At 39.2% G+C, this 144,179-nt stretch overlaps 4 protein-coding genes and 2 long non-coding RNA genes across 6 annotated transcripts; 5 read left to right on the forward strand and 1 right to left on the reverse strand.

The window, feature by feature from the left end:
• The first annotated feature begins 23,789 nt into the window (after positions 1 to 23,789).
• Positions 23,790 to 37,042, forward strand: LOC106905082 (uncharacterized). The gene is made up of 14 exons (XM_014969682.2): positions 23,790 to 23,893; positions 26,619 to 26,954; positions 27,924 to 28,238; positions 30,626 to 30,907; positions 30,992 to 31,148; positions 32,934 to 33,103; positions 33,223 to 33,495; positions 33,628 to 33,927; positions 34,027 to 34,302; positions 34,385 to 34,544; positions 35,223 to 35,383; positions 35,506 to 35,581; positions 36,534 to 36,558; positions 36,650 to 37,042. Exons 1-14 carry the CDS (start codon positions 23,827 to 23,829, stop codon positions 36,797 to 36,799), a joined length of 2,748 nt encoding a protein of 915 aa, XP_014825168.2. The 5' UTR covers positions 23,790 to 23,826; the 3' UTR covers positions 36,800 to 37,042.
• On the reverse strand, positions 37,039 to 42,548 carry rrp8 (ribosomal RNA processing 8). Its single transcript, XM_014969683.2, has 7 exons — positions 42,142 to 42,548; positions 41,767 to 42,019; positions 39,916 to 40,771; positions 39,308 to 39,437; positions 39,127 to 39,233; positions 37,797 to 37,893; positions 37,039 to 37,439 (listed from the first exon to the last, which is right to left on the reverse strand). The coding sequence occupies exons 1-7, from the start codon at positions 42,244 to 42,246 to the stop codon at positions 37,326 to 37,328; spliced, it is 1,662 nt and encodes a 553-aa protein (XP_014825169.2). The 5' UTR covers positions 42,247 to 42,548; the 3' UTR covers positions 37,039 to 37,325.
• A 644-nt stretch (positions 42,549 to 43,192) lies between these two features.
• Positions 43,193 to 57,732, forward strand: LOC106905085 (scaffold protein ILK). Its single transcript, XM_014969684.2, has 13 exons — positions 43,193 to 43,303; positions 45,675 to 45,919; positions 51,606 to 51,771; positions 52,631 to 52,726; positions 52,800 to 52,896; positions 53,003 to 53,086; positions 53,322 to 53,407; positions 53,514 to 53,623; positions 53,782 to 53,909; positions 54,733 to 54,854; positions 55,506 to 55,605; positions 56,110 to 56,240; positions 56,328 to 57,732. Exons 2-13 carry the CDS (start codon positions 45,831 to 45,833, stop codon positions 56,475 to 56,477), a joined length of 1,359 nt encoding a protein of 452 aa, XP_014825170.1. The 5' UTR covers positions 43,193 to 43,303; positions 45,675 to 45,830; the 3' UTR covers positions 56,478 to 57,732.
• Positions 57,733 to 58,249: 517 nt separating this feature from the next.
• apbb1 (amyloid beta precursor protein binding family B member 1) lies at positions 58,250 to 72,886 on the forward strand. Its single transcript, XM_088012087.1, has 14 exons — positions 58,250 to 58,664; positions 61,567 to 62,198; positions 63,441 to 63,646; positions 63,731 to 63,790; positions 65,235 to 65,314; positions 65,403 to 65,469; positions 65,952 to 66,098; positions 66,490 to 66,617; positions 67,537 to 67,651; positions 67,739 to 67,823; positions 67,907 to 67,987; positions 68,073 to 68,188; positions 69,071 to 69,247; positions 69,813 to 72,886. The coding sequence occupies exons 2-14, from the start codon at positions 61,589 to 61,591 to the stop codon at positions 69,966 to 69,968; spliced, it is 2,028 nt and encodes a 675-aa protein (XP_087868213.1). The 5' UTR covers positions 58,250 to 58,664; positions 61,567 to 61,588; the 3' UTR covers positions 69,969 to 72,886.
• A 16,892-nt stretch (positions 72,887 to 89,778) lies between these two features.
• On the forward strand, positions 89,779 to 91,412 carry LOC148155913 (uncharacterized). The gene is made up of 2 exons (XR_015764980.1): positions 89,779 to 90,474; positions 91,114 to 91,412. It is a non-coding gene; the product is annotated as an uncharacterized LOC148155913 (long non-coding RNA).
• Positions 91,413 to 126,063: 34,651 nt separating this feature from the next.
• On the forward strand, positions 126,064 to 126,659 carry LOC106905604 (uncharacterized). Its single transcript, XR_001415160.2, has 2 exons — positions 126,064 to 126,125; positions 126,238 to 126,659. It is a non-coding gene; the product is annotated as an uncharacterized LOC106905604 (long non-coding RNA).
• The last annotated feature ends 17,520 nt before the right edge of the window (positions 126,660 to 144,179 follow it).

Consider the following 144,179-nt stretch of genomic DNA (forward strand, 5'->3'; position numbering starts at 1 on the left):
GTGGCACGGGGGCAAAGCATGACCCACATATTGAAGCCTTAGTCCTTGTGGTGGTGGCCGCAGGTTTGATTCCCGGCCTGGCAGCATCTGCCACATGTCTTCCTCCTCTCTCATTACCCTGTTTCCTGTCAAACTACTTTCAGATAAAGGCCACTAGAGCCAACAAAACCTAAGATAAAAAAGCACTGTCTCTTACTGTAATAAAGGAAGCTGGATTGGAAGGAGAACGTAAAATAAGAAGATGCACAAGGAACAGAGACAATGTGGCTGGAGTTGATGTTTTAAAAAGCTCCATGCAAAAAAAAAAAAAAAAAAAATCAAGGTATAACATCAAACATTCAGTTCTTTGTTAGGACGGGTTCACTTCTTGATGTTCAGTTTTATGTTTTGTTTATCTCTGGAAAACAAAGTAGTTAAAATATGTGTTTTTTGGCTGAGAAGGTGATGTCTCTGACCCAGACGTTGGCCCTACAAAATATGACTTCTGCTTGGTTTTTATTACAGTTTTTTTTTTTTTTAATGAAACTCACCTCTGAACAATAGCTTTAAAATGAACCCTACACTTGGTGAGCCTTAAAGTCATCCATAAAACACTCTAACATCAGGGTTTTTTCAAGCACCTAGTTATTACCTCGGCAGCCTTTTGTCCGGCAACAAAAGATGGAAGGAAAAAAAAAAAACTTCAGGTCTCTATTGAAGTTTTTCTTCAAGTGTGTGGTTGCACAAAGAGGTTTGCATTGTAATGTTAAACAGTGGAGTCCGTGTGTGTAACCAGCATGGCAGACACAATGGAAGCTGTTTGTTTACTTTCTGCTAAAGCTAAGAAGGCAAAAAAAAAAAAAAAAACCTCTGAAGAACCTCGTAGGGAAACCAGATTTAGCAGCACTGCTGCATCACCTTCACGCTGCACATCTGACGCGTCTGCAGCAGAAACAGACAAGAGATCGCAGCACTGTGACAAAAAACCCCTTTGTGTGCAGGCAGGGTCTCCTGTGAGACCCCACAGCAAAGACAATGAAGGTTTTCATGGATGAGGCACATTGTTGCTCCAGATACAACCGGAGGCCATTCACTCAGCGGATCCTGTGGGCTGCTTCCCAGCCCACTCTGCAGCCATGGAAAAAATAAAAATAAAAAAAAATGTTGGGTGCATTTCTCTCTGCTGACTCAAAAACTTTTCCACAGACAAAAGTCCTGAGAGCAGCAAGTTACTTTTTTTCCATATAATGTGAAATTAAAAAAGGATGATTTTTTTTTTCTTCTTTTTTTTTTTTTTTTTTACAAAACAAAGGAAAATATCCATGTCCGACCATCAGTAACACCCAGTTCTGTAGTATTCATCTTTAATAAAGTGAAAAGTGTAACCAGGTAGACACCCCCCTGCCCCCCTCTCCTCCCACGGATCAGCTGCTAATTGGGCTGGCGGCGCGCGACCGGCTCTGATCGGTATGGGTGGGCGGTCACCTTACCGAGCGGTGACGACTCGGACCCCCACATCCTTCTGCATTGTTCTGCAGAGCTGGAGCAGATATAATCTTCAGTGAAATTTAATCCCTGCAAAAAAAAAAAAAAAAGAAAAAAACAATGCTGCGTTCCCTGGGAAATTTGTCTGCGAGGGACACGTAGGAAAAGGAAACAAGAAGACGCTCGTGAATAGAGCCGTAAATTGACCGGCGTGATTCTTTTGTCGAAACGTTGAAAGATTTGTGGCGCGAAAGAAGTTCAGCCACGCCGGTTCTGGGTTTGGTGAACATTATTCAAACAAAACAAAAACACAACCGAAGCTGCTGGTAATAAAAATGGTACCAACTTATAAATTTCACTGACTAGTGACCATGTGACATGTCGAATATAAAATAAAATTTTTAAAAAGAAAAGCTTTCCTTTGTTGATATAAAAAAGTTTTGGCGCGCGCGTGTGTCTGTGTGTGTGTGTTTGGCCGTATAAAAATTGGTTTATCTCTGCAACCGGATGTTACTACTGGCGCAAACCACGAAGAAGAAGATGACAGGAAGTAGTTGGAAGATTATGGTGTCATTATCAACAAATGTCTAATTGCTTGAACAGATCTATTTGTTTATGATTTATGATTCATTTGTGTTTCTTGTTAAATGGAAGTGGCAATTGCGAAATTGTATTTTTTTTTTTTTTTTTTTTTGTAGATTTTGTCAGTCATTAGATGACCATCTGGTGGACTTCTCTTGTTTCTTAAGTTCATTTCACCTCTCATCCAATCAGCTTAAAGTAGAGGATAGATTGGATAGATTCGGCTACTCATGGACTAATAAAGAGAAATCAGTAACTGTTCGAATGTTGCTTTTAGTCTGTTTAATTAACTCTGCTGCTCAGACAGATGGAAACTAGCTTCATCTAAATCTGATTCAAAACTTCTTTTATTAATGTTTTTTGCACTTTGTCCTTTTTTTAAATCTTCTAATAAATTATAAAACTACAACATTTTCCACAGTATTGTGAATTATAAACCTCTTACATATTGCTTCGAATACACTCCTCTGAGAAAAGGAATACTCATAACAGACGCCATGGTAACAGTATATGAAAGAGGAAAATATTTACATGGTTTTTAGATAAAATTATGAATTTAAAATCTCCACATTCTCCTTTTTCTACAACAGACACTACAAAAGTCTTTCACTGGCATTAGGGAGGCTAAACTTTCTATCATACTGAATTTTGTACTAAAGTCTACAGTTCTTATATTCAGAATTTGACTCTGTTGCCTCCCAGAGACAAAGACATTGTTGTCTGGTGACATTGATCGCCTAAGATGGTGTCACTTTGATGTGACAGTATAATATGAGGCAGATAATCTGTAAAAAAGATCAATCATCTCTGGTCCAACAGCAGCATGCTGTTAACATGCTAGCTGTTACTAGTAACATGCTAGTAACATGCTAGGCATAATTAGTAACATGCTAGTAACATGGTAGGTGTTACTAGTAACATGCTAGGTGTTACTAGTAATATCCCAATGACATGCTAACGTGCTAGCTGTTACAAGTAACATGCTTGTAACATACTAACTCATGCTAACTGGCTGTTATGATACAGCTAGCTAACAACATGAATGCTAAAGCTAGTTAACATGGCCACCGATGAAGGCAGATAGTTTGAATGTAACAATTAGTTGTTTCTCTGCAACTAACACACAGAGCAGTTAATGCCTTAACGTGATTGACCCTCCTTCTGGCTCTGATTGGTTGTTTCTGACTGGACCGATGTTTTTCTACAGATAGCAATTCTAGGACTTGGTGGAGGTGGAGGATCTCCATCTTTTCACAGATTATCTGTCCCATATTACACTGTCAGAACATAATGAATGTTTTGACAAATATATTTTTGCAAAATGTGCATGCTGCAGCTTTAAAGAAAATGTTATCTTTTCTGGAGCATGACCTATCCCACAGTAACTCAGACGGCCCGGCTCCCTTTGACTTTTTGCTTGCATGTCCCTTTCCGGTGTAAGTTCCCACCTGCTTGTTATTTATTCTCTGCTTCCTCTGTTGTTTATTTTTAGTTTTGACGCTCTATTTCCTTCACCTGCCCGTCTCTTGTCAGTCTGCGGCTCCTGCAGTGCCCGATAAGCAGCTTCTGATCCGCCCGACCAGACGGTGGGCCGGTCCCAGAGCGTGCTCCTGGTGAGCAGCTGGACAGGGTCGCGTGGATGCAGTCTGACAGCCGCAGACGGCCCCGCTGGTGCGTTTCTATATGGTACAGGGAGAGGGCCCCGGGGGGCCATCATGTGATTCCTGTCTGCTGGTCTCGGTGTCAGAGCTCCACAGCAAGCAGACCACCACCAGAGAGGCCTGTCCCAGTTAGTTCCAAGTCCCTGGAGCAGAGGAGTGGCCATTATAAGTTTGCATTAAACCCATGCCAGCTCAGCTTTTTGAGAAGCAGTCAGCATGTTTGAGTATTATAATGTTTAATCATCTGTTTAAGTGGGATTTGTGTGAGGTGTCTTTATGTTTCAGCTCATATTTCCTGAGTCTTCCACCCAACAGAGAGACTTCTCCTGACCGGGACAGATGAGCTTGTCACAGTCAGCTGTTGAGCCGGATGATGGATCATCAAGCCGGGCTCACAATCAAGACATGTGGCCCTTTGTTACGGTATCAACGAGGCTATTATGTCTCAGATTTATAGCTCTGGTTCGGGTATAGAAAGCAGACAGAAGCCTGCACCATTAGGAGATCAGTCTGGCTCATTAGGAGAAGTTTGGTTTGTTTTTATCAAAGGTGCGTTATGTACGATGGCGTGTTAGGGCCCCTGTAGATAGGAAAAAAAGGAGTACATTCCGCCAAAAAACTAATCTTTGAAATTTTCTAAAGAAAAAGTAAAAAAAAAAGTAGACATTTGAAATGGAGAAAATTTACAGAGGTCGAACATTTCCAATGTTTGAAACTCAGACAATTTTTTTCTAGAAAATTTTCAGAGTTTCAGAGTTTGCTTTTTTTTTCCAGCACATTTTCAGCAAAATGATTTGACATGATGGTTAATGCAGCACATTAATCATTATATCAACTCATAATGATGCACTGCAACATAATAGAGTGCAATTTCATATGAAGACACACCAGTTTCTTTATTGATTTATTTATTGAAATTATTTTTCAGTAATTAATGCTACCCTCGCATTAATCCATAAATGAAATTTGAAAGAAATGTTTACGCAGTGCACACACATGAAGTTGAAGGAAGCATTGTATTATTCCATAAATCTATAAGCTTTAAAACAGAGTCTGTTCAGACCATCAGCCAGCATGAATTAACTTTATGGTCACTGCATAAGACTGAAGTTAGCTATATCGCTATGTGTAACATAGTGATACCCATTTAAAAAAACAAAAGCAAAGTGTCCTATTTTCTCATTTCTTTCCTTTAAGTCTTCTCTTTCCGACTGCTTGACTTACTAATCATCCGCCTCCATGTTTAAAATCAAGGCGCTTTTGACTTAATTAAACACAACCGTCATCAGCCACAAAGGCTCAGAGGACAAACCCATAAACAGACAAAAGGAGGAGAGGAACTCCATTGTTCCACCTCATAACCCGCTTGTGTTGCCAGAGTGGAGAGTGAAGTGGAGCACAACTCGGTTCAAATCAAATAAATTACTTCGAACAGGAAGGCTGGCGGGGGGGTGGGGGGGGAAGGCCCATTTAGGAGCTTCTAAAGTTGAACAGCGTGAAGTCTTAATTACTGAGACCCAACACTGGCCTTCTCGGCCCGACTCAGCTCGGCGCTCACGCTGCGATGGTCAGGAGTTGGAGGCTGTCACCCCCCACAGAGGGCTTCAAAGGAAACAGAGAAGAATATTTTCATATCCGCCAGCGTGAGGGAAGAAAATTAATGTTGGTTAAACTCCACATCACTCCATGATCGCTTAATGAAAATGATTACGTCTCACCATGTTCTTGGTTTGGTATCAGGGTGCAGGATTCTCATCTTTTTCTCCATCCTGTCAGATTAAACCTCCAGGTTCACGACTTACTGGCACTAATGATCCAGGCTGAAGCTCCTGCTGTGCTGTCACGTGTTGCTGCTTGCTGTTCAGGTAAACAGTAATTATTAGTCTTCAGTAATAATTTCTGAGAAGTGATTATTATGAGATTAAAAGTAGAGACGCACCTAAGGCTTCGCTGAGGACCTGATGAGTTCACCACAAGCAACAGCTTTCGACTTTAATTAGTCCCAGATTTGTACTTAAAGTTCAGTTATTTAAGTATTTTAGATGCGTCAGCCTGTATGCAGATGATACAATGGTTTATATTTATAGCAAAATAGTTTCAGTTTAGGAGCTATTCTTCCACTGTTTCCAGGTTTACGGAGCGCATCAAGGCTCCGTTTTAAGCCCCTTACTGTCCTCATTGTTCTCTGACATGTTCCCATCTCAGCTTTCTTGGACGATTAAAAAGAAACATTTAATCCTGGAAAAAAAAACAGAAATTCTGATGTTCTTCTGAAATATTGTTTCTCACAGTAAAAACTCTTTGTGATTTTTGTCAGTGTATTTAAATTTGAAGTCTTTTGCAGGAATATTCAGTGGAATGGTAAAACCCAGATCCGATGGATTCAGTGTTGTTTTCGTTAAAAATGATGCTAAAATATTATTTTGTTGGTGCTCCTTTTGTTGATGGCGATAATGAGACATTTACGACAAAATCGCGGCTCTTTGGTGAATAAAATGCGACAAGACGCCTGTGAGTTTTCGTCGACGAGTCAAAACTGTCAGACATCCAAATGTAAGAGACTAACGCGTGTTGTGCTTGTAATCTGTCGGTCAAAAGCTGAAACGTATCCGACTCATGTTTGGTCTAACCCACAACCTGAATGACTTTAATAATTGATGCACCATTGTAGACCAAACCCAGAAAGGATCTACTACTCTTTTGAAAGAAGAACTAAATCTCACCATGCTGATAGTGATGCAGCAAAGGATTGTGGGAAGTTTAACTGAAGCAGTGGTGAAGTCATCTTGTTTTTTTTTTCAAGGTGTACAGAAGGTAGCAAAATATATATAAAATCTTTAGATTGGTCATAACAGCAATATTAATATCGGATATCGATACTGGCCCAAATTTTCACATCGGTGCATCCGATATGGGCCGAAATATGGGCTTTATATAGAAAGAGATAACATGAGTATTGATCATCTTGAATCTTTTTTAGTTTTACACTTTATGAGTTCTGGCTCACATTTATTACTAAATTCTGCAATAACCGATTTCATAAAGCTGTATTACCTTTATACTTATGAGCCACTTCATCACTTTGAATAAAATCAGTCTGTTTTTGATTAATGTTCATTTTTTCTATTCGGTTTATCTGCTCTTGCTCTCGGTGCGGTCCATGATTTTACCAGGATTAAAATCCTCTGCACAACTGGAGCTCCTTTCCTTCCTAATTAGCCAAATATCCGGGCATCTCCTGCAGTGATGTTAGAACAAATGTCACGGGGCATCATTCCTTCGGTCGATGTCCGTGTTTGTTCTGGTGTAAAAAAAAGAAAGAAAAAAGAAAAAAAAAAAGCACAATGATCTCCTCAGGCTGCTGCCTCCAGAGGCCGCGCTCCGGCCTGTCAGCCGCCCTGAGGATCAGCAGCCCGGTAGCCGTGAAGATACACTTTCATTTCAGCCAGCTCGTAATCCCTCAGTGCAATAAAACCGTCTGGCCTCTGAGTCTGGCTCCAGTCAGACCAAGAAGTTTACTCACAAAAATGTTCCACCCCCCCCCCCCCCGCCCCCTGCAGCATTATTAGTAAGTGGAATGTAAATCTTGAACAATTTTCCTCCACTTTTTTTCCCCTCTATAATTGTCACCGAAGCACCCCTGGAAAGAAAAAAAAAAAAGTTGGTCATTTTACATGTGGAGAGAATAGCGACTAAGGAAGAGCATCTCCCTGTAAAGCAGGACACCAGCAGGGTCAGAGGTCACGGCGGTGCGGTCAGCAGTGTTTTGGTTGGCAAAGCAGCTGCGGCTTCATGCAGGAAGGCTCTATCTCACAGCTGCCTCTGGTTACGGTTTCAAAACAAACAAGTGGCTTCTGCAATTCCCCCCAATTAGTTTTGTCGTTTTATGAACTCGCATTTTGTGTGCATGTGTGTGTCTGTGTGTGAGGGTGTGTGCACGCGCGCGCGTGTGTGTGTGTGTGTGTGTGAGACTGAAAAAGAAACCTGAATCTTTGTTTTCTTGGATTTGTTAATGTGTCGCTATTTGCAGATAAGCAGGAAGCGCAGGCAGGCGCACCGCGGTGGATCGATAGTCGACGGGGATCTGCGGTCGACTCTGTTCTTTTCTTTTTTTTCAGGTACTGAGTGATAAAGTAGCCTGGGAACCAAGCGATTTTGAGGCCGCTTCTTCCGTTTGATTTGGCAGAATGCGCCGGCCCTCTTCCTACTCAAACAGATTTCCCCTCTGCTCATTCCCACAGCGGGCCAAACACAACCGATTCGACTCAACGAAGCCGTGGACCAGAGGGTGGCTCGAGGTTCGTCCTTCATCTGCGTGTCGCTAATGACATTTGCTTGTTGAAGTTTTGTCGATCTGCTGATCCAATCTACAGTAAAAGTAATCTCAGGGCACAACACAGCCAAGAGAAACAAATTCAATAAATGTCAATTTACAAACGTCTTCATACAGATTGAGAGGTACTTAAAACCTGACCGAGGTGGAAGATTGGTTCACGCAGATAAAAAAAAAAAAAAAAAAAGGTTTCTTCATCCAACATTTGATGTGCATTTATGGAATAAGTGTTCCAAAATGTATCCAAGCAGAAATATTAGAAGTTTTCCAAAGAAAATTAAAATATTAATCCAATCTCCTAAACCAAAGGCACAGTGACTCAGACTACAGCCAATTGGAAATATCTAGGAGGCTTTAAATATTTTATTCAAGTACTTAAGAGGTTGCTGTGCAACTTTGTGACCCAAAATTAGCTCAAAGGAGTCAGACAGATATGAAACAAAGAAACGTTATCTCCCTGATGGAGAAATAAGCTGAAAACGGCTGGAAAGACAAAAAAATTAATCAATATAAAAACAACAAAACTCCACAAAGTTAGGTACGTGAAAGAAATCTACAACTACAAACTCACATATTAAATGGAAATAAAATCAAGGAAAAGAGACAACAAATATAACCAACAATCTGCTGATGATCAAGGCAGATGCGGCAAATGATACAGCACCTCTTCCAGATCAGATTATGAACAAATTAACATGAATCTGCTGGATCTTAACAGAAAACGAAAAATGAATCACGAATAAGATAAACACAAAATAAACCCACACTGAACCAACAGATCATATGTTTTAAAACGTTTTTTCCAATCAAGTGATTGGTTGTTGGATCATCAAGAAGTCTATAAAAGTCAGAGTTCTGTTGATTGTTTGCTGGTCTGGAGCAAACATGTTAAGATAATGAATCTGGGAGGGGTTTTTGAGTCCAGCTGATATCGATCATTCTGAGTGAGAAACATTCATATTTAGCACAGAAGCTAATCTTCCCAAGAGACGGCCTGGAAAATTTACTCCAAAATCAGACTGCGTAATGCTGACAAGAGCTGCCAAAAATGCATGAATACAAAAAAACCCCAAGAGTTCAATCCCAGCCTCTGCAGCCCCGGGCAGATTGAAGTCATTGAGTCAACCATAGACTCAACGACTGTTTGACAAAGTACTTTGAAGTTAAATGTGAGACTGCAGTCTGACGGCTAAAGCTAGGCCAAAACTGAAAACTTTTCCCAAACAGCAACGAATCTATAACCGATCAGTTTAAGAGAAAAGACTCAGAGAAATTCATCCCAACTTCAGAAATGCTTAAAACAGAAAAACTAGCCAATTAGTAAAACTGTTATCACCGTAGAAATTTGCCCACATTTTCATGACCCAAATTCTAGAAAGTTCATGTCTTTCAATTTTGGCTAGATTCATCATTAAAACAATCTGGTCACTTCCTGGATTAGTTGCTCAAAGATCTGTGTTTGAATTCCAACCTGTTGGATCGGTTGTGGCACAGAGACCCATAGAGTACCAAGCTTACACATCATTTGTTTTTGATCTGAGGCTTAAATCTGGGGCTTAAGATCCAAAGTAATCCTGCAAAAGTAAAGTGATTCCACCTTATCTGGTGAAGTAACCAGATAAGGCAAATCTTATCTGATTTGCTAAATGGTGCTACTATCAAAGCAGGTATTGGGAATGTTGTTGATTCACCTTCTCATAAGGTAGTAGTGGTCCAACCCACCCCACAATGTTTAAAACCAAACACAAATTGATTCAGACACGCAATAGGAACTTTTTCACTAACATTTCAAAAAAGGAGCACCTATTGCATGAGGGGCTGAACCATAGAAAAGGGCTGAAACTAATGGTTATATGAACTCAAAATGGCTGAGAAAGAAAGAAGTCAAGATGCTAAAATACCCAAAGGACCTTGATATGGTTAAATATGCTGAGGTTGAACCTTAAGGGTGCATTTATACCAACCCTGTTTAGTTCATTTAATCAAACTCTAGACAGTCAGGATCATTTGTGGAAGTGTGAATGTGTCATCAAACTCTGATACTCTGGTCAACCTACAAATCCAGCCCTGGGTTCGGTTGGAGTGAACTCTGGCGAGGCTCAGATGCATGTTTAAACACCAAGTGGAACAGAGAATGCTACAAAAGCAGGAAGCAAACGATAGTACAAGGCATTCTGGGTAAATACAACCAAAACAAACATGCTAGGCTATTGCTTATTGGAGAAATTATCGTTTACCAAAGAGAAATCCAACAGCTGCTAAAATCTACCACTCTATTTTTAATAACATTTTGTGAAGAAGGAAGTTAAAGTTTAAAAAAAATAAAAATACAAAAAAAACCTCCTCTTTTGAAATCTGGCTGCAAATATGAATGACAAACCTGAAGTCATATTTAAAGCTGCACAGCGGTGACATATTGTTGCTGACATTTAATACAGAAAATATGAAACCTACAGTTGACCTCTGTTTCCTTATCTCAGATCAGTTTCATGCAGCGCTGCCTGAAACTTGACCATCAGATATTAAACTTACTTCCTGGATCACATATTCTCTGAGCTCCAAATAATCTCCTCAGGGTTCATAACAATCAGATGTCATAATAATAAATAAAAGGAAAGGATTGTGTGACAGAAACACTGAACATTTAATGAATTAAATCACACTCCTATCAATCAAACCCCTCCTCCTCTCCCCACCCTCTACCCTCTCCCAGCAGCTCATCTGCTTCAATCTAACTAATTTCATGATCATAAACTTCCTGGCAGCCTCCGACTGTGGAGCAGAACTCAGCCAAGACCAGATTCTACATCGAGGCTTTGCCACTGCAGTAAACATATATGGCAGCTCTGATTTCTCATCATAAACATTTACCTGTTAGATCATTAACATCAGATGGTTTGGGCCACGAGCTTCAGATTTGGGAGCAGGAGCAGCAAAACGACACATTGGTTTAAAAAAAAAAAAATAGAATGAAAAATGCCGTTCACACCCACTGGCAGCCGCTCACAGCAGAATAATCACTCAGCATCAAGGAGCAAATGCTGAGTCAGTGAAGGTATGATGAAGGTCAGTCTGCGTGTGTGTGCGCGTGCGTGTGCATGTGTGTGTCTGTGTGTGTGTCGGTGCCAGATTCAGAGAAAGAGTGCTGGTCACCAAGGGACAATTAAGCCTCTTCCTTCCTTGTTCTGGTCTGGAACAATGTGTGCTGATGAGGCTGCTCCGACACTTTCTGTCCATCATCATTTCCTGGTGTGGGAAAAGTTATTTAGTGTTCAGCCGGAGCTGCAGGAGCTGCAGGACGTCGTGCTGCAGGAATGCACTGGCTGAACGGTCACTGCGTTCACAACGGCTGCTGTGGGGATTCCTGTGGCTCGTTTATCCTCCTTAGTTCTCAAGACAAACTTCCATGCTGCATGCTGCATTCATACAGCTGGAACGCTGTAGAAAGATTCTCCTCACAACACGATTGCACATCATCTCTCTCTTGGTGACGTGATGGATGGTGGCACAGAGAGTTCTGTGTTCAAATTCTGCGTGGACTTTTCCTGCATGGAGTTTGTTTGTTCTCCCTGTACGTGCATGGGCTTTCTCCGGGTACCCCGACTTCCTTCTACAGTCCAAAATAATGACTTATATTGGTCGGTCTCTTTAAAGTGTGTGTGTGTGCATGGTGTGCTGTGGTGGTGCAGGGGTTAAGCACAACCCACATATGGAGGCCTTAGTCCTCGACGTAGCTGTTGCAGGTTTGATTCCCGGCCTTGGCGACCTTTGCTACATGTCTTCTGCCTTCTCTCATTATCCACTTTCCTGTCAATTAACTATCAAATAAAGGCCACTAGAGCCAAAAAAAACATCAAAAAGTGTGTGGGTGTGTGTTTGCTACCTCTTATGAACTGGTGACCCTGGGCCTGTCACAATAACTTGCTGTCCCAGAAGTGATTGTGATAAATTATATTGCTTTTTGAGATCATTTTCAAGTAACATAATGGTGATGACATCATTATCCAAGATCAATAAACTTGAAATTCAAATTAATATTTAACACTGGAACTGAAAGACATTTTAAATATTCAAAAATAAAAACAAGAATTAAAATGAATTATAAAGTCTCTGTAAACAAATATGTTTTTTTTATATTTGTTAGAGAACAAACTGTAACATAAAAGCTAGAAGCAGGTCAGTGGTAAAGTTGGAGAGAGGTTTAAAGCAAAGTTAGGTTTTAATATTGAACCTCGTTATCTCTGAAGCTTTGATCAATCAGGTAAAGATGAAAGTACGGCACAACTACCAACCTAGTGAGCCGAAGCTGTCCACTTATAAACTGACCGACCGGGCAGTGGGGACGGTACTCAGACAAGCAACAGAGAGACACATTTAGCTGAGAAGGAGCTTGAATGTTGATATTTAGAAACATTTTCGGTCCGATCGAAGTGAGCTTGAAATATTTCTTAAAGAATAAAAGGTAAAATAGTTTCTAAATCTGAAACCTGATGAAAGATATTCCAGAGAATCTTGACTTAAGAAAGTTGAATTGAAAAGCAAAACCTTTCAGATTTTCATTTGCAATAAAACTTTTTCGTTCTTCAACTTTTCAACTTTTTGTTGGTTGTCACATAAAACAACTTCAGGAAAGTTTCACTTTATTTTGGTAAACTAACACAAAGACAAAAAGAAAATGCCACTTTACAAACCCATAAATTACCAAAAAGTTAATAGGCTGAAGCTAAGTTCATGAACTCAGCAGTGTACATTAATAAAATATCTTCTGTCCAAACATACATACACAAAGTTAAACACATAAAACCCAAACTAAACCCACTGGCTCTTCCTCTGATCTCTTTTTGTTCCCACCAGTTATCAAGTCTCCCTATAGGTGGCAGTCATGACTTTTTTTTTTCCTTTTTTTTATTTTATAATGCAGACGTTTTTGAACCAGGTTCGTTGCAGACTTTCCCACCTGGTTCAACTGTTTGCCTTCTGCGTGTGCAACCTGAAACTCGTAGGAGGAATGTGGGACCGGGTCTGGTATGGAGTAGAAAAACAGGTGCTGCTGTCAGAGCGGCTTCATCACTTCATCTAAACATTGTCGTCTCAAAGCCAGGTGGCGTGAACGTCAGCTGAGCTGAACGGCAACATTCAAGGCGTGATTCGGGTCCATCGATTTGTCTCCTATCCTTCCTCCTCTGCCGTCCCCTGACGGGCCGGTTGGTGCCGGTGTCCGCCCCCCCCCCCCCTCCCCTACGGTCTAAGGTTGCATGTGAATTTTCTGTGGTGTCAGCTGGGTTTTAAATGCAGCGTGTGCTGGAGTGGAGGTGAACTCTCGTTATCCCCACGCGGCTTTAATTAAGAGCTCGGTGTCAACAAACGCGACATCTTTGTCTGGTTTGCGGCCTCCAAGCAGGAGGAGGCATCCTCCACCCGCAACAGGCAGTTTGTCATCTTCCACGGTAGAAAGCGAGGGCTTGTCATGGACACATCTGAAGCAAATAAATACAGAAATGAATAAATCAGCAGGAGACGGGGGTGCGTAATTGAAACTGATGCGTGGCTCTTAAGTCGTAAGCCACCGCTTATTACACAATATTTGGTTTCCAAGGAGATGGAGTTTGTGATCTGTTAAAGGGTTTGTGGGGAACAGATCTCCAGGATTTGCAGGAAAGTTTTCTTCTTTCTTATTTGTTTGTTTCTATTGCTATTGATGAAGGAATCTTGTCCTAAAGGAGTCCCCGTTTATTAAAAAACGGTGCATATGCCAAACATAACTTAAAAGAAATTTGACTTCTAACTTTGATGGCTTGAAATTGGGCCTCTGTCTCTTTAAGAAGCTCCTGCACTTTCCGACTCTTTCAACACAACAATGTTTCTCCTTATGCTGTTTACAACTGTTCTTAGGAACGTTGGGCCGAGAAGTGGTTCATATTATGAGCTCAGCAGACCTGCAGTTCCTTCAGGTATTTTGTGGAGATTTGTGGAAGAAGGCGCACCTTTGTGAGGGCAAGCGTTTAGGCACCCCCCAAATGGTTACAATGGGAGATTCAAACCTTCCTCAAACATTCATAAGAGAATCAACACTCCATGTTTTTTTTTTTTTTTTTGATGAAGGAATAACATTATAACATCTTAAAAACTCTAATAATGCCTAAATAGCAACCCCAAATCCCAGAGAGGCTAAAAATTAAAGTTAATGGATAACCAAAAGGAAGAAACTGAAGGATCACTTCCATCATTCATAAACCGCAAGAATCATATCCCAGACTCCAACATCTCTGCCTGGTTTTCTAACCAGACAAACAAGATTTAAAGAGTGGCAGCAAAAGCAAATGAAATGGATTAGTAGTCCTTTCCAACAACTCATGATGTCAATCAACTTTATTTATAGCATCAGATAGATTTGGTTACAGTGAGGTGAGTCAGCTTTCTTGCCAAACAGAAAACTTAACATAAACACACAAATAGAAATATGACTAAAAGTGACTTTTAAGGGGCAGTATTAAGCAAAGTTGACTTTTTTGAGCTTTACATCATGTTATAATGTTTTTTCCCTCATCAAAAACATACCTGGAGTTTTGCCTTGATTATTTCATGCATGTTTGAAAAATGCTTTAGTCTCCTGTGGAAGTGATTCAGCTGGGTGGACCAAGCTCAGCGCTGCAGTTTCCCAGTTTCCTCCTCACAGAGCAGCCCTATCCCACAATTTCAACACTTAGCTCCTTCAGACTAGCCAGTAGCAATTAGCAAACACCTGCTGGAACTGAGCATCTGCCGAGCTCATTATAGGAGCCATTTCTTAATGCAACACTGACAAGTAGCTCAGCGTTGCATTTCTCAGCTGAGCTCCTCTATCAACCCTCTGTTAAAGGGTTAATAGAGGAGCCATATTGTGATCACTTCCAGAAGGCGGAGTTTCAGGAAGAGCAGGAGTTTTTAAAGAGACAGAGGCCCAAATTCAAGACGTTAAATTACAAAGTCAAATTTATGTGATGTCTACAGCATTTTTATAACAACTGAACATAGTTACTTGATTGTGCTGTAGAATGGCGCTGTGTGCCTGGAAAACGCATAATACTACCCTTTTAAAATCTTAAACATAGAAACAATAAAATAAAAAGACAGATTTAAATACAGAACATGTATTGTGAAGTATCTCTACTGCCCAGATACTGAGCAGCAAGAGGCTTCAGTCAGAGGCCTCAACACATTTTTTTGCAAAACTGACTGGAGCTCCTTCTTGCCCACATCGTAACTATTCACAACAGCTCTTTGTTAAAATGAAGATATGAGTTATGTCAACATTTAATTTCCCTTTGGGATAAATGAAGTACTTTTGAATTGAATTAAATTTGGACAAAATTACAGGGTTGGGCCGCACTTGGCCACCTCTTGGTGGCGCCAGTGACTGATCAATTCATTATTCTGCCAGTGAATCTAAATAATAAAAAAAGCAGAAGCAGCTGCTGTGTTTTTCTTCAGTGTGCTTTGATTTTTATTGACGCTGTTCTCCACAAGGACAAGACAGAAATGCCATGAGGTGGGATGGTTTCAGTGGTTTACTACGGCGGTGGAGGAGGCCCTATGAGATGGGTGGAGCAGGTCATCATGAGACAAAGGCACTTACAGATAAAAACAAAACCATATTTACTGTTTGTTTTTTTTCTTTTTCACACATCTGTTTCTGAAGTGCAGATACAAACAGCCAAACCTCAGCACAGCCCTGTAAGGAAGATTGTGGAGCTCTAAATTTAGTCTAACTGAAGCTCCACAATATGGCTTCACAGCTCCACCCTTAAAGGTGGGACTTTAAACTGCAGTAAATACTCACAACACCTTCTTCTCTTCTGTTTTTTTTTTTTTTATGGGGGGGGATTTAAAGCTGTTTTTGTGCTCCAAACATCTCAAAACGTCAGGTCAAACCGTTGGGAGTTTGGAGCTCCAGTATGAAATGCGTCGCTCTGGGAACATCTGGCCCTCTGTAATTCAAACGTTTCCTCCACAGCTAATCATCACCTTTCAAAGCTGTAAACAGTTGCTTACTTACACATCCACCGGAGCAACATTTGCATCCATCTGCGGACACGTTTCCAATATTCTCCTCTCCTGCTGCTCCGTTCTGGCCTTGCTCAATTCCTGGGGGAGCCTTCTGACTCCTTAGCTGCTAAATCCTGCAGTGCTCTCGCTAACTGTGTCTGTCTGGTGTTTCTGTGCTGAGCCACTAATTTGTGCAGGATTCATTATTCGAAAAAGAGGGAGGAAAAAAAACCCCAGCTCTCTTGTTGCTAAAAAACGTGGGAACGTGGAAAATTCTTTAACAAAACCACAGTGAGGTATGTTTTTCATATAACAGTTTAATATTTTTGATTCACCTATCAGATCAGATGTGATAATGTCAAAAAAAAAAAAAAAAGACAATCAGATAGAAACTATGAGTAACAAAAGAGATGAAGTGGAATGGTGGAATGAGGTGGCATTTCCAGGCAGAATAAAACTCAGATTGTTGTGGTTAGGTGGTATTTTTGCAGCAACTCAGTACTCTAGACGTCTCTAACACTTTAATTTCCACCTCCTTCCACATCTGATAAACTTGTTGTTTGTTGCACCAAAGCACATTTCTTCTAATTTTAGTCACTGAATGATTTACATGAACATTTTTGCATTTTGTGAACAACTAGAAGGGGAAAAAATAGATTATTTTTAACAATAAAAAAAGCCTTGGCAGTCCACCCTGCACAACCCTGTCACATAGCCATGTTCGGATGTGGTTAATGAGGTGTGTCCCTCTGGTTCTCCAGCAACGACAGCCTCGTGGTCTGGGTTATTCAGAACAGGGTTGGTGTGCAGAATTCAAACGCAGCTCCTTTAACAAGTTTCATTGTGAACACAAACGCTAAAAACATTGCTCCTTCCATTTCTAAAGGATTCTTTTGTATTTTTCACATAATCTGATGATATTCAATGTGTTCATAACACAATCAAGTAACTATGTTTCCTTCAGCTGTTATAAAAGTGCTGCATATGTCAAATATGAATTGAAAGACATCTTGACTTTCCATTTTGATGCCTGGAAATTGGTCATCTGTCTCTTTGAGAAGCTCTTACTCTTTCCAACACTTCTTCATCACAACAAAGCATTCTTAGAGGCAATGGACTGAGTGGTAGCTTGTCTGATGAGCTCACCAGGCTCTCAGTTCCAACAGGTGTTTGCTAATTGCTGCTACCGCTAGTCTGGTGGAGCTGATTGGAGAAGTTGCGGGGGAGGACTCCTCTGTGAGCTGGAAGCTCGGCTGTAGGAGGAGCTTTGTGGGAATAGGCGGAGCTTTGTGAGCTTTGTGAAAGCAGACTTTTAGGTTGCCATGAGAATCAAGAATTCCTCATGAATGAATCAAAGTAACACTCCACATATGTTTTTGAAAAAAGTCAATTTCACATAATACCCCTCCTTTAAGATCAACACAAAGCTGTGGGTAAATGCGACCTGTGTGGAAAAGGACTAAAACAGCATGCAAAATGCTAGGGTTGATGGAAAATTAACACCTTGAACACATGAGAGTTGATGAAATTATGGTTGGAGCTCAAACCTTTGGGATGCCAAAGGTTTGAGGCTGGAGCAGAAGTTTCACTTTAGTATATTACTTTGTCTTGTTATAAAACTAAGAGGTGCCTTTTGCAAGGCACCGCGTATTGATTTCCCTCAACCATAAAACCCATTGATTCTTCCAGAGCGCATCAGTAAGTCTGTCTGTCCTCTGCCTGGCGTTGTGGAGGTTTCCTCAGCACAGACTCTCAGCCTGCTGGCTGCTCCGTAGGACGACTGGTGCCAGGACCGGTCTGCAGGCCCAGGCGTGACCAGTGGGTTATCAAACAACCTGCAGCAGATAAACCAGAATCATCTGCTGCCAATCTCACTTGATGGTATGCCAGGGACCTCCCTCTTTCGTCCATGGAATAAAATTTTGCACAAAAAAAAGAAATGAGCTGACCGTACCAGCCACAATTTGGGTTTTGTTTTCTTTTTTCCTCTCCTGATTTTTGTGTCAAAACGCAGAGATACGCTTCCCTGAAATGCATCTGCAGAACAAGAATCATCATTTATCATGAGCGCTCTTTCTCCCTCTCACTCCATCAAATGCTTACTGTATTTGATGGAGTGAGACCAGAAATGCGTCTTCGCTCCACTTGAGTGTGTTTAAGTAATTTCCATCAACTAAATAACCATTAAGCACTCAGCGGTCTGGCCTCAACTGTTGAAGCACATAAATGGCCCATGAACTGAACATTAGACTCCTCTTCCTCTGAACTTCCGGATCACTGTTTGAGTAATTTCCACCACCTTAATGACCATTAGGCACTCAGTGACCAGTCCATTTTATAACCTCCTCTGCCCGAGGAATCCCTTGGGGGCATTAAAAACAAAAAAGAAGAGGAAATTGGTGGAAGAAGTTACAATGTTTCTGTCTTTGCAAACCGTTTCATTGTGCGAAAGTTTTTATATCATCTCTGCACCAGTATCAGTTTGCATAATAAGCTGTGGGTACTTCCTGTCAGTTGTAAGAAAGTATACCAACTTTTCAAAATGAGTCACCTTATGCTGCAGACAGATAAAAACTTCCTCATAGAGCACAGTGATTCATAAGGAATCACAGCACATTTCTCTGAGTACTTCAGTCTCCAGTAGCAACATGGCTTTAAAAGGTTAGACTACAAGTCATAAATATTTATACGAATATCCAGGCATCTATATCATTTTATAGATGGTAAATGCACTACTGACCATTATGTGGCCCTAAAAATGAGACGAGGACGTTGACTGAGTCCTGAGTGTTCTTTGTTCATTATGTCTGAACTGCTGCAGGAGAATGCACCGTGCACTGAAAGGTGTTGATTGTTTTCTCTCTTTTTTTTGTACTAGCTGGTTCTGTGGTCTCTGCACAGGGTTGTACCTGAAAGCGCAATCAACCGAGCGATCTGGCAAACTGTCAAAAGCGTCCGTCACAAACAAGAGGTTACTGACGAGCGGATGGGAGCAGTGCTGCAGGAGACTGAAACAGAGTCGAAATCATAAGTTTGATGCTCTTACTGTAGCTGTTTAGTTTTTGGATCTGGAGACGTGTTGTGTTCCTTGCACAGGTGTCACTCAGACACAAAGACACGTTTTAAAAGCGGACAATGGGCTGTGAGAGGCACACAGACTTAGAGAATTTTGAATATCTTGGGTTAGGAGCTCTTGTTTAAGCAATTGAAATGTAAGAACTGTGAGCTGGGCCTTTGTGCTCAGCAGATCTTTTTTTTTTTTTTTTTTTTTAACTTGAAGCTCTTGATTGGATGTCATTTTTGTCCAATCTATTTTGAATGAATCAGGAATATTAACCATAGCTAAGGCAAATTAGACTTGCGGTGCTTTAGATGTTATTCTGAGTCTCCTGGCTGAGTCGTTGGGACACTGGAGTAATTTTAGATTGGCCACATCTGGGAAGGTTCACTATATTCTAGGTTTCTTTAATTTGTAGTTCACTGAAGTCCCAAAGCCTAAACATGCTTTCAAAGTTTATCGATACCAATGACTTAGAGTCTCACCTTTCTTGAATTTACTTAAATCATTTCCTAATATGTATTATTTTAATTTTTTAGTCTCCTTCATGTTGTCAGACAGGTTTTGTCTCTGCGAGTTCTTGATTCTTGAGTAGTGAAATTTAATGAAAGTTTTCAAAATATGTTCTAATCATGTAAGATGTAAGGCCTGGACTTCAATGTATTAGTATTGATTAATTGGATTTTAATGCATTTTTTAACCCTTGGATTTGCGTTTCCAGTAGGCCCTTTTATCTGATGCACAACCAACATTCAAAAACAGTGATGAACGACAAAGCCACTTCTCTTGGCCCAACCGGAAACACTTGGGTATAACAGCACTTTGCACCAATCTGATGGTTGAATAACCTAAGTCTTAGATTAAAAACAATAAAATAGTTCTGTTGTTGAGTTTATATGTCTATTCAATAATTTATTATTTATAATGGGTCTTAAATAAGAAATATTGTTTATTTTGTTGATGATTTTCAATTAAAATGTGATTAGTTACAATTATTTGCCTGAAACTATCTCAAACATTTGAATTTGTTGTGATCACGGTGTCGATTAATATACGTGTGTTCCCAGCAACTTATTTCATATCAAAATTTGCACACAGAGTCCATTGAAAGTTGCCTATTTTTACTCACCTGCAGCTGGAAACCAGAATGAATCTGCTGGAAAAGGTTGGGCTGTATTTTGTTCACACTCTCTGTAGAAGAAGGCCCACAGTTTGCACTTATTTTTTGATTTCTGCTCCTTTTGTTTGGTGCACGGATGCCAGTAGAGTCACAGGCCAGCCTTGGTATGTAACTCGGATTGAGGGTGTCAAATCAATCAGGCTGAGTCAGAGTGGTATCTCTTCAGCTTTTGGAGTGCGAGCATGTGTGTGTGTCTCTGTGTGTAGGAGAATTAGACTTTTTAAGCGATAGCTCTGCTCTAAATGAGCAACAGCTGGCAGAGACGGTGCCGACGATCAGAGATTTTACTCCTCCGCTGAGAGATAAGGTTGCAGATGCTAACGAGGTTAAAGAGCAGGGCCCTTACAGGAACGAGTACACGAGTTATTACTGGCTGATCGCTGACCAGGTTTTTTTTTTTTTTTCCCCCAGATATTTCCAGATGTGCATCTACAGAGAAAAATGATAAAAGAGAGAGAAAGCATTGCAAAAGCAGAGCCTGTAACACATCTGTAAAATCTGTAAATACCTTGTCAGGGAAATGTTAACATTTCATTGTCATGTAAAACGAATCAGCTCAAAGTCTGCAAGTGATACACCCGGAGAAGATTGAAAATTTCCAGACACTCCAAAGTTTCCAGCCTCCACCCACCCACTGGGACTGGCCACATCAGGTAATTTGATTAGCAGGAAGTATTAAGTGTGTGTTCGGGTCCGCGGGATGCGAAGAGACAGACATTCGTGTCAAGAACTTGCCCTCAGAGTTCAGCGATGCGTGTGATTTTTTTTTTTGTTTTTGCTCTGAGTTTTACCTTCCAGAGGTTCAATCCCGAACAGTCAGTGAATAAATTGCAGCAAAAGGAATACAAAGTAATAACAGAGTTAATGTTGCATGCAAATTCGCTTAATGCCCGTTAGATTCAGAATGCCTTCAAAATGTATTTATACTCCTTCAACTTTTCCCAGTTGTGTCAAATCCTAACCACGGACTTCAAAGTATTTATGTGCCACATAATTACAAACTGAACAAGGATGATTCTTTTTTTTTAGTGTTTATTACCAATGACAATGTAAAAATGTTGTTTGTATTTGTCTTCATCTTGTCTGAGTCAATATTTAATAGGTCTATGTTTCACCGCAGTCGTGTTTGCAAGTCCCTTGAGGTCTGGCACATCTGGAGACTGAAATCTGATGACTTGTTTTTGCTAAATAACCTGATACTCGGTCACAATGGATGGAGTCTGGACTTTGACTGGTCCATTCCGACATATGAACATCATGCTTTGATTGGTTTGATCCTTTCGAGTTTAGTTCTGTCTGTTCTTCTTAGACTGAATTTAACTCCATCCATCTGACTATCAGCTTTGAACAGCTTCTGTCTCCCTGTTAAAAAAAACATCCCCACAGCATGATGCAGCCACCACCATGTTTCCAACCAGGAGAACGGTCAGCATGAACAAAACTTTGGCTTTGGGTTAATTTAACCAGAGCCTTTCACCACATCTGCTGTTGTGTCTTGCACATGTTTTTTTTTTAAACATTTTCTTCTTGAGATAGATCTCTGCATCTTCTCCAGAGTTATCTGGGGTCTCTTGGCTGCTTCTCTGATTAATGCTTGATTGACCGTGACTTTGCATTTTTGTCACAGTCTTTTGATTTACAGACGACTGAATAAACAGCTAAATTGTTTTCTAAACTAACCGTGCCTAAAATGTCTCCGCAACTTTATAACTGATGTGGTGTATCTTTCGGTCTTCATGTTGTTTGTTCAATAAGGTTCTCTGAAAACAAATGGATAAAATCTGGACGAAACAACCATCTAACCATTTTTAAGTCATATTCATGAGGCTTTAAGTTTCAGGTACAATAAAAAGGCTCATGTGAAGGCTTGCATGTTGATGTCTCTTTTTGAAAGACAAAACAATCATATGGAAATTACAAGTTGAATTTGAAGCTGAGTTTAAAATGTTGTGACGTCCTGAACCTTCAGAGACACATAAAGAAGGTTACAAAGTGGGCCTTCTATCACCTGAAGAACATTTCTAGGATTAAAGGACTAACGCCGCAGTAAGAGCTAAAGACACTCAATCATGTTTATCATGCATTGATTGGTTGCTGTTCTCGTTCTGACTAAAACCAGGAAGATAGAGCACATCACACCAGTTCTAAAGTCCTTCCGCTGGCTCCCTGTAGCTCAGAGAATAGACTTTAAAATACTATTGTTAGTTCATAAATCACTAAATAACTTAGCACCACAATACATTAACAACTCGTTGTCATTGTATCAACCTTCCAGACCTCTCAGGTCATCTGGTTCTGGCTCTGCTCTGCATCACCAGAACCAGAACCAAACATGGAGAAGCTGCATTCAGCTTCTATGCATCACAGATCTGGAACAAACGTCCAGAAAACTGCAAAACTGCTGAAACACTGAGTTCCTTTAAATCAAGGCTTAAAACCCACTTATTTGAAGTTGGCTTTGATTCTTAGTAACTGGAACATTGATCAATATATTTGCTTGCATTTGGCAAAATGTAATATTTATTGCTCGACTCATAATTGGTTACTGTATTGTGTTTTTATGATGTAAAGCACTTTTAACTGCCTTGTTGCAGAAACGCACTACACTAATAAAGCCGACTTAATGCAATGCACTCTGAAGTCATGGAAACTCATCTCATTGCAAACGTGTGTGCACTGCAAGTGTGTAAGTCGTAGTATCTCCTTTTTTGTAAAACCCAGTTTCAGATGCTGCAAGTTCTCTCGCTGTGCCTGCTGGTTTCAGAAGAGATCATTCAAAAAACCGTTACAAACCGCACAATAAAAAAATGTGATGGCAGCATTTTTTATATATATATATACTGGGCCATCACATTCACCGTAGTGGTTTGAATGACTCAACACTAAAGCTGAAAAGATGGCACACGGTCTAAAACCTTGCACTGCACAACGCATTGCTGCCTCGCTCATTCATATTGCATGCTCTCCATAAAACGGCAACAACTCAAGCAAATAATCTGTCTGAAAGAGAAGTGGCATCCAGAGTGAATTAAGGAAACATTATGTCAGAAAACAATGACCCGGAGTGAGTGATTTCCCCCCAGTGCTCGGGCAGAAGCAGAAGCAGTCAGACTGGTCGTCTCTGATGTTACCCCACAGGGACAGGATGGTATGAATGATACATGGCTTTACCCCCTTCCCTTCCCAGCAGACGCATCCTGCAAGTAGACGTGCTAAAAACAAAAAAAACACACACTGGGCATCTGAGGCGTAAGAAATGAGACATGCAAAGCTTTGCTGAAGCATTGTTTAAGAAAGGAAAATGACAAAAAAAGGAGAAGTTGCTCTACATACAGCTGTTTGTGTGTATATATCTGTGCACACACACAGGATGTGGTTGGGTAAATGAATCACGCACACGCTTAGGTATCAGCTGTAAAGGGTGTGCACCTACACCATGAACCACAGAAACACACACTTTAAATACCCCTGTTCCTCCTACACAGTTGATGCATCTAACTCTGGGTTCTTAAATGACACCATCATGGGATGCTCATTGCTGTTGATTCTGGCTCTCATCCAAAATGTTGCACATTCCTTGGAAATTCAGGGTAAGTCTACAGGGTTACAGCCCATCTGTGGCTGTCGGCTGTTTATGGGTTTATTTTACTGGACCTTCAGGTCTTATTTAACTGGTGGGATTTATATTCTAGGGCTGCTTTGGCTTTTCCAAAATGATCAGTTAAATTATAAATGCATGCAGCCTATAAAAATCAAATGATGCATGGAACTATTTCTGCCATATTTTCCTGATGGCATGCCTGCATTGTCACTCTGCCAGTGAGGAGGGAGGGGAGTTTATTGTTATTGATCAGCTGTTTCACCTAAAAACCTCAGTAATTTCTTTACAGCCTATTAAAACTAATATACGAGGGGTATTAAGGTGCGTTTTTCTCGGCGTAAGGGGAAAACCCTCTACGACCCGAGACCCTGGGCATTTTTTAAATTTTTTTATTTTTGCTTCTGCAAAGTCACAAAGTTTCTGAGATGAAAGTTTAATCATGAGGAAGAGCTCTGTATGACTACGCTGAAAGACTTTATTTGTTTACCACATTCCCAGCCTGCAGGACGAAGACTTGCTGTGAATTGTCGCTGTTGAATTTGTGAGAAAAAGAAAGAACCCCCCGGGCTTTAAGAAATATGATGCACTAAATGAATGCATGTTTTTTTTCTCTTTTTCTCAGTTATTACCTTGTTTGTGTCCTCAAGGCGCAGCTTTTCCATTCTTGGCTGACATTTATTTTGGCAATAACCTGCAAGGGCAAATGGACCCAGAAGGCGTTACTGAAGTGATGGAGCGTATTTATTTATTTTTCCCCGTCTCAAAGGCTTTGGAAGCCCTCCACATTGTTTCCATTTGCTGTGATATACAGTGAGCCCAGTTGCATTTCAGTTGCAAAAGAGCTGGATGCGTTCTTTGGGTTTGCCATGACACTGTGCAGCACCAAGCTGTCATCATTGTCCTCATTGTGAATATAAACCCAGAGAAGAAGCTCTTGGCTTCCGCTGATGGATCAAATAAATGGTGTCCTTAAGCGCACCTTTGATGAAGTCGGCAGAGGAAGTGGAGAAGTGAACTGAGATAGCTATGCAGGAAACACTCTAAGTATCTTTTAAGGGGTCTTTGAAACGTCCCCTAAATTGTGGCTGATTTGTGCAGGAAAAACCATGTTGTCTGTTGTCTGGATACAGACCCATCATAACTTCTGAATTGTTTTCATTAACTTAATGGACTCCTTGGTTACATACGCACCGCAAAGACCAGGCAGCATTCATCAAACACGGAGCGCAACAAAGTCTATTTCTTGTCTGCAACCTCTTTGAGTGTTGACAGATTCAAGTTGAACTTCTACAGACTCTCAGCCAGCTGGAGAAAGAACTGCCATCCAACTTAGAGCAGATATTTATAGTACTTTGATCATCTTCACATGCTGGATGCATTTCTGTTGGGGTATTGACACGACACTCATCACTGGTCTGCAGGAGAAGAAGGAAACATGTTGGTGTTTTTTCCATTGACAGTCAGGTTTTGGTGTTTGTAAGCAGAAAAACTTTTATTTCTTTATTTAATTTTCCAGTCACGGACTGAGGATTTTAAAAGTCCACACCAAACCTTTGGTATAGCATGAAGATCTTTTTAGGCCTTTGGATGGAGGATTTATGGTCATGATATATCCACATATCAAAAAAAAATGGAATTAAATTATATTTATTATATCCCGAGAATATGGGTGAAGCTGAGTTTTCCTTCATGTAGCTGAACAACCTTTTTGGTTGAGGAGCAGCCTAAGAGATCAGTTTGACTCTCAAATCAGTCATAAGGTTTGGTCACTGCTTTTCAGTCTCCATGGTAACCACCTGTTGCACTGGCTGATGGATGGTGGTAGTTTCAACAGCATTCACCACCACTTCAGGATGTATTGTATTCTGTGAGGACTGTCTGCAGAGCGTACCAGTTGCCTACATTTCTTGTGACAAATTCCTACATTTGCCACAATCCAATTTTGATGAGCTGGTTGGGCGCCTAACTCCATTTCCAGGGCAGCGGCTGCACACCTGTTAGTGCAGCACAAGGTGACACTCTAGCTGATGGGCACCCTTGCAACTGGTTGTGCCAACTTTCGACCTTATCAGCTCGGTGTCGCCTACAAAACAGTTTGATGTTGACAGTGTTCAGTGTGCCGGGTGACACAGAATAAGTACATGTGGCTGTAAAAATGTACCCTTGCATGTAGGTGTGCATTGGGTCCACCCAAGAACCTAAGAGTAGTGAAACATGACCACATGGCATGACTACTGCACTGCAGGATCACAGAACGTACAATCCATCTTGAAGTGTAGCTTGTTGCAGTTTACAATTTTCAAACCAGATGTCACTTTTTTGCCAAACTTTAAAAAAGCATCTGAATGTTTTCATTGGGAATTTGAATTCCCATAGTATTTGGCAGCTACCAACATTAAGCTAACATGATGTATGACGAAAATATTTCTTTGTTAATAACAAAATCGCTACCTGTTGCCATTGTAACAGGGCACGTTTCTATTGACATGCAATTTGGAACATTTTAATCACGATAAAACAACAAAAGACTTCGTTGATATGAGCAGTTTGACTCACATATCACAGTTTCATTGCTGAGAAACAAACCGACATCTGAAAGGTCTTACATGGGGCAAAGTGAACATCAGTTCATCAGAACAGTTCTGCTTTTCTAGGTGGGTTCATGTGAACTTCTGACCTCTTCTTATGAATGATCATGTTGTGTTGTGTCTCAGGTTCAGGCGAAGAATCGGCTACTGTGATTGCTCACAATGTCACTGGAGTCCTGGGGGAGGACGTCTACCTGAAATGTGAATATCTGGGTGCAGGTGAGATCCAGAAGGCCGAGTGGAAACGCAAGTTCAACTCTCAGGATAAATTCAAGAAACTGGTCGGAATTTCTGGACAAAATGGGAAGCTGTTTAGCCGAGATGGCTTCTCAGAACCAGCCTCTCTCAACAACCTCACAGTCAGGATGAGGGTCTCCAGTGTGGAAGCAGAAGGAGAGTACATGTGTGATTTTGAGGAAGAGGCAGAGAATTCATTTTCCATCATCTATGTAACTGTGCTTGGTAAGTGGAAGAAAATCCCTAATGAGAAACTTTAAGAAGCATCTTCTACAGTTGCAGTATGTAACTTTTATAAAATATATTTTTACATGTTTCTTAAAATTATTATTATTATTATTATTATTATTATTATTATTATGTCCTGACAGTAGAATATAAGACAGATAATCTGTGAAAATAAAATCAAGCTTCTCTGCCTTTTCTCTATGGTTCTGCTGTCACACACCTCTCTGTCAGAAACAGCCAATAAGAGTTAGGATAAGGGTCTTAGCATTGTCAACTTTGTTATGTTGTGTTGCTAGTTGGCGTGTGCACGTTTGCGTGTACAGGCTCAAAATTTCACGTGCAAATTTCGCCATTTGCTTGACTGGAGTGACAGTGATTGTTGCCACAAGCTCCATGGGAACCCAGTCCATAAGTTTTTATCTGTGTACATTTAGCAGCATGTACACAAGCTTGATTGACAGCGCTAAGACTTCCCTTCTGGCTTTGACTGGTTGCTTTTGACCAGGAGTGGTGTGGTTTTTTTTGTTTTGTTTCTTTATAATTTTTTTCAGTCCTAGGGAGCCGATGTTTTTGAGCAGGACTGTGCATTTATTTTATTTTTTTCTTTGTTTTGTTTTTTAATAATTTTTCGACTCCAGTGACTTTTATTTGAAAAGGTAATTTGAAAGTAAGTGACAGAGAGAAGAGGGGAAAGACACGAGGCATGGGAAGGATGGCTCCTTCTAGGTCTGTAGCCTCTGTATACCGGGCGCGCGCTCGGTATACAGCTTCATGTGATGAATTTGGGAGCGGTGGATATATTACGGCTGGTAGTAGGTGGAGAAGCTTCATCTTTTTCTCTTTCAGATTATTTGTTTCATACTATACTGTTATGACAGGACATCAGTTTTAACTAATATGTAAGAAAAAAAGTGTCAAAGTTACGTTCTGTAGCTTTAAAGCTAAACCTGCTCTAAATATCCGCAGCTAAACCTGAGGTACAGATAGCGGTGAGCTCGGAGACCATAAATGACACTCACTACCAGTCGGTGTTGTGCTCTGCTGTTGGCGGGAGGCCAACGCCCCGCATCAGCTGGCTGGTCGGTGGCCGTCCTCCTTCAGACTTCCCCTTCCCCTTCACCGTGAACGAGAGCGAAGCGGCTCACTTGAACGGCACCTCCACTCTGCGCAGCATCCTCCGCTACCCCACCCACCTCCAGGACGAGCAGAGTGTGACCTGTGTGGTCAAACACGAGACCCTCCCAAACCCCGAACGCAGCACGGCGAGGGTGGAAACATACGGTAAGCCGCGCGCCTTGTCAGCGACATTTGCCTCTTCGCAGCTCGGTTGCCGCGAGGCGTTGCATCAGAAGTTTGCAATCAAGCATCATGACTCAGCAGCTTACAACACTTTAACTTTCTCCTGCTGTTCCCTTTCACTCTGCTCCGCATACACACTGACAGACCATAAATCACGCAGCGCACTGCGGCGCATTCATGTGGGATTGCAGTATTTCACTGAATTTGAGCAAAGGGAACAGGATAAAACGCAGAAAAAGGGTTTTAAAAACAATGATATAGTGCAGTGCAGAGCTTTGGTGACCGATTTAAAGCCCAACCTGTAGGGGTGCCTGGAAATCAGAAGCGTTCAAGAACACCTGTTGAGCGATGTAGAAATATGTTTTGCTTATTTATTACAATAGCTGGAATAAATTTGATCTATTAGATCCAGTAAATATGTTTACGGTCATGGTCTGTGGGGGTCTGAGGTAATGGGTAAAGAATGGGTCAGGATTTTACTCCACAATCCTCTCAAGGTTGCTGCTATCCCAGTTGCTGATGCACCTTTTCCTAAATCACGTTTTCCTTCCACTCAACTTTATATGAACATGCCAGTGAACAATCAGCTTCTTTATCAATCATCTTTCTGGTATAGCCTCCTTATGAAGGGTTTTAGAACAAATCTAGAAACATCAATATTAATGATGTTTGATTTTTTTTTTTTTTTGGTGAAAATAATTTTTAATGATGTGAGAAAAATAGTTCTAAAAATAGAAGTGGTACTTTTAGTGTTAATCTGTTGGAAATTTAGTGCAATTATTGCATGAAAAAAACTAAACATTAAGTCATAAATGAAATAGTGAAGGTGCAACAAAAAAAGCTACATCAGGGAGTCTACTTCAGGGAGCCCATCATTATGTTCATGTTTATATTTATTGTGAGGGCCTGCTTGAAAGGTGCAATATGTGGCATTAGGCGACCAGTGATTTTCACCAAAGCAGCCCTCACCGAAATAGGAAGTGAGACCTTCTTGCAGCCATTACAAAGAGATCAGAGGAAGAAAACATGGAAGTTACGCCTGATTAAAGGCATGCTCTGTTGTGCACAGCTGTAATGCTAACCCTCAAAAATGTCAAATATTTGAGTCCTCAAAGCTGGTGGTAATCTCACAAACAGTTGCGCTTCACACACACATGCGCGCGCACACACACACACACACACACACACACACACACACACACACACACACACACACACACACACACACACCACACACACACACACACACAAGGAAGTTCTGTGCATCTGTACCACTGTAATTTTACATCACATTGAAACGATAAACAGCTGCCCTGCCCATTTTTCCCTACTACAGCTGAAAACTATGGCTTAACCAACTGCAACCTTGTTTAATATGAAAACACAGTGCTGTGTAAAACTATTAATTTCCCTTAAAAGGTTTTATAACTTCTCAAATTGCAACTCAAAATATCTGGCAATAATTTACAAAGTCAAATTTCTTTTAACTCATGTTTTATATATATATATATATATATAATTTTTTTTTTTTTTCTAACAACTGAAGGTACTATGTGCCTTGAAATCAAGTACTACTGCCCCTCTAGCAGAGGGGATTTCACCATGTTTAGCCCCACCCATGCTCCCATGTGATGGTGTGTTCAGGGTGATATACAGTATTTGTTTTCCTCGGCACATTGGGTTTTGCATAGAGGCTTTTCAGTCCACGCTTTAAACCATGCAGAACGTCCAAATTGCAGCAGCGACTGTTTATGTGGCGCGCCTTACGGTAAGCACTGCCCCGGCCATGCAGCTCATTTGTCTACCATAAATTTACACTTGTGCTGAGGTCATTTTCTGACTGCTGTGGTTAAATTACACGTAGCTTGGTGGAGGTGTTAACGGATGGAACGTTTTTCGATCTGAAGTGAGTTAACTCCCAAACACCTGAGCTATTATGAAGTGTTTTCTCACCTTTGCTGCTCATTAGGGATGTCGGTGTGTTGTGTGAAGCGACTTTTAATACATTTGATGACAGACTCCAGCCCTGTTGATTTCCTGGTATTAAAACCTGTGGTTCTGCTTGGCTTTGGTTGGACAGCAGCTGCTTCAGACATCTGCGCTCAGCTGCAGCTTTAAGACAGCAGATGGGACAGGTGATAAGCCCATAAGTCTGTGCTCTAAAACACAAACAGAACCCCCTCGGTCCCGCTCCATTTTCGGCCCATGTTTGCTTAACTCACTGCTCATCCGGGCCCCCAACTTCATATTCAACAAAACACACCACAGAGCCTTTCTGACTTTTTAATTTGCAGGAGAAAACATTAACGGTTGGAGAAAAAATAACTCATCGGTCCTTTCTTTTTTTCCTTTGTCTTCTTGCTTCTCAGCGATGCCAAACGTAACGATTAAAGCAGATATGGTACAAGAAGGAGGAAACGATTTCTGGGTGGTCTCTTGCATTTCTTCCGGAGGGAGACCCTACGCTGACATTTCCCTGGCTTTGGACGGAAACGAAGAGGTGAGAAGAGAGAACGGCGAGAATTCAGAGGGGAGAAGTGTCTCCGTCTGGCTCCCTGTGGCGGAGTACGAGGGCCGAAACGTCACCTGTGTGTTTAAACACCCAAAGTTCTCACACCCTGAGGCGAGAGGCATCACCCTGCCCACTTTGTGTAAGTATTGAGTCTCAGAATCAGAAAAGCCTTGTTTCTAATGTGGTGAAGCAGAAATGAAAAACGCTTTTGTTTTATCTGCAGACTTGTCTGGAGTTCAGCTTCGCTCAGATTTGAGAAGCGGCAGCGGTGATGACTTGAAAGCGGCTGAATATTTAGAGCTTCACGAGGGAGACAGCGACGTTGTTATCAGCCTGGAGGTCACAGGGAATGTGCCACGCTACAGTGTTATCTGTAAAAAGTAAGAGGTATTCGGTGATACGGAGGTGCTTCATAAATTTCATGATACAACGTAAGCTTCAGGTTAAACTGTGGCAATATAATGATCTGACAGTTTGTTAATTAGACGCAAGCAAATAGAGGTCAGTGTATGAGAGTTCTTTTTGAGTGTTTGAGTGGTTTTTTTTAGCATTTGCCTTTATTTACAATCCCTGAATTTCTATTGATGCATCATAGAGTATCTTTTAAAAAAAAATCAAAACTCTAGAAAGGTGTTTTTTTTTTTTTTTTTTTTTCTGTAAGCTATTATATCTGTAACAGCTATTCTTTTCAATGTGGTGATTAAATATTGGATTTCGGGTAAAAGTCACATAACTCATTAATATTTTCCATATACAAACATAAGAACTAAACAACATAGACATCCTGGAGAGGATGTGGTGAAACATTTGGTGGCATGAAACCACAAGTGACAGACGGTAGGAACCAGATTCTGGTGTTTTTAAAACTCATTTCATTGTTTACTCAATTTCTCACGACATCCTAAAATATAACCAAGGAGGAAAAAAAAAAAAGAATTTACAACAACTATAGTGCATAATTAAAGACACACAACCGACCAAACACAAAATGAACAAATACAGCAAAGAAAATGCAAACAAAATTAGCATATTTATATGTCACGAACAGTGTGCTCAGCCCAATTTATTTATTTAGTTCCATTCATGTCAGTCCATTTTACAAGGCAAACAGGTTTAATTTAGATCCAGTTATTTATCTATTATCCCCCCTCCATGATCTTGCAAGGTTGTGGAGGGGATAGGGGTTGGTGCCTATCTCCAGTAGAGATTGGGTGAAAGGTGAGCTACTCCATGAACAGATCACCAGTCCATCACAGGGCAACACAGAAACACACAAGACAAAAATCATGCACACATTCATACTAAAGGGCAATTTAGAGACACTAATGTGGGAAATGGGAGTACCCAGAGAGAACCTACGCATGCACAGTGAGAACATGCAAACTCCACGCAAAAGTGCTACCCACTGCAAATCCCTTCATATCAATTCAATTCCTTCCAATGCAATCTATTATTCAACAGGATTTCTTTGGGTTGTAGTGAAAAAGTATCTTGTGTGATGTTCTCATGTCAATGTGGACCAAAATTTATTAGGAATATTTTGGAGACCACCGTTTGCATGCTTACCCATATTGGACAATGGACAGAAAAAGCATTTCCTGGTCCAATGAATCTCAATGTCGACTACAACAGTCAGATATCTGACACAAACAAGAAAACAAGCACCCACCCTGATTTGGATTTTATCCGTCGTACCTTGGGCCACTTACAACCAACTGAGCATTGTTTGTATTTGTATTGCCATTGAACAAAGCCATTCTTTGGGGCCAACTTTGGGTGACTACTTTCACAGGACAATGTAACCATGCCATGCATAGGCTTGCTGTACACCAACAGCCTCTGAAGTCACCAGATCTGGCCAAGAACAATTGAGGGAGCTCTGAAGACACAATGTGGACCAACCTGGAGCAAGCAAGGTGTACCTAATAGCAGGTAGTGAATATGGAAGAGAACTGAAAGGCTCTGGGCTCAGGAGAATGAAAGCTAAACACTGAAACACATGACCTGGAGTACTCTCAATGGTAAATTGAAAAACAGAGAATAGCAACAACAGCTCTGCCAATGAACCTGACGTGATCAAACAAAGAAGTCCTGACCCAGGGTTACTTTCTTGGTTATTGACACCTTGGTTTTATTGTTTTTGTCTTTGTGTATTTGCCCTGCAGAGATGATGGGCCCTTGCCTGAAGACGTGGAGCTAGTTGGTAAAAATCTCACAATTCAAGGTCTGGTGAAGCATCAGCATGCTGGTCTGTATGAATGCAACTGCTCCTACCTCCACCTTAAAGCAGCGTTGCAGTTTAACCTCACAGTTAGAGCTCAACCTCCACTGCTGGGTGGGTAAAACAAAAAAAGAAGATTCATTTGACTTCAAATGATTTTCTTCATTATACTTTCATGGTATTGCTCAAGAAATTTTGATGTGGAACCTTTCTCGCCACATTCTTTCTTTCAGTTTCTCCCACAATCAGAGTCGATTCACATAGTGGAGGTGGATTCAGGATGATTGAGTGCGCAGCAGCCGATGCCGTTCCTGCAGCCAACGTTTCTTGGATTCTACCAGAGGCTGATTCTAAAGACTTTTGGTCCAATTCCACTTTTTATAATGGGACCCACTCTGTTTTACTCCTCCCTGCATGCTTGCATCAGGAGCTCACAGCGTTGTGTGTGATAAATCACCCTGCATTTAAGGAAGCACAGAACAGAAGTGTTACACTCCCACTTTGCGGTATGTTCTACAAATCAGTCAATATATAACTTAGCACATATTTGGCTACGTCGCCACACCATAGATTCTATCAATTACTCAGAGGAAACACCTCATTTCCTGTTTTTAACTTCAATTTTTTTTCCCACACAGCTCCACCAAACATCACCGTCAGCTTCAGCTCTGAGTGGGAAAGAGGTCAGAAGTACTCAAAGATGAACTGCTCTGTTGTCAGTGTTGCCTCTGCTGCAGCTGTAGCCTGGCACACCGGACACAAAAACGACAACATCAGTTATTCAACAGAAACTGAATTTCAGACTGAGGGTCTGGTATCGACCTGGAGCTCTGTGTTTTTCCTGACCTCTCTTTATGCCGGTCAGAATTTTACTTGCACCGTGAAACATGCAAGTTTGGAGAGTCCAGAAGAAAGAACAATACGCATTCCCCTGCAAAGTATGTCAACATTTTCCTCAGATGATTTTCTTCCCTTGACAAATATAGCCCCAAAACTACTGCTCACCTCCTTCCTGCCACCGCTCTTTTCTTTTTCAGAACCCCCTCGGCTCAGTGCGTCTGTGGTGAGACAGCAAGACTCTCTTCACTGGCTGGCAGTGTGCGAGTGCAAAGGGGATTGCTTTGACTCAAACCTTGAATGGGCCCTTCCTAAAAAAGCCGCAGGTGAAACAATCCGGCACACAAGACACAAAGGATACATAAAGCTGACTTATCAGTTTCCTCTGGTCCTTCATGAGGGCCACAATCTGACCTGTGTGTACCGATCCGACAATGGGATCACACAAAGTGCGACTATTCACATCCCGAAATACTGTGAGTGCGACTGAGAGTCATAACAACACAAATGCACAGGTTTTTTTTTAAGATGCTTGATGTTCAACTCATGTTTCTGCAGATATCTCTGTAAAAGTCCTGAACAACACAAGCACCCTGCAGAGCCGCCACTTCGATCAGCCTGTTGTGTACAGAGTGTCCGTCTACAGGAATCGACCCAACCAGAAAGTGCTGCTTGGAGTTGAAGGAAACGTGCCGGATTACAGCCTTGATTGTCGAAGGTGGTGTATCCCTTTGCTTCAGTGGATCTTAAACGTACTCAGAAGTACCACCTCAGTAAATACTACTATCTAAATCAGAATAGAATCTTTACTGTCATTGCAACAATTAACCATTGTACAAAAAAAAAATGTGGGTGCAATTCTCAAGATAAAAACAATGACTTAAAAAAGACTTATATTGTAGCTATCAATTGATAAAAATTTAACTTAAAAATAAAATAGAAATAAACACAGACAAGGTCAAATTGATATCTTGGTAGCCTTCACCATGGTGATGACTGAGGAAAAGGTTGAACACAAAGGTATGATTACCCATCAATGTTGTAAGACACACTGACATACAAAAATACCTCTACCTTCACCTAACTATGCATTTACCACTGGAGCATGCATACAATCTGGTGCCCCGATAAGCTTGTTGCTATGGAGTCTTTTGCTAACTAGCTACATAGCATTTCAACATAATACAAAGGTACACAAATGTTTACTCTCTCTTGTTGTAGGCTTGATGTCAAAGTAAAAAAAAAAGAACAGATAAAAAAGGCTGAGTTTTTATTCCCCATAGGTAACAAAGATAGCTGCTTCTCTGCTAGCTCTTTTTTTAGCCATTGAAAATGATTCAATAAGAGGTGTTTAGCAAATGTTTCAGCCTAAATTTTAGTTTCGTTTGTGTTTTAGGAGTGATGGCTCAATTGTTCAACTGGATGGGGCTGCAATGATCCTTCAGTCTGACCCTTCAGGGCAGAATAAAGGCCTGTACACCTGCTTTGCTTCTTTTTATCATCACACAGCGTTTGTCAGCTTTCAAGTGGAAGTCCTGAGAGAGAGCGAACAGTTCAGTAAGTGTCGGTGCTCCCTAACACATTTAGTCAAGAACCCCTGATGCTATCTGGATGCTGGCATGTGTTAAGTGTTTTGAGCCCTTGTTGAGATGTCTGATAGTCATAGTTCTGTGTTGCAGTGCTGGTAGTCCTGATCTGCATCTCTTCAGCCTCAGCAATCCTTATCGTTATCACCGTCATCCTCTGTGTATGCTGGTGAGTACCGCAGGCGGTGACGCGCAAATGAGGGCAGCGCTGCCAACATATAGTACAATGTGAGACAAACAGGATGTGCGGATCGTTAACCCAACTCACCAGCCAACCACTCCAGTGTAGTTATTCACAAACAGGAAAGCTGTGGCTGAAACAGACAGGTGCCTCTGCCACCGCAGTCTCCGCTTGCTCGAGACAGGTAGAAATTGTTTGGCACAGTACAAAAACAGATTTATTTTCTAGTTTCCTGCTCTGGGTTTTAGGAAGCTTAAAGTCTTTTTACTTCTGGTCCATTACCAGAAGTTAATGCAATTTAAGCTGTTGTACATCAGTCTTAACATTATTTTTTTCATGCTACTGCTGGGAAAAGTTGGGTCACGACTTTAACAACTTTGGAGGGATATCTCATAGTCGTGAAAGCTGTTTGTGGCTTCTACCTGCAGAGGTTTCTATACTTTCTAACAATTAGAGATTTGTGAGACTCGGATTTATAAAATAAAGCCACATACAAGAGATTTTCAACTTTTTTCAATAAGCTTGTGACTTCTGCTCCAACATTTGGATTGGAGCTGTCTCATTATCCGTGGGATGATGCCGGCAGCCTAATTTTGGAAGGTCAGTCACCCGGTGAACAAGAAGAAAACATGACTCCCCAAGAGAAAAGTTATTTTGAGTTTACCTCAGGCCTCCTGACCTTCCACACCGACTCAGGAGAACATGACAGCGCAGGTCCTTCTTCAGGCTATAATTAAAGACAAAGGAAGCTGCTTCTCAGAGATCAGTGACTAAGACTTTGGTCAATTTTCCATATGCTAAAATTCATGTTGCATGCACTGCCATCAAGTTACATCTGAAGTAATTCTGATTTTGAGCTCACAATTATACCACACCGCCATCTAGTGGCATAAAAGCATAAAACAAACTTTTTATAAGTTACCTTTTTCTGTTTTTACAGTAAAAGAAAGAAGATGCCATACAAGGTACATTTCAGCATTCTATTATTTGTTTTTAACGTTTTCTAGAACTTTTAGCTTATAAATTCTGTTTTTGTTTTTAACCTTCGTAACGAAGGAACGGGAGTCCGTCTCAGCCTTGACGAGTCTCATGCACGAACCCGGTTCACCCGAGGTCAGGAAGCCGCTGGCAGGGATGGACGGCAGTAAGGAGTATGCTCAGCTGACCAGCTTCGCCATAGTCTTTGACGCCAAGAGTACAGTGTGAGGGGAAGTCAGAGCATTTTTACATCTCATTTAGCTTAAACTGTGCATTTTACGTCCAACTGCAGCACTGTTTTTTGTGGAAATGTAGCATTTTATATGAAACTGAATATGCACTGAAATGTGTAGCATTAATGGCTTAAAAAGCAATATTAGCACTTTTTCTTAAGCCTTACTTGAACTTTGCATTTAATTTTACGTATTTTGTATTTTTTTTATATGACAATAAAAAAATCATTTCAATTTATTCCTGTAGTTTTTTATTTTTAATCTATATTCATGCACACTTGTTCACATGGGTTTTTGGGTTTCTTCACCATTACAAAGACCTGATCAAATTAAATGAAAGCAAATTCTACCAATACATTAGTAAAAAAAACTACATATGAAGAGCTTTGGGTCATTTCCTGTTACTGTATCAAAACTGCAACCAACTGTCCGCCCACTGCCAAGTACAGGAAACCAAGAGGTGCAGTCAAACGACCTGCTGATTTCCATAAGCATTTTACACATCAACTTTTCCATTGCCATCATCTTTTCTTGTATAGACAAGGCTTTAACTGTAGTCCAAATTTCTTCACGTTTTGGGGAACATTTCCTGTCTTCACAAACTCGAAGGAGAAGAAATGACTGTTTTCTGTATCCTGAAAGAAAAAAGACAAAACAATTATTTCCACAGCTTCACCTAAACTCGAGATGCTAACATGCTCAAAATCTTGATCTGAATGACTTGCAGGTTATCTAAGCACACTGTGTTCAAACATGTTTGTTGCCAACGATAAACCAGTTCACAGAATGTTTTCAACTCATGGTTTTCTGCCCACTGTGCCACAAACTAGAAATTATAAAAGAAAAAAAAATTCTGCAGACAGCCACCAGCGCTCACACTGTGTGCCTGAGTAAATGATAAAGTCTTGGCACATAAGTCTGAGCTCAATGATTTTTTTTTCTTTTTTCTAAATCACAGGAAAATATCACATTTGAGATGTTTGAGGCCTCACCTTGGATATCATCTTAAAACCCAGGCCTGCTAGAGCAGAGATGAAGTTCTGCACGTTGTCAAATCGGCTCGCTACTTCTGCAACTTTCAGGACGCCCCTGTAATGATTGGACATAAAAAAAAAATTAAACAACCCAACATAGATTCATGCGAAACTGTTAACCTTATTAATAGCTTGCAGGTGAAAGGTACGACCACAAACATCTGTGTCGCCTTCAGATTTTTTTTTCTGATATTACTCTGATTAATCATAAAAAAAAATTAACCACTTAAATTTTTTATTATAGAATATTAGAAATACATTAGGGGATACAACTAATAAGTAAGAAATTAAATGTTTTACTAACTAAAATGCAATAGGACAGCATTCCTTTAGTGAACGCTTGATCGTTGGTAGCAAAGGAGGCACCTGCAGCAAAAAAAATCTTTCTAACATCAACCTGTGGAAAGCTGAGGCCTTACAGCTTGACCTAACATCAATACACTGTTGGGCTGATCTGTTGATGGTTTTTTTTATGAATAACTGGATAGCAAAACGTGCTAAATAGGAGTTGTTTTTTTTTTCCTTTTTACCAAATTTGAAGCTGGAATTCAGCCATTGGAGCATGTCTGGGCAGAACACACAGCTCTGGAAAAACATACTAACAGACCACTTTAAACTGTCAGTTTCTCTGATTTTACTTTTTATAGGTATATGCTTGAGTAAAATGAATCACAATGCAAAGAAAATAAGTTCATATTCATAAGAAACAACAATACTAATGTTTTAACTCAGGAAGAGTTGAGAAATCAATATTTGGTGGAATAAAATGGAGGTTTTCAATGGAGTTCAGTGCAGTGGGCTCTTCATTTTTTTCCAGAACTCTATTTACAGACAAGTGAAGGTTTTCTTTTTTAGTACAGTTTTTGCTTCTTTACTGTTTTGACTGTGCTGTTCTTTCAGGAAACTGCCTTTTATTTTTGAGTTTGCACACTACAGGTAACGATTAATCGATTACTGGATTCCTTGATGGTTGTTTCAATGATCGATTAATCATCTCAGCCTTATTGAATTTTCCTGAATGTGAGGTAAATGCAGTGAACAGTGGGTGAAAATTCCAAATGTTTAGATATGCAAAGCTGGTATGATATGCAAAACCGCATTGTAAAGCTGCGGCTTGCAGCTTTACAATGAGGTTCTATGTAGCATCGACTCAAAAGTCACACTTTTTTTTTTCTTTTCCTGAATAATAAAAACTTAAAAACTCTTCAATTAGAAATGATGGAGAAGTCCAAGTGGTTTACTGCAAGGCTAAAGCTGACATGTATGCAATCAACTTTCCCTCGTTTACCTCATTTTCAAGACGCGGTTGGCTTCTGCCAGGAATTCGACCAGGTTGGTCCCCATGAGGGACAGACAGAACACGGCGATGTCCACAGAGTTGTCACCGAGGGGCACCTACACGGGCAAGCTGCATGTTTAATCACGCGGAAAACACAGAGAAGCGCGCACACCGCCGGCGGCCGACTCACTTTGGCCATGTCACAGACGGTGACGAGGTCACAGGTGGCAGCCAGGTCGAAGCTGTGCACTTTGTTCTTCACGCTGCGCGCGATCTTACAGTCACCGCATCCGAAGTCTGCCACTACCAGGGAAGGTGACCTGCAGCAAATTATAACCAAAAGAAAATAAATAAATAAAATCTGCTTTCTTTCAACAAGAATCATCTTTCTGAAACAGCTTTCTCCTCAGCTCGCAAGCTGTTGATGAAGGCTGTTTCCTCCCAGCGGAAAAATAAAACATCAATTTCACAGAGCAGAGTTATCTGCTGCAGCGCTACGTCTGGCTACGTAAGTTACTTATTTACAGTAAATATTCTTAAAAGAACACAATATATATATACACATACATATAAGTAAATGCTCCAATCTGTATTATGATCCGATTAAATGGGGAGGATTAGATTTTTCCTTTTACTTAAACACAGTGACTCTTTACGTTGGGATGGTAGGTCACAATTTGGTTATTAAGTCATATTTTTCCATGGACAAAGTGGTACGATAAAATCAAAGCAATAGATGGATGGATGGATGAATGTAAGAGTGAATGGGTGGTAAATGGATGGATGAATTGCTCTGACCTCTTGTGGATGTAAGCGATGATGGCGTCCAGCGGGTTGGCGGGCCACCTCTGGACCTGGGCCGTGTATCCTCTGTGATACACCCAGAATGCCTCTGGGTCCTGCTGGAACATGCGCCTGGCCTCGCCGCTCGCCGTGCTGTACAGACGCTCGTTGATGTAGCGGAAGCGTGCCGCCTCCAGGCGCTGCTCCATGCGGGACCTGAGGGAATCGGAGCGGCTCTGCTCCACCGCCTCCGCCTCCGGGACCGCCGCCTCCGGGACCGCCGCCTCCGGGACCGCCGCCTCCATTTCCGTCCTCTCCGCTGGACTCTCGGTGCCGACCCTTTCCTGGCGGAGGAGGATCTTCTGCAGCTTCTGTCTTTTCAGATTCCACTCCTTGCTCAGCTCAGGTTTCTGTCGGTTGGTGCTCGCCACCTGAACTTCACCTGCTCCATGTTTTAATCCCTCAGCAGAGCCTTCAGATGCACTTTTTAACTTCTCCACCTCCAGCTGGTTTTCCCCTCTTGCTGCGCTGCATCCATCTGCCTCTCGCTCCGTGTTCTTCTTTTTCACTTTCTCCTTCCTTTGTTTCCGGATTGCCGTCTGACTGATGTCTTCCCCATTGACGTTGTGTGGATCTTTTTTGACGTCTTCTGCTGGTTCCCGGTTATCGGCGGTTGGAGCTCCGTTTGCATCATCCTCAGGTTTGTTCTGGCGGAACTTGTTCTTGTATCTCTTCTTATTCTTCATCTTGTTTCTCCACTGCTGCCTGCTCATCCTCTCTGGGCCTTGCTGTTTGTTTACACTCTCTTGAGAAGGTTCTGGAACTTTTTCAACTTCTGTCTCCCCTGAAGGCATCTTGGGTGCTTTTGAGACTAGTTCAGAAAAAAACAAACAAAACAATTTAATCACTTCTTCACTCAAGAATGGTACAGAATGTGGAAATTTAAACATTTTATAGATGCTCAAGTAAAAGTTTGGGTGGAAAGGATTATTAATATGTTGTGTGACTGTTTTTCTATTTAACAGCTTTACAAAGATGTGTAGAGCTGTCCACATTTTTTGGCACACCCTGGTAAAGAGCCTTAATGCAAACTGCTCTTTTATTTCAGCAGAAAACTTGGAAACCAAAACCTATCAAAACTTCATCTTTTGATTTAAAAAAAACTTTACACCAGTGTCAATCGTCAGACATTTATTGACAAAAAAATGTCAGAACATTACTAAGAGATCAGTTGTTGTTGTTGTTGTTAAATTATCTAAAAATCTAAAGTTCAGCAGTTATTTGTGATTTTGGACAATTCATACGCTTTGACGTAAAGTTTAAATGAGGGACAGAATTTTGCTCCCCAATGACAGCTTTTAAAACAATCTCAGATGAATAAGCCTTCATGAATATTTATGACTGTTGTCATAAAGAGTCATTCGGTAAGTTATGACACTTTTAATACAAAGTTGACATTATTCAAAATGTCTTTGTTATGACAACTTGACATTAACCAGGAAATCATTACTGTTTAAACTTTACCTTTAATAACATAAAGTTACCTAATTTTTAAAGTGCAATCAATAATACCTTTATAACAAATTTATGTCAGTAATGATTTCTTGGTTAATGTCAAGTTGTCATAACAAAGACATTTTGAATCATGTCAACTTTGTATTAAAAGTGTCATAATTTACCGAATGACGCTTTATGACAACAGTCATAAATATTCATGAAGGCTTATTCATGTTCATGACAGGTGTTTATGACAGTGTCATGTCAGTCTTATTCAACCCCCTTCAAATAAAGTGTTACCAAAGATTAATTTTTCACTCATCCCAACAAATGTGGACATTGTCCGAGGACATCCTAAGAGTTACTAACCAGGTTTGTTTTCCCTCTTCTTCTTCAGTTGAGGTTTCTCCTCTTTGATAGTTTGACAGTCGTCTCCACCCCCCTGCGTCTCCTCTGATTGCTCTCTATGTTTCCTCCTTTTCTTCCTCTTCTTCTGTTTACTGGTTGATGGAGGGACTTCTGTCTCACTGCCGCTGTCCTGCTCATGGTCACCGCTCCTCCAGTCTGGTGTCGACCCCAGGGTCTCCAGGGTCCGCAGCAGGCTCTTCTTCCCAACACTGGACTAACAGAGACAGCGAGAATAATTATGTGTCTTTTTTATTTTATTTTATTTTTTTTTTAGAGACGGGAGTTTATTACAATTAAAAAAACGAGAAAGAAATAGAGAAAAAAAATAATATTTACCTTTAAATGTGTACTGATGTTAGCCTTTTGGGACTTTTTAAAGATAGCTTTGCTCAGGATTCGTCCCTCTTGTTCGTCACTCCAGTCCTCATCCTCATTAAACATTTTTTTCTCGATTCCTGTCAGGAAAAAAAAAAACTACAAGTATCCCTCGCGAATGCCAGCTTTTCTATCACTCTTTCGGATCAGGGAGTGTTTGCTACAAAAACAAAACAAACAAAAAAAGTAATTGGGTTCAGGCTAAAAAAAATATGCGTGAGAACGAAGAAAGTTTATTTTCATGAAGCTGCAGTGAAGTTTCTTGTCAAGAAGAGAATACCACGTTGGTTTATTTCATGCGCGTCGAGGAAGCAAAACAGAACTACGGACGCGGGCGGATGACGTAGTGAAAAGACTAGTGATGTTTGGGATATGAAGTTTTTCCTGTTGTCTCACATCGCTCACTTCAATAACTACTGGTAATTTCTTACTAATATTAATATATAATTCTAATATACTACTAACTAGTTTTTATCTTTATACTATTATATTTATATGATTATACAATATAGCTATGCATATAAAATTATGAAATATAAATAAATACAAACATTAAATATAAAACATATGTAAAAATAATAATAAAAATTTTATAATAACATTGTAATGTAATGCTATAATTATACAAAGTATAATAATTAAAAATAATGCGCTCTATTGGTATATAAGTTCACACGTAAGATAACCTCCCACCCCCCTCATTTTTGGAAATATGGTTATATTGACAAATAAATTAGTGTGGTCTCAAATTTGCTCATATTTGTTGTTTGGGACATTCATCAGCTTTTGTCAGTTTATTATTATTATTATTATTATTATTATTATTATTATTATTATTATGCTCTTCTTTGTTACGTTTTGCGTCATACAGTTTGAAGAACAAAAGATACAACAAAGAGAAAAACAGAAGAAAATAAACACGACCTGAGGCGGTGATTTTTAACTTGTTGCAACTCTCTCTTTCGCCCAAAGAGGGCACAACACCCTCTGTCAGTTCAATAAACGTTTTAGGGGGGCGCTGAGGGTGTGGACCTATCTCATTTTACCCAGAGATAACCACAGGCTGTATTAGTAATAACTTCTTTTCTGACTGCATTACAACCCAATTAGCTGCAATTGTCAGGTAGGTCTATCTTATTATATCAGTTTAAAAGTACTTCAGCAATAAAAAAGTCTCAAAAGACTTTTGAGACATCAGTCAATTCAGCGTCACGTTAGAGAGAAACAGCCCAAGGCGTCGGACTAGTTGGTTAGCTTGCTAGCAAAAACCTGCTTTCGTCTCATTTTCTCAAGCTTCCTGATTATATAACAAAGCCGTGGCACTGTTTCTGTTCAATATGGAGCAATAGAATAGTTCCGTCGTGTTTTACAGAGATCAACCGACTAGCCTTTAGCTTTTTCCCATGGGTGTTAGCTTGATAGCAGAGCGGCTAGTGCAGATACTTTTAAGTTGGAAACGGTGACAGCATATTGCTTGAGTGTTATTTACAGATTTACCAACTAATTCACACACAAATTCAGTCCCAAATGATAGTCTTAGAATGCTTTTTAAACGATATAGAGCAGCATTACCTGTCAGGAGGGTTTGTATTAACACAGCAGCTAAACATAGCTTGTTACCTGTTACATTATTACTCCGTGATTAAAATGATTCAACATTTTCATCCGTATCAGTGGTCACTTCCTACTTGATTGTAACCCTGTCCACACTTTCTATTTGTATTTCTACTCCTACATATTTTTTTTTACTATAATCACAAGAATAAATTAAAAGTTAAGACAGAAAAAGTTCCTTCACCGTAGTTTTCTGATAGTATCCTTAATGTTTAGAAATGTATTCACTTTTACAACTTTCACTGAAAACAACACGAGAAATCAGCATACATGTGTTCACCTTAATGTCCAATACGTGCTGCCATAGTTCCAACCAGCTCTACATGGAGAAGTGCCTCTATATGGATTTTTATTGACTTCAACCTGTTTTTGTGTGTGTTTTTATTCATGTATGGGTGTCCACCTTAAAAGAAACAACTGTAGTGTTATTCTACTAAAAGCAACAGCAAAGTTTTTTTTTCTTTAGTCCTATGCTAAATTAAATTTAGCAACTGTCAGGCATTTTCTGGTGGTTATATTTGGATAAAAAAAATAGCTGATTCCAGTTTTTAACTATTTTGGTTTGTTTCTAGAGAAGCAAATAAAAATGCTACAGCTTCTTTGGAACAGTCTGCCAGAATAGGCCCTGTATTGCACTAGGAAAATAGGGTGGTGAGATTGCGGTAATCTATATTGAGATGATTATTCCAGTTTGAACAGACTCACCCTTTTTTCACTTTGCTGTTTCATGTTTATCAACCCCTCCTGTGAGCTTTTACATCTAGGATGCTTTTATCTGAAATGGCGTTGTGGGTAAATATGGATGGTGAGAGAGCATCTGATCCAAATAGCTGCACAGAGAACAAAAGCAATGCACTTGGAAAATCACAGTGTTCCTAATATTGAAGTTCAAGGATTCATTTGCAGGTTTTATACTTTGCTAACTAAGGATCATCTGGTTACTTGACTAATCTGTCAAGATTTTTTTTAGTCAGTTACTTTAACTTATCTCTGCTTCATTTGAGGATCTTTAAATCTTCACAGTTTTATGCCGTCTTCTCAGATCTGCAACCTGTACAGTCATTTTCACCTGATGCCACCACATTTTCACAAACATTTCTAAAATAAATGTGAAAGTGGAAAACACTTACTATTTTTTTGACCCTGTGCTATTCAAGATCTAAAATGTCAAAGTGAAGGCTAAAATAAATTGATTGTTTGACAAACTACAGTTTAAAGCTTCTTTTACCTTTTTTCTGTTTGTGAAAAAACAAACAAAACAAGTGATTTCAGTTTTTTTGTGTCCAACTGTATGTCCCCTTAGAATGGGTAAACATGGAAACTACGAAAAGACCGAAGCCAAATTGACTTATTTCACACTAAACAGTGTGTTTAGTGTGTTTTTCTTTTTTGGGTTTTCAAAAAAGAAAATGCTTCACATATGTGATATTTTGTTTTAAAAGGATAACAATCTACTCAAACTACTCAAACAATCCGGTTTGAGTAGTCTGGTAATTTAGATTTTTGAAAATACCTTTGTAAAGTGGCACACCATGTCTCTGCAAAATTCACTGAAACTACGACACAAACAGAGATCATGAATACCAATTTTCATTGATGTATTTTAGATATTAACTCATTCACATATTTCTAATGCATTTATGTCACAAATAAAATTTTCTGTTGACATTTTTTATTGTCAGCTATGTCGACGAATCGTTGCACTCCTGTATTGTAACAATGGATGGTTAAACATTGCTCTGTACCAAAAAAGCTGGTTAATATTACTCTGCATTCGTGTTTTCTTTCTTTTACAATTTTGAAGTTAAGTGCATCAAAATGAAACGCTACACACAGAATTCACCAAATCACTTTTACCCTTCTTGTCTCTCTTTTTCTAGAGTTCCCTAAGTGCTGCCCACCATTTCTGAAAGAGTCCCAGATGAGGGACTAATGCTTGCCGGCACTCGCCTGAACTCCTCAGGTCGCCTAGCTTTGTAATCTCAGTTTTTCTACCTGAAAGGAAGCAGAAGAAGAAGAAGAGTCCACCAAGCAGAATGGATGATATCTTTACACAGTGCCGGGAAGGCAACGCAGTAGCAGTTCGCTTGTGGCTGGACAACACAGAGAACGACCTCAATCAGGGGTGAGTTAGTATAAAATGAAACACTAAAAATGAAATATATCAAATTCACTTAAGATTCTTAACTTTTTCTACAATTTATTGCTTAGATTAAATATGCAGAATATTTCTAACATTAAATTAGATGCTAATGGTCTAAATATCTTCTTTTTCTTTTTGTTTTTTGGATGAGTCATGTCACAACAGATGTATGTAATCTAGATCAGAATCTGAAAGAAGCATTCAGAGTTTTCCACATTCTTGAGGTGGATCTGTGATGCTGGCTCACAGCCCGCCTTTCCAGTCCCAACGGAGACTCTGGCCTTAAACTCAACTCATTTCCTTACTGCTCCGTGTTTATGCCCAAACACACCAAAATAACTCACAAGCTTGGTTTTAGACAGGAAGCAAGCCGTTTTACAGTAAGCATTTATATATAGAGAGTTGAGCTGAATTCACATTGATGGGTTCAGCAGAATACAGGAAACAATTCTTGGTCATGACAATCATTCATATCTTTAGAAAAATAAAAACTAAATGAAAGAAATGAAAGAAACTGTAATATGAGTAATATGGATATGTTCTTTCCTTTATCAAGTATTAATTATTTAAATGTGCTCAGTATGAACTCTATTGTTCCTCGTGTTTCTTTCTGGTTTAATCCACCAACTATTATTAAAATCATCAATTATTCTGATGATTAATTGATTAATCATATAAAAATTGGAACATACTAAAGAGTCTTTATTTAACCATTTAAGCCTATTTTTAATGTGAAATCTTAAAAATCATTTAAATGTTGCAAATAAACAAATTTATTATCTTTTCTAAATAAAAAAAGACATTCTATAACCTGAAATGTAATAACGTTTCTATTTCTAGTGGAGGCTTCATAATTCGTAGCAAAGGAAACGTAGCAAAGCAACCTCACCTGATGAATTTTTGCAAAAATATATATGTTCTCTCTTTCTTCTTTCTTGTTATTTGCCTTTCTGTCTCTTTTAAAGCAGTCTGAGTGAAGTGAGCCTGTGTCAACATGCCTTCCTATTTGTGACCGGCCCATTAGCTAATTACATGTCAAGTTCCCTTTTCCGACCACCATGCCTTCTTCATTTGAGGAAACAAATTTTATGCTTTTCAGAAGTTTAACTTTATTTTGACATCCCTGTTTCCGTTTTTAGTAAAAACTGACTGTAAGCAGTTCCATCCGGACTGTAGCTGTAACACCGTGTTTCCTCCAAGATGACGGTGTGTTTAATCTGATGCAGATCCCAGGCAAAGAGTCGTCGTGGAATGCTGAATCTCCTTACAAGGAGTAAAATACGGGCCTCGAGGAAACCGTTTACCTCCTCCTCCTCCCAGTGGGGGGTTGGAGGAGATTGTTGTGGTTGACAGGCCTGGGAGAAAAGACTATTTTTCTGTTTGTGTATGAAGCCAAATCCTGAACATTTTTTTAAAAGTTCCGGTATTTCTCTCCCACAGATCAAAGATGGTTTCCCAGAAAACTGGACACTATCCATCTTTGAAATTGCATTAAAATCACTTTGAATTCTAGGAATACTTTGGTAGAGAGTTGCAGCATCTTGTAAACCTCTGTACATTTTGGAAGCAGTAACAAGCCACATGCACAGCTATACTGACAGAGTAAATCTGTCTGGTTTTAGTCGGGAGAGAAAAACATTGAGAAAAAAAATGCAAGAAGACTGTAGGTATTTGTGTTCCTTTTTCTTTGGGTGACAGAAATAGTGCAGAAGAGCATGACGGAAAAGGGAAGACATAGGGGAATAAATTATAAAAAATCATTTTTGACCGATCCAGCAGTGTCTGGGTTTAATCTGTCAAACAGAAGAGCAGCAAATGGAAACTGTAGACTGTTTTTCTATCAGGTATGTTTTATAGGATAATATAATGATAACATGCTTCTAGATTAACTTTGTCCACTTTAGTTGTACATTCACATCTTAAGATAAGAAAAAAGGCTGTTTTAAACCAAAGTCATTAAACATATTCTAAGCAGGATCAAAACTTGGTAAGGAGCTGCCTGCAACTAACGATTATTTTAGTTGATTATTCTATCAATCAGATTTTTAAGAAAGCCGCATTCTGCAGATTTTTCATCTAACTATTTCCACCTTTTTTATGCAATGTTAGTTACATTGTTGATGCAAATAAACTGTTATTTTCAGAAAATATTTCAGTTCAATATGTTGTTTTTTTCTCATATGTTATAAAACATACAACTATGATTAAGTCATAGCCAAACTGTTTACAACGAAAATATAAAATCAGATCATATCAAAATACTTGTTAGTGATTGTGGCTTTTGATATATTGATAGAATTTTTATTTGTCTTTAGCTGAGGCCTGTCATGCGATCTGGCAGCGGTGACGGTGCTGAGACAGACAGAGTGCAGACAGGGGCTCTTCCTCTGGCTCTTCAGTCTGCCAGGCTGAGCCGTGTTAGCAGGTGGAAATGCTTGAAATAAATGGCTGCAGTTAGGACGCGGTGGGGGCCGAGGCGGGGGAGACCCTGGCACTCCACTGCTTCTGGATTTAGCAGATAAAGTCAGCTTTATGGGTAAATCCGTTCTATATGGGAAACCCGAGGGCTGAGCTGGACTTAGATGTGACCATAAAAGTCACAACTTTCTAAGCTGTTGTCTATATTTGCTTTGGCTGGGTGAGATTTTAGAAAGCTTTGTGAAAGTCAGTCTGTTCTTGAACTTATTTCAAAATGCGAGGACCAAACAGCAATAAAATATTAGAACCCAAACAATAACAATAGTTTCTCATTTTACCCCATGTAGAAATCCACTTATGTTACCAGATAGGTGATTTACTGCCAGTCGTCTCCTTCTGTTCCCAGTTCAATTGATTTGTTCTGTATCTAATCGTTATTTTTATACCACCCTATTAAACATTGTGATTGCAAATGAGAACATTGAGCAAATGTTGGAAAGACATTAATGGATTATTTTAATTAAAAACTGACAGCCTGAGTTTTATCGACCGTTAATCTTCTGAGTCTTTTATTCACTTCTAGAGTCTTTAGATAACATGCCACTGTTTTCAGAAGCTTCAGGTATATTTTTAGAAAATAAAACCTGATAAGTAAATAATATATATATTAAAAAAAACATTTCTAAATGCTTCTATGCAGATTTGAATCTTTTGAAAATGTTTGAGTTGTGTTCAATTTCTGCTCCTTGTATTTGTAATGTTGCCTTATAACAGCCTTGTAGCCAATTAACTAAATCAATGGTCACAGTTTGACTGATTTAAAATGCCATTGCCCTCATATTATTGTTGATTGGTCCTCCTTTAGTTTGTTTGAGATGACTGGCTTCTTTTTTTTGTTTTGAATGGAAATATTTCCAGAGCCATTTTATCTCTTTTCTTTAAGCAAATGAAAAAGTGTAGCAGTGTTCTTTCAGTCAGCTGACTGACAGAGTGCATGATTACACCCCATTTTTTTATTATTTATTCACCAGTGAACCATAAAACAACCTCAGTTTAAATTGCTGCCATCTAGTAGTGTAGGATTTGTAACTAGTCTCAATTAATCACATTTTAATCAAACAATATATCGACAAAATAAGCAGCATTTTCAGTTCAAAAACCCTTTTTATTGCTGAATTATTGAATAGACAGACATATGAGCTCAACAATGACACTTTTAACGCAATAAAATTGGTGCGATTAATTGATTGAAATTAACGCATTAAAGTCCTGGCCCTGATCTCATTACATTGTGTAGCGTGTTTTGTACAAACCGCTTTAGAAAAACACAACCATTAACTTCACCACTCTACCTCCTGACCCCTGGTAGACCGGGTCGTGGGGCAGAAACCTAATAAAACCTTAGACCTCAGTCTGTGGGGAGTATTTTTCACGAGCAAAATCTAATGAGTCTTCTGGATTTGGCCATTTGATCTGAGAGGAAATTGCCCTCTGAGTGGACCTGGTGTAATTGCAGTGAGTTGCACAGATAGCGGTCTGTTGGGGGACTGAGGGTCTCTGTGGGTCTCTTGAGGCTCGGCTCTGCAGGATGTTTGAATTCAACTAGAACTGATGCTTGGGGTGGGGGGCGAAAGATTCACATTCCTACAGCTCTCACATCCTTTTATTATGCTGACTGCCTACTTAAGGCTTTAAGATATGTGCATACATTTATGAACAGGAGCATTGTACTGTGTTTTTGGTTCCCAAGCTGCAGCAGGAAAGTATGCTGAGAGTCAAAGTTTTGATCTGTGCTCTTTAGTAAAAAAAAAAAAAAAAGTCAGTGGATGTGGGAGAGAGGGTAAATTAACGTAGGGAGGACACTTCATAAGAAAGGAGGACGTGACAGAGAGACCAGAGGAAATAAGGAATTACAAACTTCCACTTGGCAGCTTGAGCTGCTTTTAGCATCACTGATGCAGGAAGTCTAATCAGGTCTTAAAATGTCTCATTTAAGATAACATATAACTTTATAAACATTTAGAGTAGCTTTTTCTGATTGATACTCAATCACCGTGTCTCCTACTCTCTGTCTTTATCTGTTTGTCACTGGGGCGACTGTATCATATCAAGGCCTTTGTCCTTGGTGCTTTGTAGCCTGTTTCTGTGTGACAAGCAGGAATGATGAGTTCCACAGTTCTTATCCATGTTTTCTTCTGTCTTATATCAGCTGGGATACTTTTATAGAGATAAAGTATGAAAAAATTACAAAAATAACATAAGTTGTGAAGGTTCTATGTTGTATTATTTCTATCAACAAAAGGCTTTACCAAAAAAACAAGTTCTAGAGCTTAGTCAGGGTGTCTGCAAATCTTCAAGTCTTAAATTCATGACAAAATGATCTAAGTTGGTTTAAATATGTTAATCACAGCTCTTTTAAATTTTGTTGTAGCAGAGCAACTTAGTCTTGTATATCCTACTCTACATTCTGTGGATTGAGGCAGTTAAGGCTAGTGCTAACAAGCTGCTCATATACCCTTGCTAGCTAGCTAGCTTTTTTGCATCTATGATAGGTAAGTGCAGATTTATCACCCGTTCGTTTTCACTATTGGCTCACTTGCCAACCTGCACGATGCTACGTTCATTTTGCTCAGAGGTTTTGAGGATTTTAAACGTGGTAAAAACCTATTGATTAATTTTATGTTATGTATACAGCTGAGAAGGTTTTGAGAAGGAGTAGAACATGGAACCAAATGAGGATAGAAAACCAAAGATGGAGATATGATGACAAATAGGGAAAAAATGAAAATGAACTCGAACATCTTCAGCTAAAGTAAGAATGTAACAAGATTTTTGGGTTGATCTCACAAGGACTACCACATATTCCTCAATAGTTTTCCATACTTAATATAAGAAAAACATTCAGTTACAGTATTTCTGTTGTGATACAGATCTTAGATTTAAAGAGCTTTTAAGACCATTATGATTTAAATCTGAGTTGGTGAAACCTGTATAAGCCATACTGCTATGCCTTGTAAAGCTGTGTGTTTTAAGTCTATACCAGCCTATATCAGACATCAAGAGACTGAAATGTTTGCACATTCAAGATGGAGCTCCTCTCTTGACTCTTGTATTGACCCAGTTTACACTTGGCTCAATAATGGCTCCCTTTTTCCCCACGCTTCCATTAGGACCAGATTTGTGGAGTTCACCACTAACAGCTATCCCCTCTGTGGAGTTATTTCAGCCGTTTGTCCGTCTGTCGTTGCAGAGACGACCATGGTTTCAGTCCCCTCCACTGGGCATGCAGGGAAGGACGCTCAAACGTGGTGGATATGCTCATCATGAGAGGAGCGCGCATCAACGTCATGAACCGTGGAGACGACACACCCCTGCACCTGGCCGCCAGTCATGGACATCGGGACATCGTGGGGAAGGTGGGGGTTCATGTAAACACAAAGAGATACTGTTATGATTACATATCTGGTCAAACATTTCTGAAAATGGTCAAATTCTCTTTAGCACCGAGATTTAAAAGGCTTAGTGAACACAATTAGTCATACCCTGAAGTCTGGCTGAATTTGATGTAAAAACTAGACGCATAATGCTTGTTAGTCAAGCATTATGACTAACAAGAGTTTCTCAAAAACAAACCTGAGATGAAGCACTGTCTGAGCAAGTCTTGCTCCTTCAACCCAGGATATTGTGAAATCCTAAATGATGTAATCTGAACAAGTCATAAATTCAGTGGCGCTTGTCTCTTCTTGTGCCACATCCATCAACAGCTGAAACCACAGCAGTGTAGTTGAAGAACTTATTACCACATTGTGTAGATAGAACAAGCATGTTTTATTTACACAAACTATAAGGCCATAGTTTTCATCTGGTTCTAGAGGACACTGGTAAACTACTGCTAAGGTGGCACAGTTGGTAAAATAATCCAGATTATAATGCACTTTAGTGAAAAATCTTCACATTTAGTTTAGGAACTTTTATTAAAACTTCTCTATGGCCTGACAATATAATATGAGACAGATAATTTGTGAATATCTTTTTGGTTTATGATACAAGTGGCATCATTCAAGGCGTCTCCTTTTAAAATAGCTGCTTAGCATCCCAAGAGTTTAATATTAGATGTGTTTCAATACTGTTGGTATGTGTCCATGGGCAAAATAAACCAACCTTCCCTGTCTTTTTCTTTTCCTTGGCACCCTACAGGTTCATGTTTGTATAAAGCCCAAACATGATCTGAGTTGCCTGCCTTCAGATATAATCTGTTGTTTCTTCTTCTTTTAGCTGATCCAGTGCAAAGCAGACACCAATGCAGTCAACGAGCATGGCAACACGCCACTGCATTATGCCTGCTTCTGGGGACAAAACCAAGTGGCTGATGTAGGTGCTCCCCCTAGTGGTGCTGAATCAAAATGGCTTTAAAATGATTCCATAATTTTTTTTTTTTCCTCAGGATCTTGTGAATAGCGGCGCTCTGGTGAGCATCTGTAACAAATATGGAGAAACGCCTATGGATAAAGCGAAACCTGAGCTGCGGGAACTCCTCAGAGGTGATGACACTTGTTGGATTGTCACAAGTTTTAAAAAGATACTTTTTTTTCTCTTTTTTTTAGATTTCTTGGTTTAACTTGACATTTCTGGTTCTGCTCCTTCCAGAAAAGGCAGAGAAAATGGGGCAGAGCCTAGCTAAAATACCCTTCAAGGACTCGTTCTGGAAAGGCACCACCCGAACCCGACCGCGTGAGTCCCAAGAACACACAACCCAGTTATTAGCTGACCAGCTTCCTCCGCCGTGTAAATTGGCAAAAGTGCTGAATGAAGGCAGACGTGTTCCACTTCAGCCTCCATCTTCCTTTTTTTTTTTTTTAGTTCCCTGTGGCTTTTTTTTCCCTTCCTTCATTTTAACTCTAGTGATTTTTTTTGTCTTTGCTTTCACTTCTGTAAACATTTTTTTTTCCTCATCTTGTGTTTTTAGGCAACGGTACTTTAAACAAGCTGGCGGGGATCGACCACAGACAGCTTTCCCTCACTGAAAAAAGAAATGAAAACCATTCTGGAGAGGTGTTTCACATCATTGTGTATTTTACTCCCGCTTTATTTACGTCTCACTCCGCCAATAACGACATTTAAACCCACATGTTTCTCTCTGTTTGTTTCTCGTGCCTAGCTGTGGCAGGGGCGTTGGCAAGGTAACGAAATCGCTGTTAAGGTGCTAAAAATTCGCGACTGGACTCCGAGGAAGAGCAGAGACTTTAATGAGGAATATCCCAAACTCAGGTTTCTATTGAGTTAAAAAATGTTCGACTTCTGTCATTTCTTCTCTGTGCTCACTCATGTGTCCGTTTTCATTTTCGAAGAAATATTGATGTGAAAATGTTTGTCCGTTCATCCCATGTCTGTCTCCTTTCACCCCGACCCACCCTGGCTTCACCCAGGATTTTTTCCCACCCAAACGTCCTGCCTATGTTGGGAGCATGTCCGTCTCCTCCCGCCCCTCACCCCATCATCATTACACACTGGATGCCTTGTGGCTCCCTCTACAAAGTCCTCCATGAAGGCACCAGTGAGTATTTCCACTCTGATTGGGTTACATATATTTAGTCACTCTACAGTGGCTCGCATTTCCACTATGAACTTTATTTACAACCACTCACTTGAACACACGTTGAAGGGACAGAGCGGTATAAAGTTGTGCATCTTTTGGAAGTAGTCGGAAAAAGATCCATATTAATGTCAGGTTTTATCAACAAGGCAGTTCAAAGTGCTTTATACCATAAAAACACAATACAGTCACCTTTTATGAAACATTACATTTTGTCAAATGCTATCATCAAAATCATCAAGCAAATATGTTGATCAATATTCCAGTTATTATGACTCAAAAGGCAACTTTAAACAGGTGCGTTTTTAGTGGTGGTTTAGTTTAGAAGAACTACTTTTCTGTTTGAAAAGTAGTTTTCTGTTAATCAATGCCGCTAAACACATAGATTTTTCTCTTGATCTTGCTGTGACTTTAGTCCTTTAATCCTGGAAATGTTCTCTAGGTGATAGAAGGCCGACTTTGTTACTGCCTTTATGTGTCTGAAGGTTCAGGTCTGAGTCCATCACTGCACTAGTTTCTAACTATAATAAGCAGTAATTATCCTTCACCATTATGAGGTATTTGGTCTGTCACATAAAATCTCTTGCAACCTGAAAAAAAGGTAAATGTTTTAGGCGGTAGGGATACTTTTTGCAAAGCACTGTAAGTCATTTGCAGGAGTTTTGCATCTGTTTTCGTTGTCATTATGTTGTCGTCCCTTTTGTTTTCCTGTCATTCTGCTACTTGACTAAAGACAGAGACAGAGTCCAAAACTTTAATTTGTCGTTCCTCCTCCTGCTGCCAGGCTTCGTGGTGGACCAGATGCAGGCAGTCAAGTTTGCTCTGGACATTGCATCCGGAATGGCCTTCTTACACACACTGGAGCCCATGATCCCTCGTCATCATCTCAACAGCAAGAGTATCATGGTGAGTAGCGCGGAAATGATTCACCTTAGCGATTATTAAAGTAATCATCAACTAATTTAGTAATCAGTTGATCTTTGACTGGCTTAATTACTGGTCTGCGTGTGTTGTTACATCAGCAAATAGCATATTTTAGAGTCTGTACTCCAAAACTTTACAAAAAAATAAACATTTTGCATTTAAAATGAAATTCCTTTTTTGTCCATCAGTATGTTCACTCAGAACTCCTCAAGCAGCAGTGTTAGCTTCACCTAATTCAAATTCTGTCAGTAAAAATCCTATTAAAGCAACTTTTGCTATCTAATTATTGATAGGTTAATAGAAATATCAATAATCCTTTGCTATAAATGATCAAGCTCAATCAAATATTTATTTTATTATTTAATATTATTTTAAAAATTTAATCATTTGTTAATTTGCATTTTCATATAAACGTCTAATATTGCATAAATCTGCAGAATGTGTCGATTTTATTTTATTTTCTCCCTATCGGATTAATTGACAGAATATCCCACAGAATAATCTATGACTGAAATAATCATAAGCATCAGCCCTAATGGTAATAATAATGTTTTTCTATCAAAGGTTTATCCTCTTGTTTGTTACAGCATCCGATCAGAGATATTCAGTTATTTTTCTTCCGTTTTCTTGCAGATAGATGAAGACTTGACGGCAAGGATCAGCATGGCCGATGTCAAGTTCTCCTTCCAGTGTCCCGGCAGGATGTATTCGCCTGCATGGGTCGCCCCTGAGGGTAGGCATCACTTCTAACGAGACCAATCCAAACCAACAGCTGAAGCCACACCAGATCAGGGGGAAACGATGGACGCAGGAAACTACACTCTAACTCAGAGCCTAATGTCATCTGGAGCTGATTTCCCCGTTCAGATACAGAGAAATATGAGCAGCTTGCAAATATAAAGCTATTAGAGAACAGTGACAACAAGCAGGGCATGTTTACAGCAGACATGGAAACTCTTAACTGCAGCCCGTGAAAATGCATTGTATCATACCAACTACGGTGGCCCTGAAGTGCAAATCTTTAAACACAACTACACATTGAAAAATACAACATTAACTAAGCACAACTACAGATTAAGAAAACACCACAGTTATATTTTGATTTACAAATGCAAAAATCTCAAATGCCTTCTTGACTTTTATGTATATCCTAATATATTCAGTTTAATGTCCATTATTAGTAAATGAAATATAATGAGTTAACTTTTACTGTTTTTGTTTTCTTTGTGGTTGCCAGCCCTGCAGAAGAAGCCCGAGGAGATTAACCGTCGTTCTGCTGACATGTGGAGCTTCGCCATCCTGCTGTGGGAGCTGGTGACCAGAGAAGTTCCATTCGCTGATTTGTCCAACATGGAGATCGGCATGAAGGTCAGCAGCAGTCAGAACTCGACAGTTTTTTTTAATTATTATTGATTAATGCAACATAAACGCCTTTTATTTTTTGTTAAACCACAGATCGCCTTGGAAGGTTTGAGGCCCACCATCCCTCCTGGCATCTCTCCACACATTTGCAAACTCATGAAGATCTGCATGAACGAAGACCCGGCTAAAAGGCCCAAATTTGACATGATTGTGCCAATTTTGGAAAAAATGCAGGACAAGTAAAAAAAAAAACAAAAAAAACTGCTACCGCTCTCCTTTGTCAAACAGTTTCAGTCCCTGGATAACCTTAAAACCGGATGAGACTCTGAGTCTAGAAACGGTGTTTTGGTGCTTACCAGTATTGCCTTAAACTCTTACCGCTACACTCCTCTCCACTGTAGCCCTCTGCGTTTTGAGATGACTGGAGCAGCAATCCCTTCTTTTGTATTTTTTTTTCAGTGTAATAATTGTTATGTTACTGTGTTTGCCTCGCATGTCTATGCATCTTCTAAACTGTAATCATGCGGATCGAGTCCAATCTTTTCCTCGTCACAAAATAACCTGTGGAGATCAGCATGGTGATCCGTCAGACGGGTGGATTTAAAGGCTTTCTTTTATCACCATTGTAAATGCTTCTGATTAAAGAAATAACAGATTAACCTAAAACATGTCTTGTGGGGGGAGAAGTTGAATGTCGGTTGTTTTTACGGTGGCAAGAAACTATATGCAATGAACAAGCATGCCAAATATCAGAGGTTAGTACTGAAACATTTCAGCTGGTTGAACCTAAAAGGCTGTGTTTCAGTGTTGGCAGTGTGGGGCGTTCAAGAACGCCCCACACTGCCAACCTCTGTCGGGCGTTGCTTCTTGATGACAAACGGTTTAAAGCTCAGCTGACAAACCTCTTTGCCAACACTGGGAAAAGATGTTTAATAATGAATCCCAGGATCATTTTTTAAGTTATGAGATCAGCTTTTAACTCAATTGTTTGTGTTGGGTTTAAATTTTATTATATTCATGTAATCTCAGTACCTATCCCCCAATTTTATCTGATTTTTATCTGAAAAGTTAAGCAAAAAGCAGTCAGCCAATGTCAACATGCCAACAGCTTATTTCAAGTGTTTTTTTTGTTGTTTTTTTTTAATACAGAAATATTTTTACTCTCCTAAAATGCCAACATTTGCTGTGTTTGTGACGCCATTTGTTGGCGTCAAAAACACTAGCATTTTTCTGACTGTCTTTAGGAAGTATTGCTACCACAGGGACGTTAAAGGGCAGAGTTTATGTCTTTCAAAGTGGAATTACTGAGACTTTTAGGTGTTTACCTGTTTCTCTGATTTTCCTAAAGTCATGGGTTGTTGCCTTCACGTGTATCGTTTCCGTGCCTCTACCTGCTTGCTTGCTTGTGCCGAATCACGTGGTTGAAGCCAAAATCAAAGAACGAGTAAGACAAATGTATTTATATATAAGTATATTAAAAATGAGCTGTATCAACAAATGGAATGTGTCATTTATGATTGCATTATGTTGCAATCATAATTATGCATTATGTTTTTGTGACAGAGCACAAAAACATAATGCAGATTATGTGTGCTAGAAATGTATAATCCATCTCACAATGCCTTTTTCTATTAAGTGCTTTAGAAGAGTGGAAATTTTCAGTCGCTCCATAATTAGATTTAATAATTACCTAACATGAAGTAAAAAGTGTAATAAACTACACAGCCAACTTGAGGTTTATTTTTTTTACTTGCATTTGACTACACCTAGATATCTACAGGATTCCAACACATTTTTTCCCATATTCACTTTCAATGCTTGAATTTTGTCAGCCTTTTTGCCCATTTTATAACTGAGAATTTAAAAATAAAAACGTCAGTGTTTTTGTGGCTGATGTTTGGACAGTAGTTAAAGTTTAAAAGATGTGAAAAACATAGTCCAAAACAAGAAGACACTCGAATGGGCGGACTGATGGAAACAGATTTTTAATAGAAATGGGGAAAATTTGAAGAACAATAAAAAAACCTGAAGAAATAACAAAACTTGGGTGTTTACAATATATTTGATAACTTTAAAACATTCTGACAAAATTTATATTTCTCCCTTCCGTGCTGTATGTGTCCCATGTTCATGTTTTCCTGAAAACTATCCATGGCAGCTTTATCGCACTGAGAACAGATTCAGCGGATGTCATGTCCAAAAGCAGCGTTCAGCAGCGTCGCCTTTTCCCTAAAGTCCCCTCCTTTTCGAGGGGCGGCAGTGGGCTCGGGCCGTGACGATTATTTGTGACGCAGGTTTGTCCTCCATCACTAGCCGTGCCCACAGGCTGAAAACACCCAGAATCCGAGCGAGCCATCACGACCGATGGAAATATGTAGTTAACTCGCACGGTTTGCCACATTGCGATAGCAGGAGGGTTTGGTGGAGTCGGTAAGTTGGCATTCTTAAAACCGGGTTTGATAAATGAGTTCAGCCGCAGCCATTTAATAGCGTATTTCTGCAAACGTTAGCCAGCTAGCTAAATGGGAAGCTAGCATTAGCCTAGCAAAGAAAACGGCGATGATGGCGGATGATGCCCGTTACTTCCAGCTGAGTTGCTTGCATCGGAGTAGCATGAATATATTCTAAATATAGCATTCGGGACATAAAGATTGAATGTAAAATGATGTTCGTGGATTGTCACTGACCATTTCGGTCGTATTATCTTCCATAAGAGGTCGTGTTGGCAAATGGAAGGTGAGACTGCTGAAGTACGTTTGTGATTTGACTAGCTACGCCAGCAGTGAAAGTAAGCACAGTCAACGCCAACCCCTAATATATCAACAAGACACAGACTTCAAAGCAAAAATTGAGATGCTCCCAGTTTTACTATTCTAACAGAGTCTGTGACAGGGTTCGTACTTAATCACAACACGGTTATATAAAGGATAAAATATCCTTTATCAGGACTGATGAAGACCGTAAGGCCTGTTTTCCGAGTGCACTTTAATAAGTTGGGTGTTAGCAATGTTCAAATGAATTAGTTTATGTTTGTAAAGCTCTTGTCGTTTATTCAAAAGTTAATCAGGAGATTTTATAAATGTTAGAAGAACAAGTTTAAAAAACACTATGGAATTTTTGGAGACATAAATTGAATATAACAAACTTCATATTTCTTAAAAGTGAACAAAAGTAAACAGTAATATTAACGACACCTGTTTCAATATTGACATTTGTGGCTGTCCAGGACACAAATATTAAGATTGTTCTGTAAATGAAGTGAGAAGTGGGAGTTTTCTTCTATTTCTCAGAATTACATTCTAGGCATTAGATAAGCAATAAGAGAAAGTGGAGGTGGAGCAATAACCATGCAATATTTTAAGCATAGCATAAGAAATATTTTACACACCAATTATCCGTGAAGCAGGTTCATCCTCCAGTTTAAATTAAAGGTATTCATAAATGGACAAGAACTAAACATATTGGTGGCGCAGGGGTTAAGCACAAGCTACATAAGGAGGCCTTAGTCCTCTATGGCTACTGCAGGTTTGATTCCCGGCCTCTCTCTTATTATCTGGTTTCCTGTCTAGCACTTTGTAATAAAGGCCACTAGAGCTAAAAAAAAAAAAACACACACTAAGTATATATATATATATATATATATATATATATATATAAGTGTGTGTATATATATGTATGTTTTAAATATAAATAAAGATGAACATTTGAAAGACAATAATACAGAATTACTTAGCTTTTTTAAAAAAAAATACATCTAAAGACAGATCTGCATAAAATATTTTCAACGACTAACTTTCTTATTGACAATTAATAGCACAGCTGTACTACATAAAGTGAAACAATGTGAAAAATATATTTGATAGACAACAGACCGTCCTTTTGTCGTCTCTTGATGTTTGGCCCTCAGTTTACTTATTTTTCCATTGTGTGGTACCAGTCAGATGACCTAAACCAAATAGACTCTGCTTGTATCTGTTTTGTTTTTACTCTGATGTGGGGAGGATTGGCTGTGTGAGAAACTGTGATGGTACACAGATCATGGAGCACAAACCTCTGTGTGTCTGTAGTCATTGTTGCATCTCTTACCAGCAGCTTTACAGCCTTAACGTTAATCTCTGAATAAGAAAACAGCTTCATAAACAAGCTCACTGTAGATTTGATATTAGATCTATTATATGTGTCACAGTCTATGCCCATAGATCTGTAAACTGTCTGCACGCGTAAACAAATTCAGTGAATAAGAAAAATTGCTGTTCAGTGCAATGTTTAAGTACAACTGCAAAGATATTAATAATTTTTCATGTGCCAGAAATAAAATAATTCATTGCAGTTTTTACAGTCTTCAATAATAAGCTTAGCTAACATAGGGCTGGACAATAAATCAAGAATAATATATATGGTGATAGACAATTGATCAATACCAATAGATAATGTCTGACAGTGTTCAATAATTTCACTGAACTCAATCCAGAACCACACAGCATTCTGGGGGATGTAGGCAAAGGAAAGGCTTTAGCTCCTCAGTCTTTCATGGCTAGGAAAGGTGGGTGGCATCAACAAACCAACTCATTCTTTAGTCACCTATTGAGCAACTTGTAAGGTTTCACCACCGTGCCTCATAACAGCTTTAAAATAAAAAACCAGCAGCGTGGAGGGAAAACTGTAGCTAAAACATTTTCTTAATCCAAGAGATTCTCACGATCTAGTTATGGTTAGAATAAGTGTGCAAATATAGGCTGTATACAGCTCTGGAAAAAATTAAGAGACCACCACAAAATGATCAGTTTCTCTGATTTTTCTTTTTATTGATCTGTGTTAAGAGTAAAATGAACATTGTTCTTTTATTCTATGAGCTACTGACACCATGTCTCCAAAATTTCAAGCAAAAATGTAGCATTTATTTGCCAAAACTGAGAAAAGGTCAAAATCATGAAAAAGACATAGTGCTTTCAGACCTCAAATATTGCAAAGAAAACAAGTTCATATTCATTTAGAAACAACAAAACTAATGATTAAACTCAGGAAGAGTTCAAAAGTCAATATTTGGTGGAATAACAAGGAGGTTTCATTGGGGTTCAGTACAGTGGGCTCTTCATTTTCTCCAGAGCTGTATATACATCTCATATGGTTTACATTGTTTTAACATATATATATATATATATATATATATATATATATATATATATATATATATATATATATATATATAAAAACTTAATTCTGAAGGAGTGGCTGCTTTTATTTTGCTGTTCCGGCGCGCCACCATCAATTTGCTGCAGAGCAAACCCTGATGTCTGTCAGTGAATGAAATCTCTGCGTCGTTTCCTCACAGACCATTTGGGAGGGAAGCCACCATGGGCGGTCACGACGACGACGGCTCGTACGTCGTAAACAAACAAAAGCAGGACGAAGAGCTGAAGAACAAGCTGAACGAAGGCAGCCACTGCAATAACGCCAAGCGGGTCAAAGAGGGTCAGAACCAGCTGCGCAAAGTTACAGAGAACCAGCAGGACCAGGACCACAACTGCAACATCAACCAGAATGGCAACAAGGACGACTTCCCTCTGCAGAACACCACTCAGGAAGAGCAGCAGGGAAACGAGGAGCAGACCAAGTCCCCCAAAGCGGCCATGACGCCTGGCCTCAGCCAGGAGGAGTCCAAGAACATCCTCAACGAGCCGCTGCTCATCCACGCGCTGGGGTCCGAAGAGGAGAAGGAGAAGGAGCGGGAGGAGGATGACAAGGAGAAAGACAACAACTGCGAGGGGCAGGAGGAGGCTTCGGACGGCGGCGGAGGAGAGAAACCCGCAGAGCGGAGTAACGTTGAGTCTCACAGGGAAGGTGGCGTGGGGAGAAACACCTGCCTCCTCTTCTCCAACATGAACGGCACCCCGAGTGACGAAGACCCCAGCTGGCCTTCGCTGTCTCAGGACAACTCTGACAATTCTCCAAATGGGAACAGAGGTAATCTGAAGCATTGCTGAGTCGTGTATTTTACTCTCTGCTAATATTTATATTACTAAGTGTTTGCCTCACTCTGTAGCTTTTCTTCTCCCCTTAAAGAGTGTAAAACACAGATAAATCCAAACAGAAGCATCTGAAAACATCTGTATGTGTTGGTGTCACAAAGCATTTCTGCAAGGAACACCAAGGCTATGTTCACACAGCAGGTCTTTCTTTTTTTTTTGCTTTTGCTGAAATGTGTTTTTTTTTTTTTTTTTTTTTTTTTTTTTGTCTTATCATGCTACTAACTGAACCAAACTGCAATCAGACTTGCCTATGAATGGTTTTTCCAAAGTGAGCCACATGCACAGAAGCAGAACATAACCATCCCACATCAGCGCACCGTTCACAGAGGCAATAGTGGATCGATTTCAAACAAGAGCATACAGTATTGTCACAAAATCACAAGACAGCTGATAGCAGCTGCTTTTGTGGTGCATTTACTGCAACTTCTGGAGAGAAGATGGATGTGTAGTTGGTGCTATGCTGAGTGGTGGGACTGTGAAGTGGTTCACTGACACTGGCTCCTTTAAGAAGTTCAGAATAATTATTTACAGGCAGATTTCCTGCGTCTGGATTTTCCCGATAAAGAATTCCAACACGTCACATTAATGAGATGAAAGACTGATAAAACACAGAAAACCATTGGATTTGTTTGCGATTTAGTACCACATATGAAATATATGGAAGAGGCTCAATTCAGATTTTTATTTTATTTTTTTCTTGGGGTGAAAAGATCAGAACTGAGCCATTCAGACTGCAGTGAATAACAAAAGAAAAAAACCCTTCAGATTTGGTTGCGTTGTCCTGCTTTGTGAACGTAGCTCGAATCTGTTGAACACACAGCAGTGACAGAAGACGGGCTTTCTTCCTGCATGACGTTATTCTGAGTGAACGCCACCCAAAGGGAACATGGCTCAGTACTGACCAGAAAATGATGTCATCACCCCACAGTTTAATTGGTGTAAAAAATATTTGCATGTTGCACTTAATGTGAAGAAATCTTTATAAACGTAGATCTACATCATAAACGGCTCATTGGACTCTTCTTCCTTACTGGTACATCCAAAAGTTTTTTATTTTTCTTGTCACATTTATTCAAAAATTTGTTGAAAGATTTTAGTATTTTCCTGTTGATTCTGAGCCTTCTTCACTCCCTCTTTTTTTGTATACATATTTATATTTGTATTTTTTTAACCGTAGAATCTTTCTGGGACTCCAGCGCGTTTGAGACGGACACAGACCTGCCTTCTGGGTGGATGAGAGTGCGCGACACCTCCGGCACGTATTACTGGCATATTCCCACAGGCACCACCCAGTGGGAGCCTCCGTCACCTCTGGGGAAGATCGGCGACTCCATGATGTCCTCCACCATGTCTCTGGAGACCACGCCCTGCGAGGAGCCGGAGGTGAGGGCAGCTGAACACCTGGCTTAGCGACAGGTGGCTCAGAAACGGAATCAGACATTTCATAGAAAAAACTCTGTTCTCTAGGAAACCTGGGCTCAGCTTTCCAGCACAGATGATGGTGGTGATGAAGGGGAACTGTGGAAGGTTAGATAATGTCATTCTCACTACTCTGAACTGCTTTATTTCCTGGAGAAACAGCATCTTATGCGTTTTCATTTTTTCACTTTTTCATTGCTGTGGGAGCAGATGTGGAGTTCAGTCCCTCCAGGATGTTGCAATATTTTTTGGGATTGCTGATGACTAAAATGACTCATTTTGTGGCACCTTTTTTTCCAAGAGTTGCAATCAAAGTTGCAATTTTTTATTTTTATTTTTTTACTTTATTTCTGTCAAAACCTGGTTTCCTCCCTGATTCTTTGCTCGTTGCATTGCAAGAATAAAGATTCCTTTTAAATATGTGAAAAGTAAAAATTTCTGTCCAGAGTTAAAGAGGACTGAGCTCATTCCTGGCATAGTAAGGGATGTACAGTATGTAACAACAACATTAGTATTTTTGTCAACAAGCTTAACATGATAAATTGGCATAGATTCACTATTTAGCTAACATTATCTGAATGCAGCAGCTTTAGCTTTACCACTCACACGGTTTGCTTGCCTTTTGGCTAAAGCTAGCTGGTTTTCAGGAGACATCATGAAACAGGAACTTAAACTCTAAGGAGGCTCAGGATTGGTCAAAATTCGGTCGAATTTCAGCAATTGGTCGGAAAAGAAGCAAATATGGAAAACGTTCATGCGAATGGTCAGATTTGGGGAAACAGTTGTGATGGTGTTTGAAAGTTAGAAGTTTGCACAAAATTTGCAAATGATGAGTGAATTAATGGTTGTGATTTGAACTTCCTGGAGGGATTGATAGATACTTGATGTTATTTCATGTTCCACCTCACTGCCTGTAAATGGCATTTAATTCAACAGTGATCTGGCATTGTCCATGCAGATACTGGAGCTAGTGAAAGGCTATTAGTTGGAAACGATGCCATTTAACTGGGTCACTGTCTGCCTCTTATGGTCTTCCTATAAAATTGTAAGGAAGAGGATTTGGCTCACTGAAAAAAAAAGAATTCTGGCTTTAACACATTGTTAAAAAAAAAAAAAGTAAATTTCCAGCAAAATAGCTTAGAAATTTTTTAGAAAAAATTAGGAAATTTCTCACTTTGAAAAGTTGAAAATTTCCTAGATAATTAAAATTTTGAGATTGATCTCAGATTCAAACGTTGAAAATGTTTAGTTTTTTCCCCCCAAAAAAACATTCAAGTTTTTCTAGCTTAATGTGACGGTTGAAGCTGAGAAATTTTCACATTTTTCTTTCTAGAACATTTTGGAGAGTTCTAGCAAAATTTCTGAGTTTTTGTCAGAAATACACTCCTCCTTTTCTTTTCTTCTATCTGTAGTGTGTGCTGTCGCAGAATGCTGACCTGATCTCAGAAAATTAAATTCAGAATTCTGAGAAAAAGTCATTGTGTCGAGTTCTCATCGTCATTTACGCTCTTTGGCAAAACTTGCTAACATAAACTGCCATGTTTGTCTTCAGGAGGAGGGAGAAGCTGCATCTGACCAGAGTCTGAAAGAGTTTGAAGGAGCAACTCTACGCTATGCATCTATCAACTTAAAGTAAGCAGCAAGATTTTATATTTACTGTCTAAATGCTGCCATTCTTAACCTTCTTTTAAATTTATTCTTGATTCTTTTGTTTTTGCAGCTACAACTGCTCCCTGTCAGAGGAGGAGGAAAAGATCGCTCCACAGTGCACAGATCTAGAGACCAAGGTGAATAAGCAATCAGATTGATGGAAAAACTCTTAGGACAAATGTGGCAAATGCTTTGCTTCTTTGTAGATGCATAAAAAAGGAACAGAAGTTATTCTGGCCTGAAAGGGATTATTTTATTTTATTTCTTTACTTTTCCTGCCAGCTAGAACTGGCAAGAGAAAAAAATGTCCATATCAGGTTTTTTGGGGGTTTTTATGGCACATTTTAAAACATCAGTTGAGCCATTGTTAAAATACATAATCATGAAATGGTTAAAAAAAAAAAAATAGAACATTAACAAAAGTAAATAAAATACAGTTAGGATTTCAAATGACAAATCAATCATAGACTGGAGTAAAGAGACTAGTTCTTGGCTGACATTTAAAGCCGCATAAACATGTAGAGGTGAGCTGTTCCACAGTCTTTAATCAGAAACTGAATTTAAGAATCCCCAGGTATCAGAGCGTATGAGCTCATCATGTTGTCTCTGTCACTGTCAGTGTTTCGCCGTGCGCTCTCTGGGCTGGGTGGAGATGTCTGAGGAGGACCTGGCGCCCGGAAAGAGCAGCGTGGCCGTCAACAACTGCATCCGGCAGCTCTCCTATCACAAACACAACCTCCACGACACCGCCGGGATCTGGGGGGAGGTGAGAGTCGTCACCTGACTCTTCTGTTGCCACAGCAACACACACACACCGCACGAGAACTTACAATCCTTGAAAATGCTGAAGATCAATGTGCTGAGTCCAGCCTCTTCCTGTGAAGCTCCCACAAATTCTTGAATGGACTTTGCTTAACAATCCTATTAAGTCTGAAGTTATCCTTATTGCTTCCGCACTTTTTCCTTCCACTCAACTTTCTGAGTATTTTTTTTAAAAGATATACAAGTTGCTGATTTTCTAGGACATAATTTGTGGTTTTCATTATCTGTAGACCATAATCATCAGCATTATAAGTTGAATTACTTTACATTATGTAATGAAAAAAGTTCAAACGTTGCGTGTTGTTCCTCATGCTGAGCGTGTGCGCCCCCTGCAGGGTAAGGACATGCTGATGGTCCTAGAGAACGACACCATGAACCTGATCGACCCTCTGGGCCAGACTCTGCTTCACTCTCAGCCAATCGGAAGCATCCGTGTGTGGGGCGTTGGCAGAGACAACGGAAGGTTAGACCTGGCAATACGATGGCGTGTAGTTACCACTCTGACATGTCATATTTTAGTTTCCGATGTCGTATTTAATGGATTCAGGTTTCCCCGTAGAAAACCTGCTGGGTGGCGACGCCAGTTGGGCCGACGTGATTTTGAGTTAAAAAAAAAGTTCAAAGTTGATGGAAAATTTGAAAATGTCTCCAGGGAATAATTATGTGGTGTTGGAAGAAATTATTAACACCAGCTATAAAGTCTTAAAATAAATAAATGAATGAACAATTCTTAGCCTGGTCGGGGTGCAACTAAAGCCTGGTAGCCCTCCAGGCTGATAATCCACTGGGGGAAACTGGATTTTTGTACTTTGAAAATATTAAAATTTTTAAATTTAAATTTTTAAAGTACATGTACAGTCTATATAACTAAACCTATATTTAATAGTTATCTTATCAATACAGTATGTATTTCATTTTAGCTAAAATAAATAGTGGAAATGTATTAATTATAAACTATATAATATTAAAATATGCAGTGCAATTATGATATTAATATTGGATATTTCTATTAAGTAATATAAAATTAAACATACTCAGTTGAATTGCAGGTGATCTTTCTGATTGGTGGATTCTGTTATGTTGGTTTGTCTGCTATTCATTAAAACCAAGGAACTCTGTCTATGTGGCTTCTGCTGCCCTCTGCTGGATATTTCCTACAACTGCAGCTGAAATATTCCACTAATCCTTTCTGCCATCTGGATTCTAACAGCTGTGTTGTTTTTTTTTTCTTTCATGCTGCTCTATCCATCATTAACAGGGAAAGGTATATTTTAACAGTTACTCTTTGGAAAATGTATTATATGTAATTCTGGATGTTTTACGTTAATAAAAGTAAAGATAAAAACGGGAGAAAAAAATTTGCTTTTGGTTTTCCCCTGCAGGGATTTTGCTTATGTTGCTCGGGACAACCTTACCCAGGTGCTGAAGTGTCACGTTTTCCGCTGCGACTCACCCGCCAAGAACATCGCCACCAGCCTGCACGAGATGTGCTCAAAGGTCGGCTTTTACTCCAATTTCATTCTAATGTATTCAGGCTTTTTTTTCCTCCTGAAAGTAATATGCAGTGCTACTATTTCTCTTTAGATCATGATGGAGAGAAAAGCAAACAAGCCAGGCGTGAGCAGACTCAACTCTGACCCAAGTAAACCGTTTGGCATCCCTGTTGAAGGTAAAATGGAAATATTTCAACATTTTTTTTTTTTTTTAAGAAAGCCGACAGTCGAGTAATAAAAATATTTTCTGCTTCAACAGAGTTTCCTGCTCCAAAAAACGAGCTCTTCCAGCGCTTCCATGTTTATTACCTTGGTTGTATACCAGTGGCTAGACCAGTCGGTGAGCAAAGTCAGAGATTTCATCTGCATTGTTAATACAATTTTTATTGAATTTGACTTAATATTTCTTTGTGTGTTTCTGACAGGAATGGAGATACTGAATGAAGCGTTGGAGTTTGCAATGGCTGGCAGGGATAAAAATGACTGGACTCCTGTTTCTGTCAACGTGGCTCCAGCCACCCTCACTATACTTTCAAAACAGGTACAGACTTCACCATGGCAACCAGGCCTGTCACGGTAACACGTTTTACTGGATGATAAATTGTCCCAGTAATTGCTGAGATAAATAATGTTATTGTCTTGAAATCATTTTCAAGTAATGTATCAATATTGACATAATACTGCAAGTTAAATTAATTTAGTAAGAAATGCTCTTAATGTTGGAACTGGAAGTTACTTTAAAAATCCAGAAGAAAAACAATAAATAACAGAAACAAATTCTGTATTAGAGCTCATTTTAATTTATCATCTGATTAATTGCTTAATACCATGGCAGATTTTATTTATTTATTGTTATATTTGTCTGCTGTATGTTTCAAAATTAACTTCTTTTTTTTTTTTAACCTGGCTGTGAAATTTAAAAGTGTAGAGTTTAATATAAAGCTCACATTTCATTGCTTTCCCAATGAAAACATGAATTTGTATTTAAGCCTGTCACAATAAATCAATGAATCGCATGATAAATTAAAATGAGCTCCACAACTTCCTGTCTGCTGATTAATACGTTCTGAATGACAGTTTTGTTTACAGAAGTATAATAATCCATTTATTTATGGTTTTTGTTATAAATTGTTTTTATTTCAGTTTTGTTTATTGTTTTTGGTTGTCATATTTAAAATATCTTCCAATGTAAACTCTTTGTTCATTAGTCTTGAGAGGACAAATTTGCATTATTATCCCATCATCAAAAACTTGAAAACAATATTATCATTTATCTCAATAAAAACTGGAACGACTTATCATCCAGCAGAATATCTCATCTTGACTGGCCTAATTGTGGTCAGTGGACATCTTGTATTAACAACCATTTAATTTGTGATATGATTGTAAATGATTTCATTCTGCTGACACCTCTCCCCTCCAGGATGACGAGGTCCTGTCGGAGTGCAGGGTGCGCTTCCTGTCGTTCATGGGCGTGGGGAAGGACGTCCACACCTTTGCTTTCATCATGGCCGAAGGCCCGCAGGAGTTCACCTGCCACATGTTCTGGTGTGAGCCCAACGCTGCCAGTCTGAGCGAGGCTGTTCAGGCTGCTTGCATGGTGAGGCTCAGAAGAAGGAATGCCATGACAAATGTCTTACAGATGGAACGGTTCATAAAAATCAGATCGGATTGAATTGCACATGCAGAGTTTAGTTCTAGTTTTAGTCAATAAACTGGTCACGCAAGAAAGAGAGTCTGTAGGAAAGGACAAGTTCTACTTCCTGTGGCTTTTTGGGCCTTGAAAGAATAAAACAATAGCTAGAACTCACTATTTAAGTTTTGAGAAGAGTGCACACCTCCATATTGCAGCAAGGCTGATACATTGAATGTTCATTGCTAAAATTAGTTTTATAGCCCTCTTTAGTCGAGCTCTAGTTGTGGTCTGGTTCGCTTGGGGAGGGGTGAATGCGTAATCGAACTCTTATGCACCTAAAAATCTAATAGATTATTTTTCATAGCGTTTGGTTTGTTTGACACGTTGCAGTTTGAAAGCAAACTGCACCAGCTGAAATGTTGCAACTTTGCTCCCCAATCGAACTGAGTCTACCGTACTATTAGGTAAGAAAACACCCCTGTTTAACACCACTAACCCTCTGGAATATTTTTTTTGGTTTGCTTTTCAGCTTCGCTACCAGAAGTGTTTGGATGCCCGCCCCCCCAGCCTGGCCTCCTGCCTGCCCACCCCTCCCGCTGACTCCGTGGCTCGCCGGGTTAAGAAAGGTGTTCAGAGTCTGCTGGGCACCTTTAAGAGCTACAGGTCAGGTTCTCAGTCCCCATAAGCCGGCGAGAGGACCTTTTACTGTCCGCCAAACGCCAACGTCCAATCATAGCAGCGCCCCTCCTCACCCCCCTACTGTCCCCTTTACTCCACCTTACCGCCGTCTCTCGTGTGCAGTCCGTAGAGTGTGAGGTAGATCTTCACGCAAACCCCTCACATCAAACATCTTTGTGTTTTTTTTAACTGAATCGTTGAATGTTTGACACGGATGTAATATTTTTACCCGCCGACACAAGAATTCCCAGCGAAACGCTTCGCCAGTCGTCAACCGCAGAACTTTCCATACCATCTTAGGGTGTCATAACCCCCCCGTAGTCGTACGTCTCTCAGACGATGTAATTTAGTCTTCCAGTGACCTCCTCCACTGACTGGATCGTAGTGCGTTCTCTTGTCATTCTGCATGAACATTCGCAATTTCAGCGCTGGCGTGCAATAACCAGAGGTTTCCGTATGACGTGATGATTTTTTTTTTTTTAGTAACGAGTGGGTCTACATCGATCAAGCGTGAGAGGCTTAAATGGAACAAACAGAGCCATGATGAAAATCATTCTCTCCTGACGATAATAGTAATAAAGATACAAACTCTGGGCTTTCTTCACAACTGTTTACCACCAACAAAAAGCGACTGAATCGTACTGTATACTCTCACCACGAGCTGCATGTTTTGATAGCGTAGATGACTGCTGTCTGCAGCAGGGTAGTGCTCAAGAGCCATCAGTGTAACCTATAAATATATATATACATATATATATATATATATTTTTTTTTGTGTGTGCGTTTCTGTATTGGGGGAAATGAGGAAGTTAGAGCTGATGTGATTTTTGTGTTCCTTAGGCATGTCACTCTAGTTAGTGTCAGTGTTTATCTTTAAGCTAGCTTAGGGAGTTAAACCTCTTGTGTAAATGATCATTTTTGTTTTATTTTCTGTGTGTGTGTGTGTGTGTGTGTGTGTGTGTGTGTGGCCCCCGGTCTTTCTGGTTATTGTTTTATTATTATTCTTTATTTTCCACACACACTAAAGTGTAAACACCAAACACGATTTCTACATTAACTCGTTAGATTTAGTTTTTATAAAGACTCACACTACTAGCCGAGTTGTATTTTACCTTCGTGTCCGTCGTAAGTGGTCAGTACTGTATGTAGCACAATAGTAAAGCTCATCTCTAATGTCGAGGATGCTGTGTGTAAGGCGTTTCAGAGTTACATGAATCAGCTTTAAGGCTGATTCACCCAGATAAGAAAGAACAAATGGCATTTTGGTGTTTTGGTGTTTAAACCACAGATTTTGACAGTTAAAAAAATACCCTCCTAATTAAGGGCCAAAAATGCCACAGTTTCTATAAATGTCAAATAAGTAAAATTACTCTTAATATTGTAATTGTTTTAGTACTTTATAGGACATAACAGTGGGGTATTTAAAAGGATTTAAATCTTTATTTTTTATAATCCCAGAGCGTCATAAATTTATCTCATCTGTCAGCCAAAATTAGTTAATGAAGCAAAATAATTGATCTGCATGTCATCTGCTATGCAGGATAGTATGTGCTTTCTATCCAATGAGCCTTAATGACAGTTTAAGGGCATATATCTTCATTTTTACAACATTTTGGGCTATTTTTAGCTTTAACTTTTTATTATTTCTGAGATTGACAAAATCTAAATTGTGAAAACAAATTGTGAAAAATACAAGCAAGCTCTAGGACACTGGGAACAAATCTGAAGAGTGTTTGGACCAAACATGGGCATCAATGCAGGACACAATCGTCACCCCAGGTGAGAGCAGGGATGACAGAGAGTCTTCAGAACCTCCCAGAATGTGAGATCATGAAGAATAAGAATACCTTTATCAGTCCCTCAAGGGGAAAATTAACATTTCTGTACAACCTGTCCAAAACATCAAAAACAAACCTAAGACTTGGGAAGAGGCTGCAGCCTCCCCTAAAGTGAGGAGATATGCAGTAACTGTAATCCGGCACTTACAGTTATTACTAAACTGTCCTTCACGCCTTTCTTACATGTTTGGCTCTCAGAAGTCACGTCAGGCGCCTACTGGAAGTGAAAATACGTAGACAGGTGCTACCAGATGCGCCCTTTCATTTGGCTCAGACACCGAAGAAGAGTAACTACTGTACTGACTTTACTGGTAGCAAAAACTTTTGGTCTGGTCTGGCTGTTGACTTTCTGAAAAACATTTTTCTGATAGCTTAAGGATTTTTTTTTTTTTTTGGTAAATTAGTGCTAATATGAATATGTATGCTTTTTAAACTTTCATAACAGGCTGAAGCACAGGAAATATTAAACAAGTACTGAAATGTTCCATTTTTTAAATAAATGTAATTATTAATAATTTAACATATTTAGTTGTGTTTTTAGTAGTAAACTGACATATTTCTATACATACTGAGATATTTGTTAGATTGTGGCACTTTAGGCCCTTGGTGCTCATCAGCTGTAAGCACTGAAATTCCTCTAACTGAACAAAGTTTTGTCAGGTAAATCAGAAAACACGGTGCCAAAAGGAATTGTCATTCCGTTAAACACTAAACATTTAAGCATATCTAACAGATAAAAATACATTCACGTTCAGAGAGATTTGCTACAGCGATTCCTGTGACTGATCTTTTCATAATACCTGGTTGTGAAAGCAACGCTGTGTCTGTCATGGCTCCCAAAACTCTTTCCAACTTCATTATGACGTGAGATAAAACACTACAGAAGTCGACTCTGCGTTCACTCGTGTAACTGCCTTGTCACTCACGTGTCACATGGAGTTATTGTGGTTTTCTCCTCTGAAGATTGCTGTGTCCAGTCTGATGATTAAAAGAAAATAGATTAATTTATTACTGGTCATGTAAATTAGGTGTAAAAAAATGGATGTATATAAAAGTCACTGCACAATAAATGTGGATATATCATCAATGTTTTCCCTTGTGTTTTTTTTTTTTCATGTTAATGTACACCATGTATTTTAAAGGGGCAGTACTCTATATTCTCCAGTCACATTGTGTCATTTTATACTAGAGTCAGGTAATTGTTACCTTCAGTTATAAAAATGCTCAGTCTCTTTAAGAAACTCCAGCTCTTTCTGTTCAGGAAGTCATTGTTGACTTGACAACTTGTGTGAACAAGCTAATTCACGTATAATTTTAATTGCATTTTTTATTTAATAGAAACACAATTGCAAAAAAAAAAAAAAATTTCAACATTATCAGAATATTGACAAAGTTTTGTGCACATTTGTAATGGAAATGCAGCTACTGTGACCCAATCCTGGAAAGTAGCAGGTGTTGACCTGTCAACATAATTACTTTTTTCCATTTTTTTTTCTTTTTTTTTTTTTTTTTTTAAGGATTCATGTCCATTTCCTTTTTCTTCTTCATAAAACTGTCTGGCCCTCTATTATCTATAATAGAGCCATAAATGTGTGGGTGGAGCAGCTACAGCCTTAACCCAGCATGCACTGCTCCCGCCTCTTCATCCCCGGGTCATCTGTTCAGTTTGTGTTAACAGTGCTGCCCCCACCCGGTGAGTTCAAAAGCATGGAGGGAGGGAGCTGCTCATTGTCTCCCAGAGCGATGGACTTGGAGATGAAAGGTTCACATCAAGCGGCAGCGGCCACAACAGAGGCAGACCGGTGAGAACCGCCAATAGCCCCTCCACAGCAGCCACACAGATCAAGGCTGCTATTGCTTTTTTTTGTTTATTTCTTTATTATTAATTTGAAGGGCCAGACTGGGGCCCCTGGTGATCGGTGACACGCCTTCACTCCGGGTTGGACAGATTAAACAGATCAAAGTCTGAAATGATTTCAGATGCAGCCTAAAACAGAATGCTGTGAGTTGTCAGAAAGAGTCCAAACATCGCTTGGATCACTTCACAGGACTGTCAGGTCGGGGCAGTCAGACATGGATTAAATGTCTTATTCACTGAAAATCTTTATTGCCAGGTGACAAACTGAGACGACTCCTTCAAACTGGCTTCTTATTGTATTTGTGATTAGTTTGAGACCAGACTAATTTACACATTCTCAGCTTTTTTTTTTTGGAAGGTCACATTGTATTTTTTTCTTCAAAGAATACATTTCTGTTTTTGTGTTACTTGGCATTCTTGTGCTTCTCAATCAGCGCAAACATCAAGTGCAATGATTTTTGCTCAGTTTTGATGTTTTTAATCAGACGCTACAATCAGCTCCTTAATGGCTCAGTAAAATGTCTCCACATACGTGATCCTCATTTAAAGAGCTGCTCACATCTGGAGCGCCACCGTGTGGCTGACATTTGCATTTCAACAGCTTTTGGTTGAACTGGCCTGACATTTAACCATCAGCGTCCCTCTGGAGGGAAGTTATAATCAGCTGATGTTCTGCTACAGTTAAGAAATGTGCATGTTGCATAAAACAGATTCAGTTAAAAATGGTAAAAAAAAATGAAGCAATTTGATTAATATTACATTGTTTATGTCAGAGGGTGTCGACTTATTTGGAGTAAACAAAACCAGCTGATTATACTTATTTATCTCATCTTGTGATGAGATTTATTGGCATTTCTTTTATAGATGATTTTTTTTAAGTCTAAAATATGTTTTATTGCAGTAACACAATCTGCCTTTCTTTAATAGTGTTTTTTCCCCCTTAAAGATCATTCCTGGGTCTTAATTTTTTCCTCTCTTTAGATTAGTGGCCCCCAAACTACGGCCCGCGGGCCGAATCCGGCCCGCCTCCGCATTTGGTCCGGACCCCTGAACAATACCATAGAGCATTTTGATTTTTTGTCATATACCGTATTTTCCGGACTATCAGTTGCTACATTTTTCCTAAACTTTGAGCCATGTGGCTTATAGCCTGGTGCAGCTTATATGTGGATTTTTCTTCAACCACCAGGGGGCTCTTTAGCAGGAAGTGAATCATTGGAAGTCAAAAATGGAAATAAAAGAAGAAAGCGCCCATTAAAACGGAATTACGTTTTAATAGGGATTTGAAATTTGAGAATGTCGTTGATCAGTTAAATAGCATTGAGGGGAAAAAGAAGATTTTTCGTTTTCATTATGAGAATTTGAGGTATAGATATTAGGATCCAATAGATGGCAGTAGTGCAACAAAAATGGATGCAAGCTGCCGTTGAAATCTAAAGAAGAAAAAGAAGAAGAAAGCGTCCATTTTCATTTAGCACATGCTAGTAGCAACACAAAGTATCAGCACTTTTACTGTCACAGTTACCGTTCGGAAATTACCGTAATCAGTTCAGTTAAATCTAAACTTGGCAACTTTTTCTTTTTCAACCCTAATAAATGTGATATTCAATTGACCTGTTATAACTCAAATGTTGGGTGTCCGCCCCCCTCTGCTGCGTGCTGCTGCATCTTTGTGGAAAACCTAGAGCGGCAGAGATATCTGCGGCTTATAGTCCGGTCTGGCTTATAGTCTGGAAAATACGGTATTTATTTCATAAATAGTGTTATTTCCTGGATTTTTTCTGTGAAGAACCCAGAAAGGGTTATTTTATTGTGCTTTATGGAAAACAAGAAATTTTTACATTTACTCCTGCAATCATCACACTTTTTCTGTTACAAACTGACTCTAGCCCCCCCACCAGAGAAGGGAAAAGTTATGTGGCCCTCACAGGAAAAAGTTTGGGGACCCCTGCTTTAGATCATCCCACTTGTCGTGTACTTTTTTATTTTTTAGCCAGATGATTTGGATTATTATTTGGTTGAAAAGACCCAGTAATGACCCAGTTAAGGTCTGCTGTGGTTGCCCCTGATTTTTACCTATAATCTACCACTACTTCAAAGAGTTTGGAATACCAAAGCCCCCAGACCCTCAGCATCACAGATCCTCCACCATACTTACTATTTGCATCTGTTAAGTAATCTGGAGTTTTCCCTGCTGAAAAGTTCAATCGGGATTTTATTTCAAGACCAAGCCTGACCAAGCCTGGCCATGGCCTTCCAACTCAGCATCAGTGGATTCTCATCTCCCATCAGTGCTCCATCTGAGCTTTCTCCCATTGAGCTGGATTTCTCCAGTAGAATTTCAAATGGGCCAATCAGAGAGAAGTTGTGAAAGATTGGCATCAATTTTCTGCTCTATTTTAGAATTGTATTCTACCTATATGGGGTTGTAGCTTGGCAATGGCAGCAGTGGAAGTGAACATGTTGGCCTCTCTTCCAAATATTGAATTAACATTAACAGCCATCTTGTTTGGCTCGGCAGTTCTCTATTCTCAGTAAAAGATGGCTGTTTATGGTGCAGGCAACTTCCGATAAGCTACATAGTGTCAAACTGTCGCTTTACAAACTTCACGGCCAAACGTTTTAGTAACACAGTCATAAATTAAAAGGAATATATTTGTAAAACATCCAGAAGAAATCTTTCAGAGACGGTGGGGACTACGTCCAACTTATACTGTCACTCTAAAGGAAGCAGAAAGAAAGGTTAACTTTTGCACTTCATTGTTTGACATAATTTCAAATCTAAAATAAGCATTTTGTTTCAATCGAAACGATTTGAATCTAAATTTGCGAGAAGGTATAAATATTTTTCGGCCTAACTGTAGGACTTAGTAGACCTAAAAAGCTCCTAAAATTTTTAAAAGCAACCCAGTGAACCCCAAAATGCTACTCTCCAGTGAGATGTGGATATTTTTATTTTCCTCTAAAACTTTCTTACCGCTAGCGTGTGTGTGTGTGTGTGTGTGTGTGTGTGTGTGTGTGTGTGTGTGTGTGTGTGTGTGTGTGTGTGTGTGTGTGTGTGTGTGTGTGTGTGTTTGTAATACCTTGTGGGGACGATTTTCCTGACATATACTACGTTGTGGGGACCAATTGCTCCTTGTGGGGACCAGAGCCTGGTCCCCATGAGGGAAAACCCTGTTTTTGGGTCAGGGGTCAGAGTTAGGACTAAGGTATGAATTGAGTTTTGTATAGGGTTAGGGTTAGGTATGTGATGGTTAGGGTTAGGAAAAGGGTAAAGGTAAGGTTTAGGCTGTAGAAATGAATGGAAGTCAATGGAAAGTCCCCACAAAGATAGCAACACAAACATGTGTGTGTGCGTGTGTGTGTGTGTGTGTGTGCGTGCGTGTATGTGTTTGTAAGATAAATAAGTTTCCTTCGGTTCCAGCCTGGTGGCCGGAGGCGACAAGGAAAAATGGACCTGTGTGACTTCCTATTGATATGCAGTTAAACATATGATCTACTTTAAAAGAAATAATAATTAAATGTTTCAGATGTATTTATTTTGAATGGGCTTTTAACTTCAACCCTTAAAAGTAATCTATTATGCCTCCTTGAACAAGTTGGGCCTAAACAACCCATGTTCATTACAATGGGAAAAAAAAAACTGCCTGAAAATACACAAACTCACTTCACTCAGTGCTGCCTATTTTGAATTAATTAATGAGCTGTATTAGGGCCTCTTTTCACTTTAAATCCAGATATGGTGTTACTGGCCAGCACTGTTTGTGCCTCAAAACGGCTGCTAGTACATATATGACCCAGAAGCAGAAGAGCCTCATACACAAGTCAACAACAAAATGCTCGCCAAAACGTGCTGAAGCTCTGCTTTGGTTGCTAGGTGAAGGACTGGGCTCGGCTGGGGTTGCTTGGTAGCGTTGCTGTGCCCACCAACTGTGAGTTAATAATGGGGAGGTTTTTGAAACGACTCGTTTTACAGACGGTAAAAAAAATAAAAAAAAACTCAACTTATACCCATTTACAAATAAAGAACTACAAATTTGGCAGTAGATGTAAATGGAGACTTTTCGGTTTTTATAAGGAATTCTTTTTTTTTGCTGACAAATTAAAATCATCATATGATAGAAAATGTTAGACACAACAAAACTATTTGTCTTATAAATGTTTTAGCTTCCGTTTTAATGTAATTGGCCGGATTCTGACTTATTTAGCCGATTTTAGCTGTAGCCTACGTAGCTAAACCTGGCTAAACAGGAAGTGTTTTTATAAAATTGGACTTTTGCTGCTGATGTTTGACCAAAAAAAAGTTTCCAGATCAAGAAAATGGAAAGCATATTGTCCCCCTAAAAATATTTTAAATCTTATCCCTTTATTTAAATGAGACTGTCACTCTTCTATGTTCCATATCAATAATGATTTACAGTTCAATTTTTAACAAAAGTCCAACTACTTTGTTCTGGAAAACAATTTTTGCTTTTATTTTACTTTTTTTAATGTAGCCCTCACGTACGTTGAGTAAGCACATTTTGACCCACATACCAAAAAATGTGGAAATGTAGTGAAAGATGAGAATTTATTTAAAATTCTCATCTTTCACTCATCTCATCTTCCTCACCTCTCATGAGGAGGGTGCTCCGTTTGTCTGTTGTTTAAATGTGAAGTGAATATTTAGCCATCCGTCTCCGTGTCACCTCTCTGTTTGGATGCTTGCTATTCTCCCATCGTCTGCCTCTGCGCGTTTCTGAGGGCAGATTCATGCACAGCCAACTTTGCTCTGTTGTCAATCACAATTTTCATAAGACTGCCCTTGGAGAAACTAATCAGGTTTATAATTATTCTTGCGGCCTAATTATGCATAAGGCATTTGTTTAATGGGGATTTATTTTTGAGTAATGAATGTGTAGTCTTGTGGAACATTGCTTTTGCTCGCGGTGTGGCTGAGAGGAGTTGCGCCTCGTCTGCCAGGCTCTTCAATCTAATCACCCAATCTGAGGCGAGATAAAGGGAGACGGCGCGGGCTTCCTCTTCGGCCTCGTATCGAGCTCTGAGAAAGATGATGGAAATCCCTGCAGGCCACAACTGATTCATATTGGTAGGCTGCACTTCTTTGTACAGAGATTCTTATATCTATGAAGAGTTTTGTTCAGTTTTTTTTTCCGGTTGTTTTTCTAATAACTTCACCTACTTTACTGCGATTTCCACACTTTCTCAATCCACTGCAAAATGCTAAAGTGGTCTGCTGCTTGATTTTGACAGTAACTGTGTTTCCGTTGACCATGTAATTCTGCAATTTGACAATTTGAAAATAAATTTGCCAATTCTGAAAAAAAAGAAAACTAATTTTTTGATTAAAAAAAGAAAGTTTTGGTGGTAGGATGAGATATTTTATTTTTTGACCATATCCAAATTGGTTTATTTCACAAAACTACAAGAGAAATCTTCTGCATTACACCAGTCACATGATCAACAACTGGCTGTTACCACTGATGCAAACCATGAAGAAGAACAGGACAGGAAGTAGTTGGAGGATCATGTCCTGGCATGTTTTATAAATTTGCTTAATAGAAACACGACAGTTTCGATGTGTCGCGTGAACAAACTTATTCACATAATTTTTTTCATTGTGTTTCTTATTTAATGGAAACAGCACAATTGCAAACTTTTAAAATGTTCTTTTAAATTAGGGGAATTCTGCAACATTTTGCGTACATTTGTAATGGAAACGCAACTACAGTAAAAAGGTAATCCCACACTAGCTAGGTTTCCATTGACCTTATAGTTGAGCAATTTAAAATTACAAAAATACATTTGCTTAATGGAATCAATCCCAATTTCAAACAAACCCACGATTTTGAGCTAGAATGAGGTAGTTTTTCAAAATTAGTGTATTTTGCAAAAATTTGTGTAATTTGCAAAACTATAATGGAAACACTTTTTTGTGGAAAAGACAAAGATGAGAGGAACTAGGTGGAGGATGATGCAGTGGTACATTAAATGACTTATAGAGTGACAAATGTATTCACATGTCACTTTAATTGCATTTCTTAATTTATGGAAACACCACAATTGTAATTTTTTTGACACTAGCGGAATATTGACAAAGTTTTACACACATTTGTGATGGAAACGCAGCTAACGATGAGTGTGAGGCTTGTGGCTGGGCCTTAGAAAATCCAATATGGCCAACACAGACACATCTGTGTTGGCCAGACACTGAAATGGATCAGATACAAAGGAACAAACAAAGCAGCTTTTATGCTGGGAGTCTTGGAACAAAACAATACTCCTGCCTGTGAAATACACAACATTACAATGAGAATTTACAATGTGTAGGAAGAGCCAATGAAGACAGACAATACAGGTTGGAGACAGACAGACGTACTGTGTTTTTTGTGGATGCTTTGAGCCACTTATTTTAGGATTAAGTAGTCAGATCTCAAAATATCTGGTGATATTTTTTCTTCTTCCAAGAGAAGAGAGAGAAAGAAAAAAAGGTGATTACTTTTCCAGTGGGAGCCGCCCGCTTCCTGCTGATGTCTGGATAATCGTTTCTCCAGTGGCGCTCCGGTGATTCCAATAGCTCAGCGGTCGCCATGTAACAGTTCAGTACACACCAATCTAACAGGAACCACAGCCTTTTAGTGGATCTGCCATACCATGGCGTACAGCATGTGAGGCATGACAAGCTAACAGCGTGACCCAAGCCAATATGTTGGCCTCAAAAACACAGCGCACTTTAATGATTATAACTCACATTTCCTGAAGTCAGAATTTTACACGGGGGATAAACGTATTCATTCAGAATTTATTGAAACACAGTCTGAGTGATAATTATGTATCAATGTATTTCAGACTTGTTGACTAAGACAAAAATTTCCCACGCACACAAAAAAATTTGTTGGTGTTTTTTTAAAAGTTTATCAGAATTTCTAGGCATTTCTTGTTAGCAATCTATGACTTTCTGTTTCACTGAGGTTTCATGTGACAACACAGAGGCGAATTTATCATAGTCACTCAGCACTAGACAGGAAAAAGGGTCTTATTTATGTTTCCACCATATATAGTGAAAAGGGTTATAATGTCAGAGCTTATAACTGACATTATAAGAGTTATAACCTCTTATAAGCTCAAAACACAAACCTTCACTACAGTGAACTTGCCGTTTGCTAACCTCTAATGGGACATTGACTGGAAATCTTGATCTGATGAGACTCATAAAGCCCTGCACACACGTGACCGAGTCTTTATTAAAATGAATATCTCCACCACATTGTTTAAAAAATTATTGTACTCTCAGAATTGGTTTTAGAAAAGTTTTCATCCACATGATCCCTCACAAATCCACCCCTGAGCGTTGTTTTACATATGTCAATTCCATAGGGGGCAGTGTAGCACAAAGATAAAACCTAGCAACCAATCAGATTGCTTCAAAAAACACCCACGACTTCCTGTTAGGAGTTAAACTTGGCGTAAGTAGGTTCACTTGTATGGACCGATAAATAAATGCCATATTAGAATACAGACTTATTAAAACACAAGTAGATTGGGAATTGTCTCAAAGCAAATATGTAGATATATTGGCGCATTATTTATCGCAATATGTGATGCGTGGGATCAATACAGCTCCGTTTTCCCACGTGCATACACAGAAACAAATATGGAGTTTTCTCAAATCTCCTCTCTTGAGTTTTTTTTTCTAATAAACAATAATTTTCAGTTATATTAAGAGGGATTCAGTGACTAAAACATTGGTAGTAGGTTTGGTATGACACAAAAGATAAACATATAGGAACACAAAAACACAAAATTTACTTAGTGTAATGGCCAAATGAAAGCGTACTGGGTGAGATGAAGAGAAGAGAGCAAAAACAGGGAAGCTAGGACTGTGAATGACCAAGAGAGACAGAGCCAAAGATCCGTATCTGTGTTTTTATTCCCAGCAGGAGTATCAATAACTAAAAACCATTATTTCCTAACATGGTAGATGTTTTTTTTTTTCTTTCCCCCTGCTGAGTAAGGCCCTGCAGTAAAAGATGAACTTCCCTTAATGATTTTACACCTGAGGTGCCAGCACATTTCTCCACATTTGTATTTTAACCCAGTAGCAGTTAAAAGTTGAGCTCAGCGCCCCACCGTTAGACATGAAACGCAAATTCAAGGACTGTGAAATGACATGTTTTAAAAATAACTCAAAACATTTTCTTGCTATAATTCTACAAAAAAAAATTGAGAAAAGTTAACTTGGCTAATAAAAAAAACAATAGTGTTTTTTTCTAATGATATTACCTACAATACTATTATGTTTTATCAGGTTACATGTTGATGAAGTCGAAAATAATAGACAAAAGCAGGATAAAACAGAGAATTCAAAATGAAACTTGGCACAGCAAACAGAGATTAAACAACAGCTCTGAAGACTAATTCAAACTTGACCTCTGACCCTAGTTCACCAACATCTGTTGGTAGGAAAACTAAAACCTCCTTCTAAGCGACTCATGCTGAGTTATGTAGAGAAATAATTGTTACTTCTGCTCCCTTGTTCTTCTGTTTGCAAAGAACTGTTCACTCGATGTCATTTAGTCACTAACAAGTCTTTGTTGAAAAGCTGACTTGTGTGGCGGTCCACAGCCTCGTTCATTCATATTAAAGACGTCAGCTTTCCTGATGGAGTAATCACTATAAGGAATTACAACTGTCACACTGAAAGTGAAGGGTCTTTACCTTAATTGCAAAACAGTTTTTTTTTCTTACATTTTTCAAGTCAGTTCATGCATTTGAACATCACAGTTATCCTTTTAATTGCTTGATACTTTAAGAACGGTGAAATCCCAAATTGTGGCATGAAATTTTCAAAAGTTCTTCAGCTCACTTAGCTAGCTCCCAAAACACGTGTGACTGTTTACCTTTGTAGAAGCGTCGAGATTAACAGTGAGATTAATTAACCTGCGAACACGTCTCTCCGAGAAGACAACAAGCACTTCTCCATCGCCATCCCTCCGGAGTCTCCACCAATCACAGGCCTAAATCCCCCCCAAAGGCACACTGACGCAAATTGCATTGTTACTTTGCAAATTTGTTCAAGCAATCAACTCAATCTCACTTGAGGTGCCGTTCTGACAACAGGAATGATTAGAATCCTGCCCGGCTCGCACGGCCGTCGCCGGGGACCAGGATGAGAGCGGAATTACAATGAAGTCTGAAATTGCGTGTTATTGTTCCCTCCTCCTGTGTTCCTGTTCCTGTCTCTTCATCCGGCCCCGTTTCTCTCCGTGCTCATGCCTGTCACTTCTATTCCGGCCGTCGCAGACACGGTAACAAGGTGTGACTGTTAGAAACGGAGCCGAAAGGCCAGTTGTCTTGGATGAGAGACCAGAATAGCTCTTGTCTCCGTCTTTTATTAAAGAGAAGCCCTCCCATCATTCGAGCGTAAAAGTCTTGATTTAAGAGATGAAATATATTAAATAAGTTCAGGTGTAAAGCGTCAATGGATTAGAGCCGAAGGCTTTTTTTTTTGTAACAGACGTGAGCAACATGCGGTTTAAAGAGAACGTGTATTCGAGGAGTTTGGGCAAGAGGGGCGGATTTGTCGAGTTTTCTCCAGGTTTTGGGGCAAAATACATTAAAATGACCCCGGGAATTGTGGTGAAACGTGGAGGGCAAAGGCAGGCGGCTTTCCACTTGCTTTATATTTATCAGCCTCTCCTCGCGCGCCCGCTTTCAGGGAGGAGGGCGGTGGGGGTGAAATGACCTGACGGGAGCAGAGGGGAGGAGAAGCCGGCTGTTGATTTTCATTTCAGCGCTCCCATCTCCCAGCAGGATTGTCTGAGACATAGATAAATACTGCCAGCTCTGCGATTTATAAGCTTTGCAGCAGACACAATTTCACCCATTACCTGACTGATTCAAAAGTCCAACACGCTTCAGTCGCCTGCATACAGAGTGCCACCATTTCAGCTGTAATTTTTTTTTATTCTGGTTGCTCTCTTTAATTCTGCCTCTGTCAACATCAACGGGGGCAAAATTGCTCTGAATAATCTTTTGAGACAATGAGGATTTGTATGTTTAAAAAAAAGAGATAAGAAAAACAGTTAATAAAATACAAATACAAAAGTGTTCTCACCAGAGCCCTTATGGGAAAATTTGCATGTGCAAGATTGTTATTGAAATTTGCAGTAATAATATTGTTTGTAATTGATAACCACTTTCTTTAGTCTATTTCTTTCCACAATCACAATTACTCACTGTGAACTTTAAGATTTGAGGACTAAATTCTATAAAACTTGATGTCAATATGTGTTCAACCAATCAGGCTTTTAGAAATATATCAGTTCCATCATTTGCACTTGAAATTTTACATTTATCTATCAACCAATCCGCCCACAAACCTAGGTGTGTTTGGATGAAGTGAACTCAACTGCATATGTGAACGCCAAGCGGACCACGAGACCGCTCCAAAAGCAGGAAGTGGACTACAGGACAGAGCATTCTGGGTAAATACAAACCAAACAAACATGCAAGTCTGGCGCTAGTGAGAGAAACGGCTCGTTGTTGTTTTACCAAAAACAAAAGCAATCCTACAACTGCTAAAAACTGACACCACTCCATTTTTCTTTACATTTTGTGAAGAAGGAAGTTGCACTTAAGGTTTTCTCAGGGGTTTTTATGTTATTTCCTTCAGGGGTTCTTGGTGTAGTCCCACCGCAGGTGAGGAGGATAACGAGTATATTTCTAAGGGTTTGGTTTGTTTGACTCAGTGCTGAGTGAAAGTGAACCACATCAGCTAAAAATGTAGCAAATGTTGACATTATTTGGGACCCAGGTTTTTGTTAATGTGGTGACTGCGTTCATCAACGACAACAATGTATCTCATATTCAAAGGGTGGCGCCAATGCACAGCACATAAGAGAAATGTTTAGCTGGACCACGACCAGAAGAAGAAGAACAACAGTAGTTTGTGTACAATCCTAGGTATTGCTGGGTTTCAGGCCCGTTATCCGGATGACGAGCAAAATTCAGATGGAGGGCCAGAAAGGCATTTCTCTGGTTCAAAACAAAGCAAAATTGATCACAACGAGTAGCTAATGCCCTAAATGGGCTGGAACAGCTGAGGGATCTCGAGAAAATATGGGTATATTTAGGATATGATCCGTATTATCTCGGTAAAAAAAGACTTCTCTTATAATCTTGAGGATTTACCCGCATCTAGGCGATCCACATAACTAATTATCTGGAGCAGCAGACCTCATATTATACAATGAACCAGAAGAAAGTTTTTAAAAGCCTGGAGAATACAATCATTTAGTTTCAAGTTGGGTCAAGCATGTAGGATCAAAAGAAGCATTAAATGGCTGCCGACTTGTTTCTGCTGGGTGTCTAGTGAGTTGTGCTATTTTAAGTAATTAGTCTATGATAAGGATGCTAACGCTAACACCGAACTAACCCATGTTATTTTATGAGCTTGAATCTCCCGGTAAATAATTTATTTAGCTTTTGTAAACCCAAATTCAGGTCCAATGTAGGTCAACGATTCACACCGATCTACAGAAACCCCATGTTCGTGTCTGTTCGTGGCCAGACTCGAAGTATGTGGGGGAATAGTAGCAGCTCACTGTGACTGTGTGGCTGGGTTGGTTATATTTTATTTATTTTGTTTTCTTCTATTTTTTTTAGCATGAAAGTCCCACTGAGTAAACTTTATATTTTCTGTCCGTGGCTTGGCACTGAGCTAGCTGCTAATAACATTAGCACTCTGAGGACAACCATGCTGGGCATGAAAATAATATATCTTACTTTACATATATGAATGCTTGGCTTTCTAAGTAACTGTCCAATAAAATATCTGAAAATACAATTTAAATGATGCAATTGTTTCCTGTTAGAAAGTAGTGCTGCAAACTCTGGCATTGTTAGTTTCCGCACCTCTTGTTATTAGCTGTACATTGTTGATCCACTTTTCTTCTCTTTTTTCAGTAAATTTTTTTAAAATTAACTCCCTTGGACCAAATACTTTCGAAACACAAAAATAAAGTTTATCTTTCTCTCTATTAGAACAGTTGGAGCAACCGTAAAAGACTCAGACTTTAGACATTTTGATGCTGGATCAACAGAAATAAATGGGCTGAATTTACTTCTGGCCCTCCATCTGCATTGGGTGACATCGGTGCTACGTCATCTGAAACCCAGCAATTTAGGTCAAACAGGCTTTATGGTTGAGTTGATGGTGCAGGAGATTGGGAGGTTATCAAAGCAGATATAGTGAAAAATATCTCACTGATGTCATCAAAAATGAAATGGTGAAAAGCCCATATGAACAGCAGCTGTGTCATCCACAAGAAAATTGGATGTGAATTTTTCAAAAACTGTCCAAGCAAATCATGGTCTTGTTGCTCACTGTGGGTTCACCAACAAAACAAAACTATTCAAAAGTCAGGAAGTCCAGTACCACTTTTTAATTGCCTTGTCTGGGACTCGTGTTAATGATCGAGATCGCTAATTCTTTGCCATCAGATGGACATAATTTACAAAACCATCCAAGTGAACGAAAAAGCATTTCTTTCCAAACATGACAAAAGTCAGGTCGAGGTGAAGCAGGAGGTGTGCTTTAGTTCAGCATCATTTGTGCAAAAACAAATCAATGCTTCAATAATTTCATCCTCTGGCAGGAGTTCCATTTTTCTCTCCACAGTCAAGTTAAAAGGTCATCGCACCAAAATCACACAAGTAATCTTATTTTTCCCCACTTATTTCTGGAGGATTCCATCAAGCAGATTCAGCGACTTATATTGGACCTGCTGCAGAGATATTAGCAACTAGCTTTCTTCCTCTATCACTATGGAAGTATAGACTCGTCAGACTTTTTTTTTAAGAAACTAATTTCAAAATTAGGACAGACTGAGCCTTATGTGTGGATAAATTTTATGTATTCATCTTTTCTGTTAATCTCTAAGTATTTCTTCCACCTTGGGGTTATTGATTGTCTTAATCTTTCCCTTTGTGTAGCTGTATTCTAATCTAAAACCAGCTATTATCTGATAAACACTTTAGCCTGTGCGTCCTGATAACATGATTCATTCAGTCTTGCTTTATCTCTTCAGTGTTGGTGTGCAAAGAAAAAAAAGATTCAAGATTACTTTTAGTAAAGAATATATATATATATATATATATATATATATATATATATATATATATATATATATATACTGCAATTGTTTGCTGTGTATTTCTTTAGTTCAGAACAATTCCCAGATAGCACATGATGTTAAATCAACGTTGAAAAATAGTTAGAATCGTTGATTTTTGGTTGAAGTCGACAAATGACGGTGGATCAACCATCAAACAACCATCCAATCAAACCGTTGAAACTGTGACATTGAATCGACGTTGTTTGGTGGTTGAAATCTGATGTCTGAAATGCCGAAGTCTGATTAATGGTTGATTTTTGGTTGAAGACGACAAATGATGGTGGATCAACCATCAAACAACCATCCACCTCTAGCCAAGTAACCAATGTTGAAACTGTGTCATTGAATTAGTGTTGTTTTGTCGTTGAAATCTAATGACTGAAATGCTAATGTCTAATCAACATCTGATCAATATTGAATCAATGTCAGCTGTATTCCCTCACCCCTTCCCCTCCTCTCCTCCTCATCAGCGCTCTGGGTCAGAGTATTTTATTACTGAGTGGGGGTTATCACATTTAAATTAAGCACTGTAGAGGATAGTGGGTGCTGATTCCTTTCTGTACATTTTCTTACTTGTTCATAACAATTCTCACTGACTGTATGTGTGTGATATATTGACACAAAAACATCTACAACTTACTACAAGGAGTGGAGGGGTCCACCCCCACCATTTACATGAGTGGGATGTCCCAAACACACAGCCACTTCGCTGTTGGCTTGTTGGAAAATATGTTAATTCAATGTTGAATTATCTTCACAAAGGTTGCATGTTTGGTTGAGGTCGACAACTGATGGTGGATCAACTATAAAACAACCATTCAATTCTAGCCAATTAACTAATGTTGAAACTGTGTCATTGAATCAATGTTTTGTGGTTGACATCAAATAAATGAAATGCCAACGTCGAATCCAGTGTGTTTCACCACTGGTCCTCCAGGCCCTACAAGTTTTAGGCATTTCCCTAATTCAACACACATGATATTAATTGACGTCTGATTAACGGGGTTTTGCTGAACTGAAAAAACACAGGTCAGTTTGATTGACGTCAAGGTTTGGGGAAGAACTACCCAGATAGCACACAATGTTAATTCAATGTTGAATTATGATCACAAAGGCTGCATGTATGGTTCAGGTCAACGACAGAAGCTGGATCAACCATCAAACAACCATTCAATTCTAGCCAATTAACATTCATTGATTGAAATGCCACATCGAATCCAGTGTTTTTCAGCACCGGCACCAGGCACACTGCCCTGCAAGTTTTAGGCATTTCCCTAATTCAGCACACATGATTTTAATTAACATTTGATTAACAAGGTTTTGCTGAACTGAAAGCATGCAGGTCAGTTTGCCTTGAGGATAAGGTTTGGGGAAAAACTAGTAATCAAAGTGTTCAATCAATGTAAGGTGTTTTTTGCACCCCTCACCACCGCCTGCCATTCAAATGCCCAACCCCCTTCCCTCCACCTGCCAAAAACACACACACACCTCTTTTCCCCCCACCTGGGCCCATCTACCCCTCAATTGGGTGAAACTTTAATTTTAAGTGAGGGTTTTTCATTTTTCACATTTTAAAAGATTGTTTTGGCTAGTGGCCTTTATTTGATAGTTAATTGACAGGAAGGTGGGTAATGCAGCAAAGGTTGCCAAGGTCAGGAATTGAACCTGCGACAGCTGTGTTGAGGACTGAGGCCTTGATTGTGGTTTGTGCTTAACCCCTGCGCCACCACAGCACAACCCCTTTTAGGTGAGGGTTAATCACGTTTTAACTTAAGCACTATGTGTTGACAACACTGAGTTGTGATTCCGTTCTGTACCCAGATTCACTAGCGGAACAAGTCAGCGTTGGGCCGGGGGGCGGGGCTAGTTACCGGACCCCTAACGAATCACCAGGCCCCTGACGTTTATCGCCTGCGCTACCAGAAACTGTTGAGCGAGGGGCGGGGAGGTTGGTCTGCGTTTTTTGTTTGATCTTTACCCAGGAAACACATCGGCTAAACCGTGAGTGAAACAGTCACTGGGACTGACTAGTATATATTCCATTGAGGGAAAGTAACTTTAACATTAAATAGACCTTTCTCAACAGGCGGTAGACTTTCTCAGTCTATAATCAGACATTTAAGCAACTTGAAACCGCACCCCCAGCCCCACCCCCCCATAGCTCTGCACCTGCCCAGATTGCACATGATGGCAATTCAACATTGAATTAACATCTTTTGCCAACAAGCCAACAGCGAAGTGGCTGTGTGTTTGGGACATCCCACTCATGTAAATAGTGGGGGTGGACCGCTCCACTCCTTGTAGTAAGTTGTAGATGTTTTTGTGTCAATATATCACACTCAAATGGTCAGTAGGACTTTGTTACGAAAAAGAAAGAAAATGTACAGAAATGAATCTTCACCCACTATCCTTTACAGAGGTTAATTTAGAATGTAATACCCCAACTCACTAATAAAATGCTCTGACCCAGAGCTCTGATGAGGAGGAGAGGAGGGGAAGGGGTGTGGCAAAACAGCTGACATTGATTCAACATTGATTCAACATTGATCAGTCGTTGATCAGACATCAGCATTTCATTCATGAGATTTCAACCACAAAACAACATTGATTCAATGACACAGTTTCAACATTGGTTACTTGGCTAGAGGTGGATGGTTGTTTGATGGCTGATCAACCGTCAGTTGTTGACCTCAACCAAAAATCAACCATTCTAACTATAATTCAACGTTTATTTACCGTTGTGTGCAATCTGGGCAGTTTGTTGCAGCCCTCATCACCTCCTCATCTCCCCCTACTCCCTCCCAAACCTCCCCCACCCAGCCGCTCCTCCCAACCTTCTCCTCTTTACCCCCTCTCATCCCTTCTTCCCTCCCCCTCCTTGAGCTCTGGGTCAGAACATTTTATTACTAGGTGGGGGTTAATCATGTTTCAAATTAAGCACTACATGTTGAGAACAGTGGGTTGTGATTCCTTTCTGTACATTTTCTTACTTGTCTGTAAATATTATTACTGACTGTGCATAATGTGTTGACACAAAAACATCTACAAGTCTGTACTAGGAGTTGTACAGTCCACCTCCCCAATTTTACACTTGTGGTTTGTCCCAACCAAAAAGCCACTTTGCTGCTGGCTTGTTTGCTACCGGCTTCTGAATTGAATTCTCCGCTGAGCACTTTTATGGTAAGTTTTTCAATATTACTTTGATCTTAAATGTGTTTATTGAAAAATAAGGGCATTGTTTTGTGCCCATAGTAATCCTGGTTATTTTGGGGCAAAACGGATATTTTTAATAATTGAGGTCATGTCTCCTTTTGTATTATTTTCATCCTACCCACCACTCCAGGCCTAAGTATGAAATCCTGTGAGATTTTGTGGGATTTGAGTTTTTAAAATAGGGCGGGGCCTATTGTTTGGTCTGGGAGAACATGTGGTGGACAAGAAAGTGTAAGGCTGGCTGCTCCAGGTGGGCTTTAAATTGTTGTGATAGTAATCACTTGTTTTTAACTTTTTATTATGATATGCTTAGGGTCGTGCTTAAATGAGCCTCTGTATCAGAACAGCTGAGTTGGATGATTACATGACCGTCTGCAGCCATCAAGAAGTGCAGAAGGTTGTTAATCATCCACAGATTCAATCCAGGTGAGGCAGAAGGGAAACACTTAACATGTAAGGCAGGTGAAACACTGAACTAAACCTGCTAATGACTGATTCAGTCTGTTGATCCTTGGATTGGTAACTGGTTAAATTGAACTGGACTATTGTTACTTGTGTGGGATCTTTATTAGTATATAGACACTTTTTAAGGAATTTAATCAACTTATTTGGAAATATTTGTAGTTGATGGAAGATTGAACCAGCTATTTGATGGAAGTTTATTCTGTAAAAATTATAATTTTTCCAACTACACTATAAATCACCTTTTGTTCTATTTATTTGTCTCTGGTGTGTTAAATAAACCTGATCCTCCCTGAGTTTTATTGTTAGGTTTTCTGATAAACAGCCCTTTATTTTAAATATTGATTCAATATCAATATCGTAAATCCTACACTATACTGCAGCTTAATGGGTAAATGTAGTTGTATATGTAAACATTAAGATAAATATTAATGAGAGATTAAGATATTAATTTAACAGTGAGTGTACATGGGGAACTATGTGGTTTGTATTTGTTCTCAGACCTGTAACCAGTACACTGTTTAATATTTCATTGTGTTTCAGAACTTTTCAAATGTTTATCATATTTCTAACCGGCACCTTCCTCACTTTTATTTTTTTCAGCTGTTGCTCTGCAGTTTGACCGAAAGCTGACTCTTGAGGACTGCAGCAAAACTGTCAAGAAGTGGCTTCATTATGCGCCAGAATGAGAGGAAGACATCACAAGGAATCAAAGTGACGCCAACCAGAGTCAAACTGGTTTTACCACAACTTGTACTGTTTCCCTACTTCATACAGTACAAAGCTTAACCTCATGGACTCTGTTCTTCTGTGGACAACAGACTGTTGTTTTGACAGTCAAAAAGGAATCAAATATGTTTTAAGATCTGTCCCTCTTTTCTTAAATAAAATGTTAAATCAAACCCATGTTGTCATTTTTAAACTTTTGTACACAGTTTACCCATCATCTGCCAATAATATAGTGTTTAACACCAGTGAAGAAACTTTTAGTGGCATGTTATGATGTAGACCTATCAGACCTAAAATGTACATAAATCCTTAGCTTTCATTCAATATAAAAACAACCCAAATCTGCATGTACATCCACAGTCAAATGAGTGTTGAATCAACATTGATTCAATGTAGAATCAACACAAATCTGCGTGCAGATCCACGTTCAGATGAAGGTTGAATGAACGTTGATTCCTAACTGATTCAATGTAGAATCAACACAAATATGCATGCAGATCCATGTTCAGATGATGGTTGAATCAACATTGATTCCTAACTGATTCAATGTAGAATCAACACAAATATGCATGCAGATCCACGTTCAGATGATGGTTGAATCAACATTGATTCCTAACTGATTCAATGTAGAATCAACACAAATATGCATGCAGATCCATGTTCAGATGATGGTTGAATGAACGTTGATTCCTAACTGATTCAATGTAGAATCAACACAGATATGCATACAGATCCATAGTCAAATGAGTGTTGAATCAACATTGATTCAATGTAGAATCAACACAAATATGCATGCAGATCCACGTTCTGATGATGGTTGAATCAACATTGATTCCTAACTGATTCAATGTAGAATCAACACAAATATGCATGCAGATCCACGTTCCAATAATGGTTGAATCAACGTGGATTCCTAACTGATTCAATATAATATCAACACAAATAGGCATATAAGTTGACATACAGATGATGGTTGAATCAACATTGATATGTCAGTAATGGTTGAAACCCTAATGTTGATTCAACATACAAGTCACCAACCACTTTCGATGTTTCAATGTCAGCGTTCAACGTTGATTCAATGTTTCTGGCTGACGTTGATTCAATGTTGTTTCAATGATTCTGTGCTATCTGGGTTATAAATTCCCTGGGAAAGATTATATTTTGAGATTAATCAGAACAGGCAGATGAGGAAAAAATGGGCAAATAGATATCTCGTATTAAGAAAGATGTACAGCAAATTCAAGAGTAATTCATACCCTCAGTAAAAATGGATAAAATTGTGTAGTAAAAGTCTGATTTGTTTGAGGGGAGCTGTGAATTCACAACTGTACTCTGAAGCGGCCTATAGTACAAGCCATTCTGGGTAAATATAATCAAAACAAAAACGCGATTCTAGTACTAGAGGAAGAAATGGCTTGTGGTCTTTTGCCAAAGACAAAAGAGAAATCCTACAATCACTGAAATACACGATGACATATTAGAGTCATCAAAGATTGAAACAATAAAAGAGGAGTAGATTTCTGACAAAAAATCAAAGAAAGTTTTGTGGAAAAAAACTTGAAGATTTGCTAGAAAAACAAACTTTGAGATAAATCTTAGAAATTTATCTGAGATTTGTAATTTCAAAAGTCGCAAATTTTCAAACTGAAATTTTCATGCTTTTTTCTAGAAAATGTATATGATTAATCTAGAAATTTCTGAGTTTTTTCAACAAAATTCTTTACTTTTGACTTTTGAAGTGTCAGAAATTTCCTTTTTTTCCTGAAAAGTTCAGAGATTTTTTTGGCAGAAATTTACTCCTTTTTATACAATGATCGCAATACACAGTTGTAAAAATGTGACGCCACTTAATTTTTGTTCGCATTTTATGAAAAAGGAAGTCGTGCTTGGTGTCTTCTTCTGAGGCTTTTGTGTTGTTTCCTTCAGTAGTGCTTGGTGCAGCACCCCCACAGGCGAGGAGGGGAACAGGTTTTCAAAAGTTAGCGAACCCCTTAAAGCATCATGATGATGATTTTATTCTGCATTTGATGTAAAAAAGAAAAAAAATAACTGGAGCCCCCATATTATCTGCTGAATATTTTATAAAGTAAAATAAAATTGAACCACTGGGGAAATTTAGGTGCAACAGTAGCATATTTTAATTGCAAAAGTATTAAAGTAAAAATAACTTGGTACAATCAATTTTCTCTGTTTTCATCCAAAGTCAAATTCTTCTTTCAAGGCCTGACAGTAAAACAGGTTAATTCTTCTGGATGGTGGGATCACTTCCATGCACTTCATCCAATTTCCATTTAAATTGAGCCATCGGAGCGTGACAGAGGCGACATTCGGCTCTGCTCGGTTTGCAGGTGACAGGCGGCGCCGCTGCTGGGTGTGGAGGGAAACCTGTTTACAGGTCATGAGGGAGACTCAAGAGGCTCGCATGAAATGAAATGAAATGAAATGCAAGCACACACGTTGGTGGTTCTCTCAACAGGCCTTTAAAAGAGACTGGAGGGGAAAAAAGAAAAGCCTTGTATAGTTGAAGCGGTCAAGTGTGTATACATTACTGCCTAGTCCGTCTCCTGATGGTTGACGCTGTCACCTGAACAATGGAGGGGGACAGCTCAGGAGGGATGCTCTGACATGTGTACTCTAACCTACAAATGATGGGCTCACACTAAATTCCTGGGAGAATAGAAGCAAAATATTCCACTGTTTGTAATCAAGGCGTTCGTCTCCCCCTGTCCTAGAAATTATGAATCTTACTAAGCCATGGTTGTTTCATGGCGTTTTCTTTGCTACCAAAAGATTATGAAGTCAGAGCGAAAAGATCTCAACAAATAAAGGATCCTGTTCGTCACACAGACACTTCCAGACATTGAATTCTTTGATTTAAATGTCGAAATCGGAGTGCAACAATGACCCATCTCTTGTACCCTTCATTTGTTTGAAATTGAAGTTGACACTTTTGCTCTTCTAGCTGTACATTTGGATGAGAGGTGGGAGTGTCACGAGATCGAAATTAATTTATTGAAGTCGCAGTTCAAGCTTCACTTTTCCCTCATGCTGGGATTTTTTTTTTCTGTCATCGTTCTTAATGTTAATGTCAAAGCTGTCCTTCTCGCAAAGATGAAAAGTAGAAGATAATAATATTCTGGATTGAATTACAGGGAGAAAGAGACAGAAAAGGACAACAATAACTGATCTTTAAAAGACCTAACCTGCCCCGTCTGATTTTGGTAGATAGTGATTTATCTATGTTGTAAAGTTACTAAATATTGCGACGCTCGTTAAGTTGGTAACAATGTGGTGACTGTTCTTTGCTGGGTGGTTCTGTCAGACAGTGGCTGATTTTCAGACCTTTGCGATGTTAGATAAGATCGGTGGATAAGATTGGTTTCTCATGAAAGTATTGACTGATCGACGATCTCCTAAAATTAAGAAAAACAGGGCCGATTTATTGTTGCATCCCTTATGAAAAAATGTCTATTCAAACACAATAATCTCTTTAAACAGGATTATTACTAGAGATGGAAATCTTTCAGTCTCTAGTGATTCGACTCGTTTTCAGTTTTAAGGGTCTCAGTTCAATTCAGAAATAATTTTTAATTCAGAAACCATCTTGATTCTGTTTAAATTATGTGACTGATGAGAAGAAATGATTGCATAAAAAATAGAATGAGTTTTTTTTATTTATTCACAACAAATCTATGCGATTCTAATCTTTATCAAATTCCATCGGTTTATATTTAAAAAATAATAGGCTTGTGCATAAAATTCTATAAATTAAATTAGCAGTACTGGGTTATTTTTTTTATTTTTTTTTTTATTTCCTTTATTTAACCAGGTAAACTCTGTTGAGATCCAGATCTCATTTTCATGAGGGACCTGGGCAGAAGTCTGCAATACACTGTAACCTGGTTACAAAATAAAATTAATTAATACATATACACAAGTGTAAAACAGTATAAATCATTTTAAAAACAGTGAGACTGTTTGGTTGAATCTCATTGCCTGTTTTTAAGAATCGCTCGAAATAAGTCCAGTGAAATCAATTTTGACATCTTGATTTCAGACTGGAGCTGATTCTTGGCTGTAGGAGCCATCACACTGAAAGCTTGCTTCCGTTTTTCCATTTGGAAACATGGGACATGCAAAAGAAAAATATTGTTAGAACGTAAAGAATGGGAATTAACAGATCTATGTAAAAGAGAGTTTAAGTATGCTGGAGCCAAGTCGAGTAGATATTTATAAATCAGAATCATCAGGTGATTGTTTCTCCGTATGCTTAAAGGAGGCCATTCAGCTTTTCAAATCAGTACCGAAGCTGCAAGTTTATCACAGCATGTGGCTGAAAAGTCTCCCGCAGAGTGAAAATCAAAAGAAATCACACAAGACATGACAAGCATCGTCAGGAGTCACTGGCTTAGAAAAGTGGGTTAAGCACCCAGACAGAGTTGTGGAAATAAAATTAAACTGCACTTGTTAAAGGGTTATGTGACTAGACTAAATTTGACTAAAACATTAGATGGCAATTAAAACAGAGTTGACAGAGGCAATTCAGATACTGGAATTGCCTCTGTCTGAGTAGCTGGTTCTTAAAATCTGGCAGTTTTGCTCTGGGTTGAAGATGACATCCCAGTTCAGGGACAATTTAGATTCTTGACATTGTTCTGTTGACAGACTATAGGAGTAGGCTAGCATTTCAGGAGGGCTTAAACATGGACCTTAAATGTTACTAATGGAGTTTGGTTCTGTCAGATGCCAGAGAGACTCTGGTTTATCTCCACAAGTTTTTATTCATTGTAGGAATGATCTATTTTTGATGTGTCACATGATTCGTCTTCCACAGGTATAGAGATTTGAGCATCATTACTATTCATAATAACTTGCTTCTCGCCATCAGTTTATGCATCTTGGTGATTATGATACTATTCCAAAAGAATCTTTACTCAAAGATCAGTCAGACTATGGCAGGGGCATACAACCCAAGTCCTCAAGGGCCTGAGTCCTGCATGTCTGTCGTTGCCCTAACACACCTGAATCCAATAACTGTATTACCTACTTTCTACTTCTGTGAGATTAATTTGATTTAGGTGTGCTGAAGCAGAGAAATCTCTAAAACATGCAGGACAGTGGCCATTGAAAACTGACTTGGACCCCACTGGGCAATGGGGAACCTCCAGAAGATACCAATCATCAAGACATGTACATATGATACTTGTTATGGCTATGTCACTTAATCACGTTGACACATGTTGGAAGTAAGGGTCAGGAGTATTGAACGGAGATACGATTATTTTTCCAAGTTGTTTTTTGCCAGTACAGCCATTGGTTCTACTTGTTTAGCTGAAGCTAATTTGTCTGTGGACGTTGCACACCTGGTCGGGACTCAGACAGCGGTATCCCGCTTAGTAACCAACCAACACCTTCTCTCTCTGGACATGTTGATTTGATCAAATCCCCAACTTTGTGTTATGTTCCATGTTTCTGTATGTTTATTTTTGACATTTTCTGTCCTGTTTCCTCTGAGTCTCTGTCCTGTCCTCCCCGTTGATTGTCCCCCAGGTGTGTCTACTTACCTGATTACCCTCCCTGTGTATTTAAACCCACCTGTGTCTGTGTTCTTCGTCGGGTCCTTGTCTAACATTGTTAAACCTTTGCCTGTTTCCTCGTGTCTCCAGTTGTTCCTTCGTGCTGTTCTGTTGGATTTATTTTCATTAAATTTATTTTTTTTTTCATCTACCTGGGTCTCAGCGTGCGATCCTCACTATAGCCACACCGCTTCATGACAGAAGGACCCGACCACTAACCGGTGAGGAACGCTACCACCACATCATGGACCCAGCAGACCGTCGTTCCCTCCTGAGGGAGATCAGGAGGTACGACGTGGAAATGGCCAAGCCCGACGCGCCGTTCAGCCGGCTAAACGCCGCCACCCGTATGGCCATTCAGTTGGACCGGTGGATTCCGCTTCTCCCTCGGCTGGGCTTGGTGGAATTTTTCAAGGAGGTTGAATGGGAGTTGCAGACAGTGAAGGCGGAGTTGGCGGCAAGATCAAGGCCAGCCCCGCTGGGTCCAGCGTCTGCCTCTCCTCCACCAGTTCCAGCCCCCGAGCCCGCTGCATGTGCGCAGCCCCCCGAGCTCCCCGAGCCTGCTGCCGGAGCGCAGCCGCCCGAGCTCCCCGAGCCTGCTGCCGGAGCGCAGCCGCCCGAGCTCCCCGAGCCTGCTGCCGGAGCGCAGCCGCCCGAGCTCCCCGAGCCTGCTGCCGGAGCGCAGCCGCCCGAGCTCCCCGAGCCTGCTGCCGGAGCGCAGCCGCCCGAGCTCCCCGAGCCTGCTGCCGGAGCGCAGCCGCCCGAGCTCCCCGAGCCTGCTGCCGGAGCGCAGCCGCCCGAGCTCCCCGAGCCTGCTGCCGGAGCGCAGCCTTCCCCCGAGCCAGAGCTCCCCGAGTCTGCTGCCGGAGCGCAGCCTTCCCCCGAGCCAGAGCTCCCCGAGTCTGCTCCGCCCGAGTTTCCAGAGTCTGCTCCGCCCGAGTTTCCAGAGTCTGCTCCGCCCGAGTTTCCAGAGTCTGCTCCGCCCGAGTTTCCAGAGTCTGCTCCGCCCGAGTTTCCAGAGTCTGCTCCGCCCGAGTTTCCAGAGTCTGCTCCGCCCGAGTTTCCAGAGTCTGCTCCGCCCGAGTTTCCAGAGTCTGCTCCGCCCGAGTTTCCAGAGTCTGCTCCGCCCGAGATCCCAGCCGGCCTTCCTGCCGGCCCGGCGAACCCGCCTCCACGTCTCGGCTTTCTGCGCCGGAGACGCCGCCCGCCGGACCCGCCTCCGGGACTCCGGTTTCTGCGCCGGAGACGCCGCCCGCCGGACCCGCCTCCACGTCTCTGCTTCCCGCGCCGGCGGAGGAGACCGCCGGACCCGCCTCCACGTCTCTGCTTCCCGCGCCGGCGGAGGAGACCGCCGGACCCGCCTCCACGTCTCTGCTTCCCGCGCCGGCGGAGGAGACCGCCGGACCCGCCTCCACGTCTCTGCTTCCCGCGCCGACGGAGGAGACCGCCGGACCCGCCTCCACGTCTCCGTTTCCTGCGCCGGAGACGCCGCCCACCGCGGTCCAGGCTCCGCCTCTGGTGCCGTGGGCGGCCCCCGGACTAGTTTTCCCTGATCTGGACTCTAGCCCTGTCGCCCCTCCGCCCACCCTGTTGGGTTGTTTTTTGTTTGGACTGTTTTCTGGACTCTTGCCCTCCTGCCGTCGCCCCTCCGCCCACCCTGTTGGGTCGTTTTGGTTTTGGCTCTTTCTGTTTGGGCGTCTGGTAGCCGCCCCTTGAGAGGGGGGTACTGTTATGTTCCATGTTTCTGTATGTTTATTTTTGACATTTTCTGTCCTGTTTCCTCTGAGTCTCTGTCCTGTCCTCCCCGTTGATTGTCCCCCAGGTGTGTCTACTTACCTGATTACCCTCCCTGTGTATTTAAACCCACCTGTGTCTGTGTTCTTCGTCGGGTCCTTGTCTAACATTGTTAAACCTTTGCCTGTTTCCTCGTGTCTCCAGTTGTTCCTTCGTGCTGTTCTGTTGGATTTATTTTCATTAAATTTATTTATTTTTTCATCTACCTGGGTCTCAGCGTGCGATCCTCACTATAGCCACACCGCTTCATGACACTTTGCCTAGATGTTTTATTCCACAAAAATGTCTAGATGCTTACCAGTTATGTTTTTTTTTTGTATATGGTAGGGTACATGGTAGTCTGAATACCATCTCCAGGATGCAATATTTGATTGCATCTTACAAATCTTCCTGTTGAAATATGTTATCTTAATTGTCTTACCTTGTAAAAAAAAGTGTTTACTACAAATTTGTGAATACAACGAGAGCTGCTTACTTTTGCCGACTGTTGTCCATCTCTGTCTTCTTTCCTCATCAACAGTTTACGATAAAATGATGAGGTTGGTTTGCATCTTTGTCTGTTTTACATAAATGTGGTTTTAGGCTACGAAGTGTCTGGTTTTTTTTAAGTTTACAAGGATTAACTCACACATATGTTGTTTTGACGTTCATCACGACAGAGTGGGCTACTTATGAAGAGTGTGATGTCACATGCAAGTGGTCAATATTAACCTTTTGGTTGTTTGTCCCTTCCCACATCTTTATTCTCCACCTTATTGTGGTTCTGAGTATGAATACATTTCTTGGTTTCTAAGTTATACATCATTGTTTCTGTTCTTTTACATCTGCTGGTGCTGCAACTTCGGAATTTAATTTACCGTAAGTAAACAAGAACAACCTGATAAAGTTTGAGTGGTATTAACAGATATTATGCATTTGTATAAACTTGCCTTCATATACCTATAAATATTATTCCTTCTTGTAAATTCATGTGAATTCACAATGTGACCCCCATCAAAGTTTGTCATGTGCTGTCTGGTGCATCTGTCTGTTTATTTTCGATATTAGCATATTTCTTTTCACAAGAGGTATTAAAGTTAGCTGGAATCGCCATCGCTTGCTCCATGACCTCAGTGACTCTGTAATCCATAAGAAAACCAATCTTTAGTTTTATTTACCTCTGCTGGCTGCTTCATTTTTCTTTCAAGATGTCATGTTTGCTGACCATGTGCGCTGTCGATCGACTTCGGTGACTTGCATCTGTCACACTCCCGCACTTGGGGGCAGGTTGCAGCCCAACTCTTCATAAAACCCACACCAATCCGGGTCATCGATCCGTTCCCATATAGAAATGAGCCTCATGTCACACGTATTGTTTCTAGATTGGAAAGGAGTTGGCCAACATCTGCTGTAATTCACAAACTTCTATTAACCGGAGTGATCCCTCCTTTCTTCCTCAATGCCCCGAGTTAAGCCAAACCACCGTCTTGGTTTCAATTTTTATTTTGTTCTGTCTCAGCAGGACAGACCCTACATCACAGTTTCTAACATGAGAGAGCTGACATGTGATTACAGCACTAGGTATGGCATTAAAACATTAAACCAAGGGGAGAGGTTCCTTGACCCTTGATTCTGACATCTTCTCAAAGGTCAGGGAGGGAAAATGGGGGTCACCGAACACACAAACATATTTTCTTTAAAGAGACTTAATGGAGCAGGAAGGGAAAGAGGGGTCACACACCGCTGGGGTCATATTTAATGTTGTTGATATTTTCTTTTTAATTGGTACTCCCAGATCACATATGTTGTTTTTACAGAAGCTGCTGTTGCTCTTGCACAGTAGATGTAAAATATTCCAAAGTGGAGAGGTGAGGGCGCTTCGGATTATTCCTCTAACCAGTTTCAGAAATAATATTTAAATATATTTTAATAATCTCTGCTCATAGTTATGCATGCTTGAAATATGGCTTTATGCAGTATTTTTATTCTTACTTATATCCACCACTCTAGCATTAATATTGCCAAAAAAAGACCATGCATGAATTTTACTGTGTGTATTAGGCAACATTTCACAGCACCAGTCATTTGTACAGCCCTATTGACATTAACATGATTTTGCAGCTAATTGGTGCAAATTTATAGCACACTCATATTGCCGTGTTGCCTTCAGTTGTTATAAAAATGATGAACATAAGAAAAATAAACTAAAAAGAAATTTGATCTTGTAATTTTGTCTTGAAATTGGACCTCTGTCTGTTTAAGAAGCTCCTGCTCTTTCTGACACTCCGCCTTCATCATGTCATCACGACAGTGCTTCTCATTTACAACAGTTCTAAGGAGTGTTGGACTGAGAAATAGTTTGTATGATGAGCTCAGCATTGATTTTATACCATTTATAAAAATCTGTCTTTGATATTTATAGATTAAGCACATCTTACAAAATGATGAACTGGTCCTTTATTACACCCCACTGTGTGGTGTTTTATACCATTAATTTTAATAATTGCATTTCTACTTCTGGTTATAGTAAAATTGCACTTTAAACTTCATGGCTTTATAAGTAAAAAAAAAAATAAAAAGAAAGGATATCTTATCCTTATGTTCAACTCTATCTCCAAGTCAGCCAGATACACCTCCATTTTAAACAAAATTGACTCGGATCTCGCACATTAACAGTTTCCCTTGAGCTGACCTTGACTTGAACACAGAGAGCCTGAGGCGGTGGGCTGAAGGCTGGACTCCCCCTAAGCTCCCTCCCCTCTCCCAAAGACTGCCTGCTGTTCGACTGCAAGAGAAAAAAAAATACATGTCCGGATGCCTCCATTGCTTTGTGCTCTGATCTTCACACAGGTTGCTAAAACAAAGCCCTCATTAATATTTACAGCCTCTCTGATGGGACGGGATCAATGGAGAGAGGTGAAAGAGATGGGAGAATGGGCTTGAATAATCACCATCAACTCTCAGGCTCTTCTCTTTTTCTCTAAAGTGAAGCGATTTCTAGGGTATGAATACAGAGAGATGGCAACGGAGTTCACTCGAATAGGAAAGTATTTGGAAAACCAAATTTTAGCAAAGTTCTTTTAGGGCGTGCTAAAAGAAAATAGTCTGGTAGATTATTTTGCAATTTTGGTAACCAAAATTGCAACATTTTCAGCTGCTGTGGTTCTTTCACTCTGCACTGTGTCAAACAAAGCAAACCCTTTGAGAAAACCTGTTCTCCTCCTCGCCTGCGGTGGCGCTGCACCAAGAACCACTGAAGGAAATGATACAAAATGTCTGAAGAAGACATTGAGCACAGCTTCCGTCTTCACAAAATATACGCATAAATGGCAAGGCATCAAATGTCAGTAGTTGTAGGATATCTCTGTAATCGTTAGCAAAAGACAACAAGGTATTTCTGCCTCTAGCATTAGACTTGCATATTTGTTTTGGTTGTATTTACCCAGAATGCCCTGCAAAGTAGTCTGCTCCATGTCCATGGTCTGTGGACATGGCAGGGAGCAGACCCTGACGGCTGAGTTTCAGAAAAGGAGTTTTTAAAGAGACAGAAGCCCAATTTCAAAAGTAAAATTTCTTTTAAGTCATATTTGGTATATACAACATTTTTATAACAACAGAAGTTAAAATAGCTATGTTATTGTGTTATGAAATGGCACTGTGTGCCTGGAAAATGCATAGAACCACATCTTTAAGAGTTACGTTTTGTGGTTTTAAGATGACAAAAGGTGAAGAAATCCAAAAGTTCTTTTAATGCGCACTGCCTAACGCTACTGCCTCTCTCGACTTTCATTGTTCGGGGATGAAAATGTTACTGACTCCCAGTGTCTTCATCGATGGGCCCCAGTAGTGCAGAACTCCACAGTAAAATCCCAACAATCCGATATGTTCTGCGCCTCCTGCAGGCGGGCACGCTGCGCTGCGGCCCCTTAAGCGAATTAGACGGGCAGTGCTCCCATCACTGGTTGTCTTGACTGACAGCAGCCCCGCAGAGCGCTCTTAAACCACAGAAGGAGCAAGCTGTTAATCACAAGTGTTTGCCACCATTTTTTTTCTTTTGCTTTTCTTTTTTGTTCCGGCTGAGGGGAGACCGGGCCTCGGTGATGAATGCCCTCACTTCTTCACATTTCAAAAGTACAGTTTATCCATGAGGAATGGAGCCACTTGTGCACAGGCGGGAGGGAAATTGCCTGTTTTTTTCCTCTGACCTGAAGCCAAGGGTGAGAAAGTGAATGGAAAGCGATATGAGAGCATCTGCCCTCCAAGGTGATGAATACTGTGCAAATTAGAAGAAGAAGAGGCCTTTCAATCTACACCTCTTTCTTTTCCCCGCGCTCACCGCTCTAAGTTGTTTTCTATTATTTTCTCTACCGCTCACTCCTTCTCTTCTTTTTTTCTAAGTTCTACTCTTTTTTTCTTCTTCTTTTCTTTTGATGGTAAGTTTTTCTATCCTCGCTCTATCCGTGGTGTCTGCATGCTGCACGAGCGTTCGGGTTGACAGGTTCAGCTCGGGGAGGTCAGGAGGGCGAGGGCAACATTTGCAGGATGTGGGACAGAAAGCTGAGGCAGCACAGCTTTTAGTGGAAACACACCATGCAGCAGGAACCTGGAGGCCGTGCAGAACCTCAGACAACCATGACCTTGTTTTGAAATTTGATAAATATGTTTTGTTTTGTTTTTTGCATATGTGTGCACCATCAGGAATTATTGCTGAAAAGCAGAGCACAAAAGAAAAAAATAATGCTAAGAATAACAGAAAAAGATCATCGCCTCTGCCTCAAGCTGGTATGACACACAAAGTATTTGCAGCAATGATAAACAGTTAAATAACGATCATGTATTTCAGCCCAAAATCCGGTGAACGTTGTTTGGGTGCGCATAATTAATCTGAGCACATAACGTTGTCTTTTTATCCCGCAGCTCATCCTGCTGGTGCTAAATGATGAATGTCTGGCTCAGAAAAATGCAAAGAAACAGATAAAAAAAGAAAAAAAAACTGCAGAAAGTCGAACACAAAGCCAGTGTGACTTAGAAGGGATGTGAGTGGAATAAGAAAGCTGAAGGCAGACTGCTGGACAGGCTTAAAAATCCACTTTTTCTCCCCAACCGAGCTCGTTTTTTTTAGTCCTGCTGGATTGAAATGGACATTGATCTGGGAAAAAAAGAATTAGCTACATCGTAGTTAAATATTTTTTATAAAGGTAGCTTGCAAAACTTTCCTTATCCATCAAACTCTTACTACAATCTCTCCACGTCACAACCACAAACTTTAATACATTTATTAATGGAAGGTGGCTGTTGAATAGGTTTTAATTTTTTTTTGAAAAATGTTATTCTTGAAAGTGAGGCATGCATTTATATTCAGTGCTTCACCCATACAGTTTGACTGAGCTGGAGCTATTTTTGCAAGAACAACAATAAAAAAAAAGATCAGTAGACAAATTGTATTGTATTGGTCGGCCACTTTTAAAAATACACAAAATGGATTAATGTTTTGGGTTGTGATGTGACAAGAGAACATCACCCCAGTTCTAACATCCCTACACTGGCTCCCTGTAGCTCAGAGAACAGACTTTAAGATACTGCTGTAAGATAAATCACTGAGTGGTTTAGCACAAAAATACATTAAAGATCTGCTTTATCTGATTGTATCAACCTTCCAGACCTCTCAGGTTTTCTGGTTCTGTTTTTGCCCCAGAATCAGAACCAAACATTCAGCTTCTTCTTTGCACCACAAATCTGAAACAAGCTTCTCCAAAACTGGAAAACAGCTGAAACACTGAGTTCCTTTAGATTTTATTTAAAATCCCACATGTTTAGAGTTGATTTTGAAATGTAATCATTGTAAAAATGAACGATGGCACTTGACTAATTGTAATGTTTCAGTTGTTGACTGTGTATTTTATGACTTTGTCTTTTTTGTGTGTTTTCATGAAAGCACTTTGAAATGCCTTGTTGCTGAAATTTGCTATGCAAATTAAATTTGATTGGATTTTTTTATTTGAAGTGACAAAATGTGAAAAAGCACAAGTGTGTGAACAGTTGTGCAAAGCACTGTAAAACTACCTGCTTTGAAGAATTTGTTTAGAATTTTGATCTATAATTTTCTTATCACTGATACGGGGAATATTGGAAAATCCTTTAACAGCATGAAACTCAGCAGAATGTTTCTTGGTGCATCATGTTTCATCCCCAGCCAAATGGTAATGCAGCAGACTCTGATTGTCTTTGTTTCACAGTTAGACTAAACTTTTTGTTAGAAAGTCAATGACTCCTCCGTGTGATGCAACTTTTTGTGAATTTCTTTCCCCCGCGCTCACCGCTCTGTCGTTTTCTATATTTTCTCCACTGCTCACTCCTTCTCTTCTTTTTTTCTAAGTTCTACCCTTTTTTTCAGATTACCCAATCAAGAAAGGGAGAGAGAATTAAATGTGTTTTCATTCTTGTGAATAAATGAGAAATTTAGCATTTTGCATACACTCTGATGTGTGATTTCTCCTGTGCAGTAGTCTTTTGAAAACAGTCTAGGACTGTAAGGCAGCAAATTTGGGTTTAGCAGTCTGGTTTTTCGAACCAGAGATTATCAGGCAATCTGCTTGGGGGCTGAAATGATCAGGTCGACGTTTTTAATGTTGCAACACTCATTTAATTCAAAATGTTCTGAAACTCAGTTTAAAGGAGTTTCAACACTTGGAGAGCAAACTTGTATCCCGCACACAATTCAATGTTAAAACAACTTCCCAACTTCAAGTTATCCAGCTCTGAATCTTCTTGCTGAGCCAAAACTAATTAGTGCAAATGTCTGACAAGTGTGAAGTAAAGTGCAAACTTATCAAAAGAACCAGTGATTTTAGGAAGTGCAATTATCCCACACATCCTTTTGAGAACGTCTCAAAATGATGTGCAGATCAGAAATCAGATGAAAACAAACAGTGAACTTCACATGAAAATGTTTGTTATTGAACATCTAATCAAACATTTTGCAGTCAGTAGACACTCTGAGCTGAGCTGTCAGCAGATCCCAGGGGCGAAAGTCACGGAAGAGTGGCTTGTCTGCAACCAGACAAGAAAAGCGACGCCTACCTGTTTACATCGTCTGCGTCTGCTCGCTTTCCCTGGAGGTTCATTTCAGTGGCTGTGGGTACATCAGTTAATTTGAAGGATGCAATTAAAACGGCGAGAGATATTTCCAAGCCCGGTGTTTGCGGCTTCATCACCACAACAATAAAAGATGACAAATGAGTTTGCGTTTTTTCCACCCTGTATGCCAAACGGGCGGCAGTCGAGTTCTTTGGCACACAAAAAGAGACCTTTAGACCAAAATCTGCATAACAAAGAAACCGTTTTATCCATTCACTGATAAAGTCACCTGTGTACCAAAATAAACACTGGGACGGAAAGATCAAATTTATGCATTTTTCCCATTTGGTACTGATGGATATAAAAAGTTGGGAAAAAAATTGTCTCAACTGCCGCTATGTCATGACAGTAACGCTATGTGAGATAATCTGTGACAAAACTTTATCTTGTCTGCCTTCTCCCAGTGCTAACTAAAAATAACCAATCAGAGCCAGGAGGCGGGTATTACTGCTGTCAATCACAATCATGTGACGCTACTCATTCTCTACTGGAACTTAAAGGTCATGCCACAAGATCCTCCTTCTTGGCATTTTAATTCAGATTATATTTCTCGCTGCTTCTCTTTGCCCAATTTTTCAACAATCCATATTTAAATTCATATAAATAATCTCCCACTTTCCTAGTGGGAAATTCGACTTAAGGGCATTGTAGTACATTATTTCAAGTGTGAAGTCGGAATTTCCCAGTTCCGAGTACAACGGGAACGCAGCATTAGATTTGAAGCTATCTTGGGCGTCTTTACGAGCTCTGCGCTCCACTTCTGCATTAGTGAAACTGTTAGCTCATCAGAACGTCTGGCAAAGCAAAGCTTCCTTCAGCTAGCTTTGTAAAAATATGTGAAACAGGATTATGTTGTAATGTTTCAGTAGCTTCGACGAAGGAGACATAAATTCTTGTCAGGACAGCTAACCAAGACCCGAGAGAACCACCTAAACAGAGGAAGCAGAGGAAGCCTGGGGAGTGACTTCAGACTGCCATGTTTTCTTACTGCACTTCAAGGTAACATTCCAGTTAAAAAAATAAAAAAATAATACATTAATGAGCTATATAGAAAGCTTACAGTGTGAAATAATTGCTTCCAGATTGCAGCTAATTGATACCAGCTGTGTTTCACAGCTTCAAAGTTTGTCCTTCAGATTTGGACTTCTTAGCTTCTGAGCTATATCAGCCTGGACAAATTAACAAGTTTTAATAAGTTCTAGTTGCAATTTAATTTTAATAATGAAGAAAACGATTGAGGAGGAAACCGATTTATCTTGTAATTAATGTCATCTTGGTTTATGGACTTTGTCGAACCAGCTTTACGTTTTCTATTAAATGGGTTGTAAAGAAAAGCCACTCATGTCACTGATTAATGAAACGAATATCTGGCCTTCGCAAACCAACAAGAACAGAGAAGGCAGACCAGTCGGTCACCAGGCTTGAGGTCCAAGTGAAACCAAAAAGGAGACAATGACTATGTGTTTTAGACTGTGCAGAATAAGGAACATAGGCAGGAACAGTATCTTGTCTTCCTCTGTCTGCTCTCAGCAGCAGCGGTCAGAAATGCCTCTCTGTCGGTCTCTCTGCAGGCCGTCCTCGGAAAAGCCGCTCCTCTTCTGCATGGCACATGATTTGTTCAGGGACAACTAGAACTTGATGATTTATGGTCATCTGGGAAGCTGGAGATGTAAGGTTACATGAGCAGAAATAAAAAAAAAAAATTACACATTTAAAACGTACATGTAGAAGTGTACACTAAGTTTTTACTTTGTATTTGTCGCATAAGTTGAATAGAATCCCAACTCAGCTAACGCCTCCTGAACTAGACTGGTATTTACCTTTGAGTCACCTCTGTTTGAAAATGCTCTATTTTGCTTCTTCTCCTTTTTCCTTTTATAAGTTGTTTAGTCTAATATCACCACAGTCCTATCAATCAAAATGCTATTTCTATTGAGGGTAGAAACACAGTAGCATTCCTCCCACCCATACTTGTAACTGTACTGTGTAGGCAAATTTCTGCATTATGTTTCATATTGGGCATACGGAGTGCATGTATTTTTTTTTATAATGGAAAAAGCAGGAAGGCCTAAAATGGGAAAGCTGCAATGTCTGCTTCGTAGATTGGCAATATGCTAACAGGATTACCAGTAGAGCAGAGTCAGAATACTTTTCGTTTAATTCTTTATCTGTAACTCAGTTTTCTATATTAAAAAAATATTTTCAGTTTTTTTTTTTTTAAAGCATAACATCACCAGAAACTAGATACTTATTTCAAATAAATAGCCATATGCTATCTCAGGGCACAGAAAATAGTGTTTAAAAGAAAATGAAAGACTTTCCCCTCTTCGCTCCTTCAGACTAGCCAGCAGCAATCAGCATACACCTGGTAGAACTGCACATCTGCTGAGCTCAGTATATGAGCTACTTCTTTGGTGATGTTGTGATGACTTCCCGAGTTTCAGAAAGACCACGAGTTTTTAAAGAGACAGAGGCCCAATTTCAGTGCGCCAAATTACGAAATCAAATTTCTTCTAACAGCATTTTTTGAACAACTGAAGTTAACTTGATTGTGCTATAAAATGGCACTGTATGCCTGGAAAACCACAATACTGCCCCTTTAAGAACGAATATAATGTAGTAACTTTGCACCGCTAATCGGGGTTCCTAAATTCTTTGCAAACAACAAAAGGGTGAAAAAGGAAGTGATGACCAGTGAGTTTTGCTGGTTTATTTTCAGTTATCAAAGCTTTTAAAAGCATTCCATCCATGACCTGAAGTAGCTTCGTCTCATCTGCAGCAGAGCTTTTCCAACTATTGGTTTGTGAGACCCGGCCCTTCTTCACAACTACTTCCAGAACCTCAACCTTCGCCTGCTAAACGCCATGGTGTCATGGTTTTGCATGTCTGAGCCTCGTCGTGTAAGCGACACATTCAGGGACAGCAGACACGAGGTTAATGCTATTCGCCACAGAAAAACAAACAAACTAAAAAAAAAACCTGGAGCCTGTTTTGGCACCGGTGAAGGATGAGCAGTGACAAGCACAGATAGCAGATGGTGGCAGAATCTGTAATTATAATTCCTTGGTGGGAAACGTGGCACTGTTGGAATGAAGCGCTGCTGCCTGCCACCCTGATGGAGAAAGCGTTTGTGCGTTTGGCGAAAGGTTGAGCAGTCCGGGGTTTCGTTTTCAGGTTGCAGTTTCTCGATGTGGGTTTCGTCTGTGGAGGACAGGCTGCTTAACGGCGCCAGACTGCAGCAGAGTTGGTATCTGCCAAGCGCGTCTTTGGAAGGGTAATTTCCTGCCCGGTCACAAACACAATGAATATGGACAAAGTCGGTCGAACTGAATTTAAATGGGATGAGCCTGTAATGGATCCCAAACGGGGAGCGGGGTCTGAGTTCTGCCCCGGAGGGACTTACCTGTGATTTAGCCCCCTTCCCTCTTCATGTGACGGGGGAGGCATTGTGGCATCTTCCCCCGCGTGCCCCCGGTGACCCTGAATGCTCCCTCTTCCGTAGGAGGGTGCATAATTGTCTAATTAAATGTGTGGAAAAAACCCCAGCCCCGGCGTAGCTCATTAAAGACATTGCTCCATAAGCTCCTGACTGTCTTTCTTTTAAGACGGACTCCTCATCCTGGCAGCGAAGGTCAAACAAAGAACACATCGTCTTCCCTGGTTGACCAAAGAAATTTATTTCTGAGCATGGAAATATTTGTGTAAATTGGCTATTTTGACAACATGACTAACAGACACAGAAAACAAAAGGAATCTACAGAGAGAATATCAAGAAGGAAAATGAAATAAAGTAAATTCAGACATAATTTCTTTTTTCTTTTCTCGAGATGTCTCAGGAGTTTTTCTTCACCTGATTCGGTTCAATCGTGGACCGAAATTGAAATATTTTACGTTTTCAGTTGATCTGGTTCGTTTTCACTCTGCAATGTGTTAAACTAAACTCTAGAAAAAAAAGGAAACAACACAAAAACCTCTGAAGACATGAGCACAACTTCCTTCTTAATCAAATGAAAATAAGTGCGTTAGATTTTAGCAGTTGTAGGATTTCTCTTTTGTCTTTGGTAAAAGACCACAAGCCATTTCTCCGGCTAGTATTAGGGTTGCATGTTTGCATTGGTTCTTTACCCAGAATGCCCTGTGCTATGGTCTGTTTCCTGCTATTGGAGTGGTCTCTGGACAGTTTGAACCGTGCCAGAGTTCACTTTATGTCAATAAAACCAGCCAATGTCTATGAATGTTACCAAACATACCAAGAATGGTCTGGTATGTTTGGTGATGAATCCAAAAAGTGAGTGATTTCTTTACGACTTCCTAAGGGACAGTTATCCAAACATTGAGGGTATGTAAAATTTTGAAACCTGCCTGGATCAGAGAATCCACAGTAAGTTAACCGTGTGCACCAAATATATTCCAAATTCCTGGAAGGCATTTGTTGTTTTAATCAAAATATTTATAGGATCCAGCGAGGAGTGCAAGTCAACTTCTGACCTAAGCTACATGTGTTAGAATCTAAAAACCTGGTATCTAAGTGCAACTGTTATAATCATCAATATATAAATGTTATAATCATGTCATCAGCATGCATGCAGGGAGTTGTTTTTTTTCTGATTTTGAAAACAAAGCTTTTTTTTCCTGTAATTTTTCAGGGAAAAACTGCACACAGCTGCCTCCAATTGTATGCAAATCGTGCAACAGTGCCATGTGCATGTAAAATCGTGAAGCTTTGTGCATTACAACACATATTGTTATCCTCACACTGCTAAAAAATGTACACCCTGACACACATCTCACCAGATAATGGTAATGTAACCTTTCCAGTTCCAATCAGGTCTACAAACATCTCTTCCTGCCATATGCTGTCCTCATATATTTATATGTACCATAAATATTTCATAGAACTGATGTCAGAGGTGAACATGTGTCCTGTCCTAAATGTTTCCACCCCCTTCACTGACAGAGAAGCAGGCGTTTTGGTTTTGGGAACAGTGTAAGATCTGTTTGTTCTTCCAAGTGTCTCTTGTTAAGAAAGAGAGGTGAAAAACTGTTTTGTGTCAGTTCTTTGTGAAAATTGGTCTCATAACATGTTTGATAACTAATCTACTCACAACTTGAAAATGTATGGATTTTGTGTCATGCTCTGAGTAGATTTTGCTTGAGATCACAAGTCATGAAATGTGACGGCTTCGTACTGCAGACTCTGAACTACGCCTGAACAGTTTTGCTTCGTTGGCTCCAAATATGATGAAAGTAGATGTCATTTGAGGTGAACTTTAAAACGTTTTCAACTCAGATGTTTTTTAAATTTTCTTTTCTTTTTAGCTTGGATCCAGAAAATTGACCCAAAGACAGCATAATTGCTTCATAACCTCTAACTTGAACAATTCAAGTTGAAGCCTTCATATAGATTTTCTAAGTCTTTCCTGTTATTGTAAACTTTGGTTAACTGGTAATGCTTACCTGTTATTGATATAAGTTTCAATGTAATCCAAGATGCATAACATAATCCATAACATGGTGTTCATGCACACCATCTTATGTTGTAGTCCTGCTGCTAATTGTTCTCCAGTGGAACCGAACACCAATACGATCAAGCATTAGTTCAGATTTTTTGTTAAAAGTAATGCCAAAAAATGCTTGTTGCAAAATACCAGCTATGACCATTGCATGATGTTATGGGGTGGTGTTAGTTAAGTTGCACAGCCAAAAACTGGCAGCAATAATTTAGTTTATTTAGAGAAAAAAAATGGAGGTTCAATTTTTAAACATTTTCAACATGTTATTTAATCATTTATGAATGTCTTTTTTAAAACTAGATGTCGAGGTAGCAAGATATACATTTAGTTTGGAGCTAAACATTGAATTTGGTTGTCATATAATTAGTTTGCCAACTAAATAATTATTTTGGAGTTAAATATTTCGTTTGATGATTAATATTGAGCTAACTAATTAGTTTTCTAACTAAAATTTTTGCCAGCAAATATTTACTGTGCTAACTAAATATGTAGTTTGCTAGTCATACATTTAATTCGCTAGCTATATGTTTAGCTTGGAGCTAATTATTTAGTTTTGAGCATTTAGTTTGCCAACTAAATGGTTAGTTTGAAAAGGTGACATTTATAGACACATTAACCTGGTGAAACAATGACCTTAAAACCCCCATTTTTTTCCTCCTATGGCAGGATAAATAACCAGGATTTCTGTTCATTTTTGCCTGCGTAACTTTACAAACACCACCCCGTAGTTGTTAGGTGGGTAAATTAGACTTTGCTTTTTTGAGCATTAATAATTTATGAATAGCGGTGCAGCTCCTTAGAAACAATAAAGACAGAGAACATAGTTCAGGACTCATTTTTCTAATTAGACTCAGAAGCTGCGGTTAGTTCATGTGATCCTGCAGCAATAATAATCTGAGTGCAGCATTTTGTGTTGCCCAGCTGGTCCAGAAAGCAGCTCAAGTCAGAGTTCCAGAGATTAAAGAGGTGGTGCCCTGCATATCTTTACACTGTATTATGTTCATTATTCAACATTTAATAATCTCATTCAACCAGAGGTTGAATAATGAAGTGTAGGGGGATTTGTTTTTCTGTTATCATTGCAAAGGAGAAAAAAAAATGCTATGAATTTTGTAGCCTGAGGAGAAAAATGTGCTGTGAAGTCTGCTGGGATGGATTCCTCTGTGCTGCCTGCCTGAAACAGGAGGATGAGCAGGCAGCTGATGAGAATTTATCTTTATATCATTTAGAATGTCTGCAGTTTGGCTATTATTTTACAACTATAATGCCTCGAGCAGCCTTTGTTTCTTGCAGATTCACCTTGTAACTCTTGTTGAGAACACAAACTATTTCTACTTCTTAAAGCTTCAATTGTGACAAAATGACCAGAGTTCATGCATAACAAAGTTCCACATACAGACATGGACCACCTCTGTTTACTACCCCCTCTGTTAAAGATGTGAAAAACATACTATAAATAAATTCATATTGTGCTGCAGTAGAACATGGAAAAATGCAACCTTGAATTTTAGGACATGTATTCAGTGGTTTACAGAACTTCTTAAGAATTATTTTTAAATGTATATAATAAAATCCCTGTTGGTACGTTTGTTGATACCTCTGCTATCAATACTTTATACAGACCCTTCAGCCCAAAACAAAACAGTATTTTTATAACATTTAACAAAGTTGGTGCATAAAGAGAGGATGTTTGCACAATCTGTCTAAATATTCCAAAGACTTCTTTCTCTTTCCTTATTCATGTCATAGGTTGTAAAGTATTTTGATCTGGAGACTAAGTTAGCCATGGAAAAAGGTTGATTTTTAAATTTTTAAATTTCTACTGAAATATTACACATTTCCAGGTTACTGGTAGAGTCCACCAGATCTTTAATTAACGTTTTGTTACTTGAATCCATGATCCAAGATCCAAGTACCAATGTACTCTAACAAAGTGCCCCCAGTACTTTCCCACATTTTAATGAGACTCTTCAGAATGTTTTTTTTTTTTGTGATTGCTGCAGCAAGAAATTACTGATTTTTATTGAATAGTTTTTTCAGCTTAATTTTTGCCATAACATGATCTTTCAAAAAAAGTTCAAATTGCACATCATCTTCCCAAGAAGGGTTTTAACAATTAATATTTAAAGTGCAAATAGCATTTTCATGTACTGTATTTTTTGGACTATAAGCCACTACTTTTTCCCCACCCATTGAGCCATGCAACTTATACCCCGGTGCGGCTTTTCTGTGGATTTTATTTCAACCACCAGGGGGCTCTTTAGCAGAAAGTGAATCATTGGAAGTCAAAATTGAAAATCAAAGATGAAAGCATAAATTTTCATTTAGAACAAGCACATGCTAGCAGCAGGCATGACGGAGAAATGTTTTCAAACTCATACGCCCTCATCATGGAAACCACACGAAGAAGTTCATATGATGCAGCTTTTAACTTGTGGGTTAAAAGCTGCGTCTTTGTGGAAAACCGAGAGCAGCGGAGATATCAGCGTGTTATAGCCCAGTATGGCTTATATATGTACGTTTCCAGATTTTTTTTTTGTTTTTTTTAACTTCGTGGGTGCGACTTATAGTGAGGTATGCTCTATAGTCCGGAAAATATGGTACCTTTTTAAATAAATAAATAAATAAAAATAGCCCCCTTATTCCAAATAAAATCATGTCCTGAGGAATTGTAAAAGTGCAAAAGAAAAATGTCATATTGGTCATTCAAGTTGACATGAACTGTTTACAGCAGTCCTACATAGCATCTCAAAATGGTTTAAAAAACAAAATGGTGTCCTGCTTTCATTTTGCAAGTTTGGCTTTGAAGAGACTTTTGGTCAAAGTGATTAGTCAAGAAAGAAGGAAATACAGAAAATGTTAAGATGATTGATCAGATTTGCAGAAAAGTTGTGCAAGTCCAAACACAATCTGTGACTGAGTGCAACCTCAACATCGTAACTTATTGAAGGGATGGACAAATCTTTTGGTTCAGTGCTTGTTGCTGAAAAGCTTAATCTTAGTTCTATCTGGCCAAATCCTGTGGTGATGGTTGGAATGAACTAGCTTATTATTATTATTATTATTATTATTATTATTATTATTATTATCAGGATGTAGGGTTGTAAATATGGTCTAAGGGTTGGAATGAAGACTCCACTTTGCTGTAGTTCTCTATAGGTGAGCTGTAAACTTGCATCTCCCATCTCCCTCACTTTTCCACCTGTCTCTGCATTTTGTCAAGATAAATATGGAACCTCGCTTAGAGTAGAGTTTAAAACTGACCGATTTCTGTTTCATGTCATGTTCATACCTCAGGGAAATGGAAAGCTATAGACTGCGAATCAGAAGTTCTTTGAAAGTCAGCTGAAAAAGTCGTCTTAATTTTTTCCCTCTTAAATGTTCTCAAAATAAAGGATGAGTAGAACCTGTAAGCATACAGGTTCTGCTAATGAAGTGAAATATACACATCTCTATCAATGGTGACATAATCTAATGCATATGAAAATGAGTTGGAGAGTGCAAAATGTGATTAAAAAGGACTTTTACTACTCCAGAGAGATGAATATCCCCCAGACTTAACCCTTTTAACCCTGACATGATGCAGATCTATGCATGCAGGCCAACAGAGGGAGCCCAATAGCCATTCATCTTCCTGCTGAAACACTGCAAGTCTGCTGTAGTGTGTGTTGGCAGAAAAGCTTTATTAATGGAAGTCAGTTTAGTCAGAAATTCTCCCAAGTTGGATGGACGATGGACTTTTCCAATAGAGATGTACGCTGTGGGTGTCGGCCTGGTCTAAAATCTGCTTCCTGGCCTTTGGAAGAAAGGGCAAAAAAACCCAAAAAAAACACATGGAAATCAGAGAAGCTGAGTCTGTACTGGCAGGTGTGATGAAAGAGGCTTGGAGTACACAGCTGTGATCTGTCACATTTTGAAGGTGATTTAGGTTTCAGAGGCTTCCAGAGGGTTTTTTTTCCCTTTCTGTAAGCTGCCTCGGTAACCTGTCAGCTGCTCCGGCTCCAGAAACGGAGACCACACGTCTCCGGGGACCGGCGGGCTTTTCTACCCTGCTCTGGCGCTGTACTGCGCTGCGCTGCTCTACGCTGTGTTTGCAGGAGTAGTTATCCCACCAGGCTGTCATGCTCCGCCGGTGTCCCACACTCGTCATGAGCCAGCTCTCCTGAATATTCAGCGAAGATTAATGAGATTGTAAGTAGATTGTGACAGATAATTTAGAGGTAATGAGATTCAGACATTTAATTTGCATCGTGGACAACAGGACTTCTTCGAGATAGCGTCAATGTACACGCATTCTAACATCACCAGAGCTCCTCTTGAATATTAGCTCGGCAATAATCTGATCCTCGCAGCTGAGGGATGATGTATTGACTTTATATTTTTCATTAAGTCAAAGATTTGTATTTATTTCCTTAATGAGTGGTAGTGTTTGTGCTCAGAGGCCACAGAGGTGTGCGACTGAACTCCAGAGTTCTTATTTCACTCAGAAAGGGGCTCAGGAATATTACTTCAATAAATATTGGATGAAAGAGGAATTCAATCACTTCATTACACTCTGAGTAATACGTGCATGCGTTCATTAGGCGGTCCCTCTGTATCTGTGTTTAATATTCTTTGTTTACAGTGGCGGCTCGGATATGATGAACCCCATGAATATGGAGCAGCTTGCCTCGTCGCGCCACTGCTCATCTTGTATTCCGCACACAAACACGCCGAATAAAATTGCAGCCAACAATAGTTACTGTAGGGTTTTACTTTTTTTTTCCCTATAAACATTTGATAAACTTCATGTAGTTACATAGATGACAAAGGAACTTAGTCTCAGATTAATTTTTTTGCCTGGTGGTGAAATAAAACCTGGCTGTGTCTGTGGTTTTCAGGCACTGGAGAAACACAAAGGCAGCCTCTGTAGGGGGAGAAAAAGTACGACAGAGGTGCTGATGAACACATTGGAGGTGAGCATCTTTCTGCATCCTTCTCTAAGTGTAGATGTTGTGTGTACAGCTGTGGCTGTAAGGGGGTGGAGGGAGGCTGAGACAGGAAAAGAAGTATGAGGTCTGGCCCAGAGCATTTGGCACAAAGGGACCCTCTCCCATTATGCATGCTGGCTGCATCTGTGGGAGATAAGGTTTGGACCAAGGAGATAAGGTCAGGTCCTGCTAATGAAACGCATGCTAAAGGTTTGCATGGAAACCTCCTCTCTCTGCTGCACATTTTTTATTCTGAAGCATTTCATTTCACTTGCCCCTTAATATTACCTCATTGTCAAGCCAGCCTTTTGTCTTTGTTACCTATATGAATATATAGAGGAGCACCGTTTCCCCAGATCAGATCATTCAGCTCCAGCTACTGATGCAAGATCACCCAAGGACATATACAGTACCTCGAAAAAATGTTCACATTTTTCTTAAACCTTATAAGCTTCAATGTGTTTTATGGGGATTTTAGAGAGTAAAAATCTGAAAAGTGAGGTGTGCATTTATGCTCACCTGAGTTGATACTTAATAGAGCCACCTACGTTCTTCTTAGCAGCAACAGCTTTGTGGCACTATGGGTGTTTTCTCACCTGATAGTCGGGTACATTCAGTTCAATTGGGGAACAAAATGGAAACTTATGTTACATTTTCAGCTGCTTTGGTTCTCTGTGTCAAACAAACCAAATCCTTTGAAAAACCTGTTCACCTGACTGACAACAGTGTTGCTAATATGTCAGGATTCGACACCAAAAAACAAGCAAACATTTACCACACAAAAAATATTCAGTCGGTTTCGGTGTTATGTTTTCAGGCTTGATGTTTATTTTGCGATGATCTACTGATCATCTGTCAGAGTTGGTATGTGGGTTGTCTTTTTATTTATTATTTTATATTTATTTATATCAAACATGATAGAAGTATAAAATCATGCACATGAACAAGGAACACAAAACACACATTTTTGTACTACAATAATCTTAACATGCTCGAAAAGGAGTAGGAAGAAGCAAGAAACCTTTTAATACATTTTTTAACTGATGCAAAACACGCTGAATTCTGCAGCATATCATGCTAAGGTTGTAAAAGTCAAGCTAGCATAACTGACCTACTTTCACTCACTGTTTTTATTATTTTTATTATTTCTTTTATTAAAACCTTTCCTGACCCTCTGATCTAGCTTTTGTGATGATGACAATTAGATGCAAAGCACTGCATCCCTTTTTCCTATATATATCACACGTCATTTAAGATTTAGATCGTTATGCTGACAACTTAACAGCTAAAACCAGTAGTGGAATCTTGCACGTAAAGCATCACGCTGTACATTTCTTATGCACACCACACTTTTGAGATTGGTAAAAACATAAAAAAAAAAATCATAATTGTTTGCATTTTTGCACTGGTTTATGACACAAAATTCTAATAAAATACAGGTTAAAACTTAAAATGGGGAATCTGTCAAGAGGTGTGAATACTTTTGCTGGGTGCTGTGTTACATCCTACAGCTGCAGGCTTTAGTCTATGTGTGACTGAGATCATCCAAGGACATGTAAAAGGGATCTCAAGTTTATTAGGGGCATTATTTATGAAACATGGCTTCAGTGCTGGGAGTGTTCCTTGTCGGAGCATAGCTACCTCATTGTTTATATCCCTGAGTTTTAAGTGTTGCTGGGGGCGCGGCACCGTGAATCCGCTCAGGTGACCGTTTTACTACGAACGTAGAGGAAGCGGGTATGTGTGTCTCTCCTCCCTGCCGGCTCCGGCCGCCGTTCTGTGCCAGACGACAGCTTGACAGCTGTTTCCAATGACTCGAGGAGAGAAAAAAAAAAGCATTGATATCCTCCCTTTAGCTGGCCTCATTTGGGACAAAATGGAGAGCAGCCAAGTACCCTCTTCACTGGGACGGAGACATGGACAGCAGAGAAAGGTCATCAGCAGAGAGAGAGAAGGGATGGAGGAGGAAAGAGTAGCCTGAAATGACATGGACCGTATTTCAGCTATTAATGAATTTAAACCTTTTACTGTTGCCTAAAGTGAACACTGAGCCTTTTAAATGTCACCTACCCAGAAAAGAGAAGCTTCATATTCAATAAAATTGGACTGTAGACCTGAATCAAACCACCCTGGCTCGCTCTACAAATGTAGCATAAAACAAAGGAGTGATTTAATTTAAATATAAAATAAAGTGCCCTGATTACAACCAACCTTATCTTATTACTGACTCAAACAATGTAAACCACAAATATCAGGTTCACACATGCTTTGTTTTAGTTAGCTATGCTATACTGATTCACTGTTTGCACTTTAGCAGCTGGGATTCAACTACTATCATGCAAGTTTAGTTCAGTGACACCATGAGTGTGGCGTTTTTGAGTCAATATAGCTGCATTTGCAGATCAAAGGATGTAAGAATTAGTTTAGCTTTCTACTTGAAAAGATAAGAACATCTTGTATTGTCTTTTGTAAATTTGATGTTGTACACGGAAAACATTTAGACTCTTGTCCACAAAATTCTGTGGCATAAGAACTGCAACTCAAAGACCATTTATCTTTTGCACATGCTCCACTGTTAAAAACTTAAATGTCAGAGTTATGTAGCAGGGACCTGATAATAACAACGTCCCTTAAGTTCATGATAAGCTAGGATTTGCAGATACTCTCCTCGGCATGCGGATTACTTGATGTGGCTGTAATTTTAATCCATTTGGTTTTATTTTCTAATGAATTCAGAAAATTTAAAATACCCTTTGCAGACACTCCAGTATTGAGCGCAGAACTCCCAGTTCAAGATGGACGTTGATTACAGATGGGAAATAAAAATGAGAGCTGTCTTCATGCAATTGCACTTGTTTAAATTTTTCATCTTTCATCTCTATAAACACACAACCTTCAAGTCCTTAGGTACACATCCTGTTTAGCTGGAGAGCGAGTCCATTTTGCCTAAATTCTTCATGGCATCGATTTTAACAAGTCAAAGAAAATGCTCTTGACATATTTTGGTTCATATTAAGTTCAAAGTGTGACACACTATAAAAATACAATGCAGCAACAAATTATGAAACAAACCCCATAAACGACACGACAATCATCAAAGCATAGCATCAAATATATTTATTAATATTCCAGTTACTATGAAATGCGGCTCTGAACAGGTGGATTTCTGGCCTCGATTTAAAGGCACAGTGTTTCAACAGCTTTACACGTTTCTGGAAGTTTGCTCCAGATTGGATGAGCATGAAAACTGAATGCCTTTCTCCATGTTTGGTTCTGATTCTGGAGATGCATGGTAAACTATAATCAGAAGACCCAGGTGGTCTGGAGGGTTGATGCAGCAACAGATCTTTAATGTATTTTGGCGCTGAGCCGTTCAGTGATTTCTAAAGACACCAGGTGTGCATTGGACTGTCTGTTATCCTCTGACCCCTTTTTGTTATTCACACAACTGGACCATTTTCTCTATCCATTGATAATTTTGGCTAAAACTCCCAGTAGAGTAGCAATTTATGAACTACTCAGACAAGCTCATCTGGTACTAAATGATCCAGCATTAAGATGTCCTTAAATTGCTTTTCTTCAGATCTATGCCTAATGGCATCAAGTTGCTACCATATGATTACCTCCATTACTTGTGCTAAGAAGTAACTGAACGGATCTACTTCATAAAGTGGTTGTGTGTATATAATGGGAGCAGATAGAATGGATTAATGTAATAAGAGTCTACACTCTTGTGCTTTTAACAAAGACATACAAGAACCACAATAGCATGATATTAGCAGTCTTTCCCATCACTACAGAATAAGGCAAGCAACAATCAGTGTTTGTCGCAGTAATGGTGTCTATATCCAGGCATTGGCGTTTTTTTTTTCCTGCTACCCTGGATATTGATTCATTTCGTGAAATCTCATGCTGATAGCCACCTTCCTTCTACAAGTACTGTGATTGCTCCTGGATACTCTGCCTCTGTACCTGTTCAATGCAAATGTAATCTCGTAGTTAATAGAATCCCCGAAGTGAGGATGCAATAGGTGCAATTGAAGAATTTATTTCCATTTATGTGTAAATTTTTATCACATCTATGCAATAAAGAAGGACCAGAGATTGTACACAAAAGTGTTACCTCAGCAAATGAAATTCATCAAGCAAAATTAGCATGCCCGCTATCCTAATAACAAGACGAGCCCATATCACGTCATGCAGATTAAATCGCTGGTTTAAGAGATCTCTGTTGTGGACGAGAATCAATAGTTTTCCCAGGCCTCTTCAAACATTGATCGCCTCCTTTGAGATTTAATTAGTTCCTGAATATGTTCAGTGTAACATGAATATTGCGGTATAGCTATCGAACAGTGGGATGACCTATACTGCAGCAGCCCAGGGATCAATTATGAACGTTGTAATTTGCTATTGATGTAATTGATGAATTTGTCCAATTATACTGGAGAAAGTGGTCAGCCTTTTTCTCTCCGCAGCTCAATGAGCAGCCAAACAGTAGAGCCGTCGTCAGAGGGAACAATGAGCAAACTGTACAATAGGTGGGCACTTGGCATTTTAGCTGTTTGTTACATGTAGATTGAAAATGCACTTTAGACGCGATCAACTCTTACACACACATGGTGTGAGTGGACAACAGATGCAATTTGTTGTTGTTTTGGATAAATATTGTAAAATACAGTATTCCAACCTAAATCATAGGAGGACGATGGCTAAAGGCATATTTCAACATTATTTCCACATTTCCTCGTCAGTTGGCTTCAGCTGTAAAGCTTAAATTCAATTAATGCACTAAATTGAGAAATGAAAATATCTCATAAAATGCTTCTTCTTGCTAAGGATTGAGGATGCTACATTTAAAATGCCATTGTCCACTCGGGTTGAAAGCAGAAGTGCTAGTGAAATTTTAAGCTCATAAAGTGAAGATTTATATATAGACTCATCTAGTGAGGACATGGACATCATTGTGACTGTAGTGAAATTCTAAACTAAATTCAGATTTAAAACCCAAACTTAAATCTAATTCAAGACATAAAGCCTTTGTCAACACTCATCTACAGGTTATGACTGGCATTGTTACTCTAATGCCCACAGGGATTCACTTGTTTGATTCTATTTACCCAGAATGCCCTGCACCATAGTCCACTTCCTGTTTTTGGAGCACTTTTTTGTCCGCTTATGCATTCAAACTGCACCAGATTTCACTTCAACCAAACCCACCAGCGTTCGTTTTTTTTATCCACATCAGAGTTCGGTTGCACATTCATAGCTCCCCAAATGAACCGGACTTTCTAGTCAAATGAATCAGAGTTTAATTAAAGTGAAGTAAACGGGCTGGTGTAAATTCGCCTTAATTGTAAATTCTAAATTTACAGTTAAATTTACATTTATATTCTAAATTCTTAACTGGTGTAAATTCACCCTAACTTAACTCTTCTCTACTTTGACAGTTTGGAAAGGACAATTGTGTTTTTGTTTCACCCTTTCAAAACGTTTTCTGGCTCTATCATATGTCTTGTGTTAAATTTATGTAAATAAACATTTAGACCTAAATTTCCCCTTGACATGACTTTTGTGAAGCCTGCATTTGTATGCAAGTCTCTCAATGTCAAAAAGATTAGATAAAAACTCTGCATCTACAACCAGAAATCACTGACATATAACATTCTGTTTCTCATATGTAATCTTGGCATAAAATGTTTTTAACAAGTAAAGTCAAATCATATTGGGGAAAACTCAGCTTTCACTGGTCTGCTAGAGCCTCTTTAAATGTGTTATTTTACTATCAAGTCAGCTCAGTTGCTACATTATCTTGGAAAACTGAAAGAAAAATTGTTCTTGTACGTTAATTCTACAGCGTGGATCATTTTTTAAATTGCTTTTAATGTGCAGACAGTTGCACTTTTATCCATAATGGAAACCCAGAATAAATAGAGACTGTAGGAGATGTTAGATTACTACTAAATATTCAGTTTTATTATGCAGCAGCATCATCTGCACTCTGCACACATTTTGTGCATTCTACTATAAAACAAAGAGGTTAAAGTGTAATTTACCTCCATCTATTAGTTGGAAGTATCGGTTTTCTTGGAAGCAATCCATCTTAAATGCAACTTTTTGACTTTTACAGTCTAAATCTTTAACCTGCAATGGTAATACACATATGTCTTGTTACAGCTGCATATTTTTTTGCAATCTTACTGCTGTAGAGCAGTGGTCCCCAACCACCTTTAAAACTGCCATCTTTTAATGCACTAGCACAGTTTTGCATGGCAACAATTTCAAAATAAAACTTATTTATTCAAATGTATCGAATAAGGAAAAACAACCACATTAGAAATGGTTGCTTTTGTAAAATATTTGTTGTGCTAACCTACTGAAACAATTTCCTATAAAAATATACACAAGGTTTTTGTAGTTTTACATTTTTCTGTAAGAAACTAAGAACTTTGAATGATTTCTGAATTTGTGGTAAAAATATGTAGCACAGTTAGTATTTTATTTTAACCACTCTTCAAAAATGGAAAAGATGAGACTTTAGGAAGGTAGATGTTTGGTGTTCTTTGTTAATCAGGAAACTTCTTGGAGAAAATGGCAAATACCTCACATTTTCCCATACCTGCAATGAGAGCAATGACTAAAGTTTACCTTAAATTTTGATTTAAAGTAAACTAATTTCTAATAAAAAATGTAGTTTTTCATTTCTAACCCACTAACTGCCAAACAAAGACGATTGAGTACAAGTTTCTTGAGCGGTTCAACTGTAAAATAACTTGCAGTTGCGAGATTATTTTCAGAGAGAAATGTTGATGATTTTTATTAGTCAAATGTTAAGACAGATTTGAAAGTACTGACTTTAGATGCTATAAAATTATTATTACTGGATTTTTTGTATAATTTGGACTCCTGCCAGTTTGAATACTGAATGCATAACGTTAACACAACAGTTCTCTTTACCATGGTGCACATGAAACCATATGACCTTTGTAAATAATTAAATATAAAAAAGAAAAAAAAATGTACCATTACCATTTTGTTAGTTTGTGCGCCACCAATTATAAATGGTCCCATAGTGGAAAAAAGTCAAATATTAGCATGATTTAAATATGTGTTTAGTAGAACAGCCACAAGAGGAATGTAAAAACCGATGCAGATTTTTAAAAATTAATTTTATTTATGCTTAATTACATTGAGTGAAGCGGCTCCCATAACTCTGGCAACGTAGCAGTCGCTCTCATTGTTGTCCCAGAGCTAATTAAAATCACTCTGAGGGGTTTGTGGAGCAACGCAAACCACCTACAAGTTGATCAGAATTGAGTGAGTAAATTAAATGATTAACTTTGTCTTTTGCTGCTGCTTCTTTTAGTGTGCAAATGAATCATATGAATTTAGTCATGTTTAAACAACTGTACTGTTATGCTTTATTTGGTGTTTTGTTTTTGTTTTTTTTTGCAAAACATCTTGGAGCTAAATAAAATTTCCTAAGAGAACTGCAGTTGTAAAAATGTGTGCTTTTCTTGTAAAACATGTCATTCTGTTCAGTACGTGATTTAATTTGTTCATTCATTTGTTTAGTCATATTTTTTTTGATAAGCCACATCTGTTACATGCACAAACACTGTTCATTGCACAACGAGGCTACTTCTGCACCACAACAAATTTGCGGTGAACAGTAATGTCCACACATTTATTTTTAGATGCGCCTTGTTTTATGTTTTGGTTCAAATCAAATATCAAATACCCCAACATTGCTGTAGGGTCAACATTGTGACTGCTAACTCCCACCTACAGGGGTTAGCAGTCAGTATTTCTTACTACACTGCTGCCTTAGCCTTACTTGAAGACAAGTTATAGTCTGTGAGTCAAATATAGTCAAATATACAAGTTCTTACGTACTTCAAATTTGAGACTAAAAGTGATGCTTGGATCGTATTTAATTTTAAGAAATAAAATGTTTTTTTTTCTTAAGATGTTATGTACCCGCATTTTTTCTTTCATGTCTTTTACTAGCTTAAGAAGCAACTACAGGATTGGAAAATATTTTATTTGATTACTTGATCATCAGAATAATTGATAGATTACTCAGTTAATAAAATAATCATTTTAAAACAACCCTAGAATGTTTGCGATTAGATCAAATGTAGCTGGGTATTTTCAGCAGGACAAGAAAATGAATACTCAGATATCGTCCATCCCACTTAAATTTAGCAAAGAAGTTTCTCTAGGTGAACAAAATTGGCATCTTCCAGAAAAAAAAAGAAAAAAAAGGTTCAGAGTGTTAATTTGGCAAGCTTGGACAACAATGCATGATCAACTTGTCAAAGATTTTGAAAACTTGAGAAAAAATGACATTAAATGTTATGTTTTTTACTCTGGCTGTATAATTGAATACACATCTTGCTCATTTTCAAAGTAACATGTTCTCTTCCATTCCTAGTGAATAACACAAAGGGCATTACTTAAAATTAGACATACTGGTTATTATAAAGGAAAGCTTTGGAACAGTAAAATGTTTATGTACACACAATCGCACTTTTTAAGGGTCGTAAATTATGAAAATGTGAAAATTAGGGAGAAAAAACATTTGATATTTTTGTCAGGCACAACTTATTGTTGTGCCTGATAAAAAAACATGTAATAATCTGGTTTGTGGACTTTGTGGCTTCTTTTTATGCAGTCAGACTGTCAAATCAAATCTAAAACCAAAATCAGTCTTTTAGATGTGTGATTAGTTCTCAGTTTTGCAAAAGCTATTTAAAGACAAAACAAATGGGGAAGAAAAAAAAAAACACTTTTACAGATTCGCAGGAAATTGTAGATACTTTTCACACTTCTTATTAGTATTTTCTGGTTCCGAAAACATTTCCTGTGACAGTAATTGCTCTGAAATTTCTTCACTCTTGTCCTCGAATTGATCACATCAGACTTACCTCTGTTATCGAGAGGCTTTGCACAATTGTTGTAATTTCAGCCTGTGGGGAAAAATAGCCCATCTTTCCTAAGCCGCTGCTCTTGTTGAATTGCACTTTGCGCTGCAGATTGGTGCTTATAGCTGCGACTGCCTCCCCGCCTGGCGTCCGCACAGAGCTACCGACGGGGCCCTTTGATGTTTGCCTCCGCGGATCAAAGATGTTAGTGAGCAGACCTGCCAGGTGTGCCCGCTCTTTCATCTTACTTACTTTATCAGTCTGCTGCTACCTATTCTCTGTAAAGCGACACAACAACATGTCCCATTCAGGCAGCATCCATAATTCACAGCAAGATTTCCTCGATTTCAGATAGCCCCCCGTTCTGGATGCTTGGAACGACTTTTTGTAGCGGTCTGTAAAAGCTAGTGGAGGATGTCATCTCTTTGTGCATACTCGCTTATCGTTCCGTGCCCAGATTTGATCTTAATCCTCTTGACCTCAAAGGAGAAGAAAGGATGGTTCACGCTTTCTCGAAATCATAAATATTTGAATTCGTGTGACAGTCTTTGATTTCTTGCTCTTTTCTGCGGCAGCAAGTGTAAATGTTAGACCTGTGTGGCTTTCCAACTCCGACTCCGTGCTGATTGTTCAGAATATGTCAGGTTTTTGGCATCTTTACCAAGCAGACTTTGCGGCTCTCATGAACAAAGAGTGGTTTAAAAGCAGACCACCACTTCTTTTTTTTCTTTGCTTTTCAACGCTGAAATTCCCAGAGGACACCCAAGTGCTTCATCAGAGAATTTCTACATTATTGATTAAAAATGAGATGATAAAAGCAGCATAATTTGGTAGGCCCTGGGGTAAGAATATCATGTCTTTGTTTACATTTCTGTAATTCATTCCTATATTCATCTGTCTGGCTTCTCCTCTCCCCCACATGGCGCATAGATCACGTATGGCTGGAACCCGAGTCGCTCCAGCTCAGATCATCGACGCTTTGATCTCTGTGTAAGCAGATGACGTTTTCATGCATAATCACTGTATTGATTTGGTCCCTCCTCTCCTCCCACCCTATCCCAATTGATCTGGAAACTAATTGTGCCCTTTTCTCTCTCAACAGCGTCTTGCTGGGATCAAGTCTTCATCTGAAAACTACCAATCTTGTTAAAGGGAATGTAAGCAATCTTAACAGTTTAGCAGGAGAAAACAAAAAGACCTCTTAAATGGCAATTAATGTCACACATTTTAGTTTAAGAGTGCCATTTGTGGCTTTGGTAATTGAGTAAACAACAGCGGGTTTTACATCTTCACCCAGAAAAATGAGCGTGTCAACAGGCAGCCGAGGGCACCGTCACTGTTAGTCTTTGTTTCAGTAGAAAATTGTTAAGCCCGCCAGACTGAGAAGCTGTCGTTTCTTATTATGAGGGAAAAATCTTGATGATTCCTTTTTTCTTGGATAATGGTGGCATATATGACTCTGCAACCATTCAAAGAATAAATCAAGATATGAAAATAAATATATTCAGGGTTTCTCACAGAAAACTTGGAGTCTTTTGTAAGGGCGCTAGTGCAGACCATCAGTGATCCACTGAATTTTTTATATTAAACAAAGATTATTAGAGGGAAGACTTTAGAGGTTGAAAAAAACTAACCAACCTGGCCCTATGTGAAGAAGTATCTGCCTCCCTCAAACTAGTAAGCGATTGAACCTTTTTTAGCTGTAACCACCACTGTTTCTTGTTTTACTTTGGAACCATTCAGAGGTAAACTTACTAGAGTGGTTCAGATTGAAAAACTTCTTCCCCCCATCTGGTCTGCACCAGAAATACTGATGGAAACAATATAAAATCATCTGAAGAGGACATGAGAGCAACTTCCTAAATGACCAAATATAAACAAAAATGGATGACAGCAGATTTTTGTACGGTTTCTCCTTTGTCTTTGACAAATAACTATGAGCCATTTTTTCTGAATTTACCCCCAATGCCCTGCACTGCAGCCCACTTGCTGCTTTTGGAGTTGTCACCATTACGCTTTGCATTCACAAATCCCTTCAAGTGAGACTTGGGTTTTTAGACGGACCAGAGTTTGCATTTTTGGTCTGCATCAGTTTGATTGCATATTCACACCTCCTCAAACGAATCAGACTTTCTAGGCAAATGAACACCAGATGAAAACTGGCATTTTCCAAACAAATCAACTTTTGTCTCAACAATCCAATTGACATCTGCCAAATCTAAGTAAGAGGTGGCGCATAATGCATTTTACCATACATCCTCTACTATATCATTGCCAATCTTTCTCTAGATTTAGACTTCAGTAGTATATTTGCCATTATCAAGACTAGCTTATCTTCAAAGTTTTTTCTTTTTTTCGTATAATCATCAGAATAGTTACAACGGAACAAATGTTTTGTTTTTTTTCTTTTAACACTAACACATGAAGAGAGAATGTATTCAGCGCTGACTGTGACTGATGGCTGCTGTCTGTATAAGAAATCTCAATAATCCTAAAGAGACAGGAAAATGAGGTGTGCTTCAAGTCATTTGTTTCTGAAGACAGCCTGGCTGCTGTATCCCATCACTGCCCATGAGGCCCCTTCACCCTGAACAAACCGATCCCATTTCAGCCATGCAGAGAGTGATAGAGGGGCCTCTGTCTGCCACTTGGCAGGCTGTTGATGGAGTCTTTGACTGGAAGAAGTATCCAGGTTGAGGAGTACAGATTCAGATGGAGAAGGGCAGAACAAAGAGGACTCATCCTTGCCTGAGGGCCACCATAACTCACTACTGTCGCCACTTTGGTTACTGGTATAGACAGGGTTTGGAATCTCCTTTATTTCCTGACACACAATTAAAACACACACACACACACACACACACACACACACAAAAATTATTTTTAAATTAAGAGATTACATGCAAAGTCCAAGACTTAATGCACTACAGCACATACAATTTACAGAACTGAGAAACTGCATGTTAAGAAAACCAAGGTAATGACATCCTACATATACAGAAGGGTTGATGGTGTTATTGTTGAAAGATTCAAATCACTATACTCTTTCTTCATATGTAGATGGGTTCAAAAGGCACATTTGTGAAGATCTGAACCTAAGGTGTTATGATATACTGTATCTTTTTTATTTTCTGTGACACTGTAGTTCAGATTTCCTGCTTTTTGCATTTGCAAAAGTGACAACTGAGAAAAATAGTAGCTTAGAGTCATTGTTCTGCTGGAAGGTATACATCCACCCCAGTCTCAAATGTTTTTTCCCATCTCAAACAGGGTTTTTTGGGGTTGACTTGTATTTAGCTACATTCACCCACATATTTACTGTAGACTGCATGATGAGTAGTTGTCCCATCAACTTATCTCTATGTCTTCTGACTTTATGGTCTCTTGGTTGCTTCTCTGATTAACCTGGAAGTTTAAGTGAACTAACATGTCTTGACAGATTTAGTTGTGCTGTTCTCTTTGTATTTTCAGATTATGGATTGGAAAGTGCTTTGCTTAATGCCTAGGATATTGTTTTTCTTTCTCAACAAATCTCTCAAATGTGTTCTGTTTATGATTGCATGATGATCATAAACATGTGTAACTACCGACCAATTTAGGGAGACAGTCATGTGTGGGCACTAGAATTGTTACCTGTCCACACTGGAGAACACATACAGTTGCATATTGTCGAGAAAAGTCGAGCTCATCCCACTTCCCCATGCTGGAGATTTTAGTTCAATAATAACAATAAATAAAGTTATCTTTAAAACTGATTACACAGGTGACATCAAGACCCAACAGTAGAGTCAGGCGGTAATGAAATTAATCTGGTTGTGTGTGTTGTTATTGTGTCCTGCAAACTTTGCTTTAATTCTACTTTTTTCTATTTAATCATAAAAAATCCTAGTCAGGCAGAAAGAGAGTCATGGAACAGGAAGAGCAGGTTTCCTGAAGAAAGAGGAAGTTTCCAGCCTGCAGTGAATAAAAATAGTTCAGACTGCTCATTTCAAGGCATTAAATGTTTAAAGAATAAAATCTAAACATTTTGAGTAATTGGATAAAACCCAGAGTAAAATACTTAAATTAATAATGATAACTTATGATTAAACCAATAATTAATATTGGTTTAACCAATGGCTGATGTTGGTTTGATTATAAGAATATTTACACTTACTCTTATACTTATGGAAGTACTTACAGGTGAAACAAATAACTGTAACATGGTATCAAATAATTAGAATAATGGATTATTCTTGGTTTCTTTTCAGAAATGTCTGTAATAACTCACATTATGATTATAATAAGAGTAACTAATAAGTGATGGTTATTATAATATAAGTGAATGCTAAATCAGAGAAACTAAGGGGTTATAAATGTGATGTTGACATTGAACTTGAAATGGTATGAAATGTGTAACTGTAATTAAAGGTCACTGATGATGTGTTGGAGGTAGATGGTAGGTGAAAGGTCAGGGGAAAAGAGGAACTGATAGGAGAGCAGAGGTGACCAAGACATTAGGTCATTAGAACAGACATCATGTCACCAAGACGGTGATGGATATGAGATCATCGGTCCAAGCAGTCAGTACGGAAGAAACGGGAAGTGGGATTTTTGAGATGCATGAAGGAAACAGGTGCAGAAGGCAAACAGAGAACTTCAGAAAGTACAGTTCCAAGGAAAAGGCAAGTTCGTCTGAAGGTTGAGGCCAACCAAAAGGCAGTTGACGTCAAGGAAAAACGTGCGTGAGGAAAGTTGTGTGGGCTACTGACACGTACATGACAAAAAAGCAGAAATGAAAGAATTGAGCAGTTGCTGATAAGAAATAAGACACCAGACAGAAGGATCGAGGTTCTTTGTTCCGCAGCGTTCGAGTCGAGCACATGGAGATGCAGAATCAACGGAGGGCTGCGTGCTGATACCACGGGATGATGAAGACTGCTCGCTGCACAAGAAAGGAACAAGATCCGTATACCCATGACCCAGCATTATGATTCGACTGCGGCCCCACACTCAACCCAAAAGATTTCAACGATGCTGCAGTGGACATGGGGAATAGACAAAGATTGTATATGGATAAAGAACTGAGTTCATTGAGGATTCTCACCAGTTCACCTTTGGATCTATTCTAAAAGGATTCTGCCAAGACAAAGACAGGACTCTATCCATGGACATTAAAGTTCTCTGCTGCCAAAGAATCAACTCTGCATCTGGGTTCGAGTAAACTGCCTCCCCCAAAGTCCCTACTTAGATCAGGACACAGTGTAGGGTTTAGAATTAGGTGTAATTTCTAAATTTTCTTAAATATATTGATTACTTAATCGTTATTGAAATGCTGTATGTCTTTTTCCCCTGCTAAAGCTTGCTAATAAAAATACTAAAGTCTAATTGATGCTGTGGACAGTTGAATTAATTGAGTCAACTAAAAATTAATTCTTCTGATTAATGTAAAATCAGTGTTAATGGCCCTAATAAATTAGGGTGGCTTTGTACGTTATTTAGTTCAGATAAATAATGACCCTGGGACTTATTCCAAGTCGCTAAAATGATCTAAGCTGTAACAAGTGCACATTAATAATAGAGCAAGAGCTACCGTGAACAGATGTGGTTTATGAGCTCGGACACCGGCGGGGCTACTCCGATGTCTGAATCATAGACTGAAGCGGGCCATAACATCTGGATGAAGGTAGTTAGAGCTTAGACGCATCTTCCTCGCACCCAGCTTAAACAAAAGTTCTCTACATTCTTATTTGCGGTAATACCCAGGAATTAGAGGCTTTTCGGACCCGTGACATGGAGAGCTGGTCAGTAGTCAGTCCGCTGGAGTTTGGGAGGAGTTAGGGGCGTGGCTGAATACTGTGAATTAATATGTTTGGAAGTGTGAACGGTCCCAGCAAAAAAATACGATTTGGCAAAAAAACGGAATTGGGTCACTTCAGGTTGCAATGTGAATGCAGCCTAAGGGTTCCACTGTTTACAAAAGTGTGCATCCCCTGTGCAAATAAGGTATATTTAGTGTTTGAACTATGACGATAGGCAGTTATATGTGTTTTAGATGAGTCTCCTGCATTTGCAGAATTCAGATATTTTTTTTTTCCTTTCAGAATATGATGTTGCAGCTTACTGTAAAAGTCTAAGAAAGGATTTATTGCCTTGAGTAATTGAAATTGCTGGACTTTTCTAACAAATCAATGTTTTACATGACAACTGAATGTCTTCAACTGAATCTCACAACTTGAGTAACACATTAGTAGTTGCCTAAAAACAGCGGTCTGTCACAGAAAAGTTGGATTCTATGTTATCACTGATGCTGTTTATAACCTTGAAAATCTTTGAGGAAGTAACATTTGAAAACGTTATTCTACCAGCATCATTGAGTGTTGCCATTCAGAACAGGTGCAATAAACACTTAGAAGATGGCATTATCTTGGCATTCAGTGTTTGCTCACAGACACTGGAAGATAAAATGTATTTTTATGTTCCCAGTAAATCGAAGACAGCAGAGCATTGAGCGCACTGACGGCGGAGAGCTGCATAAGCTGGCTCACCGAGTAATGCAGAGATATATTCAAGGGGATTAATCACTGGTGTTTGAATTCATTTCTAGTTTTGGGAGCTAACGGCACAATCCACCAGAGCTCCGCTTTATCTCGACAGGTTCAGTTAGGATTAATAGTGTCTTGTCCTCAATAGATCAGCAGTATGCAGAATCACTGGATTTTAAGCTTCCTTGAGAGCTGCACATGTGTCAGATAAGAAACTTGTGGCAATGTAACTCATTTAGCTTCAACAAACCGCCTATATATGTATTTTATACGGCACATTTTACTGAAAGATTAAGCATAGTAGAATTTGAGTCCACCTTATCAAAACTAAAGCAAGAAAATGTTTTATGCAACTGTATGTAAAGAAATATGAATGTAAACAAGGCTCCAGATGGTCGATTTGGCTGTCATTTAAGTATTGAAATTATAGCCCAGTAAAAAGATGATTATGAAAACAATGGTGGCGTGGAATGCAGTATAGTTTGCCAAAAGACTCCGAAAAAACAGCCCCCAAAAATAATTGTAAACAGATGGGACATACAAACCACAGTAAGGCGAGAACAGACATAAGTGATGGCTAACAGTGGGAGAGGTGAGCTAACATCTGCCAGGGAAGCATTTCATCTCTGCGTCTGGCAGGAGTATTGCACTCTGATTTGAGTTTAAAATATGCTAAATGTTAGAGTAATTGTATGTGGCATGTTTTTGTATCCAAATGTGTTGAGTAATCTTCAAGCCACATGTTGGGAATAAAAATGACATTTTATGTAAGCCCTGTCAAAACTGAAGACCCCGGGGGCCAAATCTGGCCCACTAAAAGTTCAAGCATACTTTGTGTGCTTAAATATCATTTTATCAATCAAATCAAAACATGCTGCCAAATTACATCATTATGAAAATATGTTGAATTTCAATATGTACTCACTGAATGCAGAGCCAGCTATTTATTAATATTTTCAATTTGTTGATGGATGGTTTTATCAAAAGATTCTGCCTCACCTAGCCATTTGAGGACATTCATGAAATGCAATCTTGACATGGCCCAAAATGAAAGTTTGAAAACCTTCTACTAAACATAAATGTTTTGTTTGTTTGTTTTTTTTACTCGTAGTAGTTTTCCTATAAAAGAAAAATGTACTAAAGATATTAGATCTTTATGGGACAATACTAATACAGGAGCCCGGCGGGAAAGGCGGATAAAGAACGGTACTTTCCCGGCCAACATGGGAGACTTGCCAGGTGTGGAACTTCAGTTTTGCTCCTGTTTGTTAGTTTGCTTTAGCTCTAGTCTATCATTAGCATTTAACACTCCATTTTGATAAAATTTGTATATTTGTGTTTGTAGCACGTTTTAAAGCTGTTGCACATTATTGAATGAATGGACTCCTTCTTCAGAAGTGTTTTGACTCTGTTAGAGTTTCAGCTACAATCTGCAGTTTTCCCTTCTTATATATTTCTGTTTTCTCTAAAGGTGCGTTGCTACGTCTGGCTGAGTGCTAATAGTGCCGCTAATGCACCATTTTGCTGAAGCTGTTAGTTTGGAACTTTATGCATACGGATCGTTCACGTAACAAGACTATTTTTGCTCCATATCTTGAACTTTATATTCATTTTTCCAACTCAGAGAAAAATATTCTTTTTGAGAATAAAGAACCCCTTTTATTTGAAGGTCAGTGTGCTCTGTTAATCCCAGCTTCATATGCTGTAGCTATAACGGAGCTTAATGTTGTAAGCATGTAAATTGAGCCATGCTTGTTACATATTGGACATTCAGAGTGTGGATGTGTGCATGAATTGGTCTTAATATTTTGGCTGATGGTTGCTAATGGGAGGGTACTACTGCACATTTTCATTTGAATTACAGGCATCCCATCCACAGTCAAGTCCTTAAAAATTGGGAAATGTTTTGCCTTAAACCAATATAGGCTTAACTTGAAAGAATGTGTTCATTTGATAAATTAGACATAATTTTGTGGTTAATTTTTAAAAATATCTTTGACAGTGTTTTTAGTGAACAGAATGAATGGTCTCTGAAACAGAAGGAAGCTCTGTGCTCTGAAAGAGAAACAACTTCCAGTGTGTTTAAATTATTTACTCCTCATTGTGAGAGCCAATTTTTTGTTGTTGTTGTTTTTGCAACTGCACGAATCATTTGCTTCAAGTTTGGGCTGTTTAAAAGTTCATGTATTTGTGGTGAATATTAAAATACTGCAGCTGGCCTGCAGTATTTATAATGAATTTAATTTTAATGCCTGAGCAAACAGCACTCCAATTGGGAAGTTATTTAAAAAAAAAAGTATATAGGTCAGTAGTTACAACAGTTCAACAATAAAAGGCTCATTTCATAGTTAATTTTTCCGGAGCTTTGTGTTCAATATTGCTGGAATTTATACACAAAATATTAAGTGGGAGGTTAATCTGTTGATCTTGAAGGAAAATGTCTACTGTGATGCAAGTAGGCTTGGCTTCATTCTTACTATGTCAGTAAATTTAGCACGGTGTCACATTATTCACACATACAAAAATTATAAAATTGCATTTATTTCACAGAAAAACGTATTCATGTCACTGTTAAAATTATTCCCTGGCTCTAATTATATGATCTCGAACATATTTATTTTGACTTTGAAACAAAGACTTTAGCAAAATTTAGAATAAGTACCAAGACTTATTCTAAAGACCTGTTGTTTAGTGCTCAGTACTTCCAATTTCTTGCTAAAATTAGATTTTCTTTTTTTTCTTTTTTCTTTTTTTTTTTTTTGGCATGATTGGTAATGCTACCAATTTACGGAGCCCTTGTTGAATTTTTTTTTCTTTTGCATTACCTCACAAAACTTTTGCATTCCCTCCCAATAAGTGCATATTGCTTGCTGCAATTGTAGAGATGGAACTGCACATGAAAATGACCCTTTATTAACCATTCAGACTACCGACACAAAAAAGACACAATCAAAACTGTCAGACGACTTGCCCTATGAAAATAATAGTTCAAATAGTTTGGATATTTGTATATTATTTTTTCCTTCTTACGGAAAGTTTGCTTACGTCATAGAAGGGAGATGAAAAGCCCATATTTGACCTGTTAATGCTTTTATATTCTGCACATAGGTCTGTGATGCATTTCTACCCTCAAGAAAAATATTTAAAACTTCAGACATCTCACAAACGAGGCATTAACATAAGTGTAAAAATATTACGAAAACTTTATATCAGAAAGTACGGTGGGCACCGTAAGAAAGACGTTCAGTATTAAATTAAGCCGCATGAACTGATCAGTACATTATTGCGAGGTAATGCAAAAGAAAAACAAAATCCTCCATGTCCCATAGGGGGCTAATTAAATGTGGATGCAATGAGACTTTTATGTGAACAGTTTACGATCACAAAGAAACCTACATACACAGAATAACGCAGACGTCACACAGCAGCACATTGTTTAAGTTAATAATAGATACTACTGTCTATGGATTGATTTTAAAGTTATTCAGCAACAGGAGCTGACAGTATCATCACAACATCGTAAGGCAAAAGGAGCTAATAAAAAAGCACAAGTAAAAGCAACAACTTTTTGGGGAGCATTTCAGAATTTTTAGGACTATAATTTTTAGCCACAGCTTGCATCCGTATTTACTGAATGTCGCTTCTTCTGGTTCAGAATTGTGAGGCACGAGTTGCGTTAGTGATGTAAAAAGTCATCTAAAATGCAACAAAACCGTTTCAAAGTGTCACAAATCCGATTTTTTTGGTGGGTGAAAAGATCGGAATTGTGCCGTTGAGAATGCTGTGAAAGTGTGATCCAGGTCACATCTGGGGAAAGAAAAAAAACTGGATTTGGGTCACATTTGAATGTAGCCTAAGTTTACCAGAATTTTTAAAGTAAATGTGATTATGGTTATTGCACAGATTATTACACCTTCTCGCCATTCTGGTCTTTATCAAGTAACCTTGGGAGTAAAAACAAGCTGATATGGGTAGTTTAGCTCAACCATCTGCTCTGGTAACAAGCCTGCAGTCTGCTGCTTTACACTCATGCTGCTCAGTGCTTGCCATCTGTCTTTAAAACTGTAACCATAGTAACAGTGATGGATGACACTCTTTAGTCATTTTGGTTACATTGTAAAACCATAATATAGTTTTCCACCATGCCCGTTTCATGCAGATGAAGTTCAGTGTTGACACAGAGGGAATTACTCATCATAGTACCCGGGCTGATGGGATCAGCTCTCAGGAAGTAACCCTCCGTCTGTAGGCTAATTGAGGTATTTTGCACCTCCACAGATCACAGGTTGATACGTTGACATGCATTTTAATCTGAAAATTAGAGGAGAATTCCAGGTCCATATTCCTGAGCACCAGGGAGACTGTAAAGATTATTAAACATCTATATCAATTATTGGACATGTAACATGGGTAGTTGTGCTGGGTAATTCCACGGCTCCTGCTAATGGCTACCATCTGGACCTTCTTACTAACTTCATTGGATGCAGAGCCAGGCTCTAAAATCACAAGCATGGAAGCTTTTTATGTTGAAAAGAAGGTCTGGAAGGTAAGGACAGGAAAATGTCTTCCATGTGCAACAACATGTTGTGCCTCTATAACTTCTGTTTACTTGGATTGCATTGCAAAAGTATTTCTATCCTTGAACTTTTTCACACTTTTTATTTGTATTACTTGTTTTTTTTATGCAATAGTCCCACATACAGCAGTGGGAGGACAGAAAACAACACACATTAAATGTATAAGTACAGCTGTTTTCAGATATTCTACCTAACATAAGTCGTTACTTTGCATTGGTCTATATTTTTCTAAAATACATTGAAATTTGCGGTTGTAATGAGACAAAAGGAGAAATTTGATGTGTATGAATACTTTTGGAATGCATTCTACAGCTCTGGAAAAATTGAGACCACTTAAAATGATCAATTTCTCTGATTTGACTTTTCATGGGCATAATTTTTAAATAAGATTAATATTGTTCTTTTATTCTATGAACTACTGACAAGCAAAATTTTTTTATTTATTTGCAGAAAATAAATGGTCAAAAATAATGAAAAAGATGCAGTGCAAGTTCATATGAATTTAGAAACAACAATATTAATGTTTTAACTCAGGAAGAGTTCAGAAATCAATATTTGGTGGAATAACCAGGTGTTCAGTGCAGTGGACTCTAAATTTTCTCTAAGGTTGTATATCTATAGCTCCTTATCATCTTGATTGCTGATAATAAAGATGAGTTTGTTACTGTCCGTTTAATTCTCTATGATAACCACTAGCTCCAAAAGAGTGTGGATAAACTGCAGCGAGTGGGACTCCTCGTTTTGTTTTCTGGCTCGGCTCCCTCTCCCTGCTCTCGTTTCTCCGTTAACCTTTCACACTCTATAAGGCACTATAACATTTGGCTCTTGTTCCAGTGTGTCCAGTCTGCCTGCCAGCATGACAATTTTAATGATTTTGTACTTAATCTGTGGGAGAATTCAGCAAACCGTATGCTGACTAGAAAAGGTCACATAAATTCAGTGTTATTGGAAAAGGTTCAGGGCTTTTAGAAATGCTGCTCCCCTTCCTCTGTGCTCTTCTGGCCAGGAATGTTCTGTTCTTCTTTCTGCACCTTCACCGACTCAATGGATGAGGTTGGGGATGACATTAATCATGTTGTTTGGTTGCTCAGCCACTTTGCAGTCATTTTTCACACCAAGCAGAACCAGTCTGTAAAAATCGTACGACCATGAAAAAAATCCGGGTGTCTGGTTGCCAATATTCAAACCTTCTACTAACAAATACAGCACTGGCTCTGTGTTTAGGGTTTGTCAAAGTGTACATTTCAGATTTATCATGCTAATTGATTATACATTTGATTTTACATTGTTGAGTGCTTTTATCCAGGCTTATTTTTGTTGTTGTTGTTTGGTCATAGTTCAGGTATTATTTGAGCTTTTTGAGATGCTAATCAGCTGCTCCCAGTTGTACAAACAACCCTGCTGCCATGCTTACACCTCATAACGGTGTAAGAGCAAACGTTCCAAAAACAGAAGGAACAATGGCTCAACCAAAAATAATTATGAACATAAGTCTAAGTCAAAAAGAAAGCTGCTACAACATGTCGTTATTCTTGAAAGTAAATTGACTCGTAAAGTTTTATCTTCTAGTTGTTTTCTTAGCTTATTTATTTTAAAGATGGAATCTCCAGAACAACCATTGTCGGTGTTATTTAACAATATTTTTTTAAATGGTATTTTTAATTTTGTTAGTTTCAGAAAAAGCCAAATAGGTAAAAGTTGGTAATGTTGGTCTCTGACAGCACAAAAACAAATGACAAAACCTAGGCAATATATTTTTTGGATTAACCATCAAATTAATGGAAAATATCAGTTTATATTTTTGTCTTTGAGCCTTACTGCTTGGTCCCTGACGAGACCAAAGGGCACAGCGAAAAGACGGAAGTTTGACCATAAAGCATAAAGATCATAACCCAGACTCAACATTTCTCTGCCCGGCTTTCTAACCAGACAGAGATTTAAAAGCAGTTGAGGTGGATTAGCAGAGCTTGCGAACAACTTGTGGCGTCACCTAAGACACCACAAGTTGTCTTAGATGACAACCTCATGGTTATTCCTTCAAATATTGACTTCTGTACTCTTTGAGTTCAAACATTAGTATTGTTGCTTCTAAATTTATATGAACTTGTTTTTTTGCATTATTTGAGGTCTGAAGGCACTGCATCTTTTTCATGATTTTGACCATTTCTCATTTTCTGCCACCTTGGAATTTCGGATACATGTTGTCAGTAGTTCATAGAATAAAAGAACAATGTACTCACAAATATACCCATAAAAACTAAAATCAGAGAAACTGATCATTTTGTAGTGATCTCTTAATTTTTTCCACAGCTGTATGTCATGGCTTCCTTTATCCTGTCCACAGGCAGGGATTGTGATGATGCCATCCCGCATGTCTTTAACGTCAGATAAAAACACTTTTCTGTTCCCAACTGCTCTTACTATCCCATGATGCATCTGTGTGATCAATGGGACTCATGGCTTCACTCTTATCCCTCTCTGCCTTCCCCAGTAATCAGCGATGTGATGTGATCAGAGCCACTCGCCTGTCCTGTCCTCCCCTCATGTCATCCAGAAACAAAGTATCCTCTCTGTCATTTCTGACAGTCGTGTGACAGCAGGGCTGAGAAGTGAGGTTTGGGGGATGGGGTTGTCCAAGTGTTATTCATCTCTGAAAGTGAGGATTTAAACCTGCAAGCCACCACTTTGTGCGACTCCTCTTCCTCTTAAGAAACTCTCCGATATGAAAGACGGAAGATAAAGTGCCTGAACTCGGCATGCCGCAGGAGTTTTACAGCCAGATGTCATTTCAGTATCAACTCTTTTATTATGCACGCAGTTTTATTTACAAGGATGGCTGTAAAGCCGCAGCTCGCAAACAAAGCCGCTGGCCACCAATCATTATTATTCAATAGGAGACCCTTCACCCCGCAACCCTCCCCTCAAAACACTCTCTGTGCTGTGAGAGCGACCGCGGGCCAGGTTTCAGACTGCACACATCTATAAAAGTGAGTGATGTTTAGCTTTTCTGGAGCAGAAGGGAAATATCCTTCTGTCAAAAGCAGCTCTTAAGATGCTGTCAATCATCCGCCGGACCCGGCGGCAGCGCCACCGGGGAGCGTTTGTCTGCGGCTCACAGACAGTTCAAGGTTAATTAGTGTACATCATCAAATATTGATAATGGAATGATCAGGCACTGCTTTTAGGAATGTGGGGTGCATGTGAGGGTAGTTTTTAAGGGAATGGATATTACATTTGAATAGGCTCTGTGATAAGAAAGTGGCATCTTGGCTCCTTTAATGTAGTCGTTGTTGAACTGGGTTAATGAGAGCTGGCTAATGGGAGAACTTTTCCCTTGAGGAGCATAGAATAATTATTTGATTTGTGAGGAAGTGAAAAACTTTTATCTTGACAGTCAGTCACAAGGTTTTATTTCATTTTTCAGATGAGCTAGGTTTTTGTGCTTTCCAGATTGCAAGTTATGTTATGAAGTTATAATGTCATAGCTTCCCATTTATGACCAATCATCAGCTAAGCTAATATCTGAGCCATTTCTAAATAAAATAAACTTAAGTTACTTATCTCATCATCTTACTGTGTAAGTAACCCCATATGTTCGGTTCTTCATAATTAAACCACTTGCTGGTAGAAATCTGACATTCATAGGTGTTAAAGGGTGGTATTATTTGCATACTAATACCAGGTACAGCTCCAAATAACTGTTACCTTCGGTTGTTCTAAAAGAGTGCTGTATATATAAAACGTGACTTAAAAGAAATTTGTGAAAAATTGTGTTAATATTGAAAATAATTGGATTAAAGGCGCGTATTATGCAAAGTCAACTTTTTTGACTTATGAAGGAGCATTGTTGTGATGACATACTGAAGGTGGACTGTCGGAAAGAGTAAATGCTTCTTAAAGAGAACGTGTTAAATTGTAAAGTCAAATTTATTTTAAGTCATGTTTATATATACACCATTTTATAACAACTGAAGGTAACAGTTATTGTTATTGTGCTATAAAATGGCACTAGATGCCTGAATATACATAATATCCCCTCTTTAAAAGCTCTGTTTTAATAGATTTAATGTTGTCGTGTGTTGAATTAGCCATAAAGACATTGCAGTGGGCATGCTAGCTGGCAAGCAGTCAGTGAGTTGATCTTAATTTTAGTTTAGTCTTGACTTGAAAATATGACTTGTAAAAATCTCTGCCTAGTCATGTTTAACCTCCCACCACAACCCAGAATAACATATTGGTTTAATAGGTCCATGTTTTACACTGAACTGTCTTTCAGAGGAGACCATAAAATTAGACGGTAAATGAAAAATCATCCAGAGATTTCCATGTGAAACAATCTAGAGCTGTTTTCTGTCCTCACCACAGGGATCCAGTATTTGAGCATGTAAACCAGACGAGTTTAATAATCCATAATGAAAAGACCACATCTGAGACCACGTTGAGAGCCATTGTGATGGCTTTGTTTTTTGTTCCTGTTAAAGTTGTTCCATGGATAATCTCCTGGAGTCTGTAATCCATCTTTTGGAACAGACAGAAATGCCTCTCGATTCATTCCCATACTGACGCAGGCAAGGGGATTAGCTGATGCTACAAGTCTGCAAAACCAAACAATGGGCTGAAGGGGGGTTGGGGAGGAGGAGCTCCTATTTAGAATTTTTGAGCACTTCTGGAAAAAAAAAGTATCTTCAGGACTCTGGTTTTAGCTGACGAGAATTACGCTGTGTGATGGCACAGTTTGTCATTCTTTAATTAGGCTAAGTGAATGTGTTGCATGTCCACAGGCGTAATGACATGCAGAGGCAAAAGGTTGAGGTGCAGTTTGTCGGTGAGAGGGGAAAAAATAAAACGTTCTTGCTAGCACAGACAAAATGGTTTAAGTGTGGTTTAATGAGAGACTGTCAAATAAATGAAATAATTGCTCCTGCTTAATTAAAATTATTCATTGCTAATTTTCCGGGATAGGTTGTTTTTGTTCCTGCCATGTTGAAATTGATTTCCACTGTGAAATGGCCATGCTGTAATCAATCGAATTAACTAAATCATACTAAATGAACAGCCCTTTTCATCAAAGCACACTGTTTAGCAGCCTCCATTGGTACAGAAAAGAAATATTTAACTTTCTACTTCTGCTTTATGAATATGGGACCTAATTTGAAGTGGATTTGATGTCTGACACGATTTAAAGATGGATAAAATGGAGAGTTTTCAAGCTTTTAAAGTGAAATCAACACATTGAAAACACTAGAACAAGCAACTGGGTTGTCAGTGCAATGTAAATTTAATCAAAATAAACTGTAGAATATTAATATCTTCCTGTTAAGTTCATCTTTGTTGTATTAAACATAATCTGACATGAAGACAAAGGTGGAATCTACAAAAAACGACAAGGCACAACAGTCTAAAATATTAACAAAGGAGCCAGTGAAGAAGCATAGCAAAACAGAGTAATAAAATATTACTGGCATTATATTGTAGAACTAAAAATAGTGCCTTACAAAAGACTTGATCAAAAACTTCCAGTTAGTCATTTGAGCACAGGTGTTTAATTTGGATTTGGTGTCAGATTAATTTATAGTATGATGTATAACTTGGCAGAAGGTTCTACAATATTTGTGCAACAGTTTTTTTTATTTAATTTTATTTTATTTTGAGAGCCAAACTGTATTTGATCAGACACAGTCGATTAAACTTACCAAGTCTAATGATTGACTTTCTGTAAGACCTTCACAGCTGCATTTATGACAAGAGAAAATTACATTGAGATGAAGTCTTCACTAATAAGGCAACTTCTGAATACAATGGTTGCATTGGATATGTTTGGGTGGCAAGCCACAATTATTGAAGTTGTGAAAAGTTTTGAATTAAAATGTTCCTTCAGTTTCAAAGCTAACAACCAGTTGTTTTTTTCTCACCAAGTCTTGCTAAAATTATCTGAAGTTTGTTGTTGAAATATGACAAAAGTTTGTGTGAATATTTTTGTTAATCATTGCATGTAGAATGTTTAAAGCATGATTCAGATGTCTTTTTGATGATGCATTATAACATTTCTAATTAATTTGCCCAAAGTTGACAGAGAAGATATTAGGAGGGGAATATATTATATGATGGGTATTTTCAAACGAAGCCAACACAGGTTTAGATTTCACTATTTTCCAAACTCGTTCTACTATGCAAACCAACCCAAAATGAAACTTTTTAATTGCTCACATCTTTATTTTAGCCAAGTTAGAAGGAAAATCTCTGCTTGAGGACTAATACAGAAATAGATCCCACAGAGTCTTTTCAGCCAGCCAGAGATGCCAAAGCAAGGACTGTTTCATTTCCTTGTTGCAGCTTTAATTGACATCAAAGTGTCATTTTGTAATTTAAAAAAAAATGTCTTCTCCACTGTGATTTATTTTTTCCATCTGCCCTGACCTTTTTTTCCTGGCTTCAAACAAGCACACAGTGGTTTTCCTTTTGTCAGACGCTATCCAAGGTTGTTCTGTTTTTCTGTAATCGCTCTTCCTGTGAAGTTGTTGACCACAGACCATAATGAAGCTTCATGTCACAGCTGGAGAGACGAGAAAGACTTTGAGGGTTGCATTCTGTTTTCCTTGTTAATTTTACTCTACGTTTTACTGCCTTTTTATTTATAATTGTCAGTTTTTTTGTAGTTTCCTCTTTCACTTTGAAGTGGATAGTTAAGGATTTTAATTGGGGATGATTCAATGAAGATTTTTTTTTTATTATCATTATATGGATACTTATAAGAACATGCATTCTCCAGTACGCAGACTCAGTCTGATACCTGCATTTTTTACAGCACTGAATAGCACACTATATTTAACAACAATAGCTATATATAAAATCATTATGCAACATTTTTCATATGCATATTCAGCAGTACATTAAGCAATTTATTGAATTTATCATGACAAGTTGATTGGCATAATCAACTAATTTAGTAATCAATCATTAACTGGAATATACACTTAAAAAAGAAAAATTTTCAGTAATTAAGCCAAAACTGCAAACTATATTTAGCATTTAAGATAAAAAAAAACACCTTTTGTCTATAAATCTGTTCTACCCAGAACTCCCCAAGAAGCTGCACCTGGTTTAAATCCAGATAAAAAAAACAAGTACCGTATTTTCCGCACTATAAGGCGCACCTAAAAACCTTCAATTTCCTCAAAAGTGCACCTTATAATCCGGTGCGACTTATTTATGGACCAATATTGAGCCACAACAGGTCTAGCAACTGCGGTAAGCAGCCGCCGACTTCATTTTCGCCCGTAGAAGAAGAAGCGCGCGGTGCATGCTGGGATAGTTGTCAGAACGCTGGTTTGTAATCTATTAATAAAGTTTGACTGACCTATCTACCTACCGACCATCTAGAATCAGGTCGTCTGCAGGTCCTTTAGCACCACATCCTCCACGAACATGCTGTGCGTGAACGGAGAAGGGTGACCATAGTCCGGCCACGCCCCGGCCCAGTTGCAGAGTCAAACTGTTTTGTTAACATTCCCTTTAGTGCAGCTCCATCTAGCTCCAGCATAACGTAACTCCAGCCTCTACTTTAGCGTCTAATCCATGTGCCTTATAATGCGGTGCGCCTTATATATGAAAAAAGTTTTAAAATAGGCCATTCATTGAAGGTGCGCCTTATAGTGCGGAAAATACGGTATTTTCCTATTAAGTAACTTTTTTTAATTGGTTTTCCACCCTGGAAAACCAATTACAGAACTGAACTGGTACGACAGCCAGTTCAATTCTGTACGTTATTTTGTCTGTTCTAACTGTAAAAGCGGCTCATACAACCAAACTGCGCCGCATCATTCCTGGGTACCCTTCATAAGGCAACAGTACTGCTACGTTGTCACACAACACAGTTCATTGATTGTGGGACAAAAAAACTAAACTCTTTGCTATAAGGGAGAGAAGAAGTGCTAGTGTGTCAC

This window comes from Poecilia mexicana, unplaced genomic scaffold (genome assembly GCF_051168715.1).
Source record: "Poecilia mexicana isolate PSO_F unplaced genomic scaffold, ASM5116871v1 scaffold_13, whole genome shotgun sequence".
Lineage (NCBI taxonomy): Eukaryota > Metazoa > Chordata > Actinopteri > Cyprinodontiformes > Poeciliidae > Poecilia > Poecilia mexicana.

Bases quoted from the DNA above. Each gene is read 5' to 3' on its own strand.
- rrp8 (XM_014969683.2), bottom strand. From the start codon at position 42,246: ATGTTTAATGAGGATGAGGACTGGAGTGACGAACAAGAGGGACGAATC. The intron at 39,438-39,915 runs GTCAGAGCAATT...AATTTGCTGCAG, and splicing joins ATCGCTTACATCCACAAGAG to GTCACCTTCCCTGGTAGTGG. The intron at 37,440-37,796 runs GTGAGGCCTCAA...TTTTTCTTTCAG, and splicing joins GTTTTAAGATGATATCCAAG to GATACAGAAAACAGTCATTT.
- LOC106905082 (XM_014969682.2), top strand. From the start codon at position 23,827: ATGGGATGCTCATTGCTGTTGATTCTGGCTCTCATCCAAAATGTTGCA. The intron at 23,894-26,618 runs GTAAGTCTACAG...GTTGTGTCTCAG, and splicing joins ACATTCCTTGGAAATTCAGG to GTTCAGGCGAAGAATCGGCT. The intron at 34,545-35,222 runs GTGGTGTATCCC...TTTGTGTTTTAG, and splicing joins TACAGCCTTGATTGTCGAAG to GAGTGATGGCTCAATTGTTC.
- apbb1 (XM_088012087.1), top strand. From the start codon at position 61,589: ATGGGCGGTCACGACGACGACGGCTCGTACGTCGTAAACAAACAAAAG. The intron at 62,199-63,440 runs GTAATCTGAAGC...TTTTAACCGTAG, and splicing joins TTCTCCAAATGGGAACAGAG to AATCTTTCTGGGACTCCAGC. The intron at 67,652-67,738 runs GTCGGCTTTTAC...ATTTCTCTTTAG, and splicing joins TGCACGAGATGTGCTCAAAG to ATCATGATGGAGAGAAAAGC.
- LOC106905085 (XM_014969684.2), top strand. From the start codon at position 45,831: ATGGATGATATCTTTACACAGTGCCGGGAAGGCAACGCAGTAGCAGTT. The intron at 51,772-52,630 runs GTGGGGGTTCAT...TTCTTCTTTTAG, and splicing joins ATCGGGACATCGTGGGGAAG to CTGATCCAGTGCAAAGCAGA. The intron at 55,606-56,109 runs GTAGGCATCACT...TGTGGTTGCCAG, and splicing joins TGCATGGGTCGCCCCTGAGG to CCCTGCAGAAGAAGCCCGAG.